General features: G+C 35.3%; 1 long non-coding RNA gene and 1 pseudogene across 4 annotated transcripts; one reads left to right on the top strand and one right to left on the bottom strand.

Annotated features, from left to right (window-relative positions):
- Positions 1-25,058: 25,058 nt before the first annotated feature.
- LOC120597345 (uncharacterized) lies at positions 25,059-25,177 on the bottom strand (annotated as a pseudogene).
- Positions 25,178-64,084: 38,907 nt separating this feature from the next.
- Positions 64,085-129,873, top strand: LOC120596929 (uncharacterized). 4 transcript variants are annotated; one of them, XR_005651255.1, is made up of 4 exons: positions 64,085-66,646; positions 97,645-97,790; positions 99,990-100,137; positions 129,540-129,873. It is a non-coding gene; the product is annotated as an uncharacterized LOC120596929 (long non-coding RNA). The 4 variants fall into 4 exon arrangements; XR_005651256.1 differs by lacking the exon at positions 64,085-66,646 and adding an exon at positions 67,942-68,156; XR_005651257.1 differs by lacking the exon at positions 64,085-66,646 and adding an exon at positions 89,432-89,503.
- Positions 129,874-144,179: the final 14,306 nt, after the last annotated feature.

Genomic DNA, 144,179 nt, shown 5'->3' with positions numbered 1-144,179 from the left:
ATTTTAAACTTCTACTGGGCTAGAACATTTTCAATTTCTCATCTTCAAGGTCACAATCTAAATTTGAGAACTTTGTTTGCATGACCACAAAACTATTTTCCTCTACTAGTGGCTTGCCATTTGAATACCACTTCTTAGTTTGAATGTACTCATTTGCATGTAGGAATCCTCCATTATACATGAAAACTTTGCTATGTTTTATATCTTCTTTTCCGATGAAATTCTACACTTTCTCCTTTCCAGTTCCCTACTGAAACTCGCCTTTTCTCTTTCTTTTTTGGACTTCCTTGATAGCTTTTGAGCTACTGGCTGCCTCTTAGGCAATGGGAATCTGCCAGAGGCAGCTTTCAGCCCGATCTGCTCCTTTGCATCCTTTTCTTTTTTCCTTTATGTAATATTATATAGAAGTTCTCATGGAGAGTTTTTCTTTTTCTATTTTCACTTTATCACAAACCATTATGTACCTCCCCAAAAGTTTTCTTCACTCAGTCAGATCAGTGTAAGAGGAGATAACCCTCTTCCCAGAATTAGTATATAGCATTTCTAGGTCCTTTGTCCTTTGTAGTGTTTCTGAAGACAGTTTTTTGTTGTAGTTGTTTTTTTTTTGTTTTTTTGTTTTTTTGCTTGTTTGTTTTTAAAGAAAGACCAGATACTGAGACTTTTTCAAGAATTAATAAGTAAATAAAAATGTGTTCTACCATATACCATAAGAAGACCCCAAAACCTAGGTTTCAATTGCTGGTAATCGGTTGTTAAAACAATCTTGGTGCTTTACTCACAGATTTGTTAAAGCACAAAAGGTAGTTTTAACATTGAAAGTTCCCTGCATTGTTGTGCCACTTATGACTTTGCATTATCTGAGTTTGACCCCTACTTAATACTTTACTTTCCCAGTCTTAGTTGGCAAATCTAGTTAATTAGTAGCCTTATCTTCATGAGAAAGTAAAGTCTCTCCTCCTCAGGCTTTATTAAGAGACCAATTGAGAAAAGAACAAAGAAAAAGTCTGCCTCAGGCACAGAGAATAATAAAGAATGATGTCAACAGTACTTTGAAGATGTTAAGTGGTCTTTTTTCCAGTTTCTATTTTTTCCCAAATAGTACCTCAACTTTTAATGGATAGGAAAATAAATAGTAAGTAGTATTGGAGCCACTTCTATTGGGGCCGGGTTTCTTTTCTAGAGTAACCGTAGAGTTTTCAAATAATTCAAATTTCCTGTGCTTCTCTTAACATTTTTTTTCCTTTCCAACCCATCAATTTGGCCATTATAAAGAAATATATGGATAACCAGCTGCTTTTTTTTTTTTTAAGGCAAATATCTTATATAAAAAGCACCTCTGATATTCCTATGAGGACATATAAAAACACTTATGCCAATTGTAAACTTTCTAACTTAAAATTCTTTATAACATTATATAAAGCAAAAAGAAAAGGATGCAAAAAATTATAGTGTCTTAGATAAAGATAAATAGGATTGTTCTTATTCTGGGTTTAGCCCATGGGTTTCCAGCATGAAAAAGTTAATTATGAATTGCCCATTTAATGATTTCTAAGAATTTTCCTAGACTATTATTATAAAAATTAGCCAGTTTTATTTACTGATACTTGAGATTATATCTTTGTTAGTTTCTAGAAAAATATAGATTGCATCGTTCTTTGAAAAATTACCTTTTTGTCAACATGAACTCCATATTCTTGGTTTCTCTATGGTCCTTTATTTTTCCTGAAGACTTCTGGCTGAGCTTTGCTATTTACTGCACAATCATTTTGCTTGAAATTTAAAAAGAACTGACTACCTGTGTTGACTGGATCAAAAATATGTCTTCTGATGATCAAACCTATGATTTACTTAGGAGAAACTAGGCTATACAATTTTCTTTGAGCTTTCTAATGAATAAGGAGAGACAAGGTTGGTTTGTTGAGATATTTGCCTATATTAAAACTGCATCCTCAGTTTATGTAAATATAAAATGGTCTTCTACCATTCATGTAATTTTCCGAATTAGGATGTTTCCTCAACTCAATAAATGTCAGATTATTGATGCATTTTACCACTGGATAAAGTCAAATTGATTATCTCTATTAGTGATATCAACCTTGTCCTCATCCTCATCGTATTAGTTGCAAAATATATTAATTAATAATTTTTTAATTTCTTTTAGCTTATTATGTAGAAAAAAACATATTAGAAAAGGTCTTCATCTTAAAATATCCGAATTGTTCCCCATCTCTGAATTGTTTCCTCACTGCAGGCCTGGTGGTTAAGAGAGGAGCTTTAGCTCACACAATTCTTTCAGTAACTTTTACTTTCACTAACATATGTTAAGAAACATTGCCTAATTTGGAAGTAAAGCACAGAGAGGATGGTGTGCCCTTTCAATGTCATATAAGGGCATCGTTTAACAGGTCTGCCCAAAGATTATTTGATTATTCTAGGGAATATACCTGTGTTTGATTATATCTAACTTTTGATTACAAGTGCATTTTCTATAAAGTTGCATGTTCATTGGTAGATTTTTATCTGGTAGAGATGTAAATAATTTATGCCTGGTAAAAATGATAACCCCAAAGATTACGGTTTTCTATATAAGATCTGTTAACCAGTTCTCTTTCTAACTCCATCTTATCCAAACTTTTATTTTTCTCCCATGCACCATTTTTACTGTCAAGCTGGTTCTCTCATTTACGAGTTGAATAACATTTTAACACATGCTTATTTTATAGTTGTATGAGTTATGTTTTATAAATTCTTGAAAATTATACTTTTTCGAGTTCCACTCAAGATGTATGTGTGTGTGTGTGTGTGTATTTTTTTTTCTTGCTTAAAAGTAATCAGTCAGGGAAACAATCACTAATTAGTTTAGACAAATGAAAACTTCATATAGATCTATTTTAGTACCCAGTACTACTTCAAGGACAAGCTAAATCTCATTATTTAAAATATTGATTTTCTAACAATATGTTAAGGAATTGTCTTGGGTTCAATGTGACAGATGGAGCATCCTTCAGGCATGCTACCCTTAGTAGTGTAATTAGCAGAAACAGAGTGAAGCAGTCATCTTTATCCAGTGAGCTTCTCAAAAGAATTTTGATGATCATAACTTGCATGAGAAAATAAAAGTGCCCTTTCATTTCTTCAACAACTTAGTCCATAACGGGAATTGAGTTCATTTGTTAAAACAAACAAACCAATACACAGCAGTACCTTTCTGTTTATACTAATTAACTATGGAGTCTTACACAGCTTCTTTGTCATCGTTATTGCTGTTATTTTAACTCTCTATGTGATTAGTTTAAAAATATTAGAAGGTTTTGAATAGGTGATACAAAATAAATGAATGTTTTAAAAGTCAAAGCAATACGAAAAATGTATACAGTGAAAAATTTTGCTTTTGTCACTGTCCCTATCATACCATCCCCTCTTGTCCCATTACCCCACCCACCTACGTAATCAATAATTAGCTTTTTAAGTATACTTACAGGTTTTATTTGTGAAAATAATAGCATATAAATCTACCCTGTTTTTCCTCTCATTCTGCATGTAAAATAGCAAGCTATACACGTTGTTTGGCACCTTGTCTTTTTTTTTTTTTTTTTTAACTGAAAATGGACACCTTGGCAATCTTTTCATATCAGTACATGAGATACTTATTTATTTTCTTTTTAACACAGTGTAGCCTTATCAAAGACAACAAATGATAACTTTAGTAATTATATCCCAAGTGAACATATTAAGGTGACATACAATTCATTAAACATTTAATATACTAGTCAATATTCTAGGTGTTGGAGGTACAAAATATAATAAGACATAAACCCAGTCCTTAAGAAGCTCCTATCCTATGAATAGAGATAAAAACAGCTAAAATAACAGTGTGGTTAGTGTTACAATAGAAGAATTTTTAAATGCCCTGGAAAGATAATTGAGGGAGTAATTAATTCTGCCTTGATGGTATGGGAGATAAGTGAAAGAAAGCCAAAAAACATGGTGATATTTGAGCAGGGTCTTGAAATAAGAATATGAAGTATAACAGAATCATTTCTTAGTCTAAATGACCAATTGAGTTCATGATTTTTAAAAGAAAGAATTTAGCTCTAATTATCTTTTCTTTAATTCTTTTTTATTACTCTGCCTTAGGGTATCAGGATGAACAATTTTACACTCTAGTTGGTGTTTATATCTTTTAAGTGTTTGTAGATTGTTTCATTTTAATCATCAATTTGTCTGATCTAACTTAGAGTTTTTCTTTCCTCCTGCACTGGCCACGCTTATCAGCCAGTCATGAGTGTGGCTTCTTCCTGGCTTTCCAGCCAACATTACACCGCTTTGTATTCTGAAAAGCAGATGTTCAGAAGCAGCCCTTTTGTAAATCTGAATATAAACGACTCCGTGGTATAAAGTTCCCTACCTTTCCAACAACTCCTGCCAGGTTGATTCATTTGCACATTTCATTCCCAATCTATTTATCCCAATGTAATAGCTTAGTCATCAAGCTCTTGTGCTAAATCAAAGCTCTTCAGATGCCAGCCCTGAGAACTCCTCCCAGTATGAATTGCAAGCAATTTATTTTCATTTGTTTACAGGCTTTTGAGTCTTTAAGCTTCTCAACCATGAGATAGTGTCTATATAGATGTCAATTTTTATTAGGCTCCTAAGTAATTTTAAAGCCCTGCACAAGATGTTTTTCTGAAGTCCTTATGCATCGGCTACTCTCCTTGTCCAAGTTCCTTAATCGCATAATTCTCTAGAAGTGACCTATCAAGTATGATGAAGCTCTTTATTCATGATCTTTGTATTTTATTCCACTTCTTTTCTTCTTTTCCTGACCCAGGTCTGAGTTCTGTAACTACAATGACACTTGGTGGTCAGGCTAGAGTTTTGGCTGGCCTAGGAAGGCGCTGCTATTCCTCACCAACCGTCAGGACACCGTGGGGCATAATATTTTTTTAAATATCTTTTTTCAAGATTCTTACTACTTGAGAAATTGGCTGGAGCTCTGCCCTTATTCTCAGCTCAGAGCAATCAGCAGAGTCTCAAGTACAGAGACAGTGAGCACGTCGCCCTCTTGAACTGCCAGCTTCGATTGAAGAATGAGAAAATCTTATGCAGCCAAACAGAACTTAGAGTTGAATTGTTTTATAAAAATCTGGCAATTTTGCCCTAAATGTACCAATTCCTTTGATAACTTCAAATAGTATTAAAATAACACACTGTTAAATTACAACCCCCAATACTCCCAACCTCTTTCTCCTCTCTTTCTAAGAGGTTACTTAGCATTAACCTCGTCTAATATATTTCACCTAAATTTTAGTTTGTCCCCTACTTGAATGGAAGCTCCATGAGGGAAGGAATTTTCTTACTGTTTTGCTGTATGTTCATTGCTCAGAAAAACACCTTGAACTTAGAGATTATAGTATATTTATTAGGTGAATGAATAAATTAATATGTAGTGCAAAGATTGCATTTCAGCTTATGTTGTTCTCCATGGGGCTCATTCTATTTTTTTTTGTTTGTTTCTGGTGATTTGCTGCCTTTTCCCTTTCACATCTCTTACACCCTTTTGAAACCTTCCTAGATACTTGAATTGCCACAAGGAGTCCAACTCCCCTCAATTCTCAATTCAGTGTTTATTTTATTTTATCTTTAAGAATGGTAGCATTTTCATACGAGGCTTTAGAACCAGGTGGTCAAAGCTGCCTGCATTGTTATTTCTCCCGTATCAGCACACCTGTGATGGGAGGAAAAACATTGTTTAGTTTCTGTAGCTGAGCACAATGTGCATTATGCAGAATGGTGCCTTGGTTTTAGGGTTAGTCCAGTTGGTTCCAGTTTTGAATGCCAGGTGTCTTTACTATCCCCGCAATGTCAGATGGTTATTAAAACATTCTGAGCCCTAAAACCTTCATCTATAAAGATTAAGATAATAAAACTTCTCTTGCAGGGTGATTGTGAGGACATACCATAGTATAGCAAACGACATGCTTGACAGATATTACCTCTGGCCATTATTATTATCACTATGAATACTACTGCTATTATTATTATATCATATCCTCTTTCCTTTGATTCACCACCTATCCTCAATGAATCACACTCCAATCTAAGATACAAATTCAGCTCTTTCAACTTGGAATTAAAATTTCCATATGTTCATTCATTTTACAAGCATTTGTTGAGAGTCTAGTATGTGCAAATCTGGCATTGATTGCAAGGAATTCTAAGATGAATGTATTTTAGCCCCCGTAACTTCAGAGCTGATAGTCTATGGCATTCTTCATTTACTCATCAAATAGTTCAGCAAGTCTTTGGTGAATATCAACTGTGTCCCAGGTACAGTTACAGGGGCTAAGAGAACATCAGTGAAAAAAGCAGATAGGGATTACATTCTAGTGGAGGGAGAAAGAAGATAAACGAGACAATTAACTAAGTAAACTATAGTATATTAAAATGTGATAAGGGCTACGGAAACAGTGAAGCAGAGTAAGGGAGATCAAAATGTGTATTTAGGGAGTAAGAGTGCAAAATGTGTATTTAGGGAGAGTCAGGGGCTTTGCAATTTTTTGTAGAGTTGGTAAAGGCAGAATTTCTCAGGAATGTGACATTTGAGCAGAAACTCAAGGAAGTGAAGGAATGAACCACATGGATATTTGGGGGAAGAGCATTTCAGTAGAGGGAATGTGAAAGCTAGAGCAGAGAGTGATCTTTTAAAGCTGTTCAATGTAGAGTCAGCAGCAGAGGCTGGAGTCAATTTTTCACTTGTTGCTGGTATAGGTGGTGTGGGATTTGAGGATGGATCATGTGAAATGATCCTGAAGGAATCCTTGGGCAGTCAGCACACAGTAAGGGCAGGCTTCCTTTTTGGATCATGGTTTCTTTCAATCGCACTCATGCTGATGCGCTAGCCTCTGGATACCTTGAATCATACTCCTTACTTTTGAGTTCTGGGCCAGGATGTTTATCTGCAGGGTTTTCTGTCAATTCTTTACCCCAGCTCTTGCCCATTTTTTCTCCACTTTATTCTCTCCAATCTGGGGACTTAATTCTGAATCTCCTAATTTTCTCTCTAGAAAGTCAGGTGGTGGCTACCCACATGTCATGTGAACTCCACTGTCCTTTTCTTTTTGGCTTTACTCCCAGATCCCTCTTGGGAGAGAGACTGAGGCTCTTTGGCTTCCTCTGAATCTCCATCAGGTTATTTTTGCTGTAACAGCAGGGGGAACAGACTGCTGTGCTGCAGTGTGACTATGAAGAAAAAACATGGTGGCATGGAAGTGTATGGCCCAGGAAAGATACAGAAGTGGGGTTCTTGGCTGCATATTCCATTGCCCAAGTCTTAGTCATTTTCTATCATTCCTTTGACTGAACTGCCTAGCTTACTCTTAGACTAGACCTGTAAGAATTGCCCTGGGGTGTTACACAGACTGCCATATCTGATGGTAATGTTTATCTAATAGAGGAGATAAAACCACGTTGTCCCCAGCCCTTCATTCATGTTTTTTTAAGGTTACTGACAGTCCAGCCAAATCTTAACTTCTGCTCATAAATAATACAGCCCCTTACTTCAAACAAATCCCCTTTCACGCAAAGTGATAAGCTTGAAGAACTGTATATTGGTCATCATTCTCTTCTCCTGAGTCCTTTATGGCCACATCTGAGCGCCATCGCTGGTCTCTTCAGATTACTGTGCAAGGCTCAAATATTTGTCTTCTTCAACATCTTAGGTCACTTTTCTTAACATATTTGAAATTAGCTCATTTTTTTTCTGACTGGGAACAAGACCAGTTTATCTGTAAATTTAGTTAAAGTTTAAATTGAACAGTTAAACTAATATTTATCTTGATGTTTACACTAATTATTTTTCTAGTTTTGAACTATCTATTTTCAAAGAGGAGGTAGCTATAGTTGAGCCTTTTTAGTTAGGTCATTCAATTGGCCTGACATGGAGAAATTTTATGTTCTTTGATTAAAATTTTTGTCACATTTTGTTGTGATGTTTTGAGATATTCTCAAATATAAAAGTTATACTCCTTAAGAACAACTAGGAGTTTTGCAGTTGCCAGACACTTTAACAAGATGTTAACAGAGGGTATCATTTTGTATTTAATAGTCCTTTACTAAAGTATAATTTATTGTAGTAAAATGGTCAAATCTTAAGTTATAGGTGACTTCTAATGTATCTATATTCTAACATATCTATATAAGAGCCCAAATGGCATTTGGATAGCCATCACCTGACTTTCCAGAAGAATAGAAGAATAGGAGATTTGCATAAAATAGTGCTAATAAATAATTCGATTTTAGGTTATGAGCTAGCATTAAAATTTAATCTGTTTGTTACAGTATTTTAAAAATTATTTTAAAATTATTTCTAACTCATTATCTTTTTGAGAATATGATGAATGATATTTTAAAAGTAATTGAGAATAAAACTGCAGCCTACTCCATTTAGAGTTGATAATTGTACTAAAAAAAATGCCTCTCCTTTGGGTCTTGTGTATTTATCATGTACATTTAACTTATTTCTTTACATGTCTATCTCTGTATGCTAGATAATGACAATCTTGATGATAATGAGTACATCTCATTCTCCATCCCCAGGGTCTGATATCACATATTAACTGATATTAAATGTTTGTGGAAAGACTGGATTGAATGAAGAAAATGAGAGAGTCGCACAAACTGTTTCAAGTCTCACTCCCAGAGAGAAGTACATATACCTTTGTAGCGCTTAGTTAAGAGGAAAAAATTCAGGGTGTGTGGAGGGATTTTTTTCTGTTAGTCCTGGACTTGGATATAATATTGATTAAGCACTGAGTAGTAATACTGAAAATATTCGTGAGACTATACACGAATGCTTACATTTAAAAACATTTTAAATTATGAATTATGGACAAACTTTCCAAGTTTAATAATCTGAGAAATAATAATTAACAGAAACATTTTTTCTATTTTTCCTCTTCTCTTGTCCAAGGTATATCCAGCCATTTAGAGCATGAATTCAAAATCATCACCTCCATTTACTTGGTGAAAATCACTAAATTAGTATCAATGAAGTAGAGAGAAATAATTAATCTTATAAACTCAATTCATACTTTTAGTAACTTTAAAAAAAAACAAAACTTTTCTCTCTAAATAGGAATGAAGCAAGATTCATTTAAATAAGTTTTCTCTTTGAAAAAGTTATTTATGTGAGCACTAAGAATAAAAGTCACTATACTAAGTTCTAGAAAAAAATTATTTTTTTTCTAGACTTTTTGGCTATGTTTTAAGTAGGAAAAAAATAAGTTTTATAATGTGATTCCCCTTCCAGAATTATTCATATCTGCATATTTGGCAGGTACTGAACACACTCCATTGTTTCTCAGAAGGGATGCACACAGATAATGATGAATCAGCACAAACAGTTCCAAATTGAAACATTCAGAGAGTCACTGTGTTTCCCTTATTCTCAGATGTTTTGAAATAAACACTGGCAGTATTTATTTATAAAGGTTCAGGACTTTTTGAATGTGTCAGCAGCATGCCTTGGCTCTAAACAGAATATGTTGCAATCTTTTTTTCCTGATGACTAAAAACTATAAACTTAAAATTATCTAATTAAAAAGATACCAAAGTACAATAAATTTGAACCAAAACTTCAGTTATGATCCTTGTCTGAAATTAGGTTATTTCACTAACCCCTCTTCAGGCCAAATATACCATTTCCTTTTAATCTATGAACATTCTCTAAAAACTAACTGAGGTTTCTTGAGATAAAAAGTTTAAACAGCATCTCCATACTCTGTCATTTCTCAGTCCCAGTGGCCCAAGAACTACTTAAAAGGAATGCAAGGACTCAACAGAGAACAGATTGAAGTTCACTATCTTAACCATGTCTTTTATGGGATTGTGGCCACGAAGAGGGTAGAGGTATAAAGAGGACTGGGTAAGGTATAAAAGAGTGAGTTAACCCTTAAAAAATATCTATTGTGTGCCAGACATGGTGCAGAAATAATTTCATTTAAACTACACAATAACCATACAGGGGAGTTGTGTTTAGGCCAATAGTACAGACGTGAAAGTTTAAGCTCAAGGAGGTTAGATTCTAAGTTATATTGGATAATGGAACCAGTATATGTACTAAGATTTGTTTCCAAAGACTGTTCTTTGGCCAAAGCAGAAACCCAGCCATGTTTGTGTAAAAGCCCCTAAAAATATCCTTTAGGAAAAATAGGTGTTTACTCATTTTGAGTCAAAGGTCACAGTATTTACCTGGGGAAGGTAGCATAGTGTTGGTAAATTAGCTAAATCCACTTTGTATGGTTGATTTTTATTATGAAATTTGTGCACAAACTCTTAGAAAGGTAGGCATTGCATTTTATTTATTTCTCTTTTTTCTTTAAAATAAGACGTAAAAGTAGTTTGCTAGGTTGTCAACATAAAACTACAAATTATAGATGAGTGAACTAACGATTAGACTATCTCTAAATTTGTTTATAGAGATTTTTATTAAAATATATTTTCTTTTGGAACACAGAAAAACAATAATTTTGATGGTGGGTTTGGATAAATTTATGCAAAAGTGTCATATATTGCTGCTATGAAATTCTTATATTTAAACTAATACTCAACCTACACTTATCTAAGGCATTTCCTGTCAGTGGTACAAAATGGAGAGATTGCTTGGGTAAATTGAACCAAAGGTGACAATGTAAGAGAAAAGAATTCCTATTTTGACCCAAAAATCAGGGTGCCAATTATTTTTTAAAAACTAATCTTGACAACTTTTATTTCTGCTTATGACAGAGTAACTTGTACCAATCTAGATCGTCTGCCAAAAACAACTATAAAACTGAACAAAATGCAAGAGAGGATTTTTTTCAGGCACTAAAAGTTTGTGGAGGACTGCAAGCCTTGAGAAGTTAGACTCATCATGGGCCCGGCTTTCCCCGTGGGTGCCTTTTCTTGTCACTGTGCAAGGAAGGTAGAACCAAGTAGGGGAAAAAAATCTGTAAATACAGAAGTTTATATTTAGATTAAAAAATGTGGTGGGCAGAATAATGCCCCTTTCCCAAAATTCCCATAGCCTAATCATCAGAACCTGTAAACATGTTACCTTTCATGACAAAACAGACTATGCAGATGTGATTAATGTTACACACTTTGAAATGGGGGTAGATTATTCTTAATTATCTGAGTGGGCCAAATATAATCACATATAATAAAAAAATCCTTAAAAGCAGAGAATTTTTTTTCCAGCTGTGGTCAGAAGGAGATACGACAATGGAAGAAGGATCAGAGAGATGCACATGGCTGGATTTGAAGATGGTCATGAGCCAAGAATTGCAGGTAGCCTCTAGAAGCTCAAAAAAATGAAATAAATTTTCTCCCAGAGCTTATAGAATAAACGCAGCCCTGCTGATACCTTGATTTTAGCCCTGTAAGACCCATGTTAGACTTCCGAACTGTAAAGTAATAAATTTTTACTGTTTTAGGCCACAAAGTTTGTGGAAATTTTTTTATGGTAGCAACAGAAAACTAATATAATACAAAAATAAAGGTAAAATTAAGACATTTTCACGTAGACAAAGGTTTGGGGAATTCTAGCTTAGCAGATCTATATTACAAGACATTTTCATAAAGCAAAAAGTTTGAGAATTAGTCACCAGCAGAAGTAAGCTATAAGAAATGCTAAAGGTAGTTCTTCCAGGTGAAGGGGAAAGAAGCCATATATATGGAATTGAATGTATAGCATTGGAAACGATACATGAGTCCTTTAGTATGGTTATTGTTATCATTGTAGTAAGGATGGAAGCAACACTCTTTCCAACTCTGTATCCTAAATAGAACCTGGAAGTCAACAAATGTCCTTCACATGTAATAGCATGGACTGAAAATAAAAAGGATGATAAAGAGAATCTATGCTAAAAGCATAAGAAAGCTGGTGTGGCTACATTAATATTTGAGAAAGTGGACTTTCAGATCAGGGGCAGTACCAGAGGCAAAAAGAGTTTGTAAGTGAAAAAAGGGCCAATTTATCAGTAAGGCATAAAAATCTTAGATGTGCAAGTACCTAAGCAGAGAACTGAAAAATACATGAAGTAAAAATATAACAGAACTATAGGAGGAAATGGACAAATCTGTTATTTCAGTTAATTTAGAAGTCTTCTCTCAGTGATTGCTAGAATAACCTGACAAAAAAACTTCAGTGAGAATATAAATTCAGAAGATCTGAACAATATCATCAACCTCCTGAACCTAATCACTATATATAGAACACTATGCTCAATAGTTGCAGAATACACATTTTTTTCCAGCAGTCATGGCATATTTACCTAGATCATATGCTGGACCTTAATATAAATCAACTTAAGATGACTAAAAGTGTATGGAGTATGTTTCCCTGACTAGCATTAACTAAATTAGAAATCAATAATAGCATGATGTCAAAGAAACTTCCATATATTAGGAAATTAAATAAAACACTTCCAAATAATCCATGGATCAAAAAAATACAAGAGAAATCAGACAGTAATTTGAACTAAATGATAATAAAAACTCCCACATATCAAAATTTGTGAGATGCAGCTACAGTGGTTCTTAGAGAAAAATTTGTAGATTAAAATACTTACAAGGGAAAGAAAAATTAAAAATCAGTCACTACCTGGTGCTCAAAAAATTATTAGTTTTTAATTATTATCAATGAAATCATCTACATAGAAAGTATAGCAAACATAATTTAGACAAATATATAAAAAATCTGTACCTATGTGATAGGTTAACCTGAGTGGAAGGCTAATGTTACCTATAGTATCCATTATCAATGAGCATTCTTAAACTTAACAAGGAATTTCGTTAGCATAGATACCATCTCATGGTAAAGAATAAAAGGAAAGAATTTGCTTTTTAAAGACTTGATCTTAATTTCATCTTCTGCCACTTACTACATATATAACTATCTTGATTTCGATTTTCTAATCTATAAAAGGAAGAATGATATCTGCTCTCTGTATGTCACAAAGTTGCCCTAGAAAGTGAAATACTACTTAACAAAGGATCTCTAAAGTGTTAAGTGCCAAAAAATTGTTAAGGTAATTATCATTATGAGCTAGAAAATATTCCTGCCTCTATCTTTTATTTATTGCTTGTTTCACTGAGACTACTATTCTCTTTGACTTTTAAATATAACCTTAAACTCAAAAAAGGTTAATGTTCAAGATCTGTGGAAATCATTGCAAAATTAGACCAGAAAAGAAATGAACGGACAACTACTATGTAAGGAGTTTGAAGCACTACCACGACCTGTGACACCAGTTAAGTTCCACTCACACTCTGGATGTAAGCCAGGGTCTCTATCACGTGGTCTTGCTCAGCTTGCCAGCCTCAGTTTATCTCATTTAGGTTTGAAAATTTTGGGCTCTCTTTCATGCCTTCCAAGTACCCTCTCCTTGAATGTTTTTCTAACTTTTTTTAACCTGAGAATCTTACTGTGACCGCATCTATTTCTAGTTCAGGCATCATTTTCCTCAGGGAACCTTACCTGAATCTCCTTAAGAGCTAAGGGCCCCTCCCTTTACTTTTACCGAAATCTGTACATAATGCTTCCTTCCGGTCCTTGGCATTGTGCCGTATCATCTGTGTGAAAGTCTGTCTCATCTACCAGACTCTGAGTTCCACTAGGGAAGAACCATATTTTGTTTGTTTTTATACCCTTTGGGTTTAGTAGAGTGCCTAGTACATATTAAAGACTCAATAAATAGCCACTGAATTTTAAAAAATTGAATTGTTTATACTTATGAATCTATTGAAAGTGTCATGGCAAGAAGCAAAGTTCTAAAAAATGCATAAGGAAATTATGGAATGTTTTTTGAATGCAGTTTCTACTAATATTAAAACTATTAATAAAATATTAAAATAGATATAAATGAAAACTCAGGTACTTTTTTCCTAAAATGAAGTTGGTAGATGGAAATCAGTGTTTATGTGGTTACAATGGACAGTTTGGAAGTGATTCTTCATTTAACAAAGAAGTCTTTGTTTCACAAAATAGCCATAAGATTGCTTTAAATGGTGAACTGCTTGTGGACATTAAATTGACCAAAACAAGGTTTAAAATGCCCATTTGCCAGGAACACGTGCTATGCACAAAGTACATCCGTATCTTAATAGAATGTGTTGGGCATGACTGAAAGATTTTTCTTAAACTTTAGAAGAAGCATAAGATATAATATTTTGGAAGATTATAGATCAATTATTCCAACTAAAACATTCAAAGTGAGATTGATTGCCATGACTATTTCAGTCAAGTTGGAGAAATTGGAAAAATGTTTCAATAGGAAAAAAAAAAAAAAAAGAAATTGCCAACCCTAAAATAAGTTCCCCAAAGAATTTGGGAGTCTTGGCCTTGATAGAAAGTAAAATGGGAATTTTCCTATTGCTTTGGAATTTAGGCCGATATCTGAAATTGAGGACAACTAAGGACAGTTCTTTCAATGACAGTTGAGGTACTGGATATGTACCTCATAGAATGAGCTAATATGTGGCCCATTTGTTAGCTACTATCACTTCAAAGAATACATTTAACATCCTGAACTTTATTAGAAGACAATTCCTTAAAAGAAATCTGTAGGAATAGAGAGTGCAGTGATGTGGGAGGGTAAGCAGTTATGTGACTCACGTCAAGTTAAGGAAAGAGATTGTAGGAAATGCCTTTGGAGAAAAGAGTGAGAATAGATATGCTTGCTAGCAAGGAAGATGCCATCTTATAAAGTGTGAGAAATTTTTTGGTAGGGTTTGAAATGTGTTCTGTAGAGTAATGCTTCACAATGGACTGATACTTGGATAAAATTTAATAAAAAAGAGTTTGTAGAAAAATGAAACAAAAAAATTTTCGCTGATCACATATACATACTGTATAGTAGTAATGTTAGTGCTATACAATTTTCTAAGAGTTCTCTTAATTTCTGTACTTATTTTGTCACAAACTGATAACATACTGTTTAAGGATCTGCATGGAGTTCCCAGACCTCAGATTAAGTAGCCCTGCTCCAGATCAGAGCTGTACCTGGAGATTTGGTTAAAATGCCCCTTCTGAGCACTGCAGTAAATACATCCTTATTTCTAAGAGGTTCCTGGGTGATACCAGTGCTGCTGATTTGGAGCATTCTTTGAGTTGCAAGGCTCTAGAACAGAGCCAACCAATGGAAATATTATGTGAGCTATCTTATAATTTAAAAATTTTTGTATTGTCTTTGAGATCTTGATTTGGACCAGGCAGATTTCAAGGTCTTAAAGCCTCATGTGTTTAATGGCTATTGGCCATAAGCTGTACAGTTTGGGCAGCATCAAGATTGGTGCCCAATTCTTTTCAGGAGAAATCAGAAGGCATGAGGAGAGCTGAAGATGTGCGGAGTGGCAGAGCGAGGCCAGAGAGCAACTGTGCCTGCAGTTTGAGAACATGAGAACATGGCAGGGAAGAGTATATTCCTTTTCCTGTGAGACAAGTGATGCCATGCAAGATAGCACAAGTTATCTTGAGAGTACCTCACACAAGAGTGATGTTTGCTAGGAAAAAGGGATCCCAAGGACTTTCTAGGAGCAGGAGTTAAGGGTCTTGCAAGAGATTAACCAGAGAGTTTTACAAGCAACGAGAAATGCTATCTGCATGAGTCCTTGATATTTTGAATACCTCTCCTGCAAAGAGGCATTTGACAATAAGGAAAGGTCCACAAACAAACCTGTGCTGGAGAGAAGGAAAGAAGCTTTGAATTGGAGGAGACATTTAAGCTCTGGTATTTAATTGGATCGGACTTTTTTAGTTCCTGAATAGTTTTATAGTACCTGAATGTAAGCAAAAAGTTGTGGAAACTGCCTAGGGATGCCACTGAGTGGTAGGGAAGAAAACCTGACAGTACGTTTGAGAAAGGTTGTAGAGAGAAATTGGAATTTTGTTTGCCCATCAGCATGCCAATCTAATTTAATTAACTGGTCATAATCTGTCTGAGCTCATGTTGCATAAATGATGGTCATTTGAATGCTCTGTTCTTCACATCTTTACTCAGCAGCCTTACACTGGCTGAAAACATTGCCAAGAAATGGCAAGCAACTCCTCCAAGATACATTTCAGATATTAATGTTTCCATATTGTTAAGTCATCTTGCTTTACTTTCTGTAAATTTATCTTGTTTCTTGTGTTTGTGACAGAAAGTTTCATATTAAATAAGAGGGTAAACCATTAGCTTTGGAATTTCTCTTCTTTGAAAGGCATAAGCTCAGAAGGTAGGAGCAATTGAAGGAAGCCAAGAGAAATTGGTTAGCATGTTACTGGCTGCAAATAATAGAAACCCAGATGCCAAATGTCTTAAATACCAATAATAATAATGTTTCACATAGCCAAGTCCTAAGTAAAGTAGGATTTGGCTATGGACAGGGCTGGTTGATACTCTACCTTGTTGATATCAAGTTTCTCTCTTTCTGTCTCTCTCTCTCTCTTTTTAAAATCTTTTCTCCACACCACTAGCCATTGAGTTTGTTTCATCTTCAGAATGACAGAAGGCTATGTCAGTTCTAAGCAGCATGTTATGGGCAATAATATCCAGGAGAGGAAGAGTCTCTTCTCATGCTTCTTTCTCTTTCTAGAATCTTCCTAACAGCCTTTCCTAACATCTCCTTGTCCAGAGTTGGATCTCATTCCCATCCTGAATCAATATCTGAGCCCTGCCCCCACCCCAAAATTAATTATATCTCATTATGGTTAACCCTATAATTGAGGGCCATGCTTATAGCTGGATATGTGAATGTTTGGACGAAATTAGATTCTGCTAAAAAAAAAAAAAAGGAAGAAGAGGGAATGGATTCTGATACCAATATTGTGCACCAAAAACCATATGTAGATATCCAGTCAGTGCAAATGTGCTTTCAATAGATAGAGATCCATGACACACTGTATGGTGGGATAGGTGTGTCTAAGGTGAACTAGGCAGTCCATGTGAATGCAAACCAGTTACTCAAACTGCTTTCTGGATGACATCACATCATATCATATTATAATAAAGACACAGATTATGAAAAGGGTTATTCATGGACCTAACTTTATATTAAAAGCCTCTCTAAAGAAATACAGTATTTCAGTGGCGGGCCTTTATGAAAATGTAGGCCTTCCAAATATTCAATTGAGTCAACTTTGCATTGGATAATCATGTCCACATTACATGCATCATACTGAAGCTTTAAAAATGCCTTGTTTTTGTTGTGTGAGAACTGCTTCAGACAAGGGTAGAAAAAGAAGAAATATGTTTTTTATGAGTGTGGTTGTTTTCCTGCCTGTGTCATAAATGGAAAGTTATGAACATTTCAAGAAATACTATCTTTTTAAGCGATTAACTGTCAAATTACTGTAGTTTTGCCCTGAGATGGAGATGAAATCTTTATAAAGCTTGCAACAATTCTACAAGATTATTCAAACTTATGGCTTTTTAAGCATATTTTCCAGCACTAATTTATTTAAATTTTTCTTGCAGCCATAATGTATAGTTCTTGTTTTTCTAGTATAGTACCTGTGCATAATAGTATGGTTGGAAATTTCATTCTATCATATCTATTATTCTACAAAGTGATAGGAATATTTAATGCTAGACTAGTTCCTTTTCAAATATTACTTGGGGAAAAATTTCACTCCTTTCACTGGCAGCTTATATTAATTCTCCTCACCTTGAATGCCAAATATAGAAGAAAAAGAAATCCCAGAAGAGAGACATTGTTTTATTTTATTTTTTTTAGGAGATACTTTTGCTCCATTATTTTTCTTGGTTAGATGGTTTTAAGTTCTCCTCTTCTCCATCTTTCTTTCTTGTTTACTCCAGGAATGCAAACTTGACCTTGACTTTAAGGTCAAAGCATTTTTAGACTGTGCAGTCAGCAGAGAATAGAAAAAAAAAATCAATGTGAAACATATTAGAGAAGAATAAGGGTAAAAGCAATGCAGAATTGCTGGGAAATCATGCAAGAATTGGAAACAACTGAGGTAATACTTAAAGAATATACTACACTGAGATTTTTATTATCCTTTCCTTTTGCTTCTGTTTTCTTACATAGGAGTAGGTTAGAATTATGGCCATTTTCAAAGCATTTTCAGGGGCCAAAAATTACTTTGACATGTAAAAATGAGATTTCTGTTTCATTTTTTTCCCCTGAAATCCATTTTTGGTTTTTCTGTTTCTGCTGAAGGTAGGGGAAATGACTAGTCTACATACCTCATATAGTGCACAAATTTAGGAGTATTTCTTAAAGCTCTATGGCTGAAAATTGTACTAAAATTTCAAGGCCTTTTGTATCAACATTGTAAATAAACTTAATTTTCGATGGAAACATATTTCGATTTTATAAAGATACATACCCCATGTACAAGCTGAAAAAGTTTGAATAGAACCACAAAGAAAATTTTAATAAATTATCTATGTATTCCTTTCTAGAATCCAGCCACAGACCTTGGGAAGAAAGAAAAAAATTAGATCAGTTGTCATTTATGGCAAGGATTATCTTCTTTTTTCCTCTTTATTTACCATTGGAGTCAAGAACAAATTAGACACAGGAAAAAAAAACCCACTATTTGTTGAAGCTTAATATCTAATATTAATACAAATAGTATTATAAATATTAATACAAATAATAAAAAACTTAACAGAAGTAGAAAATAATTAGAGACAAATTTAACCTTTACATATGCATATGTTATATGTGTACATATCCTCTACATACATGCAAATGTAAAAAGATAAACTGCTATATAGAAATAAAGTTTGTCTCATTTTAAGTAATTATTAAGCCAAAACAGATTATATTGTGTTATCTGGAAAATATAAAATGTTTTCTTAAAAAGAGATTAATATTAAATGCATGATAACTTCTCTAAAAATCTAAATTAAACATGTTACATTTGGGATAGAGAGAACTGTTCTGTAACCCAGTTTGCTAGGCATATATGTTAGAGATGACTATGTCTAAAATAAAGCCTTTATTATCTCACATTCTTTCAAATCTTGTTACTTTGCCCTGACCTCACATGCTTAAATTTTATAAAAGCACAAGAATGCATGGAGGACAGAGCTCCAGGAGGCTCATTGATAACAGTGAGTGTCAATTACTGGCAGAAATGGGTATTGATGATTTTCTCCATATCTCAGTTGAAAGTGAGAAAAATTGAAAAACTTCCTCTACCCCTTGGGAAGCATTTTAAATGACTCCCTAGAAAAGAAAGACTCTATATTAGAGGCTGAGTAGGGGAAGATACAGGTTGGCCATTACTTTGATCAGTACAATAAATTCAAAGATTTTTTCTGCTATATCTTATCTTACATCTACATCTCATTTCAAATTTGACAGATTCCCTTAAAGGATCAAAAAGACAGGAACTTCCAAGCCGAATCAGATATGTGTATATTAATTCATAGAATATAAGCAGGACAACAAGAAAGACTCTTTCCTCTAACATTGATTTTCTTCATATTTATTTTTTGAGCCTGAATACTCCAGGCAAAATTCGCTTGGCTTCAACAAATTTGCAAATACCATCATTCACTGTTGTTTTGCTACCCATTTCTCAAATCTCAATTAAATGTGATGACAGTTTACTTGCAAGAAACACACAGAAAGATTTTCCCAACCAGAGGTCTTCACTCATTTCCTGCTAGTGGACTTGGCAAGTGGAGTCAAAACATCCATTACTGAGGCTGAATTTTAATTTAGAAGGTTATTACCAGAGTCAGCTAAATAATTATAAAATCCTTTACAAATGTAAACTGCCACAGAAATGTATAGTAGCAGCTGAGAACAATATATGTGCAAATGTATGCACACACACACACACACACACACACACACACACACACACACAATAAAACTTGTTTACTAGGGATTTTTAAAAGAGTGAATTTTAGATTCCTGCTAATGCAAAGCTGTATATGTAACTTTTCGAGGCACCCCTAGGATGAACTAAAAATTGTCTTCTCTCTGCAAGTATTTTTTAAATGAAAATCAAAAATAACGATAAAAAATGACTGCAAGTCTTAATGCTCTGGCTCAGATTCCACATTCTCTGTAAGACTAAAAGCAAGAAGTTTTGGCTAACAAAATGCCAACTGAAGGAAGGCAAGAAAGTATTGCTCACCTTTAAAATTAAATATCATTAAATATAAACTTTGTGTGGCATTGCTTTGAGATTATGGAGTTTAACAATCATAGAATGTTAGAAATACGCCTGTGAATAAAATAAGTACCTACTCCATGTTAACAGGTACTCAACAAATATTAGCTACGAAGGATAAGAAACAAACCATCAGGAGTCTTTTACAGAGACTAACTGGTCAACTCTCCTCTTTATAGCTGAGGAACTGAAGCCCAAAGTGTTTGAAGGACTAGCCCAGCTCATACAGTGGGCGACGAGCAGCCAGGCTCAGTGACTTCTCTACCTCATCACTGTCACAGAAACTTTTTTGGGCCTGAGCTCATCATTTGATAACAAGAGTTATTCCAGCTGCCCAGGGGTTATCAATCAAAGGTAACAGAGGTTGCAAGAATTCCTTTAAAATTTTAATTCACGGTACAGTGCCTTACAGGCACTCCTTAAATCTCAGAGGAACAAAATTTGTTGAATAGCTGTGGTGAGGGCTGGCTCTGATTCACTCTTCAAAGTTTATTGTGCTCACCCAGCCTATTTAATCGGGCTTACGCAACCAACACCTTTGACCCTTATTATCTGGTGGGTGAATCACTTGCCCTATAGGAGCAGATAGGTGACCTCCACCTGGAGCCAGGATGGGGACAACTTTTTCCTTTGTTTAGAAACTAAGACGCACTCAGCTTGACCCTGATGTAAACCTCTCACTGCAGTGTTTAGGATCCAGGCTGTCTCTGCCAATCTAGCTGCCCCTGGCAACTTTTATTTTTTCTGCTTCTCTTTCTTAGAAAAATCAGTTGGAAGGTAATTCCCCTCCATGGCATCCTCCAATTCTGAAAAAAGCATTGATGGGCAGATTGGATGGGGAGCGAAACCCTGGAGGCCTGATGGCCGGATGGCCTGTGTGACTCTCTGCGTGGCCTATGTGTGCTGTTTTGGTGGTTCCACAGGAATATGGAGAAGTGGGAAAGAGCAACTGGCTCTGAAAATAAATTAAAAAAAGAAAGAAAAGAAAGAAAGAAAGAAAGAAAGAAAGAAAGAAAGAAAGAAAGAAAGAAAGAAAGAAAGAAAGAAAGAAAGAGAGAGAAAGAAAGAAAAGAAAAGAAAAAAGGAAGGAAGGAAGGAAGGAAAGAAGGAAGGAAGGAAGGAAGGAAGGAAGGAAGGAAGAAAAAGCTAAAACCCACTTAATACTGAAAAGTTTATGGGGTCTTATACCCCTAGTCTTTGTGCTGGCTGACCTTGCAGGTGGATTGTGTTGTTTGCTGACTTGGAAAAAAAAAAAAAGTTGCCATAGCTTTCTTTATCCAGTAAGTACATTACTGTATTTGGTTAATTGTATTTATGCATTTGACTAAATGAGATTTTTAAAAAAAGGAATGTTTTTAAAGAGCACAGAGTAAAGAGAGATGGGTAGAACTTCTACCAGTTCCACCTGCTCTCTGTCTTTCCTCAAATCCTTTCCCCGCTGCATCTTTCTCCTCCCCATCTTCCTACTCCAGGTATAACCACTATGCTCCCAGCACCAGCCATTGCAGGACATCCTTGGTACATGTGTGGCAAGAGATGAGGAGAAGAAGGGTCAGAAAAGTGAAGTGAAGGACCGGAAAAGGCACCATCATAGACTGCTTTGGAGAGTAATCTATGTTGAATGAGTTAATGTTTGCTAATATCTGTTGGAGTAACAATCTTGCCTTTCTTCCAACTGGTCCCCCAACTTTAACATCGTGGTTTATCTAGTACTCGTGAACTCCTAGAACAAGTGATTGGTGCATTGCAGTTCAGTGAATAAATAACACACAGAGACTCTCCATTTGTGGAATTATATGGCCATTGGAGTTACATGAGCTGTATGATCGAGGTCAAGTCTCTTGGTCTTTCTGAAACTCAGTTTTCTCATCTATTAGATAGGGATAATGCTGGCTCTGTTTTCCTCATAGAGTTCTAAGAAAGAAATGAGACATGGTTGTGAAATCATAAGCAGAGTGCCAGTCAAGGATATATAGAAATTTATAGTCATATTTGTATTTTATCTTACAGAAGAATTTATAAACTGAATGTTCTTAGATTTCTCCAACATGCAGGTACAAGTGATTTCACACTTAGAATTATGCTTGAATTTTGTAGTGAATAAAGACATATTTTGCTGGCCATGATCTTCACTCACTCAGATAGGTGTGTTATTCCCTGAGAAGTCCATCCCCGATACTTCTGTGGGCCACAATTGGTAACTCAGATCCAGTCCAGGGCTCCCTTACCTCAGGTCTCTGCTACTCTCCCCATCAGCCTCTACCCATCCAAAGAGTAGATCCTGGCCTAGCAGCCTGGCCCTAAAGCCCTCTGTGCTTAACACAAGGTGGTTGGTCTTTTGGGAAGTGAGAAGGTAACAGCTTCCTGATTTTGCTCTTATATCTAATTAAAGGGGCCCCTCTGTAGTGCAGGGGGAGCATGGTGTATTTCACACATCTAGCATGGGGGGGGGTTGTTTCAGGCAGCACTAGCACTGGCCATTGTACCTGGAACCCTTCTCACTCATTCTCAATCCCATGGCTGAGGCAGGCTCATCATGCCTGTCGCATTCCTCTATGAACACTATCCCTCAGAGATTCTACAAAACCCTGCTGGCACTATGGCTTGCTTTGTCTCCTTACCACTTTTAGTCCTCTGAGCATTTCTGCATGCATTTGGTTCCCATTTGGAAATATGCTTTGAAATTTTTTAGGAGATTCCTCATAAACCATATAAATTACTAGATGGATATGAACAGCTTAATAGACAGGCGTTTCTTCTAAAGCTAAATGCCAGATATCTCTGTATCTTGGTTTCAAGCTAGTTGGAACTGTCTTCTCCTACCCCATTCACACTTGGTACTGTAAAACCTACTCCAAATGGCATCATAATGGGCCCTTTATGGTTGAACAAAACAACAGGCATCTTTTAACTAATGCTTTAGAGAAATACATAATATGTTTTACTTTGCTAAGACCCATATACCTAGAAGCCACTTTATATTTAAGGTGATAAAGGTTTAAATTGGGGAGTTGTGAGAGATTAATACTCTTTTATGTTGCTGAGAAAATGGGGGGGGGCGGGGGAAAGCTAGATTTCTAGTTAATGAATTATGAAGAAGTTGGTTCCTTATGAAATAGGACTTATGGGATTTTAAGCAAATTTTTGTTATTGACAGAGCTTTTATTTTTATGTGTCTTCTAGCATATGACTTCAGCAATACATAGCAATACATCGTTCTTACCATTTACCTGAAAATTGTAAATAGTTCATTCACTCCATCATATCTGTGTAACTCAATATTAGTATTATGTAGGGTGGTAAACAGAGTCTTTCCATTAGAAACTTAAAATCTATACCCAAAGAATAATTTATGAATCCAGTCATTCTGCCAACATATATTTATTGAGTGTTTATTATGTGCTAGGTGCTATAGTGACAACGAAAGTGAACAAGATGTAGATCCTGCCTTGAGGGGTAGCAGGTGATTTCCTCAAGACACTATATTATTGTATCATAACATCCAGGAGTCAGCCAGGAGTTACACTGATCGTAAATCGATAACCTCATTTCAGGGCTCACACACAGAGGTGGCAAATAAAGCCCAGGCCTGCCCCGGGCAGTATTGACTAAAGCAACAAATGACTTTTAATAGCAGTAGGCGATGAATAATTTTGCTACCAAGTGAAAGAAAATCCCCCCTTCTCACAAGCCCTTTCACTTAAATAGTATGTGTATTTCTTAAAAATCAACAAAGTTTAATTAAAGCACCATCCATGAATGCTTTGTTTGGCCGAGGGGGGCAAGGGCTGGGAAATATCATCTCGGGGAACAGAGTGGGCATGAGGGGGCAATTGTCTTTTACTTATAGTGGCATAACTGATCATCTAATTTGTTATTCCCCCCTTATTATTTGTAATATCTTTTGGACAATACTGGAAGCTAATATTTCAATGCTATCTTATTGAACTTTTAAGGAGTTGGAAGACCCAGGGTAGTTGAGGCAGTTAGCAAAATCTTTAGGAACACAACCTGGGACCAGTCAGCCTAGATTTCAATCCCAGTTTTGCCATGTACTCACCGTGTGATCTTGAGCCAGTTACTGAAGCTCAGAGTGCCTCAGTTTTCTTTTCACTAATACGAGATGATAATAATCACATTACCTCTTAGGGTTATTGTGAGGATTAAATGATGATGTTAAGTTTTTAGTACAATGCTAGCCTACAGTAAGTGTGGAAGTGTTAGCAATTTTTGCATTCCAACTCTGAAAGTACAAAGATAATCTCAAAGACAATTATTATACACCTTCTCTTCCAATATTTCCTCTCATAAAGGCACTAGCTAAATTAGAACTGTGTTGTAGTGAGCCCAGATGATTACATGGGAAGTTAAAGATACTTCTTAAGCACAAGCAAAATTATGAATAATCTATAAAGTAATTAAAATTGTGATTTACTCATAACATAAACTTGGAATATGATCATTAATAGATTCATACAGTAACTGTTTACTTAGACCCTGCCCCATAGAAATTATTGTTAGGTGTAACACAGAACAGGGAGGCATCTAAAATTGCTCCCACTCTCAAAGAATATGCATTTAGTAGACAGTATAAGTAATACATTAATAAACTAACTTCAAAGTAGATAGTAATGATGAGAGGTACACATATGGTGGTAAAAGAAGCAATTAAAGTCTCACAGCAATCTATGGACCACCCCAGGAGAAAATATTGTGATAAGTACATTCTTTATACTTTCTAATATATTAACTATGCTAATTCTTTTTATTTGTTTGTATGTTTGTTTGTTTGTTTGTTTAATGGGCGAGGCAACCCTTGGTTGACCTCACAGATTGCAAGGAACTTGTCAGCTTAGAATCCCTTATTTTTTATTTTTTACGCCTATAGCACCTGGTCTTCCTAGGTGGTCTCCCATCCAAGTACTAACCAGGCCCGACTCTACTTAGCTTCCAGGTTCAGACTGGATCGGGCTTGTTCACAGTGGCATGGCCGTAGACTACTATGCTAATTTCTGAATGGTGTTTTTTTAAAAACTTAATGATTTTCAAATGTGGATTTCAGAAGCCACAGAATACAGTAAAATTCATAGCCAACTCAAAACTATTAATAGTAATTGGGGGGAGGGGCTGGGGAGACTTGGCATAGATATTAGAAACCTGTGGATAATTCTATCCCTTGAATCTGAATACAACTTAGATCACTAACTTATAAACTTAGTGTCAAGGCTCACATTAGTCCTTCATCTCAAATTGTCAAAAATTGGTCCTAGAGCTTTTAAAGAGAACGAAGCAAAAACTCATTGTTTTCCTAAAAGCATGGGCAGTTATTCTATACATCCATTCAACATCATTTGGCATTTTTTATGTTATGAGAGTAGTACTGGGCATGGAATTACAACAAAAGTGAAGTGTGTTCTTTTCCAGAAGGAAAACAGCTCATTGTTTAGGTGGGGAGACAGATGTATAAACAAATAATAATAGCAACATGACAGTTGGCAAAAGACATATATAAGAAAAAGAGACAACTTCTGCCTAGCAGTGTAGAGAAAAAGGCACACCGAGCTGCCATTTGAGTTTCTTTTTGAAAGATGAGCACATTGCCAAGTGGAGATTGTATGATAGGGATAAAATTCATCGCCAGTAGAGGAAATGTTCTCAGGACACCTCTAAGCCTATCCATTTAATATTTCCTAAGTACCTATCAAGAATTCAATGTGGAGAAAGGTGGAATGATAATTATGAAGAAATAGAGAACTTGCTATTAGTCTTCAGAATGTCTACTTGTAATGAGTAGATTACATTTTCCACATACTTTTAATGGTGATTATGAGGTCATGACTGTAGGTCCAAAATGGTGTGTAACAACATAAATTCTGAGGATTAGAAGAGAATATGATTATGCAATTCAGAGAGACCAGAGCAAGCCTCCTAGATGGAGCAAGGCCTAATCTGTTCCTTGTAAACTAAGATAGGATTTGGTTGATGGGGGAAGAGTAGGGTTCAATAGTCCAGCCATAAACATTTATTGGGTGTATAGCATGTGTCAGGTTCATGAATGGGATGCAGAACTGAGCTCAGGAGAAAACTGGAATTGGGGACATGCAGATCCGTGAGAAAAGCTTGTTAGACCAGTGAGCTGGGGTGTGAGACACTGAAGGAAAAGAGTAGAAAGGGAACCAAGATAGGGCAAGAACACTGTAGCTGGATTAAGAGTTTTTTGAAAGGCAGTGGCTTTTGCATTTGGAATATATGAAAATGGGGAGTCACTGAAGGTTGCTGAGTATGGGAGAAAGCTGAGGAAAGCAGTCATAAAGAAAGTGAATTTTCCACATGTAATAGTTGGAGGAAATTTTAGAGATCCCCTCCAGATCTCTTCTCTCCAGATTCCTTCCCACTGCCATCTTTCAATAGAAGAGTAAATTAAGGCCTAAAGAGGTTATGTGATTGGCTTAAGCCCGAATATAGTAATCTTGTCTCCATTTCAGTCTCCTTTTATCCCAGCAGTGTGTGTGTATGCTTTACAGCCTGGATGGCTAGACAACAAAGGGAACAGGGGCCTGCATGAGCCCAGCATGCTGTCCTGGGACCATCCTGGCTGAATGTAGAAGGGAAGAAGGCAGGAAGCAGGGCTTTGCTCAGCCTACGTTACAACCATAGAATCAGAATGTTAGAGTTTGCAGAAGATCTAAACTTCATCTTGTCCTTTCCTATTCCTATATAGACAGGAGAAATTTGAGGGCTTAGTGGAAAAGTGAGTCACACAAGATGACAATTCAAAGACAGAACCAACTTCTGACTAAGCTCAGCTATCTTCCCTCCATCAAGCTCCCTTTCTCTTTCAGATCCTGTGCTTGAGTTGATGGACTCTGTTCCCTGTCCCCAGCTAGTTACCAGGTCATGTACCACATCCCTTGGTTCCTCTATCAAAAGAAGATATTGTTATCTGGGACTAAGATCCTTGAGCTGCTGATGGACTCTGAACTTCTCCCTCTCAGTTCCCAGATATGTGTGTGTGTGTGTGTGTGTGTGTGTGTGTGTGTGTGTGTGTGTGTGTGTGTGTTTTGCACTGGGAGGAGAAAGCTAAAGAAGACAGGTAGAAAATAGCTCCAGAAAGAGTCTGTACCTCTATCCCCAAAAGAGCCATAGTTCCCTCCATTCTTCTCTCCTTTTCTCCTCCCCAGCAGGAGACCAGTGTCTGTAGGGAAGAGTAGAAAATGGCAGGAAAGGAGCATTGCCAGAGTTAGAGTCATATAAACGGCATGAAAAGTGCAGACCAGTGAGAAAATGAAAAGGCCCTTCTTCATACCCTTATCCTCAGCTCTGCGCTCTGTCTCAGTCTGATCCCGTGTGTTGAGGAGCAGGGGGCAGGGCGTGAGGAGCATCAGCAACATCTCTTTTTTTTGCCCCCCTCACCTCTGGAAGCCATGCTATTTCCAGGAGAGGTGCAGGTGGGGGTCAAGGACTAGGCAATATCTGGGGAAGATACTTTCCAAATGACACTGCATGGGAGGACAGAGCAGCATCCCCGAAGCCCTCCTTATAACTTCAGCAGGGAAGGAGCAATATCCGCTCGAAGTGCAAATGACAGCCAGAGTCTGAGATTACTGAAAAAGGAGGGTCCAGTTGGGAAAAGCAAGGACAGAAAACGGAAGATGCTTAAGAAATGCAAACATAAGAACATTTGTAAATAGTGTTAAAAGGCAATTAGAAACAGGTATTTAAATTTGATAATTGAAAAAAGTAAAATAAGCCCTTATATTAATAAAGTTGTTCTGGGTAGTCTTCCACTCCCCACTTGAGGATGTGGCTTATATCTTTGACTGTGGCTTGAACACTCACAGTTTGGCCTTAAGGGATCAAATGAGACTGTAAAAAACAACTGACCAATAAAAAACTAAGAGTAAACCATGTAAAATTATTTCCTAATATTAATAAAGAATTTATGGTTTAAAAAATTAAATTACTTTGCCCTAACTTTGGTTGTCCTTATAAATTTTGTACTGTGTGAAATTCCAGAATGCATACTTAAGGCCATTCGGCCATTTACATGCTAATATATATCAATTATTAATACACACAACATTGTTTTCTTATTTAAGGGGATAGGTATATGTTCACATTAAAGAGAGTGAATATCCTGAACTCCATTCACATAACTGCATAGTATTTTTTCATTCATTTAAACTGAGTTGAGATTTATATATGTGGCTTATGTGATTATATTTGGGGAAGGCTAAGTAGCAGAAATATTATAACATAGACAATGGTATTAACATATTCAGATCTGCAACTCAGCCCTCTTTGCTTTACACATGTAATTAGGTTGTTTCCATGGTAATGATCTAATTATGGGCTTCTCCTTGGCCTTGTGTAATCACATTTACTGCATTTTGGCAGTGATGTTTTCCTTATTTTGTTGAACTGCAACACTTGACAAGATGTTCTCTCTAAGATGAATAATGATTTTTCTTGTGAGAGGAAAAGAAAAAAAAAAGCACCGTCAAAGGTGATTTGAGAAGGATTATAGATATTTGACAAATCATGCCGGTATTAAAATGTCTATTACCCTTGAAAGCATGATCTATTTTTATATTTTTTGTGTGTCATTACTGATGGAACTCAGAGGTTCTCATTTTAAAAAATCATGCATGCTATTTAAATATAGTATTTCCATGGGGATGAGGAACCTGAAGGAGATGTTATAGGTCAAGAAAGAGAAAGATCTACAGAGCTTGGTAGAAAGAGAACTGGAGACCGTATTCAGTGAGAATATTATATTGCAATTGACGAGGCTATTCATAAAAAGATATTTGATTATGGTTGCCATGGTAGTAGGAAACACCTGAAAAAATCAATTAAGCCTGATTTCGGCAGGGATCCAAATGCAATCCTTCATGCACATGTGGAAGAAGACGGGAGATATAAATACTTGTTGGAAAGACAGTTTTATTGTCACATGGTCCTGTCAGAAAAAAAATATGGAATATTACAGAATAAAAATTTAACTCTTTATGTGTATAAAATGTCACTGTGCTATAAAGCATTTTATATAAAAATCTTTATAGCAGAAATAATGCATATACAGGGTGGCATAGGCTTCTTATTCTGAGGATTAGCAAAGTTTATGGGTTCCGTTGGCACAATGTCTGGGTATCGATACTCAGGGGCTAGGAATTGAAAGTGCTCTTCTTTAACTATTAGAGATGTGACTGAAAAATCCAAAATGAGTGGAGTAGAGCTCTAAGGATCTAGCATGTTGAAATTGCCTTTTACAGGGGATAGAGTGGGTAGATATAGAATTTTTATAACCTAATTGTTTAAAGGGCATAGATATATCACGGTGCTCAGGAATAATTAAAATGATAATAACTAATTTTCTCTGTATAGCAAACTAACCCTTATAAAATACATGTGGTTTGGTTTTAGACTTATATAGTGTTATTATCCTAGTGGGAAAATGGTATTCATGAAATATTTAGTTATCATTTGCAGATAACAGGAATGTTTATTTCTTTCTTTAAATGTATTCGTTTGTTGAAAAAATATTTATTTACTACATATAATTCACCAAGCACAGTACAAGGTCCTGGGAATAAAGCAAGGCATCAGATAGACATGATTGCTACTCTCATGTTATTTCTTATTTTATGGAGAAAAGAAAAAAGAAAATAGGCTAATTTCGACACTGAGCTAAGCAATATAATGTAGAGAATCATAAGGCGAGATGAGAGCATAGAGACTGGGGTCTTTCAGGGGTCTAGCAGTGGAAATATGGGTCAAAGGCAATGTGGAACATGGACCAGCATCACAGTACAACTTGAAGTAGGAGAATGGGCTGGGAGCCTGTACAGTATGAGAGGGGATGGTAAGAGATGAGTCTGGGTGCAAGCAGGACTCAGAGCACCATAGCACTTGTAAATAATGGTGATGAACTTGGTGCCTGAACACCATCAGAATCCATTAAAAAATTTCAAGCAAAGGAGCAACATGGTCTGATTTGTGATACCTGCTGCTGCTACCTTTGACATCCAGTTATGAAGCTGTGATTTTAGAAGAATCAGTCCAATGATTTACATTCTAAAATATTTAGAGTGTTAACTGGGACTTTAATAGTGTGGTCTCATGTGAGCCACGTCACCTCACCTGTACCACATGCTGTTCTCTGCAAGGGCCTTCTTGGCTCTGTTCCTCTAAAACAATGTGGTTTGTTTTTGTTTGTAGACAGATTTGCTTACAGTGTGAATATATATGTATGCATGAGTGAAATATCTTTGATTATTCAGAGCTCTGTCCTGTCCACAAGCCAGCTGATCTAAAACTCTTTAAATGCCTTTTCTCCCATCATGAGGCCCTGTTTCCCTGTAGGTCAAGCCAGGAAGGCATTGCTACCTGTCATAGAGAAGAATATGGATTTATATGAGCCACTGTGTGTGAGAGTGAATGACAGTTTGAAGAAATGGTCATAAAGCATTGGAAGCATAGCAGTGAATGGCTTTAATAGTCTCTGCTCTTTTTTGATTATACCAAGGACATTTTTTTTTATTAAGTACCATACAGCATGCTGTAGTGTTTTAAGTACTTTAAGGCTAGAGTCAAAATACACCAGCTCCTGATCTGTTTGGTGGACAAATCCACCAAACATGTAAAGAGAAAAAAATATACTTGTTATAAGTCAGAAATATGCCTTGAAGAGAAAATGAAGGTCAGAGATCTTTTAGTTGGTTATAGAATAAACTTTCTCTTGAGTGTTTGCTGGAGAACGTGGGCCTGAAACTCAGTGTTCTCATAAGGCAGAGAATGGAAATGTGACAATATATTTCACTGAACAATTTTGCTTATTTTGCTTAGTTTGTTATTGTTATTAGCATCAACAATGCTAATTTAAAGAATTCTATGTGTTTAATATTGGCATATAGGTAATGTTTTGTACCAAAGAAAGGTTACCATGAATTTATTCAATAAGTGTTTACTAAGTACTTGGTGTAATTAGATGAAAAAACTCTCACTCACAAATTCATTCTAGAGAGCACAGATAATTATAAGATAGAAAACATAATAAGTATGGTGATAAAACATGCTTAAAGGAACACAGGTGAGGGTATTTAGCTTAACTTAGTGGTTCGAAAAGGAGGTAGATAGTAGTCAGATTGTTACCTATGTCTCCAGAATCCTTAACAGTTTAAATGTAATTCTAGTAAAATTATGCCATTTGAAAATTGTGAAGTAACCAAGAGAATTCAGGAATTAAGGGAAAATAAAATATTTAGAAGAATCCCTTGCAACTGATCACATTTATTTGTTTTGTAAAGATGAAGGTCAGATGGTCTAACTGGTCTTAGTCATCCATTCATTCATGTAACACATTTGAACCTCTGTGTTTCAGGCACTATTCCCAGTTGGGATTATAGAGATAAACAAGGTAGAAAAAATCTTCCTTGAATGTCATGGAGCTTAATATACAGGGAATCCAATGACTTAAGAACTCAACCTGCTGTGCTATGTGCAAAGCCAATCTTAAGTTAAAATCAAGCATTTGGATTTGGATCTTGGAACAGCACAGGACATTGGTAGAAAACTGGAATCAGAATAATATCTATGGTTTAGGAAATATTATTGTACCAATGTTAATTTGTTAGTTTTGATTGATGTTAACATCAGGGAATGCTGGGTAAAGGGCCTAAGAAAACTCTTTTTTGGCTTTTCTATAAGTCTAAAATTATTTAAAAAACAAAAACAAAAATAAAAAACGAAAGCTAAACAAACCAAAAAATTGGGCCTTGGCTGTACTCTGCCATCTGTTTTCTGTGTTTATTGTGTCATTTTACATTTCTGCCTCCTCATTCCTGGTGAGGATCACTGAGTGAGGAAGAACAGAATGATGAAGGGCAGAGTGTTATCGGGCTCTTAGTTGCATGTATTACCATTCTACTCTGTTTTCAGATGTCCAAATCTGTCTTCCCAAGCACCCATGTCACACAATTGTTGGGACCAGTGACAACTATCATAACCTTGGTCAATGCCAGGAATTCCAAGGCAGAGGAGGAGAGACTTCAGAGATGATCTCTCTCCTGAACCTCCTGGAATTTTGATTGTGGGCTTTCATGTTGCTCCTTATTTTGCACTTGGATCTAAAGATGATGGAGTTGGAGTTCTTAAAGATTATCTGTTTCAGCTCTTGATTTCATAGATAAGGAAACTGAGGCTTGGCCAGAAGAAGGGATTTGTCCAAGATCACATTCCCAGTTAGTGGGAAGACCTGAAATAGAACCAGGCTTCAAGTAAAGTACTCCCTTTATTTTAAGTTGCTTCCTAGACACTTCAGATGGCTGAAATTTGAACTAACAAATTTTGGTTCTGAAACTTCATAGTGACAGTTCATTCTGTTGTAAACAGACCGTCACCATTTACAGTATATAATATTAGATTCTGTTGGGAAGTCTAACTCTGGAAATAATCCTGTGGGCAGCCAGTGTGTATGATTGCCAAGAACTATTGGCTGAATTAGATTATTCACTAAAAAAAATCTCAAAATATTTCTTCTATGATTGATTTTGCAGCCATCTACATGGCCGGATTGACACCAAAAATAACAAGTGCTAAAATAGCACTATCCTACATAATTCTGTTACCTATGAGACTTAAACATAGCTCAAGTGTCCAGGTTTTGTTTTGTTTTGTTTTGTTTTTAATGGCACATTAGGTGCAGTCCACATTTCTACAAATGTCATATGAATTTGACATTTAAAAGTCTTACCAATTCTTGCTCAACACCTCAAAGACTATATATCAAAGAGAATAGTTGCAAATTAAAGCTGACACACAGCAGCTATGACTATAACCACTAGTTTGTTTCTTTGTCTTTCAGATAGGCTCAGTGATGTGATCAATAAATCCTGATAATTACAACTAGAATTGTTGTTAGGAAAGTTAAGTGTGTTTCTTTCTTGGCTTGTGTAATTTCCTTCCAGATATTGTGGTTGTTAGTTCAGTCTTACTAAAATATATATTTTTCCCAATCCAGTGATTGCCACCTTTGGCAGTGTGGCTCGGTCCTGAATCCGTGTGCTTGACCCCACTTTCCTGCCTGTCCGAATACTCCTTGAGTCACCACTGCCTGTGTCCACTGCAGAGTACGCCCTCAATCTAGGGGGCTACTCTGCAGACTGTCATTCTCTTCAGTAGCTGCAGTTCTTGAGGAAGCACTTGGCCATCATTGTCTACATCTTGTCTTGGATCAAATCAATGAATAATTGGAAGACTTTTCCAAATAGTTCTCTGATGTTCTGTGTTCTACCTATCTTCTTTCTTTACTGAATATTTCCCCAGCTTTCAGCCTCTTTCCTCTCTCTCTCTCCATTTCCTTCTCCTACCCTTTCTCCTATATTCTTTTCCTCCCTCTACCCTTTTACTTTCCTCCAAATCTCCACAGCAGTTTGCTGTGCCTGGGACAGTGTTAGGTCCTGTGGATGCAAAGACAAACAGGAGGAACTCTGCTTCTCGATTGTGTACCTCTCTAGTTCCCTGGTGCCTGTCCCTGCCTTCTGTGAGAGGATCTGGCCACCCTCCCACACACACTCTCAGATCCTCAGTGCTCTTCCTCTGTCTCTACACACTGCAAAACCTCCTTTTACAGCAGGCAGTCTCTAAGGTAACATACTGATGAGGAATAACTGTCAAACAGCATGAAGATATTTAATGATGGTTTAAAAAGAGCCTGGGACTTAAGTCGTATGAGAAATTTGTTACATATTTAATTTAGGAAAGATTGTTACAGCATCAGGGGAGGAAAGGAAGAAAATATATTGCTTCTCATAAAAATGCAGTAAAAGATAAAGCACAAACAGCCCCTCTGTTATGTTGAAATATTGTCATTCTGTGATTAAACGGAGGCAGCAAGGTGGTTTCTATTTGGCACTTGTGCCAGGGAGGCATAGGGGAAGGAAAAAGGCATCAAGGCTGTAGGTCGGATCTCTTTTAGGGCTCTGAGGAAATTAAAATGCAAACAAAGAACAGTGGTGCAGGGATTCCGAGGGTCTTCAGAGGAGTCCTGGTACTTGGTGAGACAGATGGGCCATGAAACAAACTTGCATTTCAGGCCATTTTGACACCTCTCTGTTTTCCTTAGCTTGACAGCAATAATAGAAAGCAAGGTCATGCCATTTTTTTTTTTTTTTCCAGTGCACAAAAGCTAATATTATGTCTTTTCCATCCTGGGAATCTAAGAAAAGAACCATCTTGCAAATGAGTCAGCCTGGAATGTCCCAGTAGCTCAGTCAATTTTTGGCTCTGTGCTTTAGCACATTCCATTAATAGGGTGGATTGTGCTGTGTGTAAGGCTTCAGAAAGTAGCAGGCATTTCCTAGCCCATCACTCATTGTAGTTACTGAACCTGAGATCAATAAATATTCCATTACTGCATTATTTATGGCTGACTATAAACAATTTCCATCATTAAATCTTTGACTTTTAGTTGTCTCTCATTAGCAAGGGATCAATTTCAGATCCCAGTCTGGGTCATGCCCAGAATTAAAGAAAAGCAATGCGTGAGAATGTTTGTTCATATGCATATTTATATTTTATTTTAAAATAGATACATAGTAAAATTTATTTCTCTATCTGGTAGTTTGGTGTTTCAGTTCTAAAAGTCAACTCTAGCTTCATTTCAGGTATTGTGGTGACATGGGAAAAGCACTGGATAGCACTTAGATAAGTATGGGTTCTTATCATATATCTGCATAACTCTAGTAACTGGTCGTATAATCTGTCTAGTAAGTTATTTGCCCCCGTTTCTTTATCTATAAAATAATTGGATTAAAATGGGCGATGGCTAAGTTTTTCTATGGGTCCTACGCTTAGTGAATAGAAGAGCATTATAGAAAGAGGTGCTAGATGACATGTGGGGACAGAATTTACTGATGTTCAGGATTCATATTAGAACAATGATAATGAAGGTCATTGTATTAAGTCTGAATGCCCTCCTGAAGAATACCCATTGGTTGTGAATGTTTAGCAATCGGCTCTTTCCTAATATAGGGGGCAATTCTACCTTAGAGAGCACAAGTTGTATATGAGTTAGAAGACTGCCCGTGAGCTGTAGGCTATTAACATTATGTTTTATTCAGTACATGGTGTTATTTTTTTGTTGTGTTGCTGTTTTGCTTTTAATGAGAATTTGAATGCTTTCATTGGGCTCATTTTATAATTTACTATAGTCTTCACTCGTGGCCTCCTTTACTTTGCCCTCCCTATCCTTGAGGTACTTATATTGGTAATAGCTAGCCCAAGGAACTTAGAAGGCAGAGGTGGTCAGTCATTCAGGTAACAAACAGCTACTGAGCACCAATCATGTGCCAGGCAAAGTGGGTGGCACTGGGGATACCAAGGGAGATACATCAGAGACAGTTCCCCTCAAGTGGAGCTCATATTCTAGTGAGGAACACTGGCACAAATATCTTTTTACAAATACTTAAATACGATGAGTGTGCTAAGTGCTGTGAAGGAGCGCTACAACATGCTGTGTGTGTGTAACTGGAGAACCTAATTTCGTCTTGGAGCAAAAGAAGGCTTCCCCAAGGAGGAGATTTTTAGACAGAGGCATGAAATACAAGCAGAAATTATTCAATGAAGAATATACAAGACAATGTCGACTGAGAGACAAAGGCACAGAAGTGGTGAGGATGTTGGAAAATGAAGAGTTGATGTCTTGAGCAAAATTAATATGGATTAGCAAACATATACCTATGCCTGTTTCTTCAAAACTCACTAGTAAAGGACTGTGTGAAAGAAAAAAAAATGAATTTCTTATCTTTTCCTCTGGAACTTGCTCCTGTGCCTTATTTGACCTTCTTATTTAGAACAATGAGTAATTCACAGACTCTTTTATTTACTCAGGCTGGCAAAATTGAAGTGGTCCTTGGCTCTTCCTTCTCCATCTTGGTGTATGACTCTCCAGTCTCCAAATCCCATTCCTTCTTTCTGTACAGTGTTGTTGACTCCTGCTTCCATTTCTCTCTTCTTGCTCCCAGCTTTCTTTAGGCCTTCGCACCTCCACGGTTGACACATCACCATGGATTCTGAGCTACTGCTTTGACCGCAATGTCCCCATCCCCCACCCAGTTTAAGATGCATCTTTCTAAAACACTTTCTCACACAGACTGACCTTTTCAACAGATGCCATTGGCCTCTTATCACCTAAAGAACTAAGGATCGACCTCTTACTCATCCACTGAGGGCTCTAAACCACCATGAGAGCTTATGTCCCCTTATTCTGCACCTGAATCCTTCAGCCTGGCCACACTGGAGAATACAGATGATTTGGTATCACGAGTAAACATTTTGAAATAGAAAAAAACAACATAGCAAAAACATACAGGGAGAATGACATGATTCTTTTACCCCAAGACCTTGGCCTGATAGCGATTTTCTTTTTTGTATATTTCTTTTGCTCATATGCACGTATAGCTAACAAATTTTCTTCACAGTATAATAGACCTTTGAATTCTGCTTAATATGCCCTGATGGTATTTTCCAAGATGGCTGCAGCATGATCTCCCATGATCATGTTCTTTCAATATGACTTTGACACTATTCCTAGTGAGAGAAAAAGATGGCGTTCACTCCCCTTGAATCTGGGAAGGTCTATGACTATAACAAAAGTGATGTTATGACTTCTAATGTTAGGTCATAAAAAGTGATATGGCTTCTGCATGTATTTCTTGGGGTGCTTGCTCCTGGAATCCAAGTACCACGCCATGAGGAAGCAGAGAGCACACATAGAAAGGTCCCATGAAGGTGTTCTGGACAAAGGCCCTTGCTCAACAGATATGTGCGGGAAGAAGTTATTGACTGACTGCAGCCACCTAAGAGACCCAGGAAAAGAATTGCATGGTTGAGTCCAGTCACCCCCAGGATTGCGAAGACTAAAGCAAAAGTAGTTGTTGTTCTAAGCCACTTAGTTTGGGGATGATTAATCGTTATAGCAATAGATAGCCTGACCTATACCTTAAACCAGTAAAATACTGATATCATTTAAAATTAGAAGTTTATCTTAAGAAAAAAAATCAAAAGGCAAAAGATTTTATTACAACTATACCAATTTTACTTATTACCAGTGTATAGAAAACTATATTTGAATTTTTTTTCTGTATTTAGTCACATTTGCTTTACTACCTAGCTTATCAACTTCTTGAAGGCAGGGACTCTGTTTTAAATGTAGTGCACAGTAGATTCCCTTGCTCTATATTATTTTTTAATAGAATCATGTATTCTATAAATATTTTTTACAATTTACTTTAATAACTTTTCAAAGGCTATCCAAATTGTTTTATTTTATTCTTTCAAAGCCTTGTCTCATTTTACAGGTGAAGGTAACAGTCTAGCTTTAAGGTCACGTGGTATAAAGTGATAGTACCGTGTCTTATATGTACTCAGAGCTACTGACTTTAATCCTGGGACATGTTTCATTCCTCCACAGGTGCTCTTTGTTCTGAATTGTCTTTTAACAATATTTGTAGAAACATGATGGATATTCACATATCTGAGAAGGGCAGTGTCTTTGCTCTGGAGCCTTGATGTGTTTTCAAATGGTCTTATTGAAGCTCTGCAGAAACCAGTAGCTCAGAACAGAAGTTGAGACAGGAAAAGTGTCCACTGACCTTGCTGGGAATCGCATAATGGACTCAGAAAGTCCATTATGTGTCAGAAAGTCTCCAACCTAGGCTACCTTAAATTTTTTGTGAAATGCCATAATTATCAGTTATTATGGTATCTTTAATAACTGACCTTTGCAAAAGTTGAGAAAAAAGGAAAGATAATGTGAAGAGCACCAACTGTGGAGTTAGACCTGGATTTGAAGCCTGATTCTGCCACATATCAGTTCTGTGGCTTTGGTCCAAGTTTACTGACCTCTTAGACCCTCAGTTTTCTCACCTACTCAATGGGAAACAGAATACTTTTCATCTCATTGGATTGTGAGAGGAAACAATGAAATATATGTCAAATACTCTCTATAATGCATGGCTCTTAACAAGTAGTGAACAATTAGTAGCTTATCTTATATAACAGCCAAAAAATTCTTTGTAGTTAAACTTTTTAAAGATATGAGCGTAGATATCACCTGAACTATCTAGAGATTCTCATTCAAAGTCTTTATGTAACCTTGGGCAAATCACTTCATGGTTCCCCAGGGAAGATTTGGCTGGAAGATGTCTAAGATTCTTATCTTCTGAATTTAAAATTCTAACTTTTAAATAGTAACTTGTGTGGCATTAAACCATTATGGGTTTGTTAATCTTCTAATTGGTTTCCCTGTAATTACCATTTAGTTTGTCTTTCAAATACCGGGTGACCTCTTATCATTCTGATATTTGATTTTCTAACAGTTAGAAGACATTTACCTTCTGCAAACATTTCATTAGTAATGACCACAGTCTTTACAGTATCGGTGCATTTTTGCTAAGAATATAATTGTTCCTCTATGCTCATGATGCAACATTTAATCGAACAGTTCACTTGAAAAGGTATCCAAGCTGTTCTTAAGTCCACGTTGGCTTTCTGTTGGTGATGTCCAGCAGACACCAAGTAGTGTGCCTGATGCCTGTTATTTTTATTTATTAAATAAAACGGAATTAAGTAAAACTGAAATCACAGATGGCATTTGTAATTTATGAGGGTTATCATTTGCAAAGGGTTATAATATCAATAATTCTATAAGTTTGATATTATTGTCCTCATTTACAGATGAGAAACTAAGCCTCAGTTTATGGCTTGGCACATAAGTACAGAAAAAGAGGGAATTAAGTAATTTCAGAGCTGAGTCTCTAAGCCTTTCCTTGGTTCTAGAGATGGCCCATTCCACTACACAGTGTGGTTCTCTGTTGGAGAAATTCAGAGTCATTTATGCTGTATGGCTTGAGGGAAAATTGCTAACCAAACTTTAAATATCTTTCTTGATCATGAATGAACATATCAGCAAGGTGGAAGTGGCAATGCATCAGAAATGTAGCTAGGAGGAAAAAAGGAGAGACTCATCTCTAAAAATGGTACCTTTCAACAATTAAAAAAATAAGTTAACATTACAGTCAAAATTATGATGTTGCATGGTAGCAACATCAGGGGCATTAAAAAAAGATAGTAAAAGATGTAGTGCCTTTTTATTGTTGTCAGACCCTGTAGGATCCCCACTCTAGCTTATTCCTGTCCAGTCACTTTAGGGGTAGGTGCGTACTACCTAGCTACACTTCTGGGGTAAGTGGCTAGAAAGTTAGGAGTTTAATTGTTTTAGTATGGTAAATCAGAGCCATGTAGTGAGTACAGGGTAGTGAGTGTAACTGAGTGGCATGGGGAAATCTCTGTGGCTGGGAGGCAGGAGGACTCTGCGAGCTTCAGTTTCCTTTCATCTCTGTCACAGTAAAAAGTTTCCTAGTGATTATAAACGTAGAGTAAAAATCAGTCCTCAGAATGAATTTATGACCCATTCATGCTGCTGAGTATGCTCAATGTGTGACATCAGATCTAGGCCTCATTTTCCTTACTTACTTAGCTGGGAATTAGAATTGGAAAAGCTCATCTCATAGGATATGTTATTCACATAAACCAGGTATATAGAATGAATATCTTTCTGTCTCACCTGTACCTTCTCAAGGAAAACACTTGGACTGCAACATGGAATTGAGAGTTCAGAAAGGTATTAATACAAGGACAAGGAATTGACTAAGAAATGTAAGTAGAATGAACAAATCAACAGCAATGTTGTTGAATAAAGATGTGTAATATGATTTACACACATCATTTCTAGTCTTCATAGCAGCCCTGAATGGAAGACAATTTTATCTCCATTTGACAGACATAAAAGCTAAGATTCAAGCAAAGTAAGAGACATGCTTAAGGACCCTCAATAATAATAAGGAGAATTCTTTTTCCATTAGAAGTAGAAAAGAATTTACAGAGAGAGTCTTGGCTAGAGCATGGGGCAGATAACATCTATATCCTATTGAGTAAAGGCAGGGAAAAGATTATGAAACTGAAAATTTTGAAGGGGTGGGAAAATCTAAAAGGAAAAACAGACTTTTGGCTTTGGGGGAGCTTTGGCCTCTTAGCATTTTGACCACAGACAGATTAGAAGCTTTGGGGCTTCTGGGAGTGTGAGCTCCTTAAACGCCTTTCAACTGAGGTGGGTCCTGGGTAGCTGATTTTTGAGGGGCTAAGGAAACTTCTGGCAAGGCATGTTTGGTTCTGTAGAGTGGAAGAGGTCCAGAAGCAAAGCAGGCAGGAGTATTTGCTTGGGACACTTTCTGCTCAAGGCAGAGAAAGGGTGCTACTTAGTTCATCACGCAGGAAATCCGGGACTCAAGACAGATGCTTTGTCTAGAAATAGAGCATTTGATTTTTATGGATTTACAGAGCATTTGCATTTACAGAGCATTTGCTTTTGCTGTGCCTATAAAAACTTAGATGTGACATGGACTGCATGGAAGAGGAATCCCAGCAATGGCTATATTTATTTTAAAGTGTATATTAAAAATAGTAAAGATGCACAGAAAGATATTCAGTTATATAGATTCAGACTATATTGATTCATGTGTACTCTCTATGGTATGACCAATATAACAGAGCTGTTATGTACAGAGTTGTAAGTTAAAATAATTTAAGTCATTCAGTATATTACTTATGATATATATTTTAAAATGTAGAATGTTTATTCAATTATAAAAATAATCTCAAGAGAATGAGAAGACAAACCACAGACTGGGAGGAAACATTGACAAGACATCTGATAAAGACATCTGATTGTCATCCAAAATAAACAAAGAACTCAAAACTCAATAAGAAAATAATCTGATTTTAAAAAGTGGGCAAAAGATGTAATCAGGCATATTACCAAAGATATACATATGGCTAATAAGCATATAAAAAAGTGCTCTACATTATAAATCATAGGGGGAATACAGATTAAAATGACCAGATACCACTGCAAAATCCAGAATGCTGACAATATTGAATGCTGGTGAGGTTATGGAGATAGGAATTTTTTTATTATTGCTGGTATAAATGCAAAATGGTACAGCCATTTTGGAAAACAGTTTAGCAGTTTCTTATAAACTAAACATACTATTACCATGATATCCAGAAATTATACTCTGTGGTATTTACCCAAATGAATTTAAAAGTAATGCACACAAAATCCTGCACATGAATGTTTATAGAAGCTTTATTAATGTCAAAACTTTGAAGCAACCCAGATGTCCCATAGTAGGTGAATGTATAAACAAACTGTGGTACATCCAGACAATGGAGTATTATTTAGTGCTAAAAAGATATGAGTCAGGAAAAGATATGGAAGAAGCTTAAATACATATCACTAAATAAAAGAAGCCAATATTAAAAGGCTACATACTCTATGATTCCAACTACATGCCATTCTGGAAAAGGCAAAACTATGGAGACAGTAAAAAATATTAGTGGTTACCAAGAGTTAGAAATGAGAGAGGGATGTATTGGAGCACAGAGAATTTCTAGAGCAATGAAACTATTTTATAGGATACTATAATGGTGGATACAGTAACCCATTAATTACACATTATATAATCATATACATTCATTATACATTCATCCAAACCTATAGAATGTACAATAGCAAGAGTGAACTGTAATGTAAGCTATGGATTTGGGGTGATAATGATGTATACACATAGATTTATAGATTGTTAAAAATGTACCACTCTGATGGAGGATGTTGATAGTAGAGAAGGCTGTAAGTGTGTTTGGGGCAGAGGGTATATAGGAACTCTCTGTACTTCCTGCTTAATTTTTGCCATGACCTTAAAACTGCTCTAAAAAGTAGTCTATTAAAAAACAAACAAACAAACATATGCACAAAAGAATAAAAATCACTCAAAATTCTACCGTCCAGTGAAAACTACTGCTCACTTTAGTATACATCTTTGTCTCTCATTCAATGATTATTCAAGGAGAACCTACTATCAGGCATAGTTGTAGGCACTATGGATACAGCAGTGACTCAAAGAGACAAAAATCCATACCCTGTAGAGCTTAAGTTTTACCTGGGGTGGGAGGAGACTCAAAAAATAAACAATGTAAATCAATAAATAATATAGTATCTTAGATAATAAATGCTATGAAAGAATGCAGGCAAGGAAAAGGAGGACAGGAATGACATAGGAAGCTCGCATTTTTGACAGTTGTTAGCTTAAATATGGTATTTAAAGCCATGAGTCTGGCTGATATCACCATAAGCTGGTATAAGGGGAGTATTGAAGTACTACTGAGTCCTTGAGACATCCAAGAGAAAGAGAGCAAAGATGTGAATCTCCTCATTTATACATATTTTAATGCGATAAACTTCTGACATGGTGTTTTAGTTTGCTCATTTCACTTAGCAATTATATCATGAACATTTTCCCATTTTAGTACATATTCTACAATATCACTTTTAAAAAACAAATTAGGAGTTAATTTTCCTAACAAAGTGTTGATTCAATATCACTTTTAGTGGCTATCTTATACATGTATCATAACACATGCAACCAATCTCCTATTGTCCAACTTTTGAGTTGCTTATAACTTTTCTATGTTATAACACATTCAGTGAATATTCCTACACATATATCTTAATCTATGAATTCATTTCTTTAGGAGAAATTTCTAGAAGTGGAATTGTTGGATATTTTCTTGAATTTTGTCAAATTTCTCTTTCCAGAAAAATTATACTAAGAGGTTGTTACAAGAAAATGCTATTTCTTTATACATTCCCTAAAACAGTTTCTATCAAATTTTATAATCTCTGCCAATTTGATAGGTGAAAGCGATTGATGAATATACAATTTTGTTATTTCATTTTAGAATTTTTTTATAATCAGTAATGCATTTGAATATCTTTTCATGTTTATTGGCTATTTGTTGGAGATGATTTCTTTTGCTTCTTAGCTATGGCCCAATCATAGTATTTTCTGCCCCTTCTCTCCTCTGTCATGGCAGCCTTGCTTGGGGTTGGCTGTCACTGGTGTAAATACCAGGATCAGACTCACTGTCTTCACCCTTGAATCCCCAGTAAATGTGGTTGGCCTTGGGTAGGCTTCTCCTTGTAAGTTTGCTGTTTATCAACCCCACTTCTTAAATAGTGTGTAAAAGACTGAGATATATTCTCTGCTACTGCTCTGCCCCAAATCTAGGATTAGATTAGAAGACCAGATCTCTGAATTAGACCCAGCCAAAGATTAGTCAGCAGTAATATATTTCAATTCTTATACTTCTTCTCTTTCCTTTCTTTTTTCCCACTTAAGAAATTCTCTGTTGTGATTGTGCTATAGTTAACTGCTAGAATTCATTTCAGGAAAAGGAAAAAGTTAATACTATAATTTTTACATATTGGAGAAATAAATGATATTTGGAGCTCGACAAATAATTTCAATTATTTTTTTTTCTAAATGTTTTAGGCTTTGGAAAGGCAAAGATATTCTGAGCTAAGCCTCCCCCACCCTTCGTTATCTAACCCTGTGTATTTAAAAAGAAATCTAATCTGCCTGATTACAATTCCTTTACCCTTACCTCATTAAATGCAGTTGATTAGAACATGCTTGATTTTCAAAAGAATTGGGGGCTTTCTCCTTTTTGTGGAACTAGAAAATCTCATTTTGTTGTCTGTAAATAAAATGAACCTCAAGGGAATAAAAGTCAAGCTGCAAATTTCAAACTCATGAGCTAGGAGAATAACCATTTAGGAATTTTCTTTTTTTCTGGTTATTATTTTCATTTGATTCTCCGTTTTTATTAAAAAAAAAAAAGAAAGTAAAATTTAATAGAAGACATATTGATTAACTGCATCCTAAGTTATAAAGATTAATTTAGAATTAAAAGAATGAAACTTCTGATTTTTTAAAGAGGCTTCTGAGGGAATTGAAATGAAATTACATTGTTAATAGCATTTTCAAGGAATCTGTGCCAAAACGTTGGCTGTTGTTTTCTTTTAGTATGTACTGACTATCTTTGAATGATCATAGGCCTGATGCATAAGCAAGTTTTCATATTATATTGCTTCAAGTAGTTGGCAAACCTAATATACATTTAGAATTCTTAATAGTTTCAATTTTTTAAATTTAATTAATACTTGATTATTTGACTATGGTATTGCTGTTTTTTTTAAAATAAATTTATGCTTGAAGAGTCAGTCTTTAGGTGAGGAATCGTCACGTATTTACCAAAAGGAAGAAAGAAAATTCTCAAAAGCAAAAAGCGAAAAAAAAAAAAAGTGATACCACTGGAATAATAGTAAAAAGCAAACTCCAGGACCAGATGGTGGTGGTACTTTTGCCACATCTTCTGAACTGGTTGCCTTAGGCATTAATTAACTTAGTTTTCTATCCTTTCTTTATTTTTTACTTGAAAAATTGTTTTATTGTCATAAGAATACTTAATATGAGATCTGTCTTCTTAATTCTTTAACAGTACAGTGCAGTATTTCAAATTATAGGCATAATGTTATACAGCAGATCTTTGGAACTTATTCATCTTGCATAGTTGGAACTTTATGCCCATTGATTAGCAATTTTCAATTCTCTCTCCCCCATCAGCCCCTGATAACCACCATTCTAATATATATATATATTAGAATAATATATATATTAATATAGTAATATCTAATTATATATATTCTAACATATATATATTAGAATGGTGGTATATTATATATATGGTGGTATATTATATATATATGGTGGTATATTATATATATAATATATATATTCTAATTAGAATATATATATCACTTTTTTTGTACTTTTATTTCTTTAGCCCTAAATATCCATCATTGACATTTATTTGTATAGACATGACTTGTATAGATATTTCTTCCAAGAAGACATACAAAGAGTCAACAGGTATATGAACAGGTGAATAACAGGTGTATGATATTCAATGTCACTAATCATCAGGGAAATGTAAATCAAAACCACAATGAATTATTACCTCACAAACCTGTTAGGATGGTTATTGTCAAAGGGACAAAAGACAACAAGTGTTGGTGAGGATGTGGAGATATTATAACTTGTACACGATTGATTGGTGCAGCTGCTATGGAAAACAATGTAAAGTTTCCTAAAAAAATTAAAATTGAACTACCATATGATCTAGCAATCCCACTTCTGGGTATTTATCTGAAATAATGAAAATTTGGATTTAGAAGAAACATTAGCACCCCAATGTTCATAGCAGCACTATTTTTATTTTCTTTAATTAGCAAAAAGACAACTCTACTGAAAGGGCAATTTGTTTACTTTTTCTGTTTCAAAATGGCAAATTAAATACAATTTTTGGTTTGCCTCTACAGTACAAATATTTAGAAAAAAAGAAAGATTTTTGTTTGTGTTAGTAATTAAATATGTATTACATACTCAAAACAACCCTTGGTGTATCACAAAATAGGAAAAATCCCACGAGTAGGGAGACATAATCTACAGAGAAAAGTGATAAACAAAGAGGAAGCAGAATAGGTAGGAGGCAATCCAGGACAGCAACGACACTGTCTACCTCCAGGTAGGAGCAAGGAGTGTAGGACATTGGCTATAGTGACAAAGCAATGCTCCCGACGACTGGTGATAACCGGAAAGAAAAGGAACTTTTATTCTCAGAAAACCAGTCTTAGAGGTACATAGTCCAGTGGCACATCCATCTTCCCCCTGACCCCTATCCCACTAAAACATACAGAAAACACTGCTATGCAAGTTTGCAACACTCCAACCCCTCCCTGCAGACAATCTGAGCCATTAGATACTGAAGATAATTTAAAAGAGACAGGCAGCCACAAAATATAATACATTTAATTAATATCCAGAGAGATGTAAAGGATAACATTTTAAATATAAAACAAGAATAAACCATTATGAAAAAGAACAAGAAATCTTGGAAATAAAAACTATATGTGGAAAGTTGTAGATAAGCTACAAGAAATATAAGCTCATTGTAGAAAGCTGAGAGCTTACTGAAAGTTATTAAAAAGCTAAAATATTGGTCATAAATCTACCATCCAGATATTATTGCTGTTAATGTTTAAGCATATTTCATTCTAGTCATTTTTTCTTCAGAGTTTTAGAAAACTCTTATACCGAATATACTATTCCTATCTGCTTTTTTCTCCCAGAACAGTTTAGGGAAAAGACCATTTAAGGTATTACTGGATACATTTCCCACTAATTAATATGTTTTATCTATTGACTTTTTCATACCTGGAACTTTTGGGAACATATTATTTTTAATGCCTTTCAGTAATAAGGTGTCCAACCACAGAGCCTGCGCTTGGCTCTTTAACAATCTGACGGCTCCTTCAATGTCTTTGTTTTCACAATAAATTTGGTAAAAACGTGAGCACACACTTTCCCTTTAAATATAGTGTGACTTTCATGCTTAATATTTATGACTCTTATAATCACTCTTATGAAAGATCCACTATTACTAGAAACTTCAGCTCTTGGGTTAATAATCCTGCATTTTAATGAGCTCTAGGTAATTATACTTTGAAGTCCAAGACTTCTTTTCAAAAATTGTAAATTGAGGTTCTTCTTTTTATAATTATGTAATTTTAATTTCATGTTGAAAAGCAATGAAAATTTGCACATTATAGCACAACTGTAATTTTAGAGGGGAAAATCAGTAATAGACTAGGTAATTTTAATTCACTTCTTCACAAGGGTAGTCAAAATAAACTGAGGAAAATTTTCTTCAGAAGCTGAGAATTAATCTGTTACTCACCTTAAAAAATTGCATACAAATAGGAAGACCTGTGAAACTATTGGCTTTCCACTTTACAAAAATGGTTTTGTCAAAGCTAAGTCTCACTAATGTCAAATGGAAAATAGATACTCCAATTGCTAGCTTTCCTCTAACCAGATAATATAGCCACATTGATACTACCAGATCCATCGGAATTTTGCATTGTAAAGTAGACATTCTGCTACCTTTCCTACATTAAGCTAATTTCCTGCTGCCGGTTGACCTCTTATGGCAAATGTCTCTATCTCCTTCCTTCAAAACCCCACAATATTTTCCTGAATCTCAAGATTTAGAACCTCATAGTTTCTAGGTATGTAAAATTGTAATCATGATCTCAAGTAAATTTTATTTTTCAGCGTGGCCTAATTTGAAGGCAAGGTGGTTGAATGCCTGTATGCTTCCCTTCCCCAAGTGTCCAAACCCCTGGCTTTGGAATGAATGAAGTACTAAAATGAGAGAGCCTTGGGAAAAATTCGATACACCTGGAATGGTTCTGCCCTGTAGTGTGTTCTCCTTCTATTAGATATGAGATTATAAAAAACTTGTGGTGGGAACTCAGACTTAGAGATCTTTCATCTCCCTGTTCTATCACAATGTCTTGCACATTATATAATGAATAAGAACAAGCTTGTGAATGTGTTTCATGGGTTACACTTGTGCCTCTGAAACCTGATTTTGTGACCCTATGTAAGTTATTTAACTTCTCCAAACCTCAGCTTTCATCTTTATAAAATAGAGATAATAATAGCACCTTTCCCACATACTTATGATCTATGTAGTGTTTAGCATAGTGGCTCTAAATGTTTGATAGAAAGTTATTGTTAAGTAATAATAATATTGACTCAGAAACACTTGTTAATGTATTGAAAACTTCATCTTTTTTCAAAGAATTTATGTTTCTTAATGTTGAATGAGCATCAGAAATAATCAATAGTTAGTTGTCTTTTGGTGAGACACTGTTGTTGACATACTTTCCATATGTAACTATGGGAAAGACTAGTTGTCACATAAGAAATATTTGGGGAAATCCATTTTTAACCAGCCAGGCAACTGATAGCATCTTTACTAATATCTACAATGCAGGATTGGATGAAGGTCAGTTTCATAGTAAATAAATCTTGCATTTCCTCTATGAAGCAGCTTAATTCTCTACACAGTTTGCCAAATAAACATCACTTTTTTGAGGTCAAATTCTAGGAAACATAGATATTTTGTTATTCTCTACTAAAAACATATGTTTTATTTCCTTGAGCAACTTCACTATTAGTTCACGGATTATAAATAAACTCTTTTTGGAGAGTTTAAATATACATAACTTTTTTACATAAAAGTTTTATTATATAAAACTCTTTGAAGAGATTTATTTTACAGAGAAATTAACCAAAGCAAAAAATTCTACTGCAACAGTACTGAATTTATAAATTGGCCTTTTGATGAAAACTAACCTCTTTTTCTAGGTGTTATATTTATGAGACCTTAAACAAGATGACTATAATTTTGTGGCTCTATTAAAGAAAAAAAACTAAACTAAACAAAAAATGTGAAAAATAAAGTTTACTTTATCTCCTAATCCTTCTGATTAGTTTGTAGTCTGAATCAGAATGGATAAGCCTGTCACATATATGTTTGAGGTGGTAGCCTCTTGAGTTAATACTCAAAAGGGATATTTTTTAGGGTTTAATTAATAATGAAAAGTTCACTAATGCTGTAAAAATTTACTATTTCTAATTGTTCCTGTGTTAATTAAGTCTATTTAAAAATAACTGTTCTCATAGGATGCAAGGAAAAGCACAGGCATGAAGGTTTATGTAAACTTTAATTAGGTATAAGGAAAAACACCGGCATTTTTAAAAGGGGAATATGCTTACAGAACAAATATATATTTCTTAAAAGCTTACTCATGTTGACCCACTAAGCAATGTCAAAATTCAAACCACTAGAAAATCGGGTCTGTGCCACTAGAAAATTGGTGTGATCCAAAGTGTCAAGCAAGCAACTCTGAGCAAAATATGCACTTCAAAAGCAATTATACCACAATAATAATAATAATTACTTGTTTTTATTATAATGTACCCTGAATGCATCCAGATCTCACCAGCCTGTGGATATAAATAAGGCCACCTTATTAGTCATTATTCAAGTTACCTGGTTCATTGCCCCCCCTGTATTCATAGAGTTCTCTGAAAAGTCTTCCTAAGTTATTTCTGAGAATCCCTAGATGTGCTTATTGCCAGGCTTGCCCTTGCTATATTCTGTATCCTGTGGCTCATCTGCTATAGATGATTCTTGAAGGGCCATCGTCTCTTTCACTGTTTGTCTGCTACTTTTCTCCTGACTACTATGGATGCCTCTACTATTCTACCAGGTTTCTTATTGAGGCAGTGAGCCAGCACCGTGCCAAAGGTCCTTGCTACTCAATGACAAAGTGTAGGGAGAGGAATGGTACTTTCCCCATGGATGGTTCTCTGTAAGGGAGGGTTCACAGTGGCCTTGATATGGAATAGCTCTTCCATGAGATTTTACTGCTCTATATGGCATGCAGATAGAAGTCTGATGGGAGCAGGTCCAGGATTTAAATCTGAGTAACAGGTCTCTTCAAAGATTATGGACTTTTTCTAAATCAAGTTCTCATGCATATTGGTCCTCGTATGTATTGAACTTTGAACAAACCCACTATATTATTTTGTCTAGCCATCATCATAATCATCGTAACAGATAACATATTGAACACTTATGGTGTGTCAGGGAGTGCTATATACTTCACCTAGTTCTTACAACTTCTTGAGTGGGGGTATTATTACACCCATCTTTTCAGATGAGCAAACTAAGGCCTAGAAAATTTAAGTAATGCCCAGGCTCACGGAACTAGTAAGTTGGAGAACTTCATTTCAGGGAAATCTGAATTTTAAATTTGACTCAACATAGGGAGAATATTAGACTAACAATAGTAGCTGCTCTTATTATTCCCTTCTTTTTGTACCAGGTGCTTCACAGATATTATCTTACTTAATCATCATGAACTCACCAAGAGGTGTTAATATCACAGAATTGTAGTGATAAACAGGACAACATAGAATAAGCAGTTTTTCCAATATCCCCTAGCTGGAAGATGGGAGAATCATAATTTGAATTTATGTGTCTGATTCTAAAGATTTTTGTTATATGTGAAGTCCTCACAGAGTTACTTTTGCTGTCTTTATATATGCTTAGGGATTAGGTTTTATTTTCTTCAAGTGTTTGAACTTTTGAATTCAACTTACTGTAACTCTTTAATGCTGTGTGTTCTTGAGCAAGTTACTCAGTGTTCCAAACTTCAGTTTCTTTGTGAAATGGGGAAGATAATAATAAAAACTACCTCATAAGGTCATTGTGAGGATCAAATGAGATAATTCTTGTAGAGATCATAGCAAGTACTCTGTCTGTGTTAACTGATATTGCTATTAACAAAATTAGACACTGAGTAGAATGGTGCTAAAGCAGTTAAATTCTAAATATTATTTCAAAAAATGGAAACTATCTTGTAAATATTTAAAGAAATGTCAGATCTTTAATAATAAACAAATAGTTGTCTTTAAAGTTAGTTTTCATACAAAAAAAAAAAGCAGTACTATATAGCTAAAGAATGGGAATTCTCTTTACAAGTTAGGATTAGGAAGGCAGGTCTGGGATGCTGCCTCCAGCAGAGAGACTGCTCAGCTACTATATCTAAATAAATTATGATCCTTCTGGTCGAAGAGGTCATGAGCTGAAAGGAAGACTTTGTAGCTAAATGAGAAGAGGCAAGATATCTCTTGTGAACTCAGGGAATTTCAGCAACCCTAGATGTTTTGATATTTGAGTAGGCTTAGAGAAATTCTTCACATTATTATGAAGACCAACCAGACATGAAGAGGGAAAAACAAAGGTAAAATTCACCTTTTCCCTTTTTGCTTTCTTTTTTCAACTTCTTTAATCATTTGTGTAAATAAGACTGACAGAGACTTCAGTGTTCATGAAGCTATAAACATAGAATGGGAAAATTCTACAACATAAGAATGTGTATAATTATATAGTTACCAGAAAATGTGAAAAAAAAACCCTGTGACTAAAATAATATAATAAACTACAATCTAAAATTTTTGATAATGTAGTACTATTTCTTTTTCCTTTTTTTTTTCTTTTTTCTTTTTCTTTTTTGCCCACATACGTTATCCTCTATAAGCTGACTTCATACAAGCTATTCAATTTTTTCTCCGATATATGCCACACAAAACCTTGCCTCTCTAGTCTGGCTCTAATCTACTGCCCACCATGTCTGCTCCCTTTACCTAGGATGTGATTCTGCTTCTTCCCACCTGTTCACTAACCCAAAGCCCATCAAATTTTCAAAGACCAGTTCAATTCTCAATTGCTTTAAGAAACCTGCTTTGATTATTTTAAGCAAAATAATGTAGACCATGATGTAAAACTTGTCTTGGTTCAAATCCTGGTTTTGCTATTTACTAACTGATCTCACTTAACCTCTCTCAGTCTCAGTTTCTTCATTTTTGAAATAATAGTGCTTCATAGAATTTTGTCATTATTAAAAATAAGGACTACTTTTACTGAAGATTTCTTATTGCTCTAAGTTCTTATTTTACTTTTTATTATAACTAGTTTGGATCTAGGCTTCCGATTCTGACCACAATGGACTAATATGTACCCTTCAAAGATTGGAAAACTATATGAAGCAAGTGTTTTCAGTCTTTGGACCACAAATAGCGTGAGACTATAACCATTGACTGAAGGGATACATGTAGGGTGAGGTCCATATTTACCCAGCATTTTCCATGGGGGCACTTTCAAAATTACAGCCTCTGGTTGTTGAGGCCAAAGGGAGAAAAGTGGTCTTATGAGATGTGAAAACAGACCATAGTTTGGGGCTGCTGAGGCAGTTGGAATTTGGGGAAAGGGATAGTGAAAAAGGGGAATGTTCTAGAGAAAGAGCTCTAGAAATCCACATTGGAGGTTTTCTTGAGTCTTTGGCTGAATACTTAGATATGTACATATAAGGTATGACTCTCTGATGTCTGGCAGAGAATGGCTACTGCAGTGTGTGAGCTGAACAGTGTTATTCTAAAGATTTCACTGTGCAGGGAGACCTTGGAGTTCAACTAGTCGGACTGAAACTTGGAAATTTACCTATGATGGCAAAAGGCCTTGCTTTAGGAATAGTAAAGACTATTCTAGACCTAGCCCAATAAAACTTAAATATAAATCTCAATAGGATCAAGATAATCCACCAGTAAATTAATTGGCTAGCAATACAAAACTTAAAACACTTTAAAGAAGACAAAAATCCAGAATTTCAAAAAAATTGCTAAACATATGAAAAACAGGAAAATGTTACCCATCACCAGGAGAAAAGCCATCAATGGAAATAGATATAGAGATATTACAGATATTGGCATTAGCTGACAAAGATTTAAAATAGCCATTTTATGATATCATTTATATGTGGGATATAAATTTAAAAGCAACAAGCAAACATGTCAAACAAACAGAGACTCATGGACACGGACAGTGGACTAGTGGTTACCAGAGGAAAGTGGGGGAGAAGGGAGGTAGATGGAGTATAAGGAGTCAAATATGTGGTGACAGAAAGAAATCTAACTATGGCTGGCGAACACACAATGTAATATATGTGTGACTTACTGTTGAATTGTAAACTTGAAACTTATTGGATTTTGTTAATCAATGTCACCGTAATTTAAAAAAAATCCAAAACCAAGTTTATAGATACAGATAACAAGCTAATAGTTACCAGAGAGTGTGTGTGTGTGTGCGCGCGTGCGCGCGTGCATGAACGCAAAATGGGTGAAAGGAGTCAAACATACAGACTCCCAGCTATAAGATAAACAAGTCATGGGGATGTAATGTACAGCATGGTGACTATAGTTAATAATACCGTATTGCATATTTGAAAGTTGCTAAGAGAATAGATCTTAAAAGTTCTCATCATAAAAAAAATATCCTGTAACTATTTGTGGTGATAGGTGTTAGACTTATTGTGGTGATCAGTTAGCCATATATACAAATATTAAGTCATTATGTTGTACACCTATGTTTTATGTCAATGACACTTCAATAAAATAAGTAAATAAGAAATTTTAGAAAAGACAAAAATAAAAAATAGCCATTTTAAATTTGTTCAAGAATTTAAAAGAAAAGATAGATAAGTGAATAGATTGGGCAACCAAACAAAGAAATGAAAACCATAAAAAAAAAAAAATAAGAATTCTAGAATGGAAACATACAAAATTTGAAAGAATAACAATTGAATGGACTTAACAGTAGATTGAATATTGAAAAAGAAAAAAAATAATGAACTTGAAGTATAAAGAAACTATCTATCTAGACTGAAGCACAGAGAGAATAAAGTACCAAAAATAAAAAAATAGGTCCTCAGTGGCCCAGAGGATATTGAATGGTCTAAACATATATGTATTTAGAGATATAGAAGAGATGAAATAATGTCAGATTATCTACCAATTTCGATAAAAAAATATCAACTCAAAGATCCAGGAAGCTCAATGAAATCCAAGGGAGATTAACAAAGAAAGACCATGCCAAGGCAATTCATAATCAAATTGATGAAAGCCAACATAAAAAGAAAATCTGAAGACCATACAGGAAAAAAAAAAAAGATATTATCTTCTGAATATCAAAGGTAAAAATGAAAATGAGCTTCTCATCAAAAACAAAGCAAGCCAGAAGCAACGGAGTAGTACCTCTAAAGTGTTTAAAGAAAAGAACTCCATTAATTTAGGATTCTATGTGTAGTAAAATATTCTTCGAAATTAAAGGTGAAATATAGACACTATCAAATAGATGCTGAGAGAAATTTTCACAAGCAGGTCTCTACTAGACAAAATATTAAAGTTCTTAAAATTGGAGTGTAACAATAACAAATGCAATTTAGATCGTACAAAGGAATGAAGAGCACCTGAAATGATAACTTTCTACAAAATATATTATTTAAAACAAACAAACAAACAAACCAAAATATAATGTAATGTGGGTTTCATAACATATGTTGGAATAAAGTATAGAGTAACAGTTACCACAGAGGATGGAAGAGAGTAAATTTGACTTCCAGATTTTAATAGTCCTCTCAGTAATTGTTAGAGCAACTACATAAAAATAATCAGTGAGAATATAGAAAGTTTAAACAATATTATTAATCAAATTAACATAACTAATATTTATAAGAAATTACACCCAAATCCTGCAGAATACACATTATTTCCAGAAAACACAGAACATACACCAAGACAAAACATGTGCTGGGTCATAAAGCAAGCCATAAATTTAAAAGTATCTTTTCTCACCAAAGTGGAATTAAATTACAAATCAATAACAAAAAAAGATTTAAACATTTCCAAACATTTATAAATTAAACAACCCACATTTAACTAACCCATTTATTAAAGAAAAAGTCAAAATTAATATAAAATATAAAAATTTTAGAAAAAAATCTTTTTTCTAAAGATTTGTAGGATGTCACAAAAATAGTGGGAAATTTATATCTTTAAATGCTTAGATTAGAAATTAATAGTGATTTACAATTAATGCTCTAAGCTTCAACCTTAAGAAGCCAGAAAAAGCAGAGCAAGTTAAATATAAAATAAGTAGAAGGAAGGAAATAATAGAAATAAGAGTAGAGATCAATGAAATGGAAAAAAGACAAACAATAGGGAAAATCAATGAAACAAAACATCGATTCCTGGAAAAGAGCAATAAAATTGATAAACTACTAGCTAGGCTATTAAAAAGAAAGAAAACACAAATTGCAATTGTCCATAGTTAAATAGGAAACATGTTTCCTATCTACTAACATTAAGAGGATAACAATTATTATAAACCATTTTTAAGAATACATTCAACAATTTAGATGAAATGGACAAATTTCTCAGAAGATGTAAAGTACCATTACTGGCACAATAAAAATTAGAAAATCTGACTAGCTCTACATAAATCAAAGAGAACACATCTATATTTAATAGCATCCTCATGGCATTGGGTCTATAGAATTCATGGGGCAGATAGTATAAGTCTTGGTTGAGTCCAAGGCCTGAGAATCAGGAGCACCAATACCCAAGAGCAGGAGTAGATGGATGTTCCAGCTCAAGCAAAGAGAGCAAATTCACTCTTCTCCTTCATTTTTGTTTTACTCAGGCTCCTAGTGGATCAGAGGATGCCCACCCATATTGGTGAGTGTGATCTTATTTACTCAGTCTACCAATTCAAATACTAACCTCTTCTCAAAACACACTTACAGACATACCCAGAAATAATATTTTACCAGGCAACCCCATCGAGTTGACACATTCAAGTTCACACTTAAATTAACCATCACACTCTATGAAGACCCGTGTAATAAAAAAAAGAAAGAAAGAAAGAAAGAAAAAGTAAAAAAAAGAAACCTCAGTGCCTACCTCATACAGTACACAAAGTTAGTTTGAGATGGATCTTAGTCCTAAACCTGAAAGTTAAAAAAAATATAAAGCTTTTAGAAGAAAGCATAAAATGTATTCATGACCTTGGAGTAGACACGCATTTCTTAATTCATAAAAGTATTATCTATAGAAGAAAAGATTAGTAAATTATACATCATCAAAGTGAAAACTTCTCATCAAAAGTCAAATGAATAAACAAGCTACAGACTGAGAGAAAATATTTGCAATCATATGTCTAACAGAAGACATGTATGAAAAATATATGAAGAATTTCAGCAACTCAATTAACATACAAAAAGCCAATTAAAATGGGTGAAAGACATGAATAGACACTTCAAAAAGGAATGTGTACAAATGGTCTGTAAGAATAAAACAAGTGTTCAATACCATTATTTTTCAGAGAAGATTAAAATGAAAAGATCTGAAAAATCAAATTTTGACAAGTATAGACAGTAAACAGAACTCTTAAACATTGCTGGTGGAAGTGTAAAACTCTTTGACAATTGCTTATGAAGTTAAAGATATACCTATAGTGCAACTCAAGAATTTTTCTCCTAGGTATTTATCCAAGAGAAATAAAACATACATACACATAGACTTTTCACAAAGACTTTTATAAGGATACTTATAACCTGTTTATATATGATAGCTTCCAACAGGAAGTAACCCATATATTCATCCACAGGAGAATGGATCAACAAATTGTAGTATATCCATACAATGAAATATTACTCAACAATAAAAAAGAACTAGTGATACAGGCAAAATTATGGATGGATGAGTCTCGAATCTATAGTGTGGAGGGAAAAAAAGCTAGACACAAAAGAAGACATACTGTATGATTCTATTTATATAAAGTTTTAGAATAGACACATCTAATACAGAGTAATAAAAAAGCTGAACAGCGGTTGCCTCTGGATAGCGTGAGGGTAGGGATTGAATGGGGTGGGGCAGGAGGAAAATTTCTGGAGTGATGGAAAGTTTTCTATCTTGCATTTCCATAGATCTATGCATTTATCAAATTCATCGAACTGTGCATCCTGTGTAATTAAAGTCTACTTTTTAATTTAAATAGATATCACATTATTTTTAGTATGTTTTAAAATAAATATTGCTTTGCTTTTGAGTACATACATTTAAAAAATATGTAGCTTAGCATCTACATGTTTTGTAGGTATTCCAAGCACATATGAACTGTGCATCTATGTTTTATCAAAGCTAGGCTCAAAGTACTATAGTTGCAAAATGAATGCTTGTTGATTAACAAGGAACTTTTAAAAATCATCTTAACATATTTTGTGTCATGTAGAATTTTATTAGTAAGGGAGGAGGGGTTGTGGTAGCAGTTTTAAACAAGTTAACAATTAAGGCCTTTACAAATTTATTAGGTGGCAAGCATAATATTTTTGGAATACAGACATGTCTTACTCATTTGGGGTTTTTCTATGTCTAATACTGCTGGCACACAGTAGAAATTTAGTTTATATTTGGAGGATTGAAATAACTAGCTTTTATGGCAAACTCTGTTTAGCAAGACCAACTATTACACTTTATTTTTGAAACTTCTTTGTGTCCCACAGAGTTATGTTTTAAGTTACATAAAACATAAATTGACCTCCTCCCAAAGCAGGGAGGTTTAAACTGCACATCACTAAGAAACACTGTCTAATAATTTGTTTTCTTAACTCAGGAAGTGTGCTTTAGTTTATTCTCTTTCTTGGAACTCTTGAAGGAGTCAGGACCATTTCCATGCAAATAGCCTGATGTTTTCCCTTTTCTTAGGATTGAGTACAGTATATGAAAAAGAAAAGGGAAGGGACTCAATGAGCTGATACATAGGTTCACATTGCCTCTGGTTGGAAATAGCATGTATGCTTTTAAGTTATTTCCAATTCTCTCACTCCATTATTCAATACATATTTACTGAATGCAAGCTATAAATAAGACAATGTGCTCAGGGCTAGGGTCATAAAAATGAACAAAGGAAGATTTTGTCTTCTAAGAGATCACAGACTAGTGGAAAAAACAAAATGGATAACTGAAAGGGCGATTAGTAATAGTCAATTTTATTACTTTTTATAATTTTTTCTGTATTAATAATTATTACCATATATAGGGCATCTATCTGGCATTTTACAGTTATTACACCATTTATACCCTCAAAGTATTATTCTCATTTTCAGAACAGTGGGAACCAAGGCTTAGAGAGCATATGCCACAGACCCGGCAAGGGCAAAGTCAGGATTTGAACCCTTTCTGTGTGATTTCCTTGTCCATGATCTTTCAACCAGAGTCCTCAACTGTGTACTTTAACCAAGCTTCCCAGCTACGATGCCAATATTTAACTTTATAAACCATGTCCAAGGTAAAACAAACAAACAAACAAACAAAAAACCTTCAAAGGAGCTTGTAGTTCATTTTCCTTTGTTTTGTTAATTTTTATTTTACATTTTTAAAACTGACAAATAATCATGGAACACACAGAGGGAAAAGGTCGATTTGTGTTAATCATGTGTTTTCATTTAGGATTTCCACGTTAGGAGACAGTGGTGGTTGGGAGCAGCACACATGTGATGGTTTTGCCACATAATGTCACATGCTGAATTGGTGTTCTGCTGGGGAACCTCAGCTGCTATTTGCTTCCTGCTTAGTGGAGTCATGCAAAGCCTTTCTTTATCTCAATTCCAACTTCATGGCAGTTAGAGTAGATGGTTGGCTAGGGCACTAAGAGCCTTGTGTGCTGTTCAGTGCTACAATTGTGTCTTGGCTCTCTACTATGTTAAGGGACTGGGTGAGGTTCTGGGGGCGGGCGGGCTACGTTTTTGGTCCCTTGCTATTCTATTGCTTGTTTTCTGGGTGGCAAGGAGGAAGACCTTCTGATGACTAGGGGCACAGCTAAAGCTAAGAGAAGTCAGAGTACAATGTTATATGAAAGTGACTTGCAACAATTCCAAAGGAATATTATTGGCAAGGGGAAGCCGACTTCCTGGTAGAAAAATGAAGAAAAGAAGCTAAACTTACTGACCCTACTATTCAGGTTTTATTTACCTATGCAATATTGTTTACTCCTCAATATAACAATATGATAGATGTGTATTTTTTTATATATTTTTTTGTTTAAAAAAGAATGCATAGGGAATGCAGTTAGCATTAATATGATGGCTAGGTGGAGGGCCAGGGGAGGGAGGGAGCAAATGCGGGGATCGTTTTACGAACCGTGTAGATGTCTAACCAATGTACTGTATACTTGAAACTAATTTAAATACATACATACATACATACATACATAAGTAAATAAAAAGAAACAGTTGCCTACCTAAAAAAAAAAGAATGCAAGTATAACTAAAAGTTAAAATCATGTTAGAGTACAAACACTGTAACTCTCATTCTCAGTTTCCATCCCCAAGAGCAACCAGAGTAGGTGGTTTCTTCTCTTTTTTCCAGTAATATTCTAATTAAATGTATGTGCATTTCTTTATGAATTCATCCTTTAATTTTATACAAATGGGAGTACACTAAATACCCTGTTCTGAACCTGACAGTTTTCATTTAACAACATATCCCAAATTAGTTTTCATGACAGTAGGTACATATGGTTTTCCCTCTTTTTTTTTTTTTTAATGACTATATAGTTTTCAATATATATGTCGGAGTTTTGAGAGGATCCAATAAATAGTACTTCTCTTCCCCTGCCCCCTGCTCCCAGGTTCTGAACACTTTGAGAATGAAACAAATAGATGGCATACGGAGGCCACAAATTTAATTTTATTGCAGATATAGGCCAGACCAGGGGCTGGGGTTTCATATGACTTGTCAGGCGGGCTTGTTAATTCCGAACCTGCATATGTAGAACCCATCTGTGTAGCCTAACACAGTTCCCAAAATGAAAAGGGTGAAGCTGAGCCAAGACCTACCACTCAGATATGTTATGCCACCTTCCCAGGGGTAGAGTAACTTAAAGGCAGAAGGGAGGCATTTTGGATGCTCAAAAAAAAAAAAAAAACCCAAAAAACAAAAAACAAAAAACAAAAACCCTTTCCATGGAAACCAAGAGTGGGGAGAAGGCCGTTTTCTCTGATGGCATGAGCTAAGCATCCTTAATTTTGCTAGTCTCTTACTGATGGATGTTTAAGTTATTTCCATTCCTGCTATTGGGCATACATGTTTTTCTCCTTTTACACTAAAGGAAACAGATTCCAGGAGTTTATATGTTTAAGGTGAGAGCTAGTGAGAGGCAGAGCCAGAACTCTGACTCACGTCTGACTTCACGTCCAGGGCTCTTTCTATTTTCACAGACCTTATTCCTCACCCAATTACTAACAGCTGTATGAAAAATCAGTGACAGTCTGAGCCAGTTTTAGTTAAATCCTCTTATTAGTTTCTCACAATCCTCATGTGAGGGGGGTGAGGCAGGAATTATTTTTCCCATTTTATAAAAAAATAAACTAAGTTTCAGAGAAGTGGTTACTTTCTTACCTGGCATCACTAGTTGATGGTGAGGAGACTCAACCTCCATTTTTCTTGCTTCAGATCCTTCTCCTCCATCTCTGAGAGCCTGAAAGCAAGCAGAGAAGTATGGAGTGCAGACCAAGGGTTTGGGAGTGGGTCGGGGAGCAGTGTTACCGAACACATGATGGTGAGAAAAGGCAGTATTTGCTCCAGGAGCAACAAAAGGTGTCCCTTCAATGTGTAGATTATGTCATTCCTAGGCAGGCCTGTGTGCGATCTGTGTCAGATTGCCTGGGAAATATTAAAAAACAAATTTATATGCCCAACTCAGACCTACTAGCTATAAGGGAATGCCATCAGGTAGAGTCTACACTTTTAACAAGATACCTAGATATTCCAATGGAAGGCAGTCTGTGAATCAGGGATAGGAGAAACCCTGGCTTGGAAAATTTTTGAAAATTTTAAGTTTTTTGGTATACAGTAAATCACTCATAATCAGAATTGTTTCTTGAGGCAGTGTGTTATTGTGGAAAGAACATGAGCTTTGGGGTTAGCTAACTTTAAACTGATTCCTCATTCCACCATTTATTAGCTGGGTCAGCTGGGGGAGTACTGACCCTAATTAATCTCAGTCAGCTCCTGTACAGCACAATCTGTTATGAGGATTAAATGAGATGATATATAGAAAAGCTTGTTCTTTCAATCCTCTGTAAATGTTACGTCCTCTCCATTTCTTCTGATATGTTTTCAAAAATTTTCCCCATCTGTGGAAATTTTCTCCACCTGTGACTTCTCTGAAAAGCAGACTCGGTCTCCTTTATCTTCCCATTTCTATTGCTTAAAGTCTCTGCTACAGTAAAGAGCACAGATGTCCAACAGGGCAGGGTTTGCCTTAATCAGGCTGCTACATGGACAGGCCTTGTTACTCTACTTGTTCTGTAAGATCCATGGGAGGAGATGAGCAAAGCACAATTACTATGTCCCTCCTCCGAGGACTTGTGCATGATTCGTTAACAAAATGTCACACTAAAATGTTTTGCATTGAAATGGGATTTTGCTTGTATTCCCTAAATGTCTTGGAATGAACTCGAGCTGCTGTAGGCAAGCTTTGTAGGTAGGCCCTTCTTATTTCCCCTGTTACCTCTATTCTCTCCATCTTCAGAATAGACTGAAGATAAAAGAGAAAAGTAAAAATTTTGTATATCTTAGTAGTTTTAGGATGGCATCAGGGGAACTGTTTGAGAGATGACACAACCTGCTGATGGTGAGATGTTCTACAAATATATTCTTTAACTGACAGAAAAGCAGGATACATGAATTGCTAGAGACAGATATTCTTAGGGCAACAGTGTGAAGAAATATTTAAAAATCACAATTACACTAGATATATAGTTCTAAAACCTATTGATGTGAAATTATACTTTCAATTTTGTAAATTTCAATATACGATTGACCTGAATTTTTATCTTATAGAAAATAATCCACTCCCCGTGAACAATCATTTTAAAAGAAAAAAATAACAGAGAAAATACACTTATAAAAATTACCTTTTTCTTATAACAAGAGTAATACACATTTGCACTTAACTATTGCGAAAATATGAAGAAAAAGAGGAAGTAAAAAGCATAGTTTCCAGAGATAATCACTGCGTGCATTTGCAAGTCTATCTATCCTCTCTTTTCTCTATTCATTGAGCCAAACGGCAGGGAATCAAAGATAGAATCATAATGTACATAGTTTTCTTCTGCTTAAAAATATGGCATACACCAGTGCTTCTCAAAATTTAATGTGCATAAAAATCACTTGGGGACTTTGGTGCAATGCAGATTCTGCTTCTGTAGGTCTGGGATGGGGCCTGAGAATCTGCATGTCTAAGAAGCTCCCAGAAAATGTTCATGCTGCCATTCTAGGGAGCACACTTGGGAAAGGAGCAAGTGTGTGCACCATTCTGTGTCATTACTGATTCCTTATCAACGTATTTTTTGATCACTGCAAGCATTCCATTATTGCGTGTATGTAACTCGACAATGCTATATCATTGGCTAGTTAGGTTTATTCCTTTATTTTTATTATATTATAGGAGATTCTATGATGAACCTTCATGGAGAGAAATCAACACATATCCATAAAAATTTCTTTAAGGTAATTTCCTTGAAATAGAAGTGCTTCATCAAAATCATTTAAAACTTTTAAGGTATCTAATACATGTTGCCAACTAGCTGTCAGGGGAAAAATGCAGTTTTGAAAAGTACATGTTAACTAATTAGTTATATTACCCTGACCTGCAATTTTTTTTCAGCTCGTCACCTTATTCTTTCTCTAGGGAGAAGTTGTTCCCGTCTCCATGGTAACCCCACCGCTTTCTCTTACATCTTTCTCAGTATTCTATTACTGGTGTTTGCTGACAAGGGTGTCTGCCGGGAGCTGGGCATGTATTAGCCTCAGTGCTGAGCACAGTGCCAGACACTCAAGAAATGACAGAAGAGTAGAGAGTGAAATGAAAGCTTATGTCTTTCAAGATATCAATACTTCTTAAGGCATTATAGTGGGCACTATCAATCTCTAACATATCAGATACTCTGACCACTCATTGAAACACACACATGAAAAATTATTTGCTGCTTCTTATGGAAAATCACCCACGATCATGTTTAGTGTTAAAATATTTCCTTTTATAAAGCAGCTTGTGTTTGTGCATAGCTGGTTACAGTTTCAAAATTATGTGTACCACAACCTCTGGGCTGTTATTACTTTTCTTGGGGCGTTATTAATAATAGCATTATGTAATAATGCAATGATAATATTTTGACATATTATTGCTCATGATAGAATAATGCTCATATTAGTAGTTTGCAAATCTATCCCACATAGATTGTGTCCTTATAATTGTTCATTATGAATTTTTGCATCATTATTAAATTTTTAAAATGTCGAAGTAAAGATTATTTATCTTGATTATTGAGTTTTTTCACACTTCAATAACTTTGCACCCAAAGTGGGTACTCACTTGCTAACCCTAGTTCTGGCTCTAGAGGTTAACTATAACTTCTTAAGATTATTGAGCAGGCAATTGAAATTTATAATGTAAATTTTGCATATGTTCAAGTATTATTATTTAATCAAATCACATATGTGTGATTTATCACTTGTGTTTTTAATTATTTTTCTTCTAGGTGTTCATATTTTATCAGGCACCTATTGAAATCACTGTACCTTCGGGCGTGGCTGGAATTGCTGTTTGCTTTCTGCAAGAAACAAAAGGGAACAGTTTTGAAACAGAGCCATTTATACTAATATTTACCTTTATCAATTCAGGTTTCTTTCTTTTGTCCAATTACTGACTCAAGAAATATTTTTTGACTCCTGTTGTCTGATAGAAACTGTGATAGCTAAGTGCTATGTATGAAAAAAAAAAAATGAGTAAAATGTGATGTTTACCTTCAAGTTGCTTCGTATTTCAGAATGAAGGTAGTCAGTCCTACTAAGATAAAATTAAATTCAGAGTTTAAATGGGAGCAGAAAGGAAAAACTGGGACGCCTGGAATGCAGGGAAGATGTCTCAGTCATGCTAAGTTGAGTCTTCCAGAACAAGTGGGTTTTGTGCATCTGTTACATTTCCTCGCCTTTCGGGCCTCGCTCGCCTCGCTCGCTTCCGCTTCCGCTCTCGCTTTCTCGCTTTCTTTCGCTTTCTCTCTCGTGCATTTGGTCTATAGCTATTATCCTGAGAGGATTTTAATGTTTTGGCCAATGCACATTTAATCCAAGTTAAGTTTTACAAAACAAAACCTGGAGTGTATTTATATGAATAGGAAGTAATGCTGCACAGAAGCCCACATGGCATTGTGCGTAGGTGAAGAATCACCTTGTCTGCTGGATTATGTTATCACTGACTTCCAAGTTATCATTGTTCGGCAGCAGCTATTGCCAGGAATAGTAAGTCACATCCCATGTTTTTGTAAGAAATAGTATTATGGCTTTTCCAGAGAACTCGTTTTTAATAGAAACACGAGTCATCCCCCGCACTATATATAGGAAGAGTATAGATTTGTTTATATTATTTATTATTGGCAATTTTAATTTGATTTCAAACTATTTATTGAATGCTCACTGTGTGCAAATGGATAAGCCCAAATTCCTATCTTCAAATAGCCTAAAATCCATTTGAAAAAAACAAAACAAAACAAAAAAAATCACACATCCACCACTATCTAGAGTTCAAAGCCAATGTCGTTTGTGTTAAGGATAGATAACAAATCGCTTGGATGGGAGTGAGGAGGGGCACAACTAAGTTGAGACTAGTGATGGAGAAGAAAGAAAGCTTTGTAAAGAAGGGGCATTTGAGCTGGGCGTTGACGGCTGTGCAGGTTGTGTTTTGTTTTGTTTTAGGAGATAAGGTAGGGAAAGCATTTGATGCTGGGGAAATAGCATGAGTACTAGAATCATGAAAATAAATGCCAGTTTGAGGAACTGGGAAGTAATTAGGCATTGCTGTTGATCAGGGCTTCTTAATTCTGGCTGCACATTGGAATCATCTAGGGAGCTTTAAAAATACTAGTGCCTGAGTTTTACTGCCCCTAACACCCAGAGACCCTGATTTAGCTGGTCTTTGTTATGGCTTATGCTTTGAGATTTTTAAAAGGTCCCCAAATATTCTAACATGCAGCCAAGGTTGAGAACCTCTGCTGTAGAGTAATATATTTAGCATGGTGCTGTGAGGCAGAAAAAAATAAAGAGAAAAACTATTTTTCTTGGGCTGAAATATCCTTGTGCTACAATTCTTACAAAAGAACACAGAGAATTTAAAGGAATATACCAATTAAGTCTATGTGAAAAGAGTAAGGGTTAGCGAGTCTAATTTACATTTACAAATGAAGAAGAAATGAGATAGTCAAAAGAGGCTTGCAACTGCAGTAATACAATCAGTCTCTAGGACGCACCTAGAGAACAGACAGGGTTTGAGGTTAAACAGAGAGGAATTTGACTGAAGGAGTAAGGGAACGTCAATGAAAAAACGAATCAGTACTTTGGTTTCTAATGGCTGTCTTTGGCTTGAATTTTGAATGTATGAAGTCATCACCTAAAACTGCTCCTTTTCCCCCTTTCTTTCCATCAATGACAAATGTGTATATAGGATAGAATAAATGCAAAGGGAAGTGAATTGACTCAGGTAGGAGGGCTTTTTTCAGAGTAGATGGATGGGAAGGACACAGCCACTGTGATGTCCTTTCTTACCCCATTACTCTTCCTGGCTCAAGACTTCCTGGCATCTTGAATGATTTTTGCCTCCTCACCAAGCAAGTCCCATTAATTCTGCCACAATGTCTCCCACATTCTGTCAGATGATGACCTTCTTTACGAAACACAATCAAGCTTCCTCATCCAAAAGTTGGATAAATAAAACTCCCCAGAGGAGAACCTTCTTTTCTTAAAAGATAAATACCTTTCAAGCAAGTATTTCTTAACTTTTTTGACTGGTCTAGCCCTCAAACATGCTTCAGATCCATTAATTTATGCCACATTCTCCCTTTCCCTACCATAGTTACAATTCATTACCCTTGACTATGATCTGTGTAAGGGTCTAGACAATCATTATTGTTTTATTCTCAGTACCCAGAACAGTGCTAGATATATATTCATTGTGTTGATTGAAAAACTTACACTGTATGCTTCTCTGCCAGAGTTCCCATTTCACTTCCGTTGCTGCCCGTCTTTTCAAAATGTGACCTCTGGGTAACGCTTTGACCTCTAGGCCTCAGGATCTTGTTTCCATAGACCTGTAGCAGCTGAATAAAGGTAAAACCTTTTTAATGCTTAATTTTTATTAACTTTCTGTCTTTCTACATTCTAGAGTATCCTCCCGCTTTATTCTGGTTCCCAAAATCAAAGAAAGATTTAGTTTATAGTATTTCCTTTTCTGTAGTACATCCTGAGCTCTAACAAGTGAGCTGGTCTTTGCAGAAGTTATATCAATATCAGCTAATTGATCTACCTCTGAAACATTTCATGATGGACCATCACTCAAGGGGACCATCGTACTTCCACACCACTTCTTGGAAGTGGTTTTGCCAATCACAATAAAATAATACATTAACTGTGATACAGAAAGAATGAGCATGCATCTAGCTTTTCTATTCTCATTGTTTCTCTCCAGATCCTACTCAATACCTCTTTTCTAAAATGATAATATCCTAATTATTCTACTTACTAGTTTATCATGTCTTCCTTCTCCATTTCCTTAAAATGTAACTGCTAGATAAATTTTTCTTAAACGTAGTTGTATTAGTCATTTTCTGACTCAAAATTTTTCATTGGCTTTCTATTCCAACTCAAGTATGTCCATCTGACTTGGGTATTCATAGTGCTTCACACTCCAGCTCAACTTTTCCTTCCAGACTCTTACCCCACTCACCTCTCCTACATAATGCTCAGCCAAATGTGCCTAGTTGGTACACTTTTCACACAGCACATTCCTTGTCCCCTTGGCTTTGTTCTTGCTAATTCTTTCTAACGAATTGTCTGCATTCTCAACAAGAACATTTACCCATCCTCAAGGGTTTAGAATCACCTAGTTCATGAAACATTCCCAATTTCAGCAAATGAATATGGCTTCTCCCTTTCTCTAATCTCTTCATTGAGTTGCCTTTCTGTTTCTCTCAGGTCCCTCGATCTGGCTTGTTTTATAAATATCTATAAGTATCCTGCACAATTTCCTGGATGATAAAGGTGTTAAGGCTCCGGCAATGTGGACTGAACACAGTAGGTGTGTCGCAAGTATTTGAGACATGTTTCATTAAAATATAATGAAAGATTAGGATGAGAGGAATGAGATATATTCTATTATATCTGAAATATTAAAAAGGAGGCATAATGGGCGGCACAGGAATTATCTGCCTAATATTTAAGGGCTTTTATCTCTATAATTTTGATCTCTAAACTCTCTATATTTGTTCCTTGCACCAGCCATCACCTTCCTTTTTCCATATACACACTCATTTTCACACACACGCGGATATAGATGAGACTTTTGTTTATCATGAAAGATAAGCAAGGTTAAATTCACTATGATTATTCTGGGATGAGCAAAAGAAATCTAACATCATTTAGATAAAAAGAATATTTAGTGAGGAAGAAAAAAATCATTGATATTTCTGTATAGTAAACAATTTTAATCCCTTTACTATGGCACAAAATTTTGTGCAGAGAAAATAGAAAAATATGGTTATATATTTAAGAAGAAAAAAATGTGTTCCAGCTATACCTGATAGAATGTGAAATAAAAAGTAATCTAGATGAGAGAGAGAGAGACAGAGAGACAGACAGAGAGAGAGAGAGAGAGAAAGAGAAAGAGAAATCTTAAACAGCTTCTGTTCTGTACACAGCAAAACTATGGATATTTGAACATTTAGTGACATCTGGACAAAAAAGAGTAAGTAGGAAAAACAATCTGTTTTTTTGTGACACATTTTTGAGATAGATCCAAGGAGCAACTTTTAGGGATAAAATAGCAAAGGCGTGTTTTGTATTGGACGGAATATTTTATTTTTCCTTTCTCAGGGCTGCATCTCAGTAACTACTTCCCCCCTGTAATTGCTGGTGCCTAACTCAGAAACACTCCTGCAGTTGAGTGACACAGGTCTTCTGGAAGCTTCTCCTTGACAACTAACAGTGCCACTGCTGGTTTTGTTGCTTTTAATGAGAATCCTAGGAAAAACTTGGTGTCTTTGATATGTAATGTTAGCAACTAAAAATGCCATTTCTAATATCTTCTGTAGTAAACAATGAAAGAGCTAAAGGAGCTTGTTTTAAATGATCTCAAGTAAGTCAAAGATTCTCCTTTCCAGCTTTTTGTTATTGATTTTCATTGTGATAAAAATGAAAAGTGAACTAAATACTGAATTCACTATAAAAACTGAAAGTTTCTCATGCGAGAACCTGATATTAAGTTGACAAATGAAACCAGGAGAGAATGAAGCGTTCTCTCTATATCAAGATTGAATTTATATGGTGATTTTACTTTTTAAATCAATAGCACATTAGCATATATACATATATATGTTGATATATCTCTGTGTGTGTATATATATACACACACATTTTTAAACTGTATCTTCTCCTTACCAGTGCTCCTCTGACTGCCTTGATTCAAGCCCTTGAATGGGGAGATTACTGCCACAGCCTCATCTTCCTCAGATCCACCCCCCACTCTGCCAATGTACTGTTGAGACATCTGTAATGGGAGTTTCTTGCATCCCCAACTAAGCGGTGACTCTGTAAGGCCAATTTGCTACGCCTTTTTTGTCTATCAACATTCTCTGGGATAAGACCATTAACTGAGAAAGTTTTGATTATGTGTTTGTCAAAATAAGATCTATTCTAAATTGCTGAAAAGTAACTCATATATTTTATATAACACCCTCCCTTCCCCCCTCCACTCCTCTTTTAAACTACCCCATTTCTGTACTCAGTTCAAAAGTAACCAGTACTTTTGTTATTTGACTGATTTTTTTAACCATCTAGAAGGAATATATTTAACATGTTTCTACAGGTCACAAGACTGAGAACAAATCACTGTTTAGGTGACTGTTTACTCATACACGGCAGGTATCTCTGAGCTCATTAGCAGAACCAATCTGATTAGGTCATTTCAGTGTTACTTTCTATTAAATTGATCAGTATAAGCCACACGCTATGGGGAGTAGTGATCAGAAAAATTGATTCTTGTGAGTCTCTGGTGAAGAATAGGCCAACCTCTTCAGTATATAATGTTACCTTAGGAATGTTTTGGAAGTTTGTTCTGTGGCTAAGTCTGCAGTCACAGTCCACGGCCTAGAGAAGAAATCACACACTCGGAGACTGTGCTCCAGGAAGTATTATTGATGGTGATGAAAATGTGCTCAGAGGGCAATAAATCAGGGGCCATTTGACCCATTTCATGAACTGCATTCCATGTTAGATTTTTAGAGTAAATACTCTTCAGTTTGTGTTCACCATCTTTTCCCATTCTCCAGGATACATGCACTCACTTGTATGACACACACACACACACACACACACACACACACACACACACACACACACACACACACACACACACTCCAGCCAGATTTAGGAAGGAAATAACCCAGCCAGGAGAGATGGATACAGTGAAAACAGATTTTATTTTAATAAAATACCTGCAACTTTCAGACAGAAATCATGCCAGGGAAAGCAGATGCTGTTTGATTGGGTGAGGCTACCATTAATTACTAAGAAAAACACTGTTGGCATTTTGAACACAAGATATTATTATAATTAGACTAGTTGCTTAATTTGTAAGGAAATAAAACTATAATTCTTAACAATGAGTTTCGGTTAACAGGAGAAGAAGCTATGCTCCCACATTCAGTTAAGAAGATAAGTAAGGATTCATATTTATTAAGTTCTCTCTTGTAAGTTCTTCTTTTTAGGTTCTAGGTTGCTTGAAGGCAGACATGAAAGTATCTATAGCTACAGCTCTGACACTGGTCAAAATTCTGTACCCCGTGTAAGTGGTCTTGTCTAAGCTGAGGCATTTTTTATAGGAAAAAAAGTATAAACCTGGCTCAAATATTGTTTTTATTTAAAGCACCATCTCTTTTGGAGTGGATCTATTTCAAAAGAGTTTTATCAAAGTATTGAAAAGAACTTCCTTTAAGGCTGTCTTACTTTTCTTTGACATGACATAGTTATGGGGAGCCTTCGATGAACTGGGCACGCAGCAGCTGTGGGAGTAGGAAAAAATGGAGGATTGGGGCTGGCATGGAGAGAGGGGCATGGAAAGCAGCCAGATGCTAAGTTTTAGGTACCTCTTATATCCCAGGCACCAGAAGAGAGGGACTTTTTTATGCTTTATTTCATTTCATTTAATCCTCACCAGAAGCTTATAATGGAAATTATACTGTTTTCTTTTATATGTGAAGAAACAGAGTCTTCTGGAGACTTAGAGATTTCTTTACACATGCCATGCATGACAGAGGCAGGGTTCAAATCCAGGTACTTTGAAGGCGTGCTCTTCCTTTCATCCTACAACACATGGTATTATCCACAGCAGACTTAGGAGTCTCTCTCTGTACTGGGGTTTTCCTCAGCTCTGACTCTTAGTGTATGGCATTGAGCAAGTGATTTAACCTCTCAGGTTTCTCTCTTCAGCCCTCGACACAGATAAGAATGACTTCTCTGTGTTCATTGTAGGAGTGTGGTGATGACCCAAAATAACACATATCAGAAATCACTTTGTAAATTACAAAGTGCAAAATAGTATAAAGGATTATTATAGCCACAGCCCTTGGCCCACACCTGAAGGATGGGATATCAAGAAAGAATAAAATAATTTGAGAGACACTGGTGTCGTGGTCTATGAATTTACATTCACAATTGCATAAATATTTCTTTGCTGCAAGAATCTATTAATTACAGTTGCTGATCTTTAGTGAGGGGCTTATACACAATTATTCCATAAATCAAATAAGCAAGTTGTTGACAAATGACATCTGCAATCTTTGAGCTGACAGCAAAATATATTATGCTCCATAAATAACTCAGACCAACTTTTATTTTCTAGACATTTTGGTGCTGGTAGCCAGGAACAGATTGTAACTAAGGGAAATACTTGTGCTTGCTGGTGATAGCAGAAGGTGTCCAGCACTCTCAGCAAGACAGAGGCCATCTCTTCAAATTCTGACCTCAAGTTAGCAGGCTCATTTGACAAGTTAAGACAAACATGGGATAATTGATACTTCATTGAAATCATTTTGTCAGGACTAGCTAACTCACTTTGTTCTGAGAATGGAGGATTGGGGCTGGCATGGAGAGGGGGGCATGGAAATCAGCCAGACGCTAAGTTTTAGGTATCTCTTATATCCCAGGCACCAGGAGAGAGGGACTTTTTTATACTTTATTTCATTTCATTTAATCCTCACCAGAAGCTTATAATGGAAATTATACTCTGATATAATTTCTGGTTCCTGAATAATGTAGTATTTTACTGATCTTATGTGAACCTGATTCCTTCTTCTCATAACAGCACCTAGAATAGTGCCTGGCACAAAATAGGTACTCAAAATATGTCTACCTCAGGCTCCAATCTTAAACTGTTTATCTTCAGTTTCCTCAGCACTATTGATTGATTGCTTCTCCTCTTGAAACTTTGCTTGACCTTCAGTGCGCAGACCCTGCTATATACATCTGGAGTGAGCTTCAGCCTAGGGTCTTGGTTCCAGTCAGCTCACAACTGACAAGTTATAGTTTTGTGCATGTTTCTGGCTCTCTACTGCTCTCTGCCCTCTCTTGGGAGCACTGTCCTACCCAGGGAGAAGGATGACCCTTGCGTAGTAATCGTGATTGGTTGAGATTGACAGAATACGGTCACTCTGGGTGGCTTGATTTAATGTATTTTAACATCAGTCACAGAATGTCTTTTTCTACTTCTCAACAAGGTCAGAACTTCTTAACAGGAAAATTTGGAATGTGATCTATTCTTGACCAGAGAGGTGTAATTTTCAGGTATTTAATTTGGTAAATTATCTGTGTATTGGTAAATTCTAAAATATCTGTCTTTTGCCATTCTATTATCTTTTGGCTCTTTTCTCTTTACATGTTACAATGTCAATTAAAACAGAAATGTTAATTTATTAGCACCTTTAAATGTTTCTCTGAAAACGTTTAATTTTATATCTGTATATCAATGCATATCATCAAAATATCATCGCAATTTATCATGACGTGTGTACCGTATTTCATTGATTTTAACATGCGTACCTTTTTTACATGTTAATATCTCTGAAACTGGTTGCATCTTAAAATAGAAGGCATCTTAGTACTGTTTAATTATTTAACAGATAGTATTTTTTTTTTCCCTTAGGACTATATAAAATAGTGGCATATCAGGCAACCAATGATGTCTTAGAATTGACAAAAAGTAATTTAAAGCTAATCATAGCTAAAAAATTTAATTCACATTTGTTAGATACTATATAGTGTCTGGTAAAATCTCATACCTTCCTCCTTTTGCTGTGCTTCTATTATATCACATAAGCTGCAATGCTTAAAATTTCCCCAGACTTCAATGTAGCTAGAGTTATGGCTGAGAATTGGGTTTTGCTAAATAGATGAGTACACAAATCTTAGAAGATGAAAACAAGACAAAGGGTTCTTTTTGAGTGTATACTTCTGGCAAACAAGGTCTAGAAGACAATATATTCCTTTGAAAAAGCATTCCAGTGGCCTTTTCTCAGCTTCCTGGGTCCCAGAGGCAGCTGTGGAAATGGCAGCAGTAACTTCAGTGGGTTCCTGATTCCAGCTTCCTGGGCTCTGGATCACTGCCCTGCAGTGTGCTCCCAAGCTTTATATTTCGAGTGGTGGGATCAGAGTTTCCCTGGTAGGTAAGTTTTGTGTTGTTCTGGGAGCAATTTCTGGAGGCTCAGCTTAGAATGCATTCTTTTCGCCCTTCCAACAATTGTGTAAATTCCGTGTATGTACTGGATAACTCTCTGCTTAAAATATCTGGAATAGTTTTGGGGTGACTGACAGTTACATCAGATTATAAAATTGCATTCTAAAATAAATAAAGCCGTCAAAGAATTAGGAGGCCCTTTACTCATTTTCTTTAAATCATACTTAGCAATTTAAAAATATTTTTAGCTAGTTTTTTGATACACAAGCACCAGGGTTTGTCATCATACTTGAAGTAAACAATTCAATGCAAATGATTTCCTTTAGATAAACGATAGCACTTAATATTTCTATAACCTCATAACATGACTCTAGAAGAACATTATTGTTTCAATAACATCCTCAATTTCTTTATCTAAGGCAGAGGAGCATGAGCAAACAAGTAGGTGGATATGTAATAAATCATTGTTAAATTATGAGAAAAGAATCACACAAAATAATTTTACATTTATCTCAATTGTCACTTGAAGAAATAAAAACCCACTAGTGAACCAACTGTCTGACCTTAAATAAGTCATTTTATTTTATTCTGACTCAGACTTTCTTTTTATAAATGTGGAGAATAAGACCTGTTACTTGCCTGGAGTTCAAGAATATTGTCAAGAAGGAGAATATTAGATAATGTCTTTGCATGTACTTGAGAAAAAACTTGTAAGTTTTGGATATTATTAAAGCTGGATTGTGTACCCTTAGTATTATTCTTATTGCTAAGACTTCATAGTCATCAAAATTGATATTAAATATATATACTATATATGATTGATCTAATTAGAAAAACACATCTCTTTCAAAATTGGCTCTCTGTCAATAGATGTGATAATGAAATATATCCCAAGGTTAAATCAGGACTTCTCTGAAAGCCATTAGGGATCCATTCAAAGCTAAAAATAATTCCCTAATAAATGTTTCCCGTTTCAAATTCTCTTCTCAGAAATGATTAAAAGGTACATCTTAGAGACCAATAATTTTCAGGTTAACTGTCATCTTTTTTATCTAAGATTTTTTTTTTCTTTTTTAGCGTGGCGATCTGTGACTTAAGCTACATGTCAGTGAAAACTTTCCTTTAGAATATATCAGTAATGCTGAACAAAGAGAAAAATTAGTCACATGTTTTTTTTCTTAAAATAATATTTTCATATCTATTAAGTCTATTTTAAAAACAGACTGGTGCCTCCAGCTGATATCTCCTGTGTGATTTTCCATTGGTTCAACCAAGATTAGATATCAAAGACGTTGATTAAAATATAAGGAGAAAAGTAATTTAAACTTTAGTGTTTGACTATTTTCCTATTACCTAGGAGAGAACAAAAATACTTCTTTAAATCTTTAGTTATAGAAGAGACTTATATACTTGAATTATATCTATTTTTAAGTAGGAAGAATAAAATTCCAAAAAGTTTGCATTTCTATTACTAATGCTGGCAAGGTAGTTTAATGTGATAGATGCATAAACTCTTGAGATGACTGCATGAACTCAAATTATGTCACAATAATTTATTAGTTGGTGACTTTGGACAGATTGCTGAATTTGCTCAGTTTTTAAAAGGAAAAAATAGCAGTATCTACCTTTTAGGGTCTTAATTAGCATTAAATGAATTAATACATTTAAGAAGGGTCTTAGAGCCTAGTTCATGCAAGTGCTCAATAAGCTATCATTTTCTGTAATGAGATCACTCTCTACCGTATACGATAACTGTCTTACTTCCTTGTATGCATGGACTGTCATATTTAGAAACGTGATTTATCACATGGTGAAGACCAAATGAAAATTTTTTTCTTCTACTTCATATGTTACATAGTATGTTAAATAACAGAAATCAAAGTGGTATAAAATAATTACAAATCAGTAAACTCAAGAATTGAGTTTGCCCTTAATACTTCTACAAATATATGATCATGATTCGCTATGCAGTCAGTATACATGAAAAGGAAGTAAAACAAATCTAGACATCTCTAACACTACAAACATACAATTTTGAAAATGTTAAACCATTTGATTATATGCCCCAGCTTTCATACAGTGAGTGGATTACTAAATTGCAGAGATGTAGATGGAGCATTCTCCCCAACCCCAAAGTTGTATTCATGAAAAAAGGTGTGTCCATTTCTTAAGATGCCCCATGGGAAAAAGAAGAGTGGAGAAAAGATTCTACAGATAAATAAGTTAAATTAACAGAGGAAAATTGCTTACTATGTTTTCTCCTATAAATTCATATTATTTATTAGTATATTAAGGTCTTGAAATAAAGAAACCTATTTAACTAGGTTTAACTAATTTCCTCCAAATATTTAATCATAAGATTTTTTTCCTCATTACTTTCTTGAGGAATGTGAAATGAATTATTAAAATCCATGGACTATCTACTTGCTAGATTAAGGCCCTCATTCGGTTCCCCCTGAGGCAGCTGAGCCCCGTTCCTGACAATGAGAGATTTTTGTTTTCTGTTTTTTTCTTTTATTTTGCTTTTAATTGAGTAATTGATATTTTAAGTTGTTTTATGTTGTTTTTTTTTTTTCTTCTTCCTATTGGGTCTCAGTTATCAGGAAGAAAGGAACCCTAACCATAAGAAGGGGTTGGAGGAGGAAATAACTGGGAATGTCCACGTTTAGTACTCAAACCCTCATAAGTGCATTGTATTTATCATGGTCTTATCTGTGATTTGGAACTTGATGCTGAACTAACTTGGGCACCTTTTCTTCAATCTGTATATGAAGGAAAGAAACCAATTCTCTCTCTTACAGGAGCTTTAGGATTAAATGAGTCAATAAATGTTAAATTGCTTTAATAGTTAAAAATCAATACAAATATTCAAAGTACAGTTGCCATTCTTTTTGCCGGTATTACAGTGATGGTGTTGCACAAGGCGGTGTCATTTGGGAAGTGACAGTAATTGCTTTACAGGAAAATATTCCCCAGCATAGCTACGATAGAAAGAACCATTAAAGGAATGTTCAAATCATCTCAGGTGTGAATACAAAACCTTTCACTTTGCCTTTTTAAAATAGAAAATATTGATATGTTGCATTGCTGTAGATGGCTTTAGGTATGTGCAATGATTTTTAAATCAAATGTATTTTCTCCCCTTTTCCTAGTTCTTAAGGTTGAGTGATTTGCTATTCAGTGGTTCCATTTCATTTATTTGGGAGTGGTATTTCTGATATTCCTTTAAGGTTTATTTCTCCCTCTCATTCAGACTCTGTCCATCTCATCATGAGTCCTTTAATATCTGTGATGTCAATAAAGTCCTGGAATTGGTGTCAGAAGTACTGAATTCAGGATTTCTGTCTGTGGCTTGCCCAGGTTCACACACTTTGATAGAATGTAATGAAAGAACGCAATGAATTTCAAAGTGCCTTAGATATTTAAAGCTTCTTAAATCATCAATATTATATGCTAGATCCTGCCTGTATTAGCTACTTCTGGATAGAAATCAGATAGTTTGGAATGTACATTGAATCTTTTAACATGCCTAATCTAAAACTATTGTATATATTTCAAGATAGTATGCATGGTAGTCTAGATACAACCTATGCAAACTTAACAAAAAAATACGATGGAACTGCCACCTAGTTAGACATCAGTAAAAAGTAAGTGTTCTAATTGCCACCCATGTACATTTGGTGAATATCTTCTATGTTCCGGACTGTTTCAGCTTTTGAAGATATAAAGTATAAGACTTGCACTTACATCTTGAAAAGTTAGATCATTGCCAAGCAGAAAAAGAGAAAGGAGTAGAGAATTCTAGACATGGATAAAGGTGTAGAGGTGGGGGTACACACATACTATTCAAAGGCCATTGTGTACTAATGTGATGAATAATTGTGACTATACTTTGAGAAAATTTTCAAGTATAAGCAGCCTAGCTAATTCAAAATTGGCTGACAATTTAACCAAATTTATATGATTCTGAAAATTTTGTAATTTCTTTTTAAGAATTGACTGGAAGATTCAAAATAAATTTTCCTGTGCTTTTCTAGAGAATTCTGATATTGTAAGCAAATACTTCTAAACATTAAAAGAAAGCCCTTTTTTTGGCAATATTCTTTCTAAATTTATAAACTCATAAAATTTTCATATTGCAGAGAAGTTTGGGGGCAAATATTATTTAACCGTAGTTACCTAGAATCTATACAACCACAAAATTCCTTAAGTTTCTGACAGCAAAAAATGAAAACGAATAACTAAAGACAGAAAATTATAACTGGAATGTATTCAAGAAGTAGAGTATCTATTTAAAACTGACAACTCATCAGATGTAGTCTAATCAAGGATTATATTTGTCTAAGCTTGGAAGCCAAACAAATATGTCTGAAATCCCATTGGTAAAATACTTTATGATTTTTTTAAAAAAATCACTTTATAGTTTGGCAAAGGCTTCTTTCTAGATTTACTGCATCCCAGCAAATCCCAGTAACTTGTGAGAAAATTCAAAATATATCCTGGAAAATGAAAAATTATAAGGTGCCAAGTATAGGGAAACTGACAGAAACAATGGATGCCTGCAGAGACCTTACAGCCAAGGAAAGGAAATTCCAGCTGATGCCTCTTTCTCTTTATGACCATTTAAATTCCAATCTTAATCAATAAATAGTCTAGGGGGTGATGAAAGTGGAGGGAACAAATCTCCCAATAAAAAACAATTAAAGATTTACAGTAGAAGGATTCTTCTTTCACAGGCAAGTATGATTTTATGTTTTCTTTTCCACTGAATAGAAATTCCCAAGTTTACGAGTAAAAATGCTTTGATTCATAGATTAATCCAGATGTGTGCATGTTCTAACATGTACCTGACAGAAACTTCACAGGGTCAAAAGATTCTGTTGTCCACCTGTAGTACCCAAGACCTGGAGATGGAGAAGGAATTTCTCTCGGCTCTCCTGCTTGTTTAGATCTGAAAGAAAGGTGATGTTACACTTTGTTGTGGGATTAATGCAAAGCATTTAAGTTAGACTCCATAAGTTTAAGCTTCTTTTTTTTTTTCCCCCCTCTCAGAATTTACTGGGAAATGATGACTTACAATTATTTCATTATTTACTTTAGAAGAAATAATTACTTTTTTGAACCTCCTGAGTGTCATAACAACAATAAAGGATTCGTAAACTATGGATAAACATAGCTCAGAGGCAGAAGGTTTTTTTTAACCACCTGCAACTTACTTCATTTGATGATTTTAAGGGGCAGCACTTCTGATGTTTTCATAGAAATTGGAGTAATGGGCAGGAGAGCTATAATTAAGGAGGAGTGATGTACTGGGATTGAACCAAAGTTTTATATTAAGAGCAGCATTCTGTCTCGTCCTAATTTGCATAACATATTCATTCCACAAACATGTATTGAACACTTTTTAAAAACAAAGTTCTTTTTGCCCTCATTAAGATCTTCACATATAAAAGAAGATTACCAATACTAGTTATAGAAAAACTAATTTTGAAAAACCTATCAAAAAAGAGTAAAATCAAAATGAAACAAGATAGAGAACTCTGGGTTTGAATAAGGAATAGGTCCCCCAATTCCTTGAATGCCCAAACTGGAAAGTTATCTATAGATTATCTACCCCAGTGGCCTCACTTTAGAGACTAGAACCAGAGGCCCAGAAAGGTGAGGCCGTTTCTCAAAGCTAATATTCTTAGCAAGTTGCAGAGTCAGTAACAGACTCAGTTCACTAGATTTCTAGTCCAATTACATTTTTTTTTAATATGACACAACCACTTTTAACAAAAAACAAATTACTTAATACATCGACTCCAAGGCGAATCAGATCTTCCTGTGTGCTGGGGAGTAGAGGGACATGGGAAGCTGTGGAAAACAGTGGAGAGTCCAGAATCCTGCGTGTCCTGAGCGCTGTGCTATGTGCCTCCATTCTTGATCTCTTTAAATCTTTGTAACATCTCTGAGGTCAGTACCATTGTCCAGATGGGAAACATGAGGCACAGAGAAGCTAAGAGCATTACCCAGACCTACATTTTGTAAGTGATGGTTTAGGATCTGAACTTCTTTCTGCCTCCAAATATTTTTCTCCTTTCACTGTACATATTATTGTCCATTAGAGGATATTGTGCACTGCTTCATAAATGAATTCAATTTTCTCCTGCCACCTGGTTTTTATGACTGTCCAGATTGATTTTTCTTTTGAATTTACATTTCACAACTGTGGGCTTTTGCCCCCGCTTTCCATTTATCTCTTGTCTCAGTCATGAGATTGGAAAAAATGAGAAATATGCTGGCTTTGTTTGGACTGAGAACATTCCAAAAATTTGGCTGTACCTCAAAACCCTGTTAAAATAATATTATTTATAACTTTCTGCTTGGTCAGTTTTATTTTAAGTTTGGCTAATTCCCCCAGGAGGCTGTTCTTGCTCCTTAATGGTAAGGTTTGCTTCTTGAAAGCTTTAATCACAAAACATTTTCCAAGTAAGATCAGGTTCTTGCCTTCAGGATGAATGGAAACTTGTTAAACGATAGCCTCAACCACTCCGCCACAGTTAATTGCAGGATCTGACTCTCAGGAGTTGTGGGGTGGAATTTTGGCAGGGAGAATGCCATCTGCTTACACTTGAGTCGTTGACCCTAGTCACAAAGCATGACCTATCTGGCCCCATGATAGGTTGGATTTTAGAGCCAGGCTTTAGTGTGATGTGCTGTTTCCCAGAATGCCTTCTGAGGAATACAGGGTTCATTTCTTCTACATTTCTCCCCAATCAGGCTACCATTGTTAGCAGATTTGTTTAGCTGCCTTAGCAAGTCGGGAACTTTTATTGACTTGAGCAGATGATTTGATTTTCAGGCAGAGATGAGGCAAAAAGCAGATTATTACAATGGAACACCCACTGCAAACAGCAGGGAGGCGGGCTTTTGACAGGGCATACCTGAAAGAGAAGACCTATCTTTGCCGCACTGTATAATTGACCACTGTCTGTCTAAAATTGATGACAAAGAAATGTGACTCATAGGGTTCAAGGATTTGTTATTTAGAAACAAATAAACACGATTTCTCTGAAAGGCCATTCCCTTTCAGACAAGACAAACAAACAAAAATGATCATCAGTGAAGCTGAAGTTCACAGTGAAATGACAATGCTTTACTCCCAGGAGCAGCTAACCTAAAAGGAACAAGGCAAAAGAGAGAGTGAATAATTACCCCCCAAATGTGGTTACATAACCACTTAAACTCCATGACTTTCAGATTTGTGGCTTCATTTCAGTCTTTAGAAACATTCCTATCCAAGTGGTTACTAGTGCCACTCATTTACATTTCTCCATCTCTGTGTCTCCTTGGTACCTAAACACCTGTTGATTTTTCCCAGAACCCTAAGCTTCTCCATAATAGGAAGATTTGGTGGACATCCTGTCAAGTGCAAAAGAAAGCCTCTGCCAAACTGAGCATTAGAACATTGTGTTTTAGTAGAAATATGAAATATCGATGCAATTATAAATCAATGAAAGCCCAGAGGGAAAGAGAATCTCAGTTTAGGGAAGATCTAATCTTTAAGTTTTTTTTCCTTGTAAAGAAAAAATGGAGCAGGGAACCAAATTTATGAGGTAAAAACTGTCAAGAAAGTATTCCTAGCTGTTTCTGGGACTGAGAAAAAGAAAGCCAAATCATGCATGCAGTGTGAGTATATGAAATGACACATTTTAATATATTAGTTAGGGGATCGAAAAATATCTCCCCTCTTTCACTTATGTTTTTGACTGTTACCACAAATTATTGCTTTAATTAGTTTACTAATGCTTTTCTCTTATGTCCTTTTCCAAATTCCATATTTCCTCCTAATTTTGCCTTCTGTATACTAGATAATGTTCGTGGGTTGCCAGGGTGCCTTTTGGGGTCATAAAAGCTCATGCTAGCTTGCTTAACATATCTGCTGTAACTCACACAGAACCAGATGAAGAACTGTGTTGTAACAGGGCTGCTTTGCCTCCACTAAGGCACATTGCCAAGTTGAAGACTAAGTTAGAGAGCATCCTAATGGGGGTTACACAGTAGAGTATAAGAAGTTTCACAGAGACCTGAAGATAGCCCATTAAATTGGGTGGGGCTGCAGCAAGCAAATTTATCACTCAGCACAGCCTGGATCTGCCTTTCATCATGGCAGGGTTGTTTTTATATGCTGGATGTAGATAATCTTTGCCAGACTCTAACGGAAATTCTGAACTTGCTGAGGGAAAATGCCGAAGTGTGAGAGAATTAAGGGGAGATATGTGTGGGAGCGAAATGGAAAATGGATTGAGACTGTTGGAATGAGGGAAAAATACCTCGGTTTTGACATCATTTTCCAAGAATCATCATTACTATAGCAAAAGTTTTACAATGATCCAAAATTATAATAAAAGTTATGAGATTTGTTACCCAAGTGGTACAAAGATAGAAAAATATAAACATAATCACATTTGTGATGGTGGTGAGGGGACAGAATCACTGTCATTGTCAGATACCTTGTGTCAATGCGCTCATAGTTTTTCTTTTGTTTTTCTATGTCAATTAAAAAAAAACAGTGTGTTTTAAAATAATTGCTCAAGATTAATAGTAGTAACTTATGTTTCACAATTTACTTAGCTGATTTCCATGTACTTTTGAAATTTCTCTCATGTTTTCAATTACAACTTACTTGGGACTTCTAGGAAATTCAAAAGATGTGACACTTCATGTACTGACCAATTGCTGGCTCCCACAGCCCTACCACTCCCAAACACCTTCCCCTTATACATCACTTGCTTTTAGTTTATAACTTAAATGAATATGGGAGATGGTGATTTTGATTCTGGAAGATTTTTTAGAAATTTCACCATTTGGGTCAAACATAAAAAGATATCCCCCAAATCTGAAGTTTGATAGCGTGAGGAAAGGGTACTTTTCATCTTCTTTTGCCTTCTGCTTAATATTTTATATATTATTTTCTTTCATTAAAATTATAATGCAACTGTACTAAAATATGGGCTGTGAGGTGGAGAAGGATAGCACCTGGTTTGATGTAATAGAGATCCCTAGAGAATCTAACAAAATGGAATATTTATAAACATTATAATCTGCACTCTTTCTAAAAACTAAAGTTAAGAAATAATTAAACATTCTTAGATATTGTGTAGCAACTTTATTTTAGAAAAATTTGTTCTGAGTTGTTTATAGAAATTATATAGGTATCTGAGTCAGGATGTTCCTTTAGTGTAAAATAGTATATATAACCCAGATTCTACACTAAAATTTGAAGTAAATAGATCTATTCATGCAGTGGAGGCAAATGGAACATAAGGATTGTTTTCATATTTGTAATTTCAAATGGAAACATCATTTAATGAATCCAAGCTTTGCCAAAGTCCCGCTTAATAATAAGTACTTGGCTTAGGAAAATGGTAAAAAAGACCCATTTGCCTTGGAAATCTGGAAAAGAATTAACATAGAGAAACATTAGCCCTTCAAAAGGAAGTTTTCCATTTGTCTAGATATGGAATATCTAGATGATTCTCAGTAGTGCCTGAGTCATGCAGGTCAAAATTCCTCATGGAAAATTTTCTAGACATAGCCTAAATTATTTAGAAGGAGGCTCAATACTTATTGGCTAAAGAGAGTATTCACGAGGCCTTGTGTAGTCATACAAGATGCAGCAGTAAGCTTTACACCGAGAAGGTGGAAATAACATCACCTTCAATGAGAGTATGATAATTCTAGATGTAATAGATTTGTACTATCCATAAGTAAAAACCAGGAGACACTTGTAAAGGTAGGACTGGAAAGTCCTGATAACACCTAAAACTCCAATCTAGGAGACTCCTAGAGAAGCAGAATAAGATTGTAATGTAGCAATCTGAATTTAATCAATTTTACGATAAACCTTTGTTAAAAGAGTATTAAAAGAAGAGAGAAGGTTAGCCTGGGGTAATTAAAAATAAGTGTCAAGAAGTAACATTTGTAAGAATAGCTTCAGTACTCCCTAAGGGAAAGAATATTCTTGCTAGTCCTGCAAATTCTCCAGACCTTTTGGCAGGGAAATTCTAGAGTGTGAATAAATGTACCTGGCCTTTATAGTTGATGATACACATTAAGACCATCTACCTCAAGCAAGTTACTGATAGTAACTTAGCTTCCTATGCATGTTTTATAGGAAAAGAACGTCTGACTAGTTGATGTGAACTTTGTCTTCCTGGTAGATCTTTTTCTCTTTGTAGATTGATAATTGTCTTACTGGCTCTTAATGGTTTGATTAGTGGGAGTTGGTTCCCCAAGTCAAATAATTTCTAGGTGCAGTGACAACATTGCTTAAAGTTAAAGTGTTGGAGGCTTCCATGTTAATACTATGTTACCTTGTCCTGAGTACTGTGTGTTCTCAAGCTCAGTAAAGTGGTTTCTCAGTGAAGACAATAGAAGAAAGGAAAGACAGGAGTAGCATAAAATAGTCTTTGAGAAAAATCAAATTCCAAGGAGAAGAAATTGTGAGACAAAAAATTAGATAATTTTAAAAAGAGATTTTTGTTGGACTTTATATCTTTATACTTTTAAGATTATATTTTATATTTTCTAGTTATATACAAGAAAAATACATTGCAATTAGAATGTCAAAATAAAATAAAGTTAGAATATTAAAATAAAGGAAAATAGAATATTGATATGTGATTCTTCCCAGCTCTTAATCATCCTAACCTTATATTTTCACTGGTATCTCTTTGAGTGATTCAGATATAATTAACAATTATTGGGTATCTAGCATTCACAGGTACTGTAGCAGGCATTTCTGCATTATATTTCATGAAATTTGATCAAAAACAACTGGCTAATTCAGTCAAAGCAATATTTAGAAGAGCTATTTTCCTTTAATCTTGAGATTTTTAAATAATCTCAAAAAGGTTAATTAATTTCCTCCTCTCTCCTAACCCCCACAAAATGGAATATCAATAAATTACTTTTTAATTAATCAATTAATTTTTACAATGGAAAAATGATGAAAGATGTGACTGGATCCTTTGCTTTACAGGGGATGAGTGGTATGGCTTCTCAGTAAAGTCTGCCCTGAAGAGGTTACATGTTTGTCAAAGAGCCCAAGTCAGTATATTGAGAGCCTCAGGAAGAAGAGAGTTTTCTCTCCTAATTTAATAAAGAAATAAGATCCTCCTTTTGTGTCAAATATATTAAATTAATGAGGTTTTAAAAAATATTTTCCAATATTTGGTCAATGTCCTCCTTCTCTCTGTTTAGCTGACTCAATCCCTCCCAGGGTGTTGCCGTTTCATATTCAGGAAGCCCCCTAGAATGGCTAGTTTGACTGGAGGGTCATCTTTGCTCCTAGGCTTTATGATTATCTTTGAGTTTATTTCTTCATCCCTATTACTTCTATTTAGTCAGCTCTACCTTAGATACTGCCTGCCTTCTTGGTAATTTTGTGAGTTTTATGTTTTAATTATTTTACATTACAAAATCTTTTAATGTCAAACAATATTTATCTGGGAAGGAGACCAATAATAAGATGTTATTAATTACTTTAATCAAAGTAATTGTCTTAATGAATGTGGCCTCAATTATGGCAATTAAAAAAAACATAGCTTTCAAATTGAAGTTTTTTTTATAAAAAGAAGACTAAGACGATTGTGGGGGAAAAGCAAGAATTAACTATCTTCACTTTGAAATACAGTCAAATTTAAAAAGCACTGATATAATAGAAATATGGCAGTTTGGGATTCAGAGATCTGTATTCCAGTACGGCTTTGTTCCTCAGTGATATTAAGGAGATCATTTCAACTCTAGTTCTTAGTTTCTTTCTCTAGAGAGGTGAGATTGAACTAAATGATTTTTTTTTTAGAATATTTAATAGTTCTAAGACTTTATAAGATACTGTCTTATATCAAAGTCCTTTTATAGATAAGTCAAAATTATTCTGAAGTTATAATTTCATATTTTAGAGGTATCAGTACGGTCTAGTATCAAATAAAATGATTTGGAGTGGCATTACTATCTTGAACTCACATTCTGTAGATCTTAATATATGCTATAATGAGCTTTAAATGGAATAAATAAAACTGTGTTGAAAACAACGTTGTCCAACAGAAAAATGTGAGCCATATATGTCATTTAAGTCTTCTAATAGTAGTCACATTAAAATGTAAAAAAGAGAATGAGATTAATTTTGCTATTATGTTTTATTTAATCCAATATATCTAAAAAATATTATTTCTTCAAATATGTAATCAGCATAAAAATGGATGAGATGTTTTATATTCTTTTTTTTTTTTTAACTGAGTTGTAGAAGGCTGGTCCATATTTTATACTAATAGCATACCTCAATTTGGATTATTCACATTTCAAGTACTCAATAGCCTCATTGTACAGTGCAAATCTAGATAAATTATTTCCTTCTATTCATAATTCTAAAAACTATGTATTAAAAATACATTTTTAAATCCCTTCATATCTTTGTATTCAACTGCATTTCAATTAATCTTTTGAGAAGATTGTGTTTGCTCAAGTTTTGACAATGCGGCCAGTTCCACACAGTACAAACTGCAGATATGTCAATCACCTTTTAGAGAATGTAGGTTGTGCAACGAATCCCAATTATCCAGCCTCCATGACAGGGACTGTGATGGCTTTGCTTGGAATTTCAAAAATGGACTCAACTCGAAAGTGACATATTTCATTGTGTTCATTGCAAAACTGATGCCTTATCAGAAAACCTATTTTTCTATTGCCTCTAAAATATTGACCACTGCAAACAGATTTACAGAGATTTCACATATGCTACAAACAGTTCTTTCTGCAAGCCCCAACGCAGAGAAAGTTGGTCTATATTTATACCTTTTCTTTTTAATTTTATTAAATTTATTGGAGTGACATTGGTTAATAAAATTATACAAGTTTCATGTGTACAATTCTATAATAAATCATCTATATACTACATTGTGTGTACACCACCCAAAATCAAATCTCTTTAATTGAAAACATTTTGCACAATATTGGGTATAGTGTTTGAATACAGATGTTATAATAATTAGCACTTTTTCATATATAAAGTTCAAGTTGCTTTTTTTAAACTAATAATTAGCTTTTTGAGTTCCAACATTTAAATACCCTTTCTTTTCTTTTTCCTATTCCTTTTTTTTTTTTTTTGCCCCAAGTTTATATTTTAAATAGAAATATAAGACATTTTGGGATGTTCTCAGTAGAGAAGGCCTAGGACAAGATTTTAATCAGTTTTAATATGTGTCAAAGCCTCCGTTCATGAGGCTGTCTCTGTGAACTGTGTTTCAAGAGGAGACATTTTACAAGGAAATGTGCTTTCCTCTCTAACTTTCTAGATGTATATGATTCACATAACTTAGGTTTATATCAAGTTCTTTGCAGAGTTTTAAATTTAAGACAGACCTCGAACATGAATTAGATTTGCGGAGAGCTTACAATGAATGACAAATGTAATGCATCCAGTGAGTAAAAGGCATAAGGAATCCATCTCTTGAACCCTGATCCAGTTCTAATTTTAAGACCTTAAATTCTTCAAGCACTTGATCCTCACAGAGGTTATGAAGTTTCAAGATTCTTAAACATCAAAGAGTTAAGCAGACATAAATTCGGATTTGCCAGAGACTTTATATTTCTTCTGGTCCAGCAATTTTTAACTCTAGTGCCCTGACCAACAATGTTAGAATCACTTATAGTGTTGATCATAAATATGGATTTCTGGCTCCTCTCCTCACCTTCAGGTCAGGATCTCTCAGAGGAGGTCCTGGGATTATCATTTTTATCAAAGCCTGTGGGTGATCTTCTGTATGGTCAGGTTGGAGGAACCCACCTCCCCCATCTTGTGTTCTACAACTGAGAAAATAGAAAATGAAAGTATTTCAAGTATTTGCCTCATATCTCAAGACCAGCAAGATGTCAGGCTCAGGATCAGAGACCATTTGAGCTTTCTCCTAAATGACCCAGTCTCCCTCATATTCCATACCATATACTGAACTAATTAAAGAAGGGGGGAAAGAACATATTTTAGCTACATTTTCAACAGTGAGGATTTTAAAAAATAGTTTTACTTGAATTAGAATTAACCAAATAGATTCTCTTTGGCCCAGTCATTCTATTTAGTCAAGCTTTTGCTATTAAACTTTGTAATTACTTTCTTCAGACATTCTTGCAAGCAAGTTTTCCTAAGCCCTCCTTTAGTTATTAAGGTATACGAGGTTTACGATAATGTAAGAAAATACCGATATATTTTTTTCTGTGGAAGCTGGAATCATTTAGGTAGGTTTATGTAAATTTTATGCAAATCTAACACATTTTATGCTCCCAAATTTATGGCAAATATAACTATTTTATTTGTCAAAACTTGGCCTTCAACAAGCTCCTACTGCGGACTGATTATCTATGCAGCCTCTTTTTTTTGTGACATTTATCATTTTCCTACTTGGATACTCAAAAGACTTGAAGTAGTACAGGAGTAGAGGGCTGAAATAAGACCCTGATTTTCTTCCAACCCAGGCTAAACTATTACCATAAACATTTGGAGGTTTACTCTGTGGAGTTTCTTTTCTAATCTCCCAGTACTACTCATCTTGATTCATTTATGCCACAAAGTAACAGTTGTTTGGATTACAATTTTACTGAGTAAAAAGACACGCTCTAAAATGTATGGAAAATATTACTAAATTTTATTAGATCTAAGAGTGACTGCCAACAGCTAAATTTAGAAAGAATAAGTTCCTGACAACACAGCTGGAGAGAAAATTTTAAGGGGTGATGATTTCATTAATTTTCAGAGCTTTATAGCCAGCCGGCAAAGGTTTTTTTATACCATGTGGTTTACTGCCTTTGAAATTACTTTCTTTTTTTAAATTAACCTGTCTGAGTTAAAATGACACAATAGCAATAATAGTGAGAAAAAATTGGCCTCTTTATATAATCTTTAAGTATCTTAACTAACTTAAATAATAATACCCTGAGTTTATAATTGCTGCAATGTACTCTATAAAAAGAGATTGGTATTAGGAGCATTTATAGATCCCTATATCAGTTTTATCAATTGATAAACAATACTTAAAATTGAAATCACATGTATAGAAAGTAGAAAGAGACTTTCAGCCTTAAGAAAAAATTTCCCATTTAAATCTTCAACACCAAGTTGTCCCACTTGTAGTAGAGAGCACGAGGCTTGGAGACAGAGGGTCTAGGTTCAGGTGACAATCTTGTCACTTTACATATGTGAGCTTAGGCCAGTAATGGAACTTCTCTGGGCCTCAGTTTCCTCATCTCCAAAATGGGGTTATTATACTAATGTATTCTTTGCATGGTTTTATAAAAATAAAATAATAAACGTGAGTGACAAGAGAAACTTTATTCTCCAGGATTCTGAAAAAGTCAGAAGTCAGTGGTTAATTGTATAATACTTTCTTATACATCTAGTGTTATTGCAAGGAGGTCCTAAATTGAAGCAATCAGAATCAGGCCATAGAAACACAGAAAAAAAGCGTGTCTGGCTGTGAACATAACACGTAGGAAAAAGGATTTTGAGAGGATTTTGTGAAGTAAAATGGATGAATGGATATGAATTGAATGGATGGATAGATGAATGGATGAATGATAGATGGATGAATGGATGAATGGATGATGGATGATTGGAATGATGAAATAGATGGATGGATGGATGGATGGACAAACTAGGTAAGCCCTGTACTACCTTTTTAAGAAAACCATCATCCAAGATATACCTTGGAGTGGCTGCTCAATGGGCAGAGGAGGCCTCAGGATGGCTCAGAATTCTTTAGATTTGACATGTAAAGTTTTTATCTGTTTTAAACATTTGTACAAACACCAGGTATTTCTGTTTCTTAAATATGGCTAATAGTGGGTGAACTGGCTGCTTCAGGAAGAGCTCCATTCCACCACTAGAAGGCTTGGCCTTCCTCAAGTTGTATTGAAATCATGCTCCTTCTGGTGATTGCTACTTTGGATCCAATTATGTCTTCAGAGTCACAGAGACCTTTTCTTCCCTTTGACATATGGTAGCACTTCTCTAACCAACATGTTCGATGCCTCATGAGGGTGGAGACAGCTCATGAGGATCAACATTTAAGGCCTTCATAAAACATTGCAAGTCAAGTTAAACTTGGAGTGCTGAGAATTAATTTCTACTTTATCTTTCTGATATTCTTCAATTTACAAACATGTAAGTCATGCATTAGTCAGATTTTGGAGCTTAGTTCAGAACTCAAAATGTATAAGGTATCAAGGTCTCACTATAGGAGCAAATAGGCCTACAAAAAGCCTATTTTGTCTATGATCCTCATGAAGTAGAGCACTAAGTTATTTTGCAATACAGTGGTTCTTTATAGTACTATATTTACATAGAATAGAATCATCATAAAAAATATATCGTCTACTTTTTCAGTGCTATGAAGAATGACTCTTTTATCCTAAACATTTATAACTCATTCCTTTAACATCTATCTTTTTTTCCCTCCTCCCTTTCTTCCTCCTTCCCTCCCTCCCTCCCTCTCTCCCTCCTTCCTTCCTTCCTTCCTTCCTTCCTTCCTTCCTTTCTTCCTTTCTACATCATTCATTCATTAAACACTTAGTTTCTACTATGTACTAGACATTTAGCTAGATGCTAGTGCTAGAGATATGGAGTAGATAAGACATGGTTTTTGGCCCGAGTTTCATTAAGTGTCTAAAGTAAAAACATAGGGTGAGGTATCAGGAATGGGGATGAGAAAAAGAGTTTGTGACAAGTGGTAAGTAATCAGTGGGTGAAAGAAGAAAGGTGAAATTTGGAATGAAAATATCAAGGTGATATGAAAGTGTTGATATGGAGTTGTAGCCCACTTTCCCAAGCCTATAAACCTGTAGGCTTGGAAAAGCCATATTGCCCTAAATTCTTTATCTACCATAAGAGGAAACAGTTCCTGGAGGGCCATAGGGCAAGGCATTGTTCCTTCCAGACAAGGTCTCCTCTATTCCTTCTCAACGTTTTGGTGTAATTCTAGCATCATCTCATCTTGTTAGAGGAAGGCATCAGACAAGTGGGGGAATACCTATTCCTGCAGGATTTTGTTTTATTGTATTGTGATGCCATCTGTTTTAATATACTTTTTTATTTCCTATTATAGACAAATAATCCCATAGAATGATAATTTATCCTTTCAACTGCTCCTTAGTTGAATCTCGTTCTATCTACATGTAAGTTTTTTTTAAAAAAACCCTTATTCTAATAACAGTTACTGGAAGGCATTTTTAATTTTCCAGGCGAGTTTTCACTAATCAGTAGCTCAAGAGTTTAAGGGCTCAAAATGATACCCTCCTAATTTTTAAAAACTGAGGTGGTTTGCAGAATTTTCTAACTAAGTCCCATGAAAATCCAATGAAAATGCTGATAAAAATAACATGTCATTTTCTAATTAAATTCAGTGACAGATATTTAATCAAGTTTATTTTTCATCAGACACTTACGTTTATAGTTCCCTAACAGAGTGGTAAAATCTAAATTACATGCAACCAAGAATTTAAAGGAAGAGATTAAATATACTGACCTCTTAGTCTAATCCTTATGATAACAATTTGAGCATTGAATTGGGCAAATCTTTTTTATAAAGCCCCCACTTTTTAGAGAAAATATTGGCATCAGACTACCTAAGGGAATTCAATCTTTTAATTTGGGGCCTAAATTTTTTCCTGTACTGTCAGGATTTACATAGGGGTCCCATGCACACCTTGAAGCAGAACTTAATTAGAATGATAAAATTAAAAAATAGGAAGGAAACAAGTAAAGAAAGAAAAAAATGCAGTAATCTCTCTCTGGATGAGTTCTGGATATAAATAAGGGTGTGGTTAAAAAATGAGTCACTAACCCGTTGCCTACGATGCAGTGGAATAGATGCTATTCCAGAGGCACTGACATAAGTGTTAGCCTCGGAAACAATAGACAGGCAGCAGTGTGTTGTTCTGAAAAATGTGCAGAGAGGAGGAGTCATTTTGTTCTCTTTAAAATTTAATTTCTTTTTTTTTTTCTGTATCATTTGGAGGAGGCTCCTTTTTTTCTTTTCTTAAGTGAAGTAAGTATTTTGTACAAGTAGGTATTGAGTGAATTCCTTTTGCCAGTAGGAAGAAAAGCAATTTGTGAATGCCAAAAATAACTTCTTTGTGTGAAAATATCACATAGCCAAAGACATTTTAGAGAAGAAAGAAAGACTCATGTTCCTAATTAATATTTTTAAAAATATGCAGGCAGTGGAATGTTAGCAATAGAACATGAAGAAATTGACATACATAGACTGAGAACAAACAAATAATCTTATCTACAGTCATGGCAGCCCCAAAGTCTGAATGTTTGTCCTGTTTGCAATGCTTCTGGCCTTTTGTATGGTCTTAGAATAAGAATTTATCTCCCAAGGCCATGTCTATAGGAAATAGATGTTCCCAATTATCCTGTATAGTTCAAGGCAGTATTTCCCTTCCTTACCTTTTACTACTTGTTTCTGTACAACATTGCCAACTAGGCAAAGTGTGAGCCACCCTGGATATAGAAGATGGCCCTGGTGCTGGGGACAAAAGTAGAAAAATCTCATACTTGGCTTTGTCTTTAGATCTTTAAATCACACTGACATCTTTGGGATTCACACACTCCACAGAGTCTCTTTACCCATAATTTATATATAGCAGACCATCAGCCAGTTACAAAGAGCTTTATAGAGGTTGTGGGTGTTGCTTTTACCCACCCATTATCCCTTCCTGCTTCATTTGTTAATAACACATGCTTTTCCTTTAAAGAACTCATCACCTGTGTCCCAAGTGATTTGATGGCCCCATCAATCCAGCTGTTCCTGCTTTTCTTCTCCCTAGTAAATGAACGTGTGACCCAAGCTTGAACGATGAGACCCCCTTTCATGACGTTGAGTCTGGAGTGGAATGACACAAAGATGGAACACAGTCACTGATTCACTTTGCTAATAGTACCCTGAAGAGAGTTTTCACTGATCCATTAATCCTCTTACCTTAATTTGGCTCATCTGTTTAAGATACCTGGGTGAAAAGCTTGTGAGGATATAGTGCTCTCACTTTCAGAAACCCTTATATTGGCTCCTTTCTTCCCATTACATTTGGCTCAGTTTTATTCATTCACTTATTTATTCAGTTCTATACTCTTTTTATCCCTTTATTTGTTGTTGCCTACCATTTTCTAGACAGTAAGGAGATTCCCTTCAAATATCTGCATGGCAAACTCTCTCATCTGCTTTAAGTCTTTGCATAAATTCACCTTCTCAGTGAGGTCTATGGCCTCCTTCAGCTCAGCCTACAGTCCCAACACCCTTGTTCTTACTCTTTATAGCACTTTTTACTTTCTCAGTTACCATATCATTTACTTTTTATCGTTTGTTTTAGTTATTGTCAATCTTCCTGAAATAAGAATCGACTCTAAGAAGACAGGAATTTTTGTCTGCTTTTTTCATTTTCTTATTCCCAGCACCCAGAATAGTTCCTGGCATTTATTGTATATGTGAAATGGATATAAATTTCTTTAAAAATACATACATACTTTACTAAAGGAGATTATTATGGTTGTTAGCTAATGTGTCAACTTGGCTAGACTGAACTACATTCCTTAAAATTTCCTTTCCTGTATGTTTTCAATGAGAATGGGCCACAAGATGGATTCTAGTAGACATGGAGGGTAGAAGTGAAGCAGAAGCTATTTTATAGCTGATACTTGTGTTGCTTTAGCCTTATTGAGTCCCAGGCCAAGGGCTCTGACTTCTGTAGGACACACACACCACCCAGGTCAGAGGCAGTAAGAACACACAGTTTCTTATAGTTTGTTCTCATGAGCTCAAGTCATGCTTGTGAATTTTAGCTTCTCTTTGATCTAATCCACTTTACATCAACTTCTTGTCTTAAACTTTAAACTGTAATGTCAAACTAAAGACACTAAATAGCATTATAGAGGTTGAACAGCCATCTCCCAGAATTCTGTAAGGCCAGATATTATTAAAATAATAATAATAAAAAAACTCTATATCTACTATCTCCTATCTCTCTCTATCATCATCATCATCATCATCATCATCATCATCATCAACATCATCTATCTATTCTATGGTTCTGCTTTTCTGAAAACTAATTGAACTTTAATCCCTGACTGATATAGACTTTGCTGCTATAACAAAACCTAAAATGTGGGAGTGGCTTTGGAATGAAGCAGTGTGTAGAAGTTGGAAACACTATAAGACTTTTGAGAAGGGTATTGGTAAAAATCTCAAGTGCTTTGAATGACTATTCATAAAATTTTGGATTTTGTGGAGGATGGCAGTGAGGACTTAACAGAACAGGAGAAACATTTTATTGCAAACCATAGTAAAGGGCAGAAATTTAGCAATACTTTTGCCTACAGTAATATAGAAAGTAAAAAGTGCACCTAATGAACTGGGAGATATAGTTAAGGAGATTTCCAAGCAAAGTATTTTGGTATCACCTGGTTTCTTCTTGCTTCTTGAAGTAAAATATGAGATGAGATGAGATGAGATAGAGAGAGAGAGAGACAGACAGACAGACAGACAGACAGGCAGGCAGACACTAACTCAGGGGAAAAAAACGTTAAACACAAAGAAGCCAGGATGTAATGACACGATGATTTGAAAGCTTTCAGACTCTGTAACAGTAATGTCTACATCTGTCCCGCCATTGCATATTGGGGGTGGGGTTAGATAGTCTCCTTTGTTTCACAGGTCTACAAATGGCAAGGAAATGTACTTGAGGAGTTGCCTTTAAGGGTTTACGCTTGAGGAAGCTCATCCACACTTGGAATTGATTCATATCATAAGATTCTAGATTTTCAGCAGATATTGTAGCACAAAGAGAATTTTGAGGTCTTTAAGGACAGTAAGCAAATTTGTATTTGGCAGAGGCATGAATCATTGGGGGCCAGAAGATGTACTGTAGGTAATCTCTGAGGTGGTCCCAATGATCCCTGCTTCCTGGGATTCATACTTTTGTATAATCTCTTCCTGTTGAGTGTAGCCTGGACTTATTAACTCACTTCTAACAAGCAGAACAAGGGTGTCCAAACCCCCGGCTGTGGACCAGTACTGGTCTGTGGCTTGTTAGGAACTGGGCCGCACAGCAGTTGGTGAGTGGCAAGCAAGCAAGTAAAGGCTTCATGTGTATTTGCAGCTGCTTACCAGCTGTAGCATCACCGCTTCAGCTCTACCTCAGATCATCAGTCATTAGATTCTCATAGGAGCACTGGTCCCTGCTACCAAAAAGGTTGCGGACCACTGTATTCTTCACAGCAGAAGTGATAAGATGTCCATTCTGAGATTTGGCTTTACAAGACTGTGGTATCCATCTGGAAGACTCTCTCACTCTCTTTTGAATGGCTTACTTGGGAGGAAGCCAGCTGCCATGTCATAAAGCAGCCTGTGGTGAGTTCCATGAGAGTTAACTTGAAAGTTGAGGTCTGCCAACAGCCATGTGAATAAGCTTGGAAGCAGATTCTCCCATCAATCCTTGAGGTGACTGTCACCCCAGCCAAAATTTGATTGAAACTCATAAGAAAATATGAACTAAAACTAGCCAAGCAAGCTGCGCCTGAATTCCTGATCTATGAAAACGGTTGGCTAATAAACATTTTGTAATTTCTAGCCTAAGTGTTGGAATAATTTCTTATGCAGAAGATTAAAAATACACTTATATTTTAGAGGATAGACTATATTAAAATTTCTAATTTATGCAATATTTTATGAAGAGGCATTTCCAATCTGTTTAATAAAAATAAAGTTGTCAACGAATCCTTTAGTCAGCAATTGAAGAGGGAAAATCTCAAGTTTGGTCTCCTTCCTCTCTACTATTTTACTTGATCTTTTGAATAATTCCTTTAATTATAAAATGATTGCTAAGAAGTGCATTTGGGTATGATATTTCTTTTTGTCTTTGGAATTCTCCCAGGTTAGAATAGTCAAAGATAAAATGGGTCAAATTAATGTATAACAATAACTAAACTTTATGGCATGCATTAGCAGTATCAGGAACTATGAAAATTGCTTTATATAATCATTTTAGATAATTCTTATACCAACCCATTGGAGTAGATATCATTACTATTCTTACTTTAAAAAGACTTACTCAATGTCAGACATTGGTAAGAAGTAGATCTAAAATTTGAGCCTACGCCTGCCTGATTGCAAGACCCAAAGTTTCTATCACTCTAGGCAAAGAAAATCTCCTCTGCCCCTTTAAACAGTAATGGGCGGATTCCCTTTAAAGCCCAATATTTACTAAACAGAACCAGGATAAGTTCTTTCCATATCCTTATGGATATAGCCTCAGAGGAGTTTTGAATCCAGACAAATCTGAGCCCATGATGTTTTTGAGAGAGGGGGGAATGCCCAAGCTGAAATAAATTCTGTCACCAGGTTATAGCTTCCGCCCCTAAGAAAACTTTGGTGGATGTTAAATGTTGTTCTGAATGTGGCAGATTCTTGAACTGGTCAGTTATACTGATTTTTGGGGTCAGGAGTACATAATCCTAAAGGATCAATCTCAGGGTTTTACAGAGACTTTGGTTGAATAGAACAACTATTTATACTGCCTGTGCCTGTAACCAAGACTACCACCTCTTTGTTTCTCGCTAAGGGAAATGAAACTTGCACATGTGGTAAATTATGTACCAGAGCATTTACTAGATGTCTTATGCATCTAGGGCCATTCTGACGAATGCCATTGACTCATGAGTTTGTTATTTTTAAAAGACAATTGAAATATATAATACAATGGACTCCTTGACATTAAAATGACTTCATTCTATTTGAGAAAGCAAATCTTTTAAAAAATATTTGGCATCAGTACAAATTTTAAAAATAAAATTTTGGTTAAGCTTCTTAACTAAATATTTATTTTTATTTTCCTTTTCCTCTCACTAATTCTGCAACAGACTTAATTTCTTCAAAATTCAGTCCTTTACATCTCTTACTTTTAAGTTCCAACATAAATTTTAAAAATTATTGTTGGAAAATGCAGTCCATGTTTTTTTGGTCATCTTACTCAGACTATGCATTCAGTCACAGGGTTATGGTCAGGCCAAATTTTATCTTATCGTACCAGAGTTTTTAGGTCATTTCCAGTTTTCTTATTTTTTTTTTTTCTTTTCAAACTTTCACTTGAAAAGAAAATTAATTGGGAAACACCAGCAAGGCTTTTTCCTTCCTCTTTTGGCTACTCAACTGCTAACTGCCAATTCTTTCTGAATTTTTTATCTGATGTGTACAAGATACAGGAAAATTGTGGCTGTTTCTGGAGTTGGCAGTAGTTAAATGGAATTATAGAGGGTGACTCAAACCAACATGTATTTTGTAGAGTCTTTTGATTACACACAGCTTTCTCTGAGACATAAAAAAAAACCTCTTGAAGGATTAGCTTGCTAGAGAGAATTACCATTTTGGAAGATTTGTGTCACATTTCAATGATAATTATTCAGAAAAAAAATACTCTTTGTAAATAATCTCTAAATTCTCACAAACATCTGAGCTCCTGGGAGCCAGAATCAGGGCACAAATTTGCATAGATTAAATATACACATACACATGCATGCATTTCACAATCCAAACATCTCTCAGTTGTGTAATGGTGCTCTCTGGAATTATCATCAGTATAACTGTACTGTGTCTTCAAAAAAACCTGTGACCCAGACCATGAAAACGCCATTGTAGAAACTTTACTTTAATCACTGATGTATTGCAGCTATATTAAGGTGTCAGCTTAATCAACTTGGTTAAAATCCAAGTACATGTATCTTTTTCTCAGTACACTAGTGTGAAATGTAAAGCTTTTTTTTTTTTTAACACATGAAGGGACATAAATCATTTATTATAAACAATTTATCCTATGATAACTTTTCTGAAAGGTTTACAGATTCTTTTTTTAAATGGGATTTTGCACATTGTTATTAAGTGAGTTAGTTACATTAACACGTTCCCTGAGATTAGTTTTACCAGAATATCTGATGTGCTGGTTGAAATTTTTTGTTGTATTATGTTTCTGTCTTACTAGAATTTCAAGACCTCATAAAATATTAATGTTGAAAATTAATTTAGAGAGAAGTTTGTGCAATCGGTTAATTTCTCATCAGAAACAATCCAGAGAGGTTGAATTATTTTGCACATTTAACTGATGACAGACCACTATAACCAAGGAACAAAATGGGACTAAATGCTAACTTCTCTGTGAAGATGACGTCCATGTCAAACAAAAACTCAACTTCGCAAATTAGCCCAATAGTTATATTAAAGACCAAATGACCTCAGCTCTCTCGCTCCCATCAAAACATTTCTTAAAAGAAAGGTAGTGAAGTGAATCTGTGCCATTCCTCCTTATCTAAACCCTTCTTAATCCCAGCTCCCGTATTCCAGCTTTCTCATCCCAGTGGGGTGAGACATTTTGGAGAAGTTAGCTCTGAATATAAAATGCTCTATGACATGAAAAATTCAGAGAATGTGCTTATGTGAATATGAGAGCATGTGTGTATATCTGGGATGAGAGTGGGCAAGATGGAGAAGTAGGTGGTGGGGGAGAAGAGAGCTGTGATATTCCTGGAAATAATTTGCTCCCATGTCACATTGGTAAAAGGCATCTCCCTTAAATCAAGCAAGCATAATGAATGGCGTGATACCCAGTAGCCTTCACAGTTATAAATACATGGCCTTTCATCCTGGAGATGGCCCATTACCACTCACTAAAACAGTCTGTCACAGTGGTGCTCTGAGGCCATTCATTTTTCATGACCCTCTTGGCAATGTGACTGGGATTTCCTGAAATCATGCTCAATTCCCTGTCCAGTGAGTCTCTGCATTAATACCCTTTGATTCTTTTCTTCCAAAGGTTTTTATGTCTTGTTTTTGTGTGTGTGCATGTGTGTGTGTGTGTGTGTGTGTGTGTGTGTGTGTGTGTGTGTGTGTGGTGTGTTCCCCAAAGACAAATAAGGAAACAAACAAATAGAGCAAAAATTAAGCTTGGCTTTGCTGGAAACAGCTTATTCAAAGGGAAGATTGGCTAAAATTTGATCTTATGATATCATGAATGCTCAAAGTTTACAGTTTAATGCATAGGAAGCAAGAAATTTTAAAAAGCAGTTTAAAAATTATCCCACCATTCTCAAATCTTGGATTTCATCCCATGAAAGGCAAACTTTAACATAGCAATTGCAGCAAAACAGGGCCTTCTGATTTGCTGTCTGCTTCAAATAACAGTTGTCCCTTTGATAATATTGACACCTATCTCCTTTCACAATCTAGTGCTTCTCCTGCACTTTGTAACATATCCCATCTGTTTTTAAGGCCACTGTCGTAAGGAAGCCTGGAAGAGTGAAGAAAGGCCTGATTGATCACAAGGTCCTATCAAATGTCAAAGCTGGCCCTGGCTGACCTCCCATCTATTCAGAGCTGCTTTGATTTAATCTCTAAACTGGCTGCTTCTCCAGGCTGTGAGTTCTATCTGCAACCCATGTGTCAGCATTGAGATATGACCTGCTTCACGCTCCATTCATTTCATTTGAAGGACGGAAATTAAACTGGAGGGTCGAAGAGGGGAACTGCTCAAAATACACACACATTAACTGAAGCTTTTTGTGTGGATGCATTATAGGAGTTTGAACAACCATTAAAAATTATATTAAAATGAAATTGCTCTTTACTCCACTGAAATGGTTTAAAACCTTTCCTCCCTTCACCACCCGCTTCATCTATTCTTCTTTCATCCCTCCCCATTTTGTATTAATTATACAAACCTGATCTCATTAAAGTTCAAAGTAAAAGGGGAGAAAAATTTACAATTTTTCAGTTTCTTTAATAGCTATCCTTTAGAAAATTTACTTATTCCTTGCAATTTGCACAGTAAATATTTGAAAAAAAAAAATAAAGATACAAAAAATCTGGTAACCAGACTAACAGAAATGTAGACTGTTCTGTTTAGCATTATTGATTTGCTTAACTTCACCTTTCAAGGTTTAAAAAAAATCCAATTAAAACTCAAACTTTGGGAATAGTCCTATAACTGTCAGGACATATTACTACAGTATAAATCTATGTACCTTTTGGTCCATTTTTTTTTTTTTTTATTTCTAAACTCTTTTTGCTCTTCTTAATGGCCCCTTTTATACTATTAATCAAGGCTAGTAACTAAGAGAAAGCTTGATTCTCTATAGATTTGTTTGTTATAATAAGTTTAAAAGTAAGCTATTTCATTTACTAGAGGTGTCCCAAAACCATGAGAATAATATAATTATATTTTAAGTATGTTGGGAAAGTTGGCTATATTTCTGTGTTTATTCATTTGCTCATACATTCATGTATTTATTATTTGAACTCTGTACTATAATGGTATCCAGAGAGGGAAAATGTTATTTATTTTTTATCTAAAAAGCATATTGCCTAATTCCTGTTATAATAGTAGTACATATTCGATATTGAAAAAAAAAAAAACAAAGACAAGTGAAGAAAGAGAATGAGAGAGATAGACAGAAAAATGAGTAAAAGAGAGAGAGAGAACAGCAACCAAAAATTGCAACCAAATTAACCAAATTAGTAATTTAGTGTTTATCTTTTTTTTCTTTTTGTATTTGCGCACTTCTCATTTTCCTTAAATCACACTGTTCCTGCTTGAGAGAAGACTACATTTTCAGTTTTTCTGGTCATCTTTTATTACTATATAATATCACTTTGAATAGAAGTGAACATTTTATTTTGTTAATATTGTATTGATGACCATTTAGGTTTTCTAAATTTTTCACTACAATAAATGTTATTATATAAAAATATTTTTATGTTTCCATGATTTTCTCTGACATTCTCTAATTTGGGGGAAAGAATGTGCCCAATTTAATATTTGTAGTCATAAGTATCTTTATCTTTTCTTTTCTGGTTCTTCATTTGAATACCCGCTAGGAAGTAACTTTCCTTCTTAAAATATCGTGTATTTTTTTTAGTTCATACTGTTTATTTGTTTCATATTTAATATACGTGCAAGACAACAAATATTGTAGTGAATCATAATACTATTTGTACATGAACCATTTCATGGGACTTATGCAAAAGCTTTCAAACTCTGGTTATATGGAGAGAAAATTTTTGAGCATCTGAAGCATTTAAAGAATGCCATTTAAGCATTTAGTTTTGCAGGTAGGGAAGCAGGAGAACACAAAATGATTGTCTTTCTTGTACTGCTTCTCAGTAAAATCTCACTTCCTGCATATCCTTATGTAAATATCTTATTACTCACAGCAGATGTGCTGAAAAAATATATATTTTGCAAGTTAACTCATTCCTTATGGGTTGGAAATGGTTCATTGCTTTAATACAGTACTCTGCAATAAATCTTTTTGCAATGATAAAAATGTTCTGTACCTGTGCTGGCTACACGTGGCTATTGAGAACGTGAAATGTAGTTAGTACAACTGAGGAACTGAATAATTACCTTTTTGTAATTTAAATTTCTTTGAACAATACAGCTTTAATAGTTTTACCATTATTTCAACCATTGTAATAATTTGTGAAGTATTGTAGACGCTTATCCATTACTTAAGTTTATTTCATTGATGAATAAATATTAGATGGTAAAGAACTTACAATCTTGGAATATAATAATAAGAAGAACTACTTGTGCATTGAGGAACATTTTTTCACAGTTTCTTTCACAGAAGAAGATTGAACGCTTAAGTAAGGCAAAGGTGATAAAAGCATCTTCACGGAACCCTTACCTAATAAGAATTGGCAAAGAATGAGATGATCTGGGTTGAAGATTTGGCTTTGAGACTCACCACCTAATGACCAGGGGTAAGTCATTTTTGGTGACCTTAATTACCTGTTATTAATGATAAGGAGGTTGAAGTAAGTGATTTTTTTTTGTTGTTGTTCTTAACTAGGATAAATTATATGAATTTCTTCTGTCTTATGTTCAGAATCAAATACTACTTTTCCCTTCATATCTTAATAATGTGTTACAAGCACCCAGTGCCAGATACCTTGTAGGTTTTCACTAAGTATTTGATAAATGAATAGATGCAGTTTTTTTCCGCCTAAATCAGTAGGTCCTTTCACTGTTCATTCTTAAAGCATGATATTTTCCACATTCAGACTTAAGCAAAGTTATGAAACATAGATGGCTTTGATGCAGGAGAAATCTTTTGCTACACAGTGGTAGAGAATCATTGAGCATATCCCCGTGCTCTCCAGTTGCTAAAAGGTCTACTTTCAGAGATGGCCAAGGAAGTGTGAGTTTCCAGAACTTGGCTAACCTTCTCAAAGGAAACCCCTTAGGATGTTCCCGAAGGCTTGCATCAGGTGCATTGACATGATGATAAGAAGGCAGAAGAGGGGCCAGAATGTAACTAAGTTCCTGGGACACTCATCATATATGACTTCCCTGAAAAGAAGTTTCCATACTTTAGCAATATTAACTACCTTGATCCCTAAAGTCCAGAATAATTAAACTTTTCTTCTTCAATATTATGTCACTTATTATATCTTTCCTTGTTGGATATTTAGTATTACCCTCTTGGGAATATAGTTAGCTTTTAATATGATGATGCCTTTTTAATCCAACGAAACCATTAACTTCAGTAAGGCCAGAGGCACTACCTTTATTCCTGGCACACAGTCCTCTGTATCTCACAAACCCCAGCTCAGTGTAACCTACTCTCCTATGATCAGACATATAGGCAAAAAATGTCTAAACTGGAAATCACTGTAGAGACATTAGTAGCTGTTATTATGGAATTAATTGATGTTATAGGTAATTTAACAATTACCCATATTTCTGGTGCATATTCTCCTCCAGGAACACAGGCAACTGGTTAAAATTTTCTGAGCTCGCTATAGATGCCCTGAAATCGTCCTCAAATTTCTGGGACATCAATCCTACAAGAATATCTAAGAAAAATTCATTATACTCTTCACTGAGAAGAGACGATATTAAAAATTAATGACCATTTCAGTCCTCTGGGATGTAATATAATTCAGGGTAGGGGAGGAGGTCTGTCACTTTCTTTTTCAAGGGCAATTCACAACAACACTTTGAGTGAAATAAATCCCTGAAGTTTGATGTTCTTCTCCCATTGCAGAGTTTGAGTGGTGACATCTCCTTTTAAAAGTAGCAATATTTCATTTTAAATTAGTGCATATTTTTGTGGGAAAAAAAAGAGTCAGTGCGGTAAGACCCATAGATGTTCATATCCTTTACTCCCATGAATTTCACAACTGAAACTGTTTCTTAAAGAAATAGCTCAGTAGAAACAAAAATCTAAGGGGATGAATACCTTACTTGTGTCTTATCTATGATAAAAAGAACAGTTGGAAACAATTTAGATGCCAAATATTAGGAAAATGTTTAAAGGAGTTATATTATATTAGCAAGAAAACACATTAGGAAGATGTTAACATTTAAAATTTTAGAGCCTATACACATACATGGAAAAATGTTTATACCATAAAGTCAAGGGAAAAAAACAGAATGCAGTATTTGTATTCAGTGCATGAGATGTTTATATATAAATGACAGAAACATTTCCCAAATGGAAAAAGTTGTTTCACTGGGTAGAAGGCTAATATTATGTAAGAACATAGGCTTGGGATTAAAACAAAGTTTGAATTCCAACTCTGCCACAAAATGCGTGACACTAGTAAATTATGGAAACTCTCTGAATATCCATTTTCTTATTAGCTAAGTTTTTGGTAAAAGTTAAACAAGCAAACCCACTTAAAGAGCTTAAGGTGTATAAGAGCTCAGCACCATTATTTCCCTTTTTCTTTACTAAATACTTGTTTCCTAGGATGAGAAATTTTACTTGAATTAATTGATTTTTATAGGAATTTCAAAATCCCTGTTTTTGATCCAAATAAGATTTTTTAGTAGGCTTTTTTCTCCTCATAATATATCTATTATCTATCTGTCTGTCTGTTTGTCTGTCTGTCTATCTATATCTCCTATAGCTTCTGTGTTTCTGAACACTGACCAATATAAATTTTGATGCCGAGTGGGCAATTGTTTCTTTAATCTAATTATATTTAAAGATGCTAATGACTATTTCTAGTAGTAAAGAGAGCACTGTTAATCTACAATGTGAACTATTTATAGAGATATGCAAAATGTCTCCATTTGATACTCTTAATCAATTACTCATAAGAAACAAGAAGCTAGGTGATACTTTATATGATACTTTCAAACATTTTTGGAATAGTCACAAAAATAATGACATTAGCTGATTGCTCCTAATCTTACTGACCAAGTGGCAAAAGAAAAAGATAAGCCCAAGGATTCAAATTCCCAGATCAAGAGCTTCTGTGTGTGTTCTGAAGGACCCTTATCTCCTATAGCTACAGGGCTGAAATTTCTGCAAATCAAATGCAGAAACCTCATTTGGGACTTCCTGAATTACAATGCAAGTTGAACTCCCTGACTCATAGGATGCCTACAAAGGCATTTATTGGGAAAGAATGGGATCAGAGTTGGGATGGGGACTCTGATGAAACTGGGGACATTGAGCCACTAAATTCTGGTGAGTCTTCTTTACCAGGAGAAGAAGTCTCCCCACCCCTAGCAGAACTGGTCTCCCCACCTCCAGTTGTATTGCCCTTACCACCTCCATCTAAAGGGATTAACTCTACATTGACTAAGAAAACTATAATTGAGTAGTTGCCATGCAAAACAATGTTGATTCTCCTCAGGACCCGCCACCACCACTTACCTGTCTTTGCATCTAGACCTATAACTAGACTCAAGTCCCATTAGGTCCCTAATGGTGAGGTTCATCATGTGACCAGTGAGAAGGTACATCATCTTCCAAAAGAACTACTTGAGTTTTCTAATTTATGCACACAGAAATCAAAGGAACGTGTGTGAGGAAAGATACAAGGGTGTGGGATATTGGTAGAATGAACATAAAGTTAGATCGGCCTGAATTTATTAACATGGGCTCACTAGACAAAAATTCTGCATTTAATGTTGTATGTAGCTCAGGGAGTTAGAATGGGTTCTAACAGTTTCTTTTGTTGGTTGACTAAAACATGGATCAAAAGATGACCTGCTGGGAGTGAATTGAAAATGCTAGACATACCTTGGTTTAATGTGGAGAAAGGGATTCAAAAGCTTAAGGAGACTGAAATGGTAGAGTAGATTTGTCATTTAAGGTGTATTTATTATCACTGGGAGGATATGGAAGAAATATTTTTTATCAATATTGTGAAAAATAAATTTATGAGTGGAGCCCCAGCATCCTTAAAAAAGCTCTGTGATCACCCTTCTCATAGAGCAGATCTCACAGTGGGAACTTCAGTCCCTGAATTGAGAAACCTAAATGCAATGGGAATAATTGGATCCCAGAGTGGTCTGGGCCAAGTGGTGGCACCAACTGCCCAAGGCAAGGTGGAAGAGGTTACCGTAATGAGCAGAAGAGTCAAAACAGCAATCAGAATTGTCTGCCTCAAGCAGAATTATGGCATTGACTAATTGATCATGGTGTTCCTAGAAATGAAATAGATAAGAAGGCTACAAAATTCTTACTTGATCTGTATAATCAGAAAAATTCTAGGTCAAGTGAACAAATCTAACCTAAATAAAAAATCAGAGAGTAATGGCTCCTCAATCAATTCCTAGACTCGAGCCAGTTTGGAAACTCAGAACCTGTTGAATGAAAGGGAAGCAGAGTCCCTTGAGGTAGGACTCCAGTACATTACCCAAAACTTATACTGCTAATCTTTCTCTCAGCCTTCCACAAAGAGAACTACGTTTACCAGGGAAATGGTATATTGAGGAAAATAAAATAATCAGAACTTTCAGAGACTGTTGGACACAGGCTCTAAATTGACATTAATTCCAGGAGACTGAAAACATTACTATAGCTCACCAGTCAGAGTAGGAGCTTATGGAGATCAGATAATCAATGGAACTTTAGCTCAGGTCCATCATACAGTGGGCCCAGTGGGTCCCTGAACATATCTTGTGGTTATTTCCCCAGCCAGTTCTAGGATACATAATTGAAATAGACATACTGAGTAGCTGGCAGAATTCCTACATTGGTCCCCTGACCTACGGAATAAGGGCAATCAAGGTGGGAAAGGCCAAATGGAAACCCTTAGAACTGCTCCTATCTAACGTAACAGTAAATCAAAAGCAGTACTACATTCCTGGGGGAATGAGATTAGTGCCACAATCAAGGACTAGAAGGATGCAGAGATGGTGATTCCCACCATATCTCCATTCAACTCTTCCATTTGGCCTGTGCAAAGGACAGATGAATTTTGGAGAGTGACAATGGATTATTGAAAGTTTAACCATGTGGTGATTCCACTTGCAGCTGTTGTATCAGATGTGGTTTCACTGCTTGAGCAAATTAACACTCTCCTGGGTACCTGGTGTACAGCTATTGACCTGACGAATGCCTTTTTCTCCATTCCTGTCCATGAGGACTGCCAAAAGCAGCTAGCTTTCAGCTGGCATTTTCCTTCCACAAGATATCACTCTGGTCCATTACAATGATGACATCATGATGATTGGACATAGTAAGCAGCAAGTACCAACTACTCTAGACTTATTGGTAAAGCATTTGTACATCAGAGAGTGAGAAATAAATCTGACTAAAATTCACGGACCTTCTACCTCAGTGAAATTTCTAGGGCTCCACTGATGTGGGCCATGTAGAGATATCCCTTCTAGGTGAAGGATAAGTTATTGCATCTGATCCCTCTTACACAACCTCAAAAGAGGCACAGTGCTTATTAGGCCTCTTTGAATTTTGGAGGCAAGTTTCCTCATTTGGATGTGGTACTGCAGCCCATATATCAAGTGACTCAAAAAACAGCTAGTTTTGAGTGGAGTTTAGAACAAGAGAAAGCTCTACAATAAGTCCAGGCTGCTGTGCAAGCTTCTTTACGACTTGAGCTATGTGATCCAGAAGATCCAAGACTGCCACCCAGCCACTTGGGGCTTCTTATGCTTCTGAATCAACAGGCAAAGTGACATGCCTTGGTTTAATATAGAGGAAGAGATTCAGAGAAGGGAGGCAAAGACAAAGGAATATAAAGGCAAAGAACGGATTTAAAAGCAAAGAAGAGAGTTATTGTCTAGGGTGATTGATTCTGACTACCAAGGGGAAATTGGACTGCTGCTCCACAATGGAGGTAGGGAAGTCGGTATTTTGAATGCAGGAGATGTTCTAGGGCATCTTTTAGTATTATCATGCCCTGTGACTAAAGTCAGTCCAAGTAGAACTCAGTGCATCAACCCATGCCAGGTAGGACTACTAATGGCCCAGATCCTTCAGAAATGAAGGTTTGAGTCACAGCTAAAGAACCATGATCAAATGAGGTGCTTGGTGAAGACAAAGGGAATGGGTAGTGGAAGAGGAAGTTATAAATACCAGCTATGACCATGGGATTAGTTATAGAAACGAAGACTATAATTTTCATAAATATTTTCTCCTTATTTTGCCATAAATACATTTGTGTATTTGTATCATATTATGACCTTATTATTGTCTTTATTTGGATATTAAATATGGTTTATAGGTGCCAAGTTGGCAAGGGACAGACTTGTGATACTTAATTTTTCATGTCAAGTTGACTGGCCATGAGTGCCCAGATTAAACATTATTTCTAGATATGTTGGTTAGAGTGTGGGTGAACATCATCCAATCTATTGGTTATGTTTCTCTTGAGAATCCTGACTAATATATAGCTGATCTTGACTACGAACTCGTGTAATATGCATCATTTTCCCCATACAATCGATGTTAAATTCTGGAACGCTTATTATGTCCTTTCCATTAACCTTTCGGGAGTTCCTCCCCATGGATTTGAGGATGAAATCTTGCCCAAATACAAGGCAATTTCAGAATACCCAGCAACTCACTACATAGTATATATGAGTGTTTAAAATAAACTGCTCTTTTAAATGAAAAAAGAAGGGCGATACTGGACAAAGTGACTCTTGCCACTTGGTAGTAGGGGCCAGAGAAGACAAGGGAAAAACCAAACAGGAAGATTAAAATTCTTTGTCCAGTGAGGCAATGCCTTGTACCCATGCTTAATTACAAAAGGAAATTAGGAACAAATGCATGTATATTACTGCATGTATTAATGCAGAGTTTAATTAGTTTAGAGTAAATTAATGGCTGCTTGCAATATTTCTAGCAATTTGTTATAAGCTGTGTAATTTTAAATTGGTTTCTTGAAAATGCTGGATTAAACATTTTAATTCACACATTGCTTTAGGAATTGATTTGGGGATAATAAAATATAATGAAATGTTTTACCTCAATGGATGTAAGTTCTATTTTCGCTGCAATTTTTTTTTAACTTGAATGCAAATAATGAGTATACTACTAGGATATTTAGAAGAGCTATAACTATTTATAAGTTACTCATCTCTCTCTTCATTGGGCAAACTACAGCTATTTTAAAATTCTATTTTCTTGAAACAGTAGAGAACAAGGAAAATCCTCTAGGCCTTTGCTCTTTTCTCCCCCAAAAAATTATATGTAAAATTGAAAGGCAAGGAAGTATAAAAATCTGTCAACTTAGCAAAGGAATAATTATAAAAAACTAATATTTATAAAATGCTATAAAATTATCATAAAAAACTAATTATTATAAAAAATCAGGACACTTGCATTTGGGCCACTAGAAGTTCCATGAATTCTCAGCTAGTTTGTGACTAGCTGAGATTACGTGTGACTGATTGTCAAATGGAAATATGTCAGTTATTTTATCTGATATGAAAATTAACTGCAATTAATTCTGGAAAAATAAAAAATAGTTATACTTCTAAGATAGCCAAGAAAAATAAAGCAAAGATATTTATTAGCATATTATTTTTAGATTTGCAAATAGTATTTCCCTGCTCTGACAGGAAAATAATGTACCTGGGAGAATTTTAAACAAAAGGAGATCTGGGAATATATATGAAACCAAGTGTTTATCTCATGGAAATTTGAATGGTATTAAACTCCTCTCCCTTCTGTGCTAGCTGGATGTTTATTTCCTGTTGGCTTTCTTCTTTTCAACTAAAGTTTTCAGCTTTCAGGAATAACATCACCCACAATCTCCCACTCTTTGGGGGGAAACTTTGCTATTATTTTCTTTTGTACCTGATTAGGCAGCAACAAAACCTAAAAAAGAATTCTTGAATAGGTTATAACCCAAATATTCAGAATTTATGCCCAAATTACTAGTCATATTACTATTGGCAAAGCAATGTATTTTTTTCCTCAAACCTCTATTTTTTCCCTCTGTGATTATCTTACATTTTATGGATTCCTTTCTGATATCCTCGTGCCAATTCTTTTCTTTCACTATCAACCAGAAAGCTTATTCTGAGAAAAGCTTTTTCTAAATCTATCACCCTTCTGCTTATTCTCATTGAAGTTTGTACTTCTATTGTAGAGCTAATCACATTACATATCATAAGTTTTTACACATGAATTTGATTCTCCCATTAGACTGTGAGCTCCTTGAAAGGAAGGACTGTATTTTGTTCATCCTTGTAGTTCTTTATAGGTTTATTATGTTCATGCATGCAGTAGGTATTGAACATGTGTTAGCTTATTTAGACTTAGGTGTAAATGACTAATAAAAGTCATTCCCTCCGCTCCTCCCGCCTGCCTCTCCGCCTCTCTGCTCCACACACACATACACACACACACACACTGGTAATACATTTTAACAAGTAGGTATAGATTTGGTCTTGGGGACTTGGGGCATTAATAAATAGGACAACTAGGTCTTCTTTTCTTACTTTGCTTTTAATCAGAGGAGCCATTTGGGCACATCTAAAATCATATTACAAAGAACATCTTCCTCTTCTGACTACTTCTAAAGACATCTATGGATTCTAGATTTTTAAATTTCCACTCTCAGTTTCCAGCAGTTTTAGTCCTAGTTATTAGCTGGAAACGAAGAGACCTTTTGGGAGTGAGGGTGGGTTGGATCTTCTTTTGCTTTTTTTTTATTTGTACTTTTTTCCTGTTTTCACAAATAGTTTTTCCAGTGCTATTTAAAGTCCATTGCCACACTTTTATGGTTGCAGGAAAGGTAATATTAACATAATTTTATTTTTTTAAATAATTGAAATTCAGAGCTTCAGAGTTGCTTGAATTAATTAAGACTGAAAAACCAGATTTTTATATCCCTACTCTTTATTCTTCAAATTCTGTACTCTTTCATCCTATAACAACTTTATATCATCTTAGGATATTTTCTGAGTAAGCTTAGAGGTCAAGTACATAGTATTAGACACTATAGAATGATCTGGTTCAATAACTTTTTATCATGTGGATCCTATAGCATTTAAAATCTAAGAGATGTTCATGTTCACCAACAGACTAAGGTCTACTCATCTGAGTTTAAATAGTTTATTAATTTAATTCATTTGTCAATACAACTGATCTCTTTAGGTATAGTGACTAAAATAATAATCTGTAGGAGCAAAGATGGCCACATTAAATTTTGCCTTAATCTATAGAACCATTTTATATGCTTAATACTAGATACATATACATGACAACAATTAAATTGGACGATCTGTGACATGTACCTTCTGAGACATCTGTCATCAATGACTAACTTGAATTTCCAAGACCAATTATTAAGAAGCTATTAATAACTCCTGTACTTCTGTTGTTCTTATAATTTAGGTATCACCATGTTCTACGATAGGCTTAATTCAATCTTAGAAAATGGAGATTGTTAAGAGATTAATATATATGACACAACAAAACATTCTTCATTTGTATATAGAAAAACATTACAGTATCTAAAAGAGATAAATAAATCAAAAGATATCAGCCACAGTAAAAAGATTAGCACCTAAGCCCAATATGGGAGTGTCTACTTTCTATCTTACTAAAATCAAGATCTTCTAAAAAATAGAACATAGCACTTGTTCCTCTTTTGCAGTCAGAAATCTGATGCCGATATTCAGATGTAGACTCTGAACCTTGCTTAACTCAGCCAACCAACCATACCTATTTTGAGACTCTCCAACCTGGCCAAGGCACTGATAACCAAACTTTTTAGGTAGTGACTGCTCATAGGTAGTGGTAACCCATACTCTACCTCTAGGATCTTGTCTTGAGCATGATTATTCCATTTTGCTTTCTGGTAATAACTTTACTCACAGTTTGATTTTTTTCCCCTACCCAGTTTGCTTCATTTTGGAGTACAAAAATGGTAGTTTTAAATTTCTCTTCTGTTCTAGGCATTTGACTTTGATCCCTTCTGGCCAATCCTATGGCATTCTCCCTCTACATTATTTAGAAATCTTTTGATTGCATTAAATGAAAGCCTGATTTGGACTAGCATGAAGTAAAACAAAGTGCATCCAAGACTGAAGAGTAATTAGTACAGGGATGTAAATTGCCACCGACATTTGTTCTCTTGTCTCTGCTTATCTTTTCACGTCTACTTCTTTCTTCTCTCATGTTTCAGACTTGATATCTCTGTTTTTAAGTTGCCATGACAGGAAGTTGTTTCTCTATTCATTTCCCAGGAATTCATCACTTCTTTTCTACCAAACAGCTAAAATAAGCAGGACTCTCTTGGATCGATTTCAGATTCCCAGAGAAGAATGATCTGCTCCGTGTGGGTCAGAGCCTACCCCACGGGCAATGAAATATAATCAGGGTTGGAGGTCACACTATTCTATCAGGGAAAGCCCAATAGTAACCATGTGGATAATGATGGATTTGTTGGGTTGGAGGTGTTAACCTAAAAAGAAAAGACCCAAGTGAGAAGCAACAAGCATTTATTTGACATTTAAAAAAAAAAAAAAGATATTTGGGAAGCACTGATTCAGGCAGAAGCCCAAATAGTGTTCCAACTAGGAGACAAAGGCAAGGGATATTTATGAGAAAGGGAAGGGGAACAATTTCATCAATAAAAGGAAGGCATTTCTATTGGTGCAGATAATCTAACATAGTGATGTTAATTCTAAAGGATGTTTTTAAATTTTCAGTCCTGTAGCCATCTTCCCCTTAGCCCTAATATCTGCTTTCTTGTTATCTTTGCAAACAGTTCTTTGGAACAGTGTTGCTTTAGGCCCAGTTCAAAGGTTATTTTGCCCTGTTTTAACATTTCAAAGGTTTGAGGAGTAAGACAGGCAAGGCAGTTCTTCCGGCATGACAACTCTAGCTCCATTTTAAAGTGGCTCTGTTTATTATCTTTTACAGGGGATAGTTAGTAGTTTCCAGAAAAAATAAGATGGTTTCCAGGGGAGATTTTGTGCCTTATACAATAGCCCTCCAAAACACTTTTCTCTCAACTCAGATAATTTTTTTCGAAAATCATACATCTTTTCAGCCTGTGCTAAAAGTGACTAAAATTTAAATGGTTTGATGCTACTTTGTTTTAAATCTTAGCTAAATAAGATTTTTAACATCTATCTTGTCTTTTGAAAGCGAAATATTATTTTTTCTGTCTTCAGCTTTCATAATTAGCTCAAAAACATGCCTTTCTCGGTTAGCATTTCTCTCTTTTAGACAGAAAAACAAAACTCAAGTTTCATGGCTGTCTCTCTCTCCCTCTGCTTTACCATCTCCTCTTACTTGAGGAAAAATTCTAAATAAACCTGGTGGTCATTCCTGGCGTCAACTTTGCCACTGTCTCCTCACATAAGAGTCACAGCCTATCACAATTACACCATCACTCTGCTCATTTCCTTCCTTCTAATGAATGTTTCATTATCACAAAGAGAATATATTATATGAAATCTACACTTTATAATTTGGCATTTTGCTAAAGATTACACTTACACTGGGCCTTGGTCATACCAGGGGTTCTTTCCTTTGATCTTGTATTCTTCAGTAGGCCTTGCCCTTTCCTTTTTAGAAAACTATTGTCTGATGATAAAATTTTAGTCACTCTCCAGTTGCCTTCCACAGATCATTAGGTGAAACAGAAGTAGCAACACAGCCACAAAACACTAATTTAATGATTGTCAATGGACTCTAGTTAAAAGATCTTAACTTGAATTATGATTAGAAGCATGAAAATATTAAGCAACATTTCAAACACTCATGGACAATTGTACAGTTGGCTGTCATAATTAATAAGCATAGAATTAATTATTAGAATTTTCAAGCTATAAACTCTTGATAAATCAAAAGCAGTCTTCAGGCATGTTAACCTCCTGATTTGTTTTGGTACAGTGGTTCCTCATTCTAGCTGTATATAAGAAATAACTGGGACAATATGTAAAACAAAGATTCTTAAACTCTACCTAAGACCTAGTGAATGAAAATCTTCGAGGGAGGGATTTTAATGCTCCCCAGGTCTTGATGGTTAGCTAAACTGGAAATCATCAATTCTGTTACAGCTAAACTTATTTCTTTAAGTAAATTCCAGGAAGTCATTTTACTCACAGATGCGCCAGAGAAGAATTCAACTTCACTGATAAGCCCAGAGAGAGTTACTCCTCTGTGAATCTCTATAATCCCAGGCCCAGTTGTTCTGCCCTCCTCATTTTTCCTGGTTTCCACCTGACACCTTTTCAGAAACTCTTTCTAGAGTCAGGCCTACCTCGGCATGATTGAGAACAAAGAGAATGTTCCTCTCCACACCCAGAGTCTGGGAAAGATTTGAGAGGATAGAGCCATTCTCTACTTGGCTGCAGAGTAGCCGGAAGTGGAGATGAGAAGAGCACTGAGTGGCAGAGGCTGCCCGTCTCCTGGACTCTTGGGCTTTGTCTTGAGCCAGAACTGGTTGCTCTCTGTAGCTTCAGCCTCATCCCACTCCTTAAGACCAGTTTGATCTTGGACATGAACATTGATGGAACTTTAACCCAACCAGTCACATCATATCCAGCCAGGCCCTAACAGTGTGATCTGACTCTGATAATCAGGTTTCAGACTCTCTCTACATCTCAAAGTCTCTCTTGGCAACTTAGCTGAAACTCCAGTCTTTCTAGATCACATTTTTCAAAGTCTGGTATGGGAAATCCTTCACCAGAGTCTTCTGAGGTACCTATCAAAAATATAGATTATGAGCCTGTATCCAGATCCACTGAGTCAGAATATCTGGGGCTGGAGTCTAACAAGTGCCTTTGAAAATAAGTGGTCAGTCAAGACTTTGTTTTGGAGAATCTCACAGATTCTTTAATCTAAAAGTCCTAGAATTCCATACATCTCTCTGTAGCTTGTATTTCTAGTCATTTTCATTATTATTATCATCATGACTTTTGGGTATAAATGGTATAACACAATATTTGTACATTATTTTTTTCAGCAGAGGCATTCGTAATATAACACCTTAAATTTGGCTGTATATTTGGAGTATATTATGCATATGAAATTTTTGGTTGCAGGACTTTCTTATATCCTAATTAAAAATATGTTTTATATTGCATTCTGGGAAACTTTAATCATATTATTAACCATACCTATCCAGAAACATTACAAAATGCAACTCACTCTATGAAGGGCACTGAATTATTATTATTGTTCTTCTTATTATTATAATTATTTATTATCTCCATTAAGAGCAATTAATATTATATATTACTACTAATAATTTAAATGACTATAATAATAATAATAATAGCAACATCTGGAATTTTCAAGTCATCTTTTCTTTAAAGAGCCCAAGTATGATGAAAAAAAAATGAGATGAGTTTTAAAAATTGTTTCCTATGTGTCTTTCTAGTTACTTAGTTATATGAAATATGTATTTACCTACATGCTACCTATGTGGTGAAGGAATTGTTCTTTCAAACATGAATACAAATTAGGAAATTAGGATAAGTGCTTTGTTTTATATCAGACCAAATAGCTGTAAAATACCTTCACAAGCACTACTAAGAACAAATAAAGTTATATTATTGTGAAATAATTGGATCTGGCTTCAGCAACCTTCATTTACTTAGATATTTAAGTTATATAGCAAAGCTAAAATTTCGGCAAAATATTCTTTGCACCAAGGCTGACATGGGTTAGTATTGGTAAATCATAATGACCATTCAATTATAAGGTACAAATTAGAAATGATTTATTCAGAGGTTTTAAATCTAGGAAAGGCTTTTATACTCTGACTATATGTAAAGGATATTTCTGTTTTGTATGAATGCTAATTACTAAAAATTATGACTCACCTACACTGCCATTGAATTGTCTAGAGAAACTCACATAAAATTTCTTACCTAAATAAGGGTGCTAGGGTAGCATGCACCAATACCAAGAGTGTATAAAGCTAATTTTTTCAAATAATGGTATTTTTATAAAGGAAGATGGTGAGATTCTTCAAAAAATCTGTCTGATGAACTTGATAGTGATAATGTTTTACCTATGCCACAAACTAACTTCTTTGCAGCTGGATTACATTTCTTCTATTTATATACATTATAGTATTTTGTAGATGTAACATGTAGGGCCATATATAAATATATGTAGTCATATATATGCAGTATTTTTCTGTCCTTGAGATAATGTTTATTTGAATATCTAAGATCTTTTGCAATAGAATTTTCTTTAGTCATATAGATTCAAGACCCTCTCCCTGACCTGCATTTACTGTATTCAATGTTTTAATTAAAGAGGAAGGATTTAAAAGAGGAGAGTTCCAGAAAACCTGATTTATGTTCAAAGGTCAGCAGATGCACTGTGCAAATGCATCAAGGCTGAAAGACTATGGACATTACCCCTGTAATGTCAAACCATCTGTCCCTGGCAGTGGCTCTACTGGAGGCCTCTTCATTTATGTATCTATTCAGTCCTCAATACTATTGGCATCTACCATGTGCAAGCTACTGTGTTGGGTGCAAGTTTTTAAAAAAAATCAAGTAAACAGTTGTCTCTTCAAAAAGCACATTGAGGAGAAGGAGAGACACATAATTGATACTTCAGGACCACATAGAACCTGTGATACAGCATCATGATTGAGAATGGATTTCAGAGTCAGACTGTTTAAATCTCACTCTGTTATTAACTAACAGTGTGACCTTATAGGAAAGTTAATCTCTTTCCTCAGTTTCATCACCTGTAAAATGGAGATGTCTATCCTCATAGTTTATTGTGAAAATTAAATAATTTAATATATGACACACATATTAACATGGTTGGACCATATTAATTAGGTTGAGTCATACAAAATTGATGTTTTGTGGTCAAAAACTGTTGAATAAACAGTACACAAAAAGTTCTAATCATGAAACATTAAAAGTTGGACATCGTCAAATATAAATACTTCTACTCATTAAAAAATGCCATTATGAGTGTGAAAAACAAGCTACAGATTGAGGAAAAATGTCAACAGAAGTAAGGCACCACTGATAGCCTTGAAATAGAGTCAAAAATTCCATATGGTTGACCTTCCAGGACCAGGCAGAGACACTATACCATGTAATGTGGCTTCCCTCGCCCCAGGGCAAAAAGGTCAATTTTGGAAGGAGTCCCAAGTCAAGCATGCAGTGGCAGCCTCTGCATCAGAAGAAACAGAGTCCTTTAGTTTGTGCTCAGATTGTGGTGATAGCTTGTCTTTTCACACGCAGCCTGATGGTCATCCTGTTGTAGCAATTTGGGTGGTAAAAGATTTGCCAGCATCTTGATTCTAATCAGGGAGCAGGTGTTCACTTTGGACATTACCTGAGCGATCCAACACTTGATCACTTGATCCGCAGCTATGATTTTGTTCCCATAGTTCTCGGCCCACAAAAGGGGTTTTTTTTTTTTTTAAAGGAGTCTTTCTAACCTGCCAGTCTTAGTTTTCCAAGTGGTAGATGAAATAGTGAGGTTACTGACAACAAAATAAGAGTCAGTAAAAATATAACCAAGCTCTTCAAGGATACAATTGTCTAGATTTCTGAGAATGGCTTTGTGTTTCACCCACTGCGGGGGCCACAACCTTCTGCCCAATTCCATTTTCAGTTCTGCATAGCTGGTGCTGAAGCTGAACAGTCAGGTAGGCCAGCGGCGGCCGTCAGGTTTTAGCTTAGCTAAACCATCACTGAGCTAGGCCCAAGCTTTAAGAAAAATTTCTTCCCACAAAGAGATACCTGCCACTTTTTCATGCAAAGCCAAAATATCACTGGTATCATTTCTATTTGGCCAGGAAGCGTGTTGGCCCCTCCCCACCTTGTTTATTATTGAGTCTGAGTTCAACACCACCAAAACGGGGCTGTCAGTCTGGAATTGTACAGCCTCCATTTGTGAGACATTTGGTTGTTGGCTGTCCAGAAAAGCTCAGAGGCAAGCTAATAGCTGCTTTTCCAAAGGAATATCTGGTGGCCATATCAGAGAACCTCCACATGGAAGCTGTTGTCTTTGTCAGTGACTCCAACTGGTGAAATCATTAGTCACAGAGACTTTTTGCTCAAAGAGGTCCCATGGCCATGGGTCCCCAAAGTTGGAACATGAGCCACAACTCACTGGACAGTTTCCCACTTAGCCTCTTACATAGCCTCTTAGCCCTTCTTTAAAAAAAGGTAAATTTGCAGGTCAGCTGACATGAAAGAACAAGGAGAATGTCCAGATGAGGCATGTGCTGACTACAGTACCCAAAGAGTACAATAAGGGGCTAGGCTTTCTTTTGGATGGTGGACAGTTTTTCCTTGACTCCCAGAAGGACTGAGCATCATAAATCTACCCACAATGTTTCAAGAAACTTTATTTGGTGAGTGTGTCCCCAAATATTGTTTTATTGATATCAGCCCTCCTATCCCCTCTTTGCCCTTCTACCCCATCTGCTGGTGGAGGTCAAGGCTTTGTGACTGGGGCTTTGATTCTCTAACTAATGGGGCATTATCTGAATGAAAGTGTTGGGTTGGGTCACTAGTGCTAAATTCTGGTTCATCCACTGGTGCCAAAAGGTAGGAAGTTTAGGTACCTCTGGAGGAGTACCTCACCACAAATGGTGGGTTGGAAAGCCCATATGTATATGCCATACTGCTACTTCTCAACATGTCATTCTTCCTAAAAAGGAGGATTCCCTCTGGCACTTATGGGGTAGTAAAGCACATAACATTAACCCCCTACATTCAGATGTATAAGCAAAGAAAAACAGTGTATCAAAAGGCCCCAGTCATAAAGATACTTTAGCTTCTCTTCCCCACTGTGAACCCTGCCCAAACCCCATTTGCTGGGTGTCTGGGTCTAGTAGGATAGTAACTCAGTTTCCTGTCTCTCACAGAGTTAAAATAGTTTGAGTCCCACCCCTCCCAATCTTTGAGCCATTTTTAAAAATTATCTAGTAGGTCAAATTCATCAACATTGTAAATCCAATCAAGAACAGAAATAATTATCAGTACCTCATCTGTGGTTTCCCATATGCTATGCCCCACCCCCCAATTTTATACGTTGAAGCCTCTTTTTTTTTTCCTACACATAGCAATCTTTTTTATTGTTAAATACATATTGAAATCTTAATCCCTAGTCCCCCTTAATGTGATAGGGCTTTATAGGGGTAACCACGTTAAAGTCAGGTTATTTAGATAAGCTTTAATCCAATATGACTGATGTCCTTGAAAAGAGGGGAAATTTGAACACAGGGACACACAGAGATAATATAAAGAGACACAGGGAGAAGATAACCATCTACAAGCCAAGGAGAAGGGACTAGAACAGATCTTTTCCTCATAGTCCTCGAAAGAAATAACCCTGCCAAAACCTTCATTTTGTGCTTAAAGCCTCCACAACAATATGAGATAACATGCTTCTGTTTAAGCCATCCAGCTTGCAGTACTTTGTTACGGCAGCTCTTGCAGACTAATACACCATGGGAATTTGACTTCCTCCAGAAAATCTCTCCAAGAGGGTGAAACTTTCCTTATAGTAGCCAAGGCACACTGCAGAATAATCCTTGAGACCTTTCACTATTATCGCTAACCGAATCTAAGATTGACATAATAAACTGTAGGAGGGAATTGAGCCTGCAGGGACACTCTTTTTAATCAGTATTACATTCCCCAGCCTCCACATCACCCAAGGGAACCAGCTGAATTTCTAGTAAGTCAACTGTTTTCTGCCCAAAATGGTCAAAAAATTTTCCTTTTTTTATTCTCGGTGCAGGCATATGTCTCTACAGCTGTTATCTAAAAAAGGGAGAAAGCTTCCTACAATGGTGTACATCAGAGTAACAGAGAACTGCCCCCTCCAAGAGGAGGGCTAGCAATGACTGGCACAGCTGTCACTGAACTTACTTTCTGGTGCTCCTCCTGTACCCACTTCCCTATTTCTGTCTCATTAACAGGCCGTAAAGTGGAGGACCATTTATTGCCCATTTGACTATACATTTTGTTCAATGTTTTCTACTGATTTCCATTAACTTTTTCTATATCTCATTAACTGGCTCACAAGGCCTTCATCCTTCCTATTTTCAGAAAGCTAAGTCTTTGTCAGCATTTTATCTTTGTGACCCTCCAAATATTTTAGGCTCCTATTTTATGGGATTGTTAAGTGGCCTTATCTTCAGTTTTTGCAGCTATGCCTTGTTGATCTTCCATATTTTAATCATGCAGTGTTCAGTTGGATTTGTTTTTGTTGGTACCTGCAAGCAGACATTTTGCTTTGAGCGTGACTTTGATGGTATGATGGATGTGTAAGCACAATCTCTTTGTATGTAATTTTGCCCTTGATCATTATTTGTAATTCTCTATGCATCACAGCCTTACTTGACTCTTGATTATACAGACGTGTTGATTATATTCCTTTGTAATTAAAATCTTTGGTTGGATATGTTAATCTCATTATCAAAGAGTTCTTCTAAAATAAATATATAATATTCACTTTGATACTATTAGTCCCTTCTATATATTATTGTTCATCTTATGTTTCCTTCAACATCAGATGCTTTGACATAATTTGTAGCTAATTTCCATTATATTTCTTTTCCCAGCCCTATGATGACAAATGACAAGCAGTATTGTGTGTGTGTGTGTGCGCGCGTGTGTGCAAGCGTGCACATGGGTGTATGTGTGTTTTAACTGCATAGCTATCATATGTATAACAATATATGTTATAGTGGGGAACAGAATTTACCTATCAGGTGGGTCATTTTTGATAGTGAATCAAGATACTAATAGGTCACAGTTATGGGCTATTTCTTGCCAGCTTTGAGATCATCTGTTAGCTTCTAAATTAATCAAGCTTTTACATTAATTTTTAAGTTTTACATTAATCAAAGTTTTAATTTTGAGATAATTATACATGCACGTGTAATTGTGTACCTTTTGCCCAGTTTCCCTCACTGGTAACATTTCTCGGAGAGATGGTTCAATATCACAACTAGGACCTTGAAATGTATGCAATCAACATGCAGAACAGTTCCATCACCATAAGGATCCCTCATGTTGCCTTTTATATCCATATCTCCCTGCTTGCTGTCCTTCTTCTGTGTCCTGACCCCTGGCAACCATAATCAGTTCTTTTTATTACTTCAAGAATGTTATATGAATGGAATCATGAAGTACATAACCTTTTGAGATTGCCTTTTTTTTACTAAGCGTAATTTTCTTAAAATTCATCCAACTTGTGCATGTATCAATAGTTTGTTCCTTTTTATTGCTGAGTAATATTCCATGGTATGGATATAGTCCACCTTATTTAACCAGTTACTCTTTGAATGATAGCTGGGTTATTTCCAGTTTGAGGTTATTATGAATAAAGCTACTATGAATTTTCATGCACAGATTTGCATTAAAATGGACCTGAGTTTGTGTTTCATTCAGATATGACTAGGCCAACAGATCAGGAGATATTGTCATTGAAAAGATAGTTTATTACTTAGCGTTCCCAAGAGGAAAGCATACCATGCCGTGCAGGGTTACATAAGAAAACACTAAGGTCAGTGGCAGGCAGAGAGAGAAAAAGCAGAGAAACTACAGGAAGGCCTTTATCATTGTTTTCAAGGGAACCAGGTTAAAATTGGCTACTTTACAAATTTCACTAGGCTCCAGGGTGCAGAGCCTGCCTAATGCCTGGCCCTAGGGTGATTAGAGCAGGAAAACAGTGTTTCAGAAGTGTAAAAGCAGCCATAAGCAGGCAGGCAGGCAGGTAGGAGATTTGGGTTTTGGATTGTTTCTTTGGCATATGAAAGGCAGGCTCCTGGGAGAGTGCGTTGCTAACTCTAGGTACAGACCTTTACCAATCACCAGAGGAGAGGCCCATCCCTAGTCAGCAAGGCCCCAGATGTCTAACCAGCAGATACAGAAACTAGAAACCGTGGTTAATATAAAGTTATTTTTGATGTGAACTTAAGTTTTCATTTCTTTAGGTTAAATGCCCAGGAATGCAATTGCTGGATTATATGTTAGTTGCATGTTAAGGTTTAAAGGAAACTGCCGAACTATTTTCCAAAGAGGCCGAATGATTTTATGTTACTACCAGAAAATGTAGATATAAGAAACACATTGTTACTTGTGTTATTAACATTCTAGACTTTTATGTGTCACAATAATGCATTTTTTATTGAGTGAACACAATCTGCAATACATGGTGCTGGGAACTATAAAAGATCCAAAGGTAAACAGGAAAATGACTTTGCTCCAGAAACCTTCATCCCCAGTGGAAGCAAACCTGTAAATGGTGAACAAGAAAGACTAAAAATAGGTGGTACGTGAGAGTTCAACTGATGTGCAGTATAGGTAAGTAGAAGACGCCATTGATTTTGGAGGTGTCAACAGGAGGCCTGATGTAGGTAGTAATTTCTGAGTCGTCATTGAAGAGAGAGTAAAATTGAAAAAAAGTGTAAACAAAACAAAACAAAAAATAGAAAGACATCCAGCATTAAAAATATTCTGTGTTCTAGTAGCACCAGAGGTGCTCTGATAGAGTGTGGAGGGATGGACCCAGCAGTTAAAGTGAGAAACAGACTTGAATAAAGATACTGAGCAAACTCGAATGACCTATAAAAGAGCCGGACCTCACTTGGAAGCTCATGAGAAGTCACTGAATTTGGAGAGGACGGATACCGCTTGATTTGCATTTTAAGATATTGACGAAGTTATATTGATAAGTCGTGAGATCAAAAATGGAGAGATTTGAGAAGTTATACATTGTGACAGTTTAGGTGAGAGATCCTGAAAGCATGAACTAGCTCTTTGTGTCATTGTGATACTTTCTTTCATTTTTTAAAGTCAACAAATAATGCATGTTTCTTGCAAGCAAGTCAGACAAAAAAGAAAGAAAGGAACAAAAATCGATCATAATCTCCTTACTCAGAAATAACTATAATGAACATTTGGTAATATTTTATTATGATTTATAATCTATGTGTATATATGCATGTATATGTAATTTTGAGCACATATTAGTTATATGTAATGTTTAGTTTTTATCTACTATATATTATACCTTTTTTTTTAGGTTTATAAATGTATATATTCAGAATCGCTTGAAATTATTTCCATTGTTTAGAAATACCACAACCTAATTAAACCCTCACCACTAAAGAATATTTAGGTAGATTTTTTTGTTTGACTTTTTGCTATTCCTAGCAGTGCTCTTTTTTTTCAAGCACTTTCCAGCTATGAAATCAAATACTAGATTCAGTATCCATGGTTTTTCTCTCTTGCTCATGCCCATGGAAAAAGGAGTGAGGCCTCCAGGTAAGACATCTTGAGATGCTGAAGACCACTTTCTACTGGCATTACCTATCAGGTAGGCTTGCCCTACCTCTCAAACCCAGAAAATAGTATGGGTTAGGTTGAATTAGAGACAATATATTTGTTATTTTCTGGCTGCTACAAGGTCTACTCAAGGTCTTTTACCCCATGTTGAGTTCCCCAAACGAGACCGTACATTAAATTAATCAGGGTTCTTTCTGTAAATGAAGGTACTAAAAAGCAAACCATGAAATATTGTGATTCAGTAGGTCTGTAGTTGAGTTAGGAAACTATATAGTTCTCACTCTTCCTCATGTAATTTGATATATAGCCAAGATAAAAACCATGATTCTGGTCCTCTCTTTCCACCCTTTTATTGTCACATCTCCCTCCACTGGCTATGAGTTTGCTGAAGTGGTGACAGAATACTTCATACTAAGCTAGAGTTGAGTGACATTGGTTTGATGTGCTCCTTCATGGAAGGTTTGGTGTCTTCAGCTGAAAGGGAACCAGACTCTTGATGACCACAGACAGGTTGAGGGCAGAGATAGTTTTGAGAAGAAAAGTTTTTATTAAAAATCTTTAAATTTGGGAGTTGTGTTCAACAAATATCCTACCAGGTGTTGCTCTGTTTTCCAAAAATTATTTGCTGATCTCTCTAATTGGATGATGAAGACTTTGAAATCTCTCCCAAGAAGGGAGTAAAAATGGACATCTGGGTGTACATGAGTATTTCTTTTCATGTTTTATACCAGTGGGATTGATAGCATGATCCTGAAGGAAGACAAGATGGAAGCATCTCAGAGTAGGGGCAATAGGGACCAGACAGGAGGGCTCAGGTTGCTGAGGACAGATTTTGCCTACTGGGTTCTTTTTGCAGATAGGCTCTCAGATACTGTATAAAGGATATCGACCTAAAAATCATATAAGAAAGTCTGCAGAAGTGTGATCTCCATACCATCAACAGAGGCTGTGCCACCACTGGACACTGGATAGAGATCCAGGGAGTGTGTCTTCTCTCCATGCTTGACTTTTTCAGTCATACTTGCGAGCTCAGAGCGGAGATGTGTGCTCCTCACTCATGACTCTTGTATAGGCTCCCATGAGGATGAAAGTATTCAGTAGATATCGCCTCCTTGGGTCTCTGTGAAACTGAGCTACGTTTGCTCCATAATTCTGGCTTTGCTTGCCTGAGGAAACACCTTCTCCTTTATGGCCTAGAACCAGCTCCAGCCTTATCGGTTTTATTACGGGGGCTGATATTTCCCTCTGTATGCAAAGGAGAGAACAGAGCTTGCAGCTCCAGCTACATACTTCTCTATAAACCTCTAGAAAATTGCTTCATGTAGGTTAATTTTCTTAGGCTCCAAAGAAAAATGCTAGCATTGTACCAACACTTAACTGACACATAGAAAGTGTCAGAGTAAAATAAAATGGTTAGTTACACTTTAAAGAATGGAGATGGATCTACAGTATCAATCTTAATCTCATAAAATCTGTGTGTCAATAATGTGGCATAAGAAACAAAGTTATTGCAAAAAAGGATGTTGTTACAAGAGAGGATCGATATGTTCTGTTTGGGAAATCAACACTATGACTTCACCTCATCATTTATAATGTATTAGCTAAAAGGTCTAAACTGTCTCAGTCAGGAGACACGTCTTGAATTCTCTTCATGAACATTTGAAGTGATGTAAGTAATGATAGCAACATTCATTTATTACCTACTATGTCTGAGTATTTTGCTTAAGTCACTCTCATTTAATATTCCCCATTTTACAGATGGAAAGTTCTCAAAGAGAACCTCTTGTCAAAGTCAACACTAATCAAAAGATGTTTCCTGGGGCCTCTGTATTTGCCCACCCGCCAACATGGAGTCCTGTGGTTCATTCATTCACTTAGGCCAGGTTTTTCAAGGCTTGCCCTTGGTGTGGCTGCAGCTGTATTGCTTTCTCTTATTCTTCTCTTCTTTCTCTCTGTTTTGTGTGAGACTAGCTGACAATGTCTGAAGCAGGTCAGTCAGCTCCCACAGACCTGATCATCATGACTTGTTGGTGGTGGTTGGAGAGGTGAATGGTGGGTTCAAAATAAGAAAAAAAGAAAAAAGCAGATACTGAGGAACAAAGGTTGATTTGAAAAATCTGAGTGCTCACAAAGAGATGTGTGTTTACAGAGTAAAACTGAATGAATTTACACCAGGATGGTTCTATTCTCAGCACCTGCCTGTTGTACTCTTTTCAGCTAAATGAAACATACAAAGTAGTATCTTAATGACATTTTGAAGATATGTAAAAACAAACTATAAAGAAAAAATAAATTTACTTTCATTTCTTCCATCCAGAGAGCACCACTCTTAATGCTTTGGCATATATCCTGAAAGAAAGAGAGCAAGAGCAAGAATGAGAGAGAGAGAGAGAGAGAGAGAGAGAGAGAGAGAGAGAGCGCGCACCAAGTAGAAATAAAATGAAAATATTTCATAAAATAGAGACCATAGATTACACAATAATTATCTTTTTTTCAGTTATGAGCATTTTCTCATGTCATCATCCTTTGAAAATCTCTTAATGATCTAATATTCCATTGCATGAGCAAAATTAATTTAATGATTGCTTTATTTGGGAACATTTGCATTATTTCAAACCTTTTCTTTTATAAATAATAATTCAATGGACATCCTTGAATATGTATTCTCATCTACATCTTGAACTATTATAAGTGGAATTCTAGGCTTTTAAATACGGCTTATTTTATTTTATTTTTTTTTATAACTCTTGTTATATGTTATCAAATGGCTTTCCAAAAATTTGGTGCTAATTAATATTTCTAACAGCAGTATCAACAGTGTTTAAAAGAATGATTAACTTACATATTATTTTTTAAAAGATTGACAAGTGTGAAAGCCATTATATAATAGTTTTATATTTTGTTTCTTTAATTACTGAGGTTGAACATTGTCCAAATGTTTATTAGCAATTATGCCTCTTTTGTAAATTACCTGTCCAAGTCTCAAGTCGCTTTCATAATAGATTTTCTTTTCATTGACTCTTTGGATGTCAATTTTTTTTTTTTTTGCCAATTTATAATTTGTCTCTTAATAAATTTTTAAGGTATATTAAAAAGCTAAATGTAAAATAAAGAGAACCAAGAATACTGGGTGAATTTTGAACTGCTATGAGATGGTGGAAAATTGTTTAAGTATAAAAGTGATAAAAGAAATAATAAAGAGGAAGAGCAACTAAATATAAACCATTTGCTTTTCAAAGTAATTTTAAAATATAGTATGTTACAAGCAATTATGGACCAAACATAAATACAATTACCATTTTTGAAAAACAAATAATGTTAAGTTATTTTCCAAAGTTATACCAGTTTATATTCCCACGAAATAGTTGTAATAGTGAATCAATTACATATGCAAGAGTGTTCATAGCAGTGTGACTTGCAATAGTCAAAAACTGAAAAAAAAAAGTTTCCTATATCAATTAAACGGGGGAATAGAGAATTTTTCATTTTCATGTCTGAAGACACAATAGATCAGTGAAAATGAATGAGCTAGAACTGCACACGTCATCATGTGTGAATCCCATAAATATGTAAAATAAAAGAAAGCAACACACACAGAATACAGTGCGACTCCATTTATGTGAAGTTTATGCAAAACTAAACAGGAAACTACTGGGGATACACATATATGTTATAAAACTATAAAGAAAGACAAATAAAGGACAAATACAATACACTATTGTTTAAACTGCTGTTTCTCAACCCTGGCTGCACATTAGAAGTAACTGGGGAGCTTTTAAAAAAGTATGGATGCCCAGGACCCAACCAGAACAATTGAATTAGAATCACTTTATTCAGTGGCTTAGCTAAGACTTACAGTAAACAAATACTTAGTGCATCGCTGAAGAAATTAGGGTCATCCTTTCTCAGTACCTCAAGATCTTTGCTTCTGCAATTATTCTTTCTCTCTTATAGCATTAACTTCCTCCTCACTCTTGGGTTACTCTCTTTGGGTTTGCACATACCTTAATATTAACCATCTTAAAAGTAACAATAAAACGAAGAAATAAAAAACAGTCTCCTGAAATGATATCTTCCTCTGTCTATCTACTAACCTATTTTTTTCTCTCTGGTTTTATAGATATTGTCCCGAAAACAATTATATATATCTCCTCTTTCTAATTCCTTGTTTTCATGTCCTCTCAGCCCACTTCTCAGGCTCATATCTGCAGAACGGTTCCAAAACAGCTTTCATTAAAATCGGCAGCAAGGACCACCATCCTATCAGACCCCTATAGTCAATTCTTTAACTTCAACATGTTCAACCTCTCAGTGGCCATTTGACACAGTTGTCACATCCTCCTGATTTTCCTTCTGCCTCACTGTCACTTCTTGTACTGGATTCTTCCTCCTCCTGACCTCGAAATGTTGGCGACACCCACAGCTTAGTCCTTGGCCCTGTTCTTTAAGTATCCTGTTTTTTATCCAAAGACACTATGAGATATTTCACTAGATGTAATTCTGGGCTCAGTTAAGATCTTAATTTCCTTAGATGAGCTCATCCTATCCTATGCCTTTAAATATTATTCATATGTTTTTAGCTCTAATCATTTATCTTCAACTCTGATGTCTCTTCTGAACTTGGACTAAAATATCCAACTGCCTATTCCTCAAATATACCCATAAAAACTAGTACAGACAGTCCCAGACTTAAGATGATGGAACTTAGGATTTTATGATTTTATGATGACATGAAAGTGATATTCATTCAGTAGAAATTGTACTTCAAATTTTGAATTTTGATCTTTTCCTGAGCTAGTGATGTGTGGTATGATGCTGGGCAGCAGCAGTGAGCCACAGCTCCCAGTCAGCTACCTGATCACGAAGGTAAACAACCCAAATGCTACAGTATAGTAGTAAGTGCATTTTTTCACTTAAAATATATTTAACTTTCAATGAGTTTATCAGGCTTCTAGCCTCATCATAAATCAAGGAACATCTGTATTTGATTTCAACTGCAAACTAATTTCTACCATTTACCCAGTTGCTTAGGACAAACAACAGTGACAATCAGTTTATCAGCAAGTTTTCTAGATGAGCTTTCAAATTATGAAATAAACCAATCACTTCTACCATATCTACTGCTACTATCTTAATGTAAGACATGGCGAGGCTAATGCAACAGTCTCCTAACTGTGCTTTCTGTTTCTACTCTTAATCTCCTTTTAGTCATCCTAAAGTAGCTTGACAAGATCTGGTCATTGCTTATGCCTCTGTCACCTTGGTTATGAGACTTCAGACCCCCTCCCCTTCTTCCATCCCTTGGAAATGCCTGGTCCCTTGAATCTCAATGTCAGAGTGCCAGCTCTTCTTTCTGCATAGAATACTTTCCTGTTAGATTCTGCCTTAGCTGGCTCTTATCTGTGAATCAATCAATTCTTAGCTCATATGCTGCCTCTTCCTCAAAGGACCTGTCCTTATTCCGACTCATAGCCTGTTTGCCCCAACCCACCCTCACACTCACTCTTTATCACATTAACCTGTTTTCTATGTTTATTAAATATCAGTATGTAAGGTTATTTAATTTATTTATGTATATAGTCTCTTCCCTGTCATATTAGATTATCAGCTCCAAAAAGGGGGGACATTGTATTAATCTCTGCTGTATCCTCAATATTAGTACAGTGCCTGAAAATTGGTAGGGTCATGATAAATATTTGGAATGGATAAATAAATAATAAGTCAAACCAAACTTTCTACTCTTTAACATATGAGTGTCTGTGTTTTATGTTTCTGCTAGATAAGTTTTTCAATTTTATTTACGAATCTTGATCATTACATAAAACGATAGTCACAGTTCATTTCCTGAATATTAAAAAATTTGATTTGCTCCAATATTATTTCTTTACAAAAAAAAAAAAAAAAAACCCCGTAACCAAGGAAATGTTCATAAAACAATTTCTCCCATCTCTGAGGCCACACCTCTCAACAGTTCTCTGTTTCTGGTTTTTACCCCAAACTCCCACTTGTGTATTTCCTGGCACACTGGACTACTAGATGTTTGTCATTCACTTATCACTCTTGCTACACTCACACTTTCCTAATTCCCCTAAGTGTTACTCTTTTTCTTCATCATCCTTCATGACTTTTGCATGCTCGGTATAAACGTGTATTCTTTTAGCATCTCCCTAAGATTTGAAAATAAGGACACATCATCAGAAGCATTTTTCTTTCTCTCCTATTTGACTTTCCAGGCTTTACTTGCCTGGACACATCTTTTGAAAGAAAGCTTCAGAGGTTAATATTGACAGTTTGAACCAGATGGCCAGGAGACACTTTGAAATATTTCACTAGTTGTAATTCTGGGCTCAGTCAAGATCTTGATTAACAGCATTGTTCTTATTTATTGCGCAAATGCCATTATGTGGTGTTATGTTGATTATGCATTACACATGTGTAGTTCATTTGAGTATAACTTGAGCAAAATACAGAATGTTATTTTAAAACATAAATGTACCTAATTTAAATGTTCCTGAAGTGAATTAAGTGGCAATTTTGTGCTGTTCTTAAGAGAAAGGATTTACACCTACACTGTAAATTATAAAGCAAGCTTCAGTGTTCTTAGCACCCACTTCATGCTGTTTCTGTTAAAAATTCCCAGAAAGGCCACTTAGAATATACTAGCAATTAAGTGAGTTACAGTACATCCTAAAGGATTTTATAATACCACAAGGAAATAAAAATAAAACACAAACTATATATTTAAATTATATATTTATATATTTTAAAAATGTCATTTCAAAAATTAAAATTAGGACCCATCTGATGGTTCATTCTTCTTATCGACGTAGGATTTCAGCCTCCACTCCCCATTGAGCACTTCACAAGGCAGCATTTAATAATTCAAACTGTCTTTTTCTGGATGACTGAACACAAAATGTCAAAAGACCAAATGTCACCCTCAACTCAAGTATTTGTGATATTTGCAAAAAAAAAAAAAAAAATTAAGGTGTCACTAAGCTAAAATGTGATTATATTATCATGAAAATAAAAATATTACTGCAACTAATTACATCAGAAGAGATATATTATTTTTGCTCTTTTGTAATAAAGTAGAAATGATATAGAATAAAGCTTTACGGTTTACTATAGAATCATAGGAAAGAAATCATTCCTCTAAAATCATCTTCCATCTCCCTGGCCTGCAGACCTTTTCCAAATGTTGAAATCCTACTCAGGTTTTTAGGCCATTATCAATGAGACTTCAAGACTCGTTGCCCACTGCGATTGACAACTTCCGGATTTACCCTATTTTTAAACAGCACTTTTATCTTCTTTTCTTTTGTTATTAACCATAATGTGTCCATATTATCCATTATCTGATGGGACCCTTCAGGGCAGGGAATGTAGTTTTATTTTGGCATTAAATTCACCACCATAGAACTGTAGTAGGTGTTTCCTGGAACCTGGATGGGATTAGGTTATCTCTGGGCAGGTATTCTGCTCACCTCCAGCTATCTCTGAAGAAGGACCACAGCACCTTTTCTTCCTCTCCATGCTAGTTCTTAGTACCGCATCTAGATACTTCCTAAATTATTTGGCTTAAATCAATCCATGCTAGTAGACTTATGAAAACAGTGCTTGTACCTCTAGGTAGAGTAGATTGGGAGTTTGCATCTTCCAAAATCTCTCATCTCTTGATATGTCTCTTAAATGTATAGATTCATTTTACCTTTTTTTTTTTTCCTCTCTATGCTTTTATTTATTTGTTGAATAAACCAGGATGTTTGCCTTGTCGAGTTTCCCACAATTTGGATTTTCTGATTGTATCTCCATGGTATTTCTTAATATATTTTTGTCTCCTATATTGCCTATAAATTAAGTAGTTAATTCTAGAAACTTGACTAAATTTATATTTGAGATTTTGGCAAAAATACTTGTTAGATGATATTGTGTACTTCCAGCGGGGGCACATCATAACATATAATTCTCATTTTTTATATGTGATGTTACGAGCCATTGATTGGAACCAGTATTTCATTAGGGTTTGTAAAATATTAATATTATAATTCTATTATTCTATCTTTACTTATTTAGTTGAAATATTTAAGAAAAACTTCTCTTATCTACTATGTGGTTATAGGGAAGGTAGGAAAAATATTTTAAAATTTCTTTTTATTTACTGGTTGTCAAAATAGTGATTTAATTTCATAGAGTCTTTCAAACTATGTGGTTATAGGGAAGGTAGGAAAAATATTTAAAAATGTCTTTTTATTTACTGGTTATCAAAATAGTGATTTAATTCCATAGAGTCTTTCAAAAATGACCAACGATTTATTTCTTAGTATTATAATAAATTCATGCTTTAGATATATCGGATATGCATCAATGCATCACAACTGTTATTCCACTAATGCTCAAATGCCCTCTCTTTGGCCAGTGTAAGCTTCTTTAGTTGGCTCCTGAATATTTTTGACATGATCACACTAGACATCTTGCTTACTCTTGCATCATGATTGTAATATTATGACTTATAATAAGAAATATATATTTGATCTTCCTCCCATTTCTGACAGAGCTTGAAATTTCCTAAGTAATGAGAGCTATAAAGGTGTCTTTTGTTATGTTAATGAGATTATTTTTGTAATGCCCTTAGGTCACTGAAGAATGGGAGCTGGTCACCAGAGGAGCAACTGTGATGAGAGGGTTGAACTTTCAGGGCAGAGGAGCTAAAGATTGAGTTCCGTAACCATTGGTCAATGATTTAATCAATTATACCTGTATAATGAAGCCTCCTAAAAACCCAAAAGGAGAGAGTTCAGAGAGCTTCTGGGTTGGTGAACATGCGGAGATTCCAAGAGATTGAACCATTTGGAGAAGGAATGAAAGCTTTACACTATTTCCCAATCTTCCCCACCTTGTCCTATGCATCTCTTCCATCTTCCTGAGGTATATCTTGTTATAATAAACCAGTAATCTAGTAAGTAAAATCTTTCTCTGAGTTCTGTGAGCTGTTCTAACAAATTAATTGAACCAAAGGAGGAGGTCTTTGGAATTTTCTATCTATAGTTGGTTGGTCAAAAGCACAGGTGACGACCTGGACTTTTGATTGGTATTTGAAGTTGGGGTGCCGGGGGAGGTGGCAGTCTTATAGGACTGAACCCTTAACCTGAGGAATCTGATGCTATTTCCAGGTAGATAGTGTCAGAATTGTGTTGAATTGTAGGACACCCATCTGGTGTTGGAAAGATGTTTGCTGTTGTAAAGAAATCCCCCCACCTCACCCCATCTGATACACAAATTTTGGAATTAGATGGAGAAACTTTAATGATGTTTCAGGAATCAGCCATTTCTCTGGGATAGCCATTTCACCATGAAAAGCAGGAATATTTGGCTGCCTGTTCACTGCTGATCTCCACTACCTACAATAGTGCTTGACATTTTTATACACACACACACACACACCGCACACACACACACACACACACACACACACACACTATATATATATATAATAATATATATATATAAATTATATATATGTATATCTATAAATTATATATATATACATATAATTTAAAATAAAAATTAAAAGACAAAAAACAAAAGTCAATTCAGATTTCTGCTTTCTGCCAATATGGAATAATAGGGAGAGGACTTACCCTCCTACCTAAAATTGATAAAACAAAAACAAAATAAAAATGGGCAAAATATATAAAATGATGATTCTCGAGATGTTGGACAATAGGCAGTGAAGCATATTGATCCCTGAGAGAAGGTAAACAAATTAGGCGAGCCCTATTATTTCCTTAGCTTACCATCTCAAGAGAGTTTCTAGGACATTGCACAGGGTGGGGGACCCGGGAGGAGTATAACACTCTCTTTTAAGTGAGAAGCCTGAGTTGAAGATTTGAGGAGGTAAAGCTGGTTAGAGTATCAGAGAGGAGGCAGCTGCAGGGAGAAAGAGCTCTGTACAGAGGTCCCATAGAGTATTAGGAACTGATTAACAAGAGAATCTGAGGAAACTACCCAATACTGGTGATAGAACCTCCTGAAAGATCACAGGGAATAATTCCACACAGTGCTCAGATTATTGCCAGCCTGAATGTACTACTTCATTATTTGTAAAGGACAGAGTTGAGTACTCAGAAAGATTTTGCTACAGTAATGGGAAAAAATTAAGCCTAGACTTAATCTAGCCCAACCTAACAAACTGAAATTCAAGATCTGAAAAAATCAAACTGTTTCCACATAACTAACTACTTCTCAGAATAAAGCTCAAGAATATTTATAAAAATACAAACATTTTAAATGCACAACAAGTAACACTCATGATGTCTGGAATATAGTAGTAGTAGTAGTAGTAGTAGTAGTAGTAGTAGTAGTAGTAATAATAAGGAGGAGGAGAAAAAGGTAGAGAGGGAGGAGGAGGAAGAGGAGGAGAAGAAGAAAAGAAGAAGAAGAAAAGAACCACGCATGTGTAAAAGCATGAAAACATGACTCATTAAAAGAAGAAAAATTAATCAATAGATATTGACTCTAAATGACACAGGTGGTGGAATTAGTAGACAAAGAAATTAAAACAGTTATATAATTGAATACTAAATATTCAAGAAGATAGATAAAATATTGAATAGTCTAAGTAGAGAAATGAAAAATATATGAATAGAGATATATAGATATAGATAAAGGTATAGATATCCAAATCAAACTGCTAGAGATGAAAATGACAATATTTGAGATGAAAAAGACACTGAAGAGAATTTGTGGCAGATTATACATTGCAGAAGAAATGATACGTGATCATAAATATATAGCAATAGAAATCATTCAAATGCAACATGTAGAGAAAAAAACATAAAAAGTAAACAAAATATCCTACAAATTAATGAGGTATAGGAAAAAATTAAAACAGCCCAATATACATGTATTTGGAGTCTCGGAAGGGAGGGAATGTAGTAGAAAATATATTTATGAAGTTAATAAAAGTATAAACTCACAGATTCAAGAAGTTCAAATAACCCCAAGAATGAGAAACTTGGAGAAAATTACACCAAAACCTATAATAATTAAATTAATTAAAAAAAATTACAGAAGCTACAGAAGACACATTACATTTAGAAGAACAAATGTAATGGAGACAGCAAATTTCTCACCAAAACTGCAAGCTGGAAGAGAGTCAAGTAACACCTTTAAAGTATAGGAATTAAAAACTGATAATGTAGGACTTTTAACCAAGCAAAAATATTTTTCAAAAATAAAGGTAATATACTTTTTCAGAAATGCAAAAGCTGAAAGAGTTCATCACTAGCAGACTTGCACTCCAAGAAATGTTAAAGGAAGTTCATCATGCAGGAGAAAAATCATACTAGATAGGGAGCTGGATACACAAAAATAATAAATAGCATCAAAAATTGTAAAAGGTAATTGACTTTTAAACAAAAGTAATAACAACATGCTGTGGAGTGTATAATATATGTAGAAGTTATGTGTATGACAATAATAGTACAAATGCTGGGAGGAGAGAAATCAAGGTATATTGTTGTAAGCTTCTTACATTATATGTAAAGCATTAGATTATCACTTGATGATAGATTGCTATAAGTTAAAAATGCTTATGAACTTGAAGCCAGTAAGTAAAGCCAATAAGTAAAAAAAAATACTTAATGCCAAAGAAGACAGTAAAAGAGGAAAAATGAAGAAAGATCAGGATGGATAAATAAAGAACAAACAGCAAGATAGTAGACTTAAACCCAAACCACATATTTTATTAAACATAAATTGCCTAAATATGTAATTAAAAGACATTGATCACCATATTGGATTTAAAAAAAGACCCAACTACATGCTGCCTACAGAAACACACTTTATACATAAAAGACCAAATAGGTTAAAAATAAAAGGATAGAAGGATATACTCTAGCAACACTAATTGAAAGAAAGCTGGAGTGCCTCTATTAATATAAGACAAAGTAGATTTCAAAAAACAATTATTGCCATAGTTAAAAGAGTCATTTCATAATAATAAAATTCACTCTACAAAGTCACTCTATGTATAGCAATTCTAAACATTTATGAATTTAATAATGAATCATTAAAATACATAAGGCAAAAACTGAAATAAAAATATACAAATTCACAGTTATAGCCAAAGATTTTGATAACCACTCTCAAAAATTGATAGAAGTCATTGACAAAAAATCACAACACTATCAATCAATTTAAAATAAATGAAGACCTATATAGCACTATCAACCAGCTTGACCTAATTTATAGTATAGAATATTCCACTCAACGGCAGCAAAACAAAACAAAACAAAACAAAAAAAAGAACATGTTCTTTTCAAGTGTACTTGAAATATTTGCCAAGATAGACCATATTCTGTATATTCTGGGTCAGAAAATAAATTTCAGTAAATTAAAAAATAGTATCATAGAAAGTATATTTCCTGATCACACAAATTAAAATGAATAAAAGAAAGATAACTGGAAAATCCACAAATATTTGGAAACTAAGTAATGCACTTCTACATAAACATTGAGTAAAACAAACAAATAAAAAACACCCCAGAAAATTAGAAGTAGTTTGATCTAAATGAAAGTGAAAAGACAACATATCAACATTTAAGGAATGGGACTAAAATGGTACTTAGAGGGAAAATTTAGCACTAAACACCCATATTAGACAAGAAAATGACTCAAACAAACGATCTCAGCTTCCATCTTACGAATCCAGAAAAAGTAGAGCAAATGAAATCTAAAGTGAGAAAAAATAATCATAAAGATCAGGGTAGAAATCAATGAAATAGAAAATAGAAAAATAATAGAGGAAAATCAATGAACTGAAAAGCTAATTCTCCCTTGTCAGTTTTAGGACTACTAATTCAGCTGAAAATGAAATACTGAGCATCCACTGTGTTTGGTAGTTTTATATCATACTAGGCACTGACAATATCTCAGTGAACAAGATAGAGCTGGATTAGACAAACTCATTTTGACTTAAGTGTGCACAAGGCTAAAACACACACCAGAACAATGACTTGATTAATCAACACAAAGATTAATCAACACAAAGATAATGAGTATATTTTCTCTCCTTACTAAGTCTCTAACGGCAGCTAAGGATAACCTGGCATTACCCTAGGGACCTCCAGGTTCTAATTTTTTCTGTGCTTTTATAACCGACACTCTATGAGTAAAATATTCTATCTTTAGAAATGTTCAGTTAATCTGTCCTTAGTCAAACCCTGCAGGCCTAGGAGTCATTCTGCCCCTTTCAGGCAACTTTGCATATTTCTGCTTTGATCTCTGAGTTTAACACTCAGAGCTAGTTTTCTTCTCTCATTTCTGGACTTTTGGGGACATCATTTTATAACTCCATGTATTCACAAGCCTCAGAAAGAGTTTGAGCTCTTTTTCTATCTCTTTGTAAGAGCAGGTCTTGCTGCTAATCTCTTTAAGAATATGTCTCTGAAATGTACAATTTAACACATTCCTTTTAATATTACTCTGTGCATCCAGCTACGTGGCAATGATGGTGTTTTAATACTCTCAAACCCTTTGAGTTGTTAGTGATAATTACTAGAGTAGATATTGCTCCGATAGTAGCTGTTTTTAGCCTATGGAAGTTGGTAAGACTTAGGCAATATTTTTACCGTAATGAAATGAGATATGAATACTCTTAAATCTTTTATGATTACCATCATAGCTTTATTGAGACTCAGAATTTAAATGTGCTTTGGGCAAAAGAGCCAATTAAGTAGTAAAGGGAAAATGAAATTACTTTTTATTCAGGATAACTAAATACAGTAGATGCTTTCTGATTTTATTTTTCAAGGAACTCCTTTCTAAGCGAACTTTTAGATCTGAAGTCTTGAAAGTGTCATCTGGTTTAGTCTCTTGACTCTACACATGTCTATGCCTGAACAACTATTTTTAAACATTCTAGAAATTGAGAATTCAGAATGTCCCTTGTATGTTGTTTTCAAGTTCAATGTTCTAAATAGTGTTTCTGTCTTTAAGAAACTCAGAGCCTTGTGGAGAAGACAAATGTGTACACTAATAATTAAATACAGTGAGGCACCTGTTAATACAGGGATGCACCAACTGCTATGAGAGTATAGAGTCACACAAAGTTTCCTAAGGGAATTTTGGAAAAACGTGGAGAATTTTGTGAATTTGCAAGCACTCCATGCACAGGGCTGTGTAAATCTTCCAAGTTTAGCACATGTGCTAGAGCACCTGCTCCTTCCATATCATTAAGCTTGATCCTGAGGTGGAAAGAGGTTCTAATTTTCTCTCACCAGCTCCTCTTTTTAACATTCCTTAGGTATATAGATGCATACATACTCATGTTATCTTACAAAAAGTTATGATGAATTTCTAGGTCTGTGCTGGAGAAGAAAAGAAAGGGACTTATTTTCATCAATAGGCAAAGTTCAGCATGTCTCAAGTTTTCCAGCTCAGAAGATTATCAATGTAAGCAGGCTCAGTTTAGCAAGAGGGTTAGTTGATATTGGACTCTGTATGCCATTTTTCAAGTCAGTTCTGTTCCATTTTATTCATTCCATTATTTTCCATTTGTTCATTCATTTCCTTTACCATTTGTTATTCCATTCATTCATTCCAGTACCATTACCATTTATTTATTCCTGTTAGTACAAATTAGCTACATTTTGTTCGAGCATATAAACCATTCCCGGCATATAATATGAAACCATTCAATGTTTTCATAACCAAACAACCAGCAAACCAAGCGACAACCGACAACAACATGACAAACTGACAACAACCAACAACAAACAATGACAATAAAACCAATATGGCAATGACAGCAACAAAGCAACGGCAGCAATAATATATCATATATCTCTTATATATGCTCATCTCTCTATCTCTCATCATCATCACATCATCATCATCATCCATCCTCCATCATCACTCCATTCATTCACATTTCATTCATTCATTACATTCCTTCCATTGTATTCCATTCCTTCTACCTTCCTTCCTTCTTTCCTTCCATACTTCCTTCTTCTTTCTTTCTTTTTTTTTTTTCATCAAGCTCAGAGGTGCAAATGTTTGATTCTCAACATACTATGACAATGATCTTTATTTTAAAAGATCTAGGGTTTACAGCCTAGATTTGTTTACTGAAGACTTAGGTATGGATAGGGTCATAGATTGCTTCTGAAATCACACTAAAGGTGAATAAGTCATTTCTCCAATTAAATCTTGATGCTGTATTTGAGTATTCTAAGTGGGCCTTTTCTTATAATATAAATGAGACTATCTAGCTATCAGTAGGATACTGCTCCATTGTACCCAAATAATTAGACCAATAGGGAGGTTAATAGAAAATGTGGTTGAGTAAACAATTCCCTTATGATCTTTTTTATCTAGTTGTCCAATATATTTTTCTGTGAGAAATAATGACTCACTTTTTTTCTAGGTTTCATAGATTTCTCTCTTAGTCTTTCACTGGGCTTTAGTTCTTGTTTTCCAAGACGTCAGTTTTTATGCCAGATACTGCCACCTGACAACCTCAGATCTTTCTTTTTAAGAAAGCCCTGATTTTTGTTTATGGCGTCAAGGTATTAAGCTAAACCTACATCAATTCCCTTGGCTCTCTTATAATAAGAGGAGCTCATATAATACTGTCCTAGTAAGTGGAAGTCACCAGGTGATACTTCTGGGACAACTATTATTTTCTTGATAAAACAGGATAGATTCAGCTAGCATAAGCCTTTTGCCCTTCACTTTTTACCACTTCTTTTTGTCTGAAGTGGAAGATGAATGACTAGTAGAGAGGAGTTACATCTACAACCATAGACATTAAAGCCACATTCTAGGGCAAGTGGATCAAAAGTTACTTGAAGCCTCATCCTTAATGACTTCCTTGATCAACCATGCTAGTGCTGGACTGCTCAGTTCTGGACTTCTTGGTCTATGTTACCAAGTCACTATTTGGTTTAATCATTGCAGATGAGTTTTGTTACCTTTAACTGAAGGCACTGCTAACCGATGAACTACTTTTCCCTTTTCTTTGGACAGGCCATTTAATAGAAAGAGAATCTTTGGAGTTCAACATGCCTGCTTTCAAATTCCAGTTCTGCCTCTTATTAGCTATGTGATCTTGGACAAGTTACTTTACTGATGAGTTAGTTTTTGTATACATAAAACAGATAATAATGCCTTCTTAAAATTATTACGATATTAAAAGAGATAGTATATATCAAGACATTTTAAGGTAACATATTCATTAAATGTCCTTCCTGGTATTATCTCATAAAACATCATTAATATCACCATCCACAAATATTTGTTAATTCTCGACTACAAAAAGCTCTTTGCTTGGAATATATTTAGGATAAGTTCCTACAATTCCACCTCATTGTACAATAAAAAACACAAAAGCTAAACTGTGAATAAACGAGCTGTTGCTTTCTCATAAACAAAAGCCATAAAAAAGGGCGTATAGATCTTAAGAAAATTCTATTTACTGAAGTAGAGCTAGTTGATTTATATTCTATCCTTAATCTATAGTTCCTTGAAATTGATGTCAAAAAAATATCCATGGGGAAAGAACAAACCACAAAATAATAGATCTCTTTAAATTGAAATAAAATAATTCCTTTTAGAATAGGGTGAAATTTTCTTCACCATAGGAGGCAGGAAGCCAGGAAGACAAGAGTAGGGAATGTAGATTCCAGTATCCCTGGATTCTAAACTCAGTTCCATCACTTACTAGCTGTGTGACTTTGGCTAGGTCTAGGTCAGTAAGCCTCCATTTCTCTTCAATGTATTAAATATTGAAAGATCATGCATTTAAGTGTCTGATTTAGTTTTTTAGCACAAAACAGGTATTAACAGATAATATTATTATTATTTTAAGTAAATACAGTAGGAGAAACAGATATTTATACCAGCATATGCTGTGGGACATTTTGAAGCAACTACACTGCTGGCCGTAAAACCTTCTGTTACAGTGGATTGTAGAACCAGTAACTTTCAGAGTTACTTTATTATATTGTATAAATCTAACAATCCAGAAAACCCAAGCCTACTTTTGAGACCAATGTCAACTGCTGGTTGGTATTCCTAAAACCTCTCAAATTGTTTCTAAGTTCTTGGCCATTAAATAATCACTCCATGAAAATCCCTTGGAATATTCTTTACCTCTCACAGATTGACAAGAAATGAATAAATGGTCTTTAGTAATCTTGAACATAATTTAATTTTAAATTGTCAAGAAATTTATTTTCTGTTAAGGAAGAAAAGAAGGGAGAGAGGGAGAGAAGGAAGGAGGGAGAAAGGTAGAGAAGGAGGAAAGGAAAAAAACCATTTACATTAGGATGATATTTGACGGGAAAAAAATGCCTACAGTGGAACTGTTTTAAAACATCCTCCTGCCTGCTGAGTGGCTGAGAAAGTCCTTTATGTTATGGGGAAATGGTACAGATTAGTACCCACCTTGGCTGGTTTCCTGAAGGCAATCACCCATCCATTGGTACAGGTGGAGGGAGCAACAGCACCGTGTATCTCTGAGTTTGCTCCACACACTACTACAAATGGCAAATAACTGAACAGAATGTTTGTTCACAATTGTCAATTACTTGTGAGCAAGGATTTTATATAACAGCTTATTGAGTCCAAAGTATGCCATTAATGCTGAATTATGACATCGTGCCACAAAATGAAAAAAAAAATCATTAATGGATCTGCTGACATATTCCCATTATCCTAAATCTGTGTATATGAAGAATGCTATTGATAGTCCTCATTTCTTACGAGAAAACCATCTGTCAGTGTGATATTACAGGATGCAGTTTTATTTGTCTTTGCAATTTTACTTATCTGAATAGGACTTGAAATAGTATCTTGCAAATATTTGTAGAGTAACTTTATTGATGAATCAGACTCCAAGACACTGTATAGATCTCCTAAGGAAACTTCAGTAAGGAGAATTTATTTTGGAGCTTCAGTAAAAATAACAAAACTATATCATTGCTGGTCATTATTTTTCTTAGAAGTCTTTACTCTCCTAAATTGCAATAGAAATTATTGCAATTTTACAGAGTATTTTATTTTTGAAATGATTACATTTATTACATCTTACAAAGTTTATTTACTCTTTGATTAAATAGAGCATCCCTGACAACCCCACACTCTGTACTTACACCTATAACAAAAATGTGAACTGAATGCTATCATAAAGAGAGGGACAAGCTAAAAGGGCTTCAGAGAAGAGGTGCTATTTGAAGCAGGTCTTTAAGATGAATTGGAATTTACTAGCTAGAGAATGTGGAAAGGGGAAATACAGGCAGAAATAATGACATGTGCAGAGTCACAGAGCTATGATAGAGAAGGGTATATTCGGAGAATGGTGAGAAGTCCAATGTGATTGGAATACAGGGAGGCAGGGAAGTAGAGACACAAGAAAGAGGGACACAAGAAAAGAAAGGAAATGAGGTGGAAAGATAGCCTAAAAAGATAAATTGGAACAGGATTATGTTACCTCAACAAATCATAACAGCATCAATAACAATTTCCACCATTTATTTAATACTTACTCTACTAGGTGTGATAAACACCATATATAATTTAATATTCTCAGGAGCTCCATGATGACATTATTAACATCTCCATTTTATGAGTAAAAAAACCTGAGCCATAGAAAAATTACTTTCCCAAGATCACACAGCTGGTAAGTGAAGTCATAAGTTAGCCCACCAAAGCCCAATTTCTGAATTGCTTAGCTTATTGCTTTCCCATATGCTATGGAGATCCTTCTGGTCTTTGCCAAACTATTTGCACATTATCTTGTAGACATTGAAAGTCAGTGATGGGCTTTGAGCAAGGGAGTGATATTGTATAGAGGACAGTATGACAGGTGAAGAGGCTGAGGCAAAAGACTGTTGCATGATCTATCTATCATCTATCTATCTATCATCTATCTATCTATCTATCATTGATCTACCATCAATCTATCATCTCTCTATCATTTATAGCCTATCTATCTACCTTCTATTTATCTGAATAACTTACTATTTGGGATGAATAAGGTAAAGTAGATAGGGATGAACCCTAATTTTCAAAGTTGGGAGACTGTTTGGATTGTAGGAACATTTAACCAAGAAAAGAGATATTGTAAGAAAAGCAAAATAAGGAGGAGAGAAAATAACATTCATTGAAAATTTCTATGAAGTACTAGAGATATTAAGCATTTGGGTATCTTTCTTTAAGCTCACTATCTTTTAGGTTCATATTCTCCAGAATCATAAAAATGTTTTTATGATTTTTTTTTCCAAAGTCTAGACCTGGTGTCTGAAGTGAGATGAATGACAGTGTCCTTAAACATTATGATTGTCCACCTCTGAAATACATTAGGGAAAGACTCATTGAGATTTTTAAGACTAATGACACACAGAATATGAAAATGAATATGGCTTCTATTTCCCTCTGGCTCCAGGACTGGTATAAGAAATGGCAGAGTGAGAACGAAGCTCAGAGTTCCTCTGCCATGTCTTTCTCACTCTGTTAACATACAAGTCTCCCTGGAACATAGAGGGAATAGGTCAATGACTGGCTTTAGAACCATCAGAAGAGCTTTTAAAACAGTGGCCATCCAAGCCTGGACTTAATAAATGAGTCCTTTGTAAGAGAATCAGGAATATATATTCTTAAAAGTTCTACAAGTAATAAAAATAGCAACTAATATTTATGATAATTAACATTTATTGAGCACTTATGGCCATCCTTTTTTAAGCACTGTAAATGGATTTACATAGTTTATTCTCCCTACAACCCTAAGAGATTCTTTCTTAACCACTAGTGAGCTAGTTTACTCTGTCTCACTCATGTCTACTTTTTCTGCTATTGAAGGTATGGTAAAATGACCTTGTAAGCATTGTTTGTATATTTTTCTCATATCCTTAGACTATGCTAACTGCTTAGTCATAATACAATTCTAATAGAAAGCAACTATATAGGGACAATCTATTGCAGATTTATAATAAGTGCTTCTGCCCTATATGTATTTTTACCAACATATTCAACGAGAAACATTTGTTCAATGTCTGCAATATACTGAACAACATGTTAAGTAGTTAGGATACAAAAACCATTAGGATACAAAACCATTACATGGTTTCTCTGCCTTGGAGGAACTAAGCAAAGAAACAATCTTCATTTCACACCAGCTTTTATTCTCTTTCATAATTTTGTATCTCAAAAGGGTTTTTTACTCCTGTATCTCTCATGTGAAAATCCTGCCAGGGAAGGGTTGAAGGTATTTTGACTCCTAAATTAATCCCTTGAGAGAATATATATATATTTATATTATATTATATTATATTATATTATATTATATTATATTATATTATATTATATTATATTATATTATTTATAATTTATATTACATACATAATAGTCTTCCCATTACCTACGTCATGGCTCCTTCTTGGCTCTTGTGCCCAATCTCAAGCCCATGACATCCCTAAAGGGAAATTAGAAATTATAACAAGGTATACTAGGACTATATTGGAAAAGCTAGATCAGATAGAGTACTAAAAGACAAATATTGATGCTAATCAAAGCTGTAATCAGACTAAGTAGCTAAATCAGGGTGAGCGGCTGAGACTCAGTAGGATTATGTAAGGCAAAATCAGGAAATCAAGATATACCGAAGCATAGTGGATCAGACACACAAGTAAAGGAGACAAGCCTTGTAATCACCTAATGGAGCCTGAAGATGAGGACTATGGGCAGGAGAGAGTGAAATGTCCTAATGCTATCAAAAATTCAATTTTGATAAGATATAGAAATTGATGAAGATAGCTTGAATGCCAAATTAGAAAGGAAGAACATCCTCTGAAAAATATTTTGCAAAATTGAGTATTTCAAGTAAATGGCAGAATGACAAAAGCCCAATGCAAGATAATTTTTGGGTAAATTATTTGCCCAAATTCATTCTCTGAAGGAACAAATTGTTTTGAAAGTGTCATGAGATGACAAGTAATTAGACTTTTTTATAATGGAAATAAGGATAGAATCCATAGCAGGGTGCCTTAGGAAAATAGATTTCATTTCCATATAATTATAATAATAATCCTAATATGATAGCTACATTTATTAATTAAAAATATTAAGTACCAACTACAGGCCAGAACTTGTTCCAGGTGTGAGGGTTACAGCAATTAATATGACATATCTGTTCTCATAGAGCTTATGTTCTTCTGGGGCAAGGCAGACAATAAATATAATAAATAAGTAATTTTCGAGTCTTTTGAAGGCTGAATAAGTGAGATGACAAAAAGTAAAGCAGTCCAAGGAGGATTGGGAGTGCTCAGGGCCAGGAGTGATTGCAATTAAAATAGATTATTTTCTATTCTATTCGGTAAAGATGAGGAAGCCAGACATTCTGATTCCTGAAAAGAACTTTCCCATGGAAGAAACAGGCAGCATGCAAAGGGTCTGAGGTAGAAATATGCCTAGTATGTGTGAAAATGATTAAAGGGGTCAGTGTGGCTGGAAGAGAGAGAGAGAGAGTAGTAGAAGAGGTGACTGGGGAAGCAAACGAGAGGGAAAGAGGAGAGAGGGCAGACCATGGGGCTGTGTTTCCAAACAATTTGGAATGAGATAGGGAGACATTGGTGAGTTGCAAGCAAAGGAATAGTGTGATTGAACTTCTCTTTTAATACTCTGACTATGAAAATAGGTTGTGGGAGACATGGCGATTGTAGGAAGGCCAGATGAGAGTCCCTGAGTGTTTTCCTAAGCACCTGTTCCAACGCTGTGAACTTCACAAAGGAGTCTATCATAAGACTTTGAGAAATGTGATTTCATTTTACTGATAAGGAATCCGAGGCTCAGAGAAGTAACAGCTCCAGGTCCCATAGATGATAATTGTCTGTAGAATCTAAACACTATGAGTTTAGGTGTTTTCTCCACTGTGAATTTATAGATACATTCATTTAATATATATGTACCTGAATCTATGGAAATATAGCAGTGAGCAAGAGAGACACGGTCCATACAGAACCTACTGGAGGAGGTCGACATTTAGAACTCTATCAAACTACATGTAATTTTAAGTTCTAATTCTCCAGAGAAATATACAAGGAATTATGAAAAGTGCATAAGACTTAATTTAGGTAGAGAGGTCATGAAAGGCCTTGCAACCAAAGTGACAAGCTGACACCTGATGGAGACAAAGGAAGGAGTTATTTAAGGAAAGGACTGAGGGAAGGTTGTTTCAGGCAGATGCACTGAAGTAGCAAAGAGATTAAACTTTCCAGAAACTGAGGAAAGGCCAGTGATGTGCAGAAGAGGTTAGTGGTGAGACATGAGGTGGGAACAGTAGGCAGAGGCAGGGTCTGGTTGGCCATAGTGTAGAGTTTAGATTTTATTTTAAATACGATGAGAAGCTATGAGTGTGTTTTAAACAGGAGGTAGCATGTTTTGATTGGGATTTTTCAAGATTTTTTGTGATTTGTTGAAAGAGGGTTCTTTATGCGTTAACATCAGCCTTTTTTTTTTTTTCCATTGTGATGAAAAGACAGAGATACTTTTAAGAATGGTAAGAAAACACTCAACTTGAAAAAACTGATTTTTCTCCCCATTCTTCAGGCCTATCTAGATAGATGGGAACCCAATGGAACCAAATGAGGATCACCCATATCAGGAAATGAGAAATTAATGGGAGACTAGGGGTTGAGAGGACAGAAGTTAAAAGGAAGAAAAGACATTCATAGTGGGCAGTTGTTTTGTAATGAATGGGAAAGACATGTCCCCAAGAACACACATAAAAAGTAGAGACATAAGGACTCAAACTTACTAAGGAGCCATGAAGGAGAATAAGATGAAAAAGTAGAGGAACCATTCTGGCCTCCACCCCATTGTAGACCCTACAAGAATTGGAGATTGTAGGAGAAAATTAACTAAATTAAACTGAAGGCATCTCAGAGAAATAACAACCACCACAACATAACAGCACTTATTGATAGTTATTATGCATCCAAACCATTTTATCTGTATTAACACATTAATACCCAAAACACTCTGTGGTAGGAACTATTATTCCTCTCACTTTACAGAAGAGTTAACAGAGGCACACTGAGATTAGGGAATTTGCCCAAGGTCATTAAATTCAGAAAGTGATATTTATGTAAATGTCATGTTTTCTATTCTCTTTATATCATATACACTGAAGTTTTTCCCTCTCACTTTAATTGCAGGTTTAATGCCTAATAATGGGCTGATTTTTCAAAGTGCCACAGCCTCATTCATAACAGAA

Source organism: Pteropus medius, unplaced genomic scaffold (genome assembly GCF_902729225.1).
Source record: "Pteropus medius unplaced genomic scaffold, Ma_sr-lr_union100, whole genome shotgun sequence".
Classification (NCBI taxonomy): Eukaryota; Metazoa; Chordata; class Mammalia; order Chiroptera; family Pteropodidae; genus Pteropus; species Pteropus medius.
This window is presented reverse-complemented; position numbering and strand designations above follow the sequence as displayed.